Source organism: Bacillus rossius, chromosome 5, assembly GCF_032445375.1.
Source record: "Bacillus rossius redtenbacheri isolate Brsri chromosome 5, Brsri_v3, whole genome shotgun sequence".
Taxonomy (NCBI): domain Eukaryota; kingdom Metazoa; phylum Arthropoda; class Insecta; order Phasmatodea; family Bacillidae; genus Bacillus; species Bacillus rossius.
Window position 1 is genome coordinate 22,849,297 of NC_086333.1, and position 114,708 is coordinate 22,964,004.

Here is a 114,708-nt window from a genome sequence, read left to right on the forward strand (position 1 = left end):
ATATTGTTTGAAAATATTTTTTTGTGTTTCATTTTTTTAACACGGAAGATTTTACCTTTATAGTTATAGCCATCGTTAATAAATTTAAGTTATATTAAATTAAATAAATTCCAATGTGTATTGAATAATAAATATTTTTGGCACTGACCATGCATCTAACCAAGGACTGCAGTGGTTTAAGTCAGTCCATTGAATAATAGGTGCATATTTAAAATAGTTTCGGGAATTTTTTCAGATTTTCTTTTTATCATAGCTATGGACTTCTAAGATAGCGACCACACGCCTGACAATAAGGTAAACGCTACGAACATTGACGATCTGCTGATTAACTCTTGTGCATTCTAGTGGTTAACAATGTAAGCAGAATTGCACAATTTACCCTAATGCAATCTAACAGGTCGGCCAATATGGCTGCTAAGACCTCATAATATTGGGAGTAAAATATGCCATTTTATAGGTGGTGGGGGTCGGCCACCTAGTAAATAATGTGGAAAAATATGTTATACATATTACTTTATTGAGATTCAAATTCATCATTTAAAAAATCTGTTATATAAAATAATCTTTCATAATTAAAAAAATATATTTTATAAGTTTTTTTTTTTTTTTTTTTATTTATGTATGTTTAACGATATTTTTCAAGGTAAAGATCACCGCAATCCACAATGGCGGATCCCAGGCTGTGGCTACTGACCTGCTTCTCGCACCTCAGCACGAAGGCTGTACCAGAATCGGCCAAACCCTGAAACTCGCTGACATCATTATACTACATGCCCACTTGTCTAGTGGCTAGCGTGTCTGGCTAGTGGGGCAGACTGCCCGGGCTCGATTTCCGGCCGGGGCAGCGGATACGTTACACCTCTTCTCTGGGTTCAGGATTAGGTGTTCTTGTAAGATCCTTTTCAGCTGCCTTTGGCGGAAGGAAATGACAAACTACACTCGGAATCATTCTGACTGGACGATCACAGGAAATGTCCAGACTGTCAACACCGTGGCTTGCCTGTGCTCCCGACACCCAGAAATGTGTAATAAGACTTATCATCATCAGTGTGTAGACGATATTTGGTCCTCTATTCATAATATTAAGAAAAGCTTCGGGAAAAATTAAAACATTCACCTGTTTGGTTCATGCTAAAATGATGAAGCAAATCCACCCATCCGACGACGCACGTCAGCCGAAGCAATGCAAAACATGCAACTGTGGCGTGAGAGTGTACCCGGACGCAGAGCACTCACAGGTGAGCGTGGCCACGATGAGCACCGCCTCGCCCAGCTCGCACACGGTCGTGCTCTGGTTGAAGTCCACCCGCCACGGGCCGGAGTCGCGCAGGTGCTCCGCATCCGAGTCGTGCGTGAAGTTCAGCTGCGGGCACTTCTCCGTGTCAACAACTCTTATGTCAACGTATACTATCATAAAACAAATCATCTAACTATTTTCCGTAAGAGAGATCTCCTAACGTCGTCACGCCAAACCACTCTCAAAAAAAATATTTTTAACAATTTCCTTTATAGTCTCCGTAATTAATGATAACTACATTTAGAATCACTATTTCGGGCTCAGGAATTATTTTAAACCAAAAAATGTTCCTTCGTTATACTCTTAATTTGTTAGGGATTAGTTATTTAGAGTTAACATTGAACATCACAACGTACTCTTTTATTTGACCAAACAAACCTGTGTTTTCCTGCTTACAAATACTAAATTTAGTGGAGAACATAGCAATTAACATCACAATATGTTTTAATATAGCAAACAGTACTTAAATAACTGCGAAATTTACGTGTTTATACAAACGTCAATTGTAACAGTCAAAAACCACTAAACATTACAAAACACTAACAAAAAATTTAAGTTTTAGGTAATTAAAAATTAATCAATCTTGCAAGCTAAACAAATACGCAGCTAAAAGAAAATATAATTGAATGATTTTGAAAATGATACATAAATATCACTTGCTCAGAAATATTTTATCTACTAATATATCCATTAAAAGTATGATGTAGTGAAGTATTGTTACGATTGTATATTTCCTATTAATTATATTTGGACATATACATATCATAAATTCACTAGAATCATTTTAAATAATGCATGTTATTTCCCTTAACAAAAATAAAAATTAAGCAATTACTCTTTGTCAAAATAAACACATCTGTTCACCTTTGTAGCGATCATGTGCAATATTTATAGCTAAGCAAGATGCGCGCTCGGAGAACAGAGCAGACATCCGCAGAAGTGAGCAATAATTGTTACGTTATAAAATCTTAATTCCGTTTGCCTTTGTGAAGATATGAAATGAAAACCCAAAATAAATTAGGGTTGCTTAACGCATTACACGAAAACCAAATAATAAAAAAAATATATATTCTAGTTAGGAAAACGAATAAAAATAACTAAATTTTTTATTACTTTTCGAGACTGAGCAAAGCAATGTCAATGGAGAAGTTCCTGGGCACACATGGTTGTCCTAATTGGGCTACAGACAATGTAAGCCGTTCGGAGCACACACACCTCTTGAAATGTCTACCTAAAGAGTCCAAGTGATGTTCTAATTTACTGCACCCGCGCACGGTGATGTTCATGGAGAAGTGCCTGGGGGCGTTTGATTGTCATGAATGGGTTTCTGCCAGAGAAGGCTGTTAGTAGCAAATCCGTGACTGGTTGAAATGCTTGAGCGAGTCAGTAAATGGTCACCTTTTTTTAACTCGAGCAAGGTGAGGTCCATGAAGAAGTGCCTGGGGTAGCATGTTTGTCCGGCATGGGTAGCTGCCTTCGTAAGCCATTAGTGGCAAACGCATGAACGGTAATAAGGTTTACCTGAGAAGTCCAGGAGACGGTCTCCTTTATTTCAGCTGAGCACGGTGATGTCCATGGAGAAGTGCCTGGGCGCGTATGATTGTCCTGAGTTGGCTGCGGCCAGAGCAAGCAGTTAGTAGCCGGAAAATGACCTGCTGAAAAGTCTACCTGAACAGTCCAGTAGATGGTCTCCTTTATTGCAGGTGAGCACGGTGATGCTCATTGAGAAGTGCCTGTGAGCTCATGGTTGTCCTGATTGGGCTGCTGCCAGAGCAAGACGTTAGTAGCAAACCCGGGACATGTTGACGTGACTACCTGGGCGGTCCAGTGGCCAGTCTCGTTCCTGCGGCTCAGCACGGTGATGCCCATGGAGGAGTGCCTGGGCGCGCAGGGTGGCTTGGTGTGGACCGCCGCCAGCGCCGCCAGCAGCCACAGCGCGCATGTCCACATCGCGCCGCTAATGGCCGCTTCCTCGTTACCGCTGCTCTATATGGTGCTGCCACTTCCGCCGCTCGCCAGTTGCCGCTGGTATCGTCGGCCGCGAGCCGCTCAGCAATTGTCGACTGCGTCACCTTCTGTTTGCGAGGTCGCGGCTGTCTCACTTATTTCAATATGTTATTACGTTTCTGCAGAAATTATAAATTATATTCTAATAATTACTTATTAATTTTTAAATATTTCATTAATAACTTTTCGTTGATATTTGCTTTTTTACTACCTTTTAAAGTTTCATTAACGAATGTTTTTAATATACACTTGATTCATTTAGGAAAATTATAATTTTTATTAAAAATGTTACGTCCAATAACTAACTATTATTGTGTATTTCGGAAATATACTTACAGTGATTTACTTCTTAACGTCTGGCCTAACCTCCTCCTTCTTTCTAAAAAAGCAAAACATATATTGCTCCAACAAGTGTGATGACTCAGCAGCCATATTTGCTTCCATGTTGTAGTTGCTTTTCGTCTGTTAAACTGCTCTAAAACCATACGTTTTCCCCGCTAGAGCGCACTTGTGTCAATAACCCGATCGTCAGATTTGGCCATATTCTCGGTCATCATGTTTCCCATTATGAAAAACCATTATTATTACTTTAAAAATTCGGAAAAATATATAAAATTTTAAAAATATTAACTAACTAATACATTTATTGAGTTGTTTGATTCACAATTTTTGTTAGATCCTTATAAGGTGCATAAAAGGAAAATAAGCACAAATAATATCAGTTATGTTAATGTAAATCTTTAATACATTGTAAGAATCGTTCATGAGTTAAAAATAAATAAAACCCACACATTTGCAAATATTTTTATTTGCTTACAAATCTACTATACTACAAGTAAAAAAAAAAGTATATATATATATAGTTACTTTAGCGTCTCTCAAATTCCGGATGCACAACCCACAAATCGAAGAAACATTGAAAGCTACACCATTTGACTTAGGATCGTCCCTTTCTTCGTTTGGGATACTTCTCCACCAAATACGTGTCGGGGCACATTGCAGGATGATTTTCTATGTCATAAAAGCCGCCGCAAATAGGTACATGTCCCAAAACTTCGAGATAGAAGATCCTGGGCTCCAATTCGTGAATTTGGGACACAGAAAAAATGTTTGGGACTCCAATTCGCAATAAAATCCAAATTGCTGATACTTTTTTGCTTGTATATAAACACACAAAGTTACTTACATTAGTTTTAAGCTTTAGTAAATTATTCTGCTTCGTTTTGAGAAACACTGTCCTCATCAGGCTATCTATCACCCTTTACATCTTAGGGCTTCATTTTCGTGGTAGTATACACTTTTCAATTGAAATCACTTATTTGGATTAGTAAGATATTAAACCATTTCAAATTACTATTAGCTGTGAATTTTCACGATTTATTTGTTTCTAAATTTCTGTTAAATCAATATGTTGTATTAAAGATGGCTGCGTGACCTCATACTTTTTGGTTTAATATCTGGTTTGGTAGTAGTCAATCTGGTTAGTAATTTTTTTTTAATTTTAGGCGAATTTTATAAGTATATTCGCCGAGAACCAAATTGAAAACCCAGAAATATTTGACGTAGGTTTTTTTTTTATATAATTCAATAATTTTTTTTTCGGAATTTTTTGTATTATTTTGGGAATTATTTATTAATAATTATTTTTAATGGCCTAGTCGAGATCGTACCAAGGATTCCAGAAATTATGGCATATGAGCTTTTTTATACAACATTATTATCAAAGTATTATTACATTTATTTTTATTTGTTTTTAAATATTTTACTGATTTTACGGATTTTCAAAATGGTGGGGAAAAAAGGCGGAAGTGACGTGATCCAATATGGTCCACGAAGCATCGGAAGGTGAACACGCCAAAACATGGCGGATTTTTCACGATTGGCAAGCCACCATCAAGCCACAAACAAAAATCGTAGTTCCATAAGAAATTCATTAGGCCAGTAGGCCCTATTTAACACCACTTTTCTGGTTTCTTTGATAAATATTATGGTATATTTACATTAAGTTCCTTAAATTAATTTTTTTAAAGAACTAAACATATGTTTTGAAAACTTTAGTTGATTCCTTGTAAAAGCATTTACAGGGGGTTCTACAAGCAAACAATATTAATGCAATTTATTAAATAATCAACTCTTAAAGCAGCAATTATTTATTTAACTGACTTGACCTGCTTTTGTTTTAATGTAAGAAAATTTTAAATATATCATAACACATTCACAATTTTTTAAAATTGGTTTTGACTGGAACAAGCGCAAAAAACCAAACGTCTACCAACTGAAGCTGGACTGCTTGGTACGCATTATATTGGGAATATTTAGGTTTTTATAAATGTAAAAGATTGAAATAAATCGTATATTCAATAAACTGTATTATTTTTTCACATATAGAAAAAATTAGCCTATGGTAAATTGTTTTATAACCTGAATGCCTCTTTCTGCAGACTTTTTATATTGGAAGTGATGCCACATGCCTATATATATGAGGACTTCCTACAGTTCGTTAGTAAATAAGTTTAGCATTAACCATGCAAAATTAAGTTACTAGGATAGGATCTCATTAAAGGGATACGATCTCATCAGTAGAATAAGATCGGAAGCAAGATGCGATATGATACAATGTGACCAACAGTCTTTGGCTACAACAGTAATTATATCCAAAAGTTTTTTTCTCCAAACGTTATTGTCTCCAAAAGTATTTGGCTCCAACAGTCTTTAGCTCCAAAATTAAATATATTTAAAAAGCATTAGTTGCAAAAGTTTTTGACTCCAACAAACTTTGGCTCTACAAGTTTTTGGCCACAACAGTTTTGACTCCAAAATTCATTGGTTTAAAAAGTATTTGGCAACAGCAATCTTTGGCTCCATATTTATATTCTTCAAAAATTCTTGGCTCCAATAATTATTTGCTGCAAAAGTCATTAGCTCGAAACGTTATTGGCTCCAACTGTAATCGGCGTCAACAGTCTTTTGCTCAAAAGTCATTTGCTTCAAAAGTATTTGGTTCCATCGTTTTTGGCTCCAAATGTTATTGGATCTAAATTCTTTGCATACTGTAGTCTTTGACTCCAAAAGTCATTTACTTCAAATTTTGGGCTCCAAAAGTCATTGGTTCCAAAAATCACTGTCTCAAAGAGTCATTGGCTCCAACAGTCCTTGCCTCTAACAGTTTTTAGCTCAAAATTGTATTGACTCCAAAAGTAATTGATTGCAAAAGATCGTAACTACCAATAGTAATTGGGTCCAAAAGTCTTTGCCTCGAACAGTAATTAGCTGCAAAAGTCATTGGCTCCAAATGTCTTCGGTTCCAAAAGTATTTGGCTCAAAATGTCTGTGGATACAAAAGTTTTTTGCTCCAAAAGTCATTGGCCCAAAATTGTTTGTTAAAAACAATTTTTGCACTTGCTGTCTTAGGCCTAACTGCTCCAACGACATTTTTCTACAAGGCGACTTGGCTACAAAGTTTGAGTCTACGAGGCCACAGGACTACATCACTACAAGGCACCAAGATTATATGGATAGCAAGATGGTGGATGGAGTCATCTGAAATAGTTCTTGCATTTTGTATTTTGTAATTTATGTAATTCCTTTTTTTTCTGGTTTAATAAGAGAGAATGTACAATATATCTTTCCATGAGTCGGCATACATAATTGTATTGTTTTATTTGTTTTTTCATCATTAGTTTTAGGATTGATTTTCCTTTGTTTACCATAAATGTACTGTTTTTATTAATAGCATACATAATGTACTTTTATTGTATACTTTAACTAACCCATATTACCGTTGCCTTTGTTAATGTGATTTACCCTTTTGGGGTACCTATAGAGTAAAATTTATTTTATGCACCATATTGTTTAATTTTCGAATATTACTATGTTTAATGTTCTCCTGTAATAAGGTGATATCCGCGAAGGCCTTCGTCCGTGCGTAGATGATCGATAGTCCATATGTGGTCTGCTGCATCGATTCATGTGTTGAAAGGTTGCAAGCCCTGGGCCTACCGATACTTGCATCGAGCGGGAGCTTTTTCACGTTAAGGGATTTATATGGTTTGTGGCAAGGAAATATTTTGGTATTGTGTGATCTTAAGGCTGATTCACGCTAACTGATATTATGGGATTGTTTTCTTAAATGTGCGCGTAATGATATTTTCTTTGATATGGTTTTCTGTTTTGCTTTTCATAGGAATACTTCAAAATTGTTAATACTTTTTATCGTGTTTTAAAATACACCATACATTTCCTATTGTTGTATTTATATTTTTTGTTATTATATATTTTTTTATATTTTTGAAGATGAGTTTTTACATTCTGCTTTATCCTTGCACATACTCAGTTCTTCATCGCATCAATTAAAGTATTTTTTCATGATAGAAGTACTGATGATTTGCAGTCATCTATTTCACAATTTCCCTCCTCCTCTACTTTTTATCTACGATTTTTAAATTACTTCCAGCTTCCTTTCTACACACTTAGACTTTGTGAATTTACATGCGTTTATTTGACCATCATTTCATTTTTAAAAATTTAAAATTTTGGTTATTTCCCTCAAAATTCTTTGTTTGAAGACTACCAACTTAACTTACCTCTTGTACATAATATTTTTAACCTCTCCTGACAACTTTGAATATTTTAAGTAGGATTATTTTTCTAAAAGTTACAAGGTTGTGTTTTATGAAGTTGATCACTCTAGCAACCAATTTAGAAATTATAACAACCTCGACTGTGTCGCACTCTGAGAGCCTCCGCTGGGTTTTAATTATGCAGACATGCTCGAAATATCAAAATACATTGGGGGAGAGCCTACCTTTCCCTAGCAGCTATTTTGTAACTAATTTGCGGATGTTTGTATTACAGATGGCATTTCCTGCCATTATTTTAATATTTAAGATTGTGGTTAAAGCGAATGTGACTAACAGAGCTATATGGCTTATACATCAATGTACATTTGCTCCCATGCTTTCAGAAAGCCTACTGTATACAACAATTCTTCCTTGGAACATTTACTCGGGGTTTAAAGTAAGGAATGGCTTTGCCAATGCAGCACTCAATCCGGCAACACCTTGACGCGGGACATGTAATACCCATCAGTACAAGTTTAAAATCGCTAGAATTATTTGGGTTTATGTAGCAATTTTCTTCGTGAAACATTTTTTCCAGTGCATCATAAAATAAAGGACATAAGTTTTAAACAAGATTATTGTTTATCAAGTTCACTCTTTGAGGCCAACGAAAATTTTGAAAAAAAAAAATTGAGCAGGCCTATAGAGACCGGTGCTGTGTCAAATGCCCAGGAATGTCAGTGGTTTGAGGAATTTCAGAAGAAAGAGAGTCGAATGAAGATTAACCATGCAGCGGAAAGCCTTCATCTTCAGAAACACATGAAAATGTCTACAGAATCCAGGATCGTGTAGGTTCAGATCATTGGTTGACATCCTGATTGATCATAAAAGAGTTGTGTTGGGGTTGGGGTTGAGAAAATTCTGTGCAAAATAGGTTACTAACCACCTTTTGCAATAACAAAATAACATCAGGAGGTATAGTTACCTTGACGCTATGGAAATGATTGCAAATTCTATTAATTTTCTGGAATTTCTTGTTACTTGTGAGGAGTCTAGGAGCACGACCAGGAAACCAAGCACCAGAGCATGGAATGGCACACTAAACCTCTTCGAAGCAAAAAGAAGCAAGATTGAGAAAGTCTAATATCAAAGGCATGTGGATTTGCTTTTTCGATAGGCAGGTTATCATCCACACACAGTTTGTGTCTCAAGGTCAAACCATGTTAACGAGTGTTTCTTGAAAAACTTCGAAAAAGGGTCATGCATTTGTGACCAAACATCAAGGACAACTGGGTATTGCACCATGAAAATCAATTTGTAACACATCAATTTCATTAAACAAGTTTATGGCTGTATGTTGCTGTTTATTCGTCTGCTTGTGTCTTTTTTAATTTTATTCTCTTCTCGAGATTGAAAAATAACTTCCAAGGATATCATTTTGGGACACCCTAAAACATTTAAACAGCGGTCACCGATCAACTGAAGGATATTCTAGTATCCGAGTTCCAACACAGCTTCAAGGTTTAGAAGAACCATCTACAGCGCTACGTGACTTTCTATGGGACTTATTTGAGGGATACACTAGATAATTATTGTAATGCTTCAAATAAAAAAATAGAAAAGTAGACCTTTATAACTAATTTACTTATCTCGTATATCGATTGAATAAATAAATTTATTCATTTCGTTACTTGTTCTTAACACGATTAATTTTAGACATGGTATTGCTGAGTACAATCATAGTTCGAAACCAACAACCACTGCACTTAGGATAATATAAAAATTTCAATACATAACACCATTAATCATGTGATTCCTACCAAAGAAACTTAGAATCCTAAGTGTCATCATACACTATGGCTGAAACCAGCAGTTGATACTAACGGGATCTACGAGCGTACATTCTAATCAATATAATGGCGATTACGTCATATTCGGGAGACAACTATCGAAAAGGGAGTGTGTGGACATCTGGTAGGCTGGAATGGTTTCCTCTTATGTTAACGGATAGGTTCCAAGTTAATTATAATTTCTCACTTGTCCGTATACAGGCCAACATAATTTCGTACTCGTACTCAGTCAGTGTACGATAGAACTCACCACAGTATAACATAATCCTATACGAAGATAAAAGTTGTTCTAATAAAAAATTTAAGATAAATTTTTATACAATATTATAAAGGTTAACAAAAAAAACTTATGTATTGGAAAGTGTTCCTTTTAAGAGATTAATAATTGTATTTTTCTTTTAATTTGTTTTATTCCTTTGCAGTCGTGATAGTTCGAACACAAAATTTATAAAAAAAAAAAAAAGGTTTTCGGTATTTTTCTTACAAGTTTTAACATCTTCATACAGATGCGATGTACTGATCATTTAAAGGTTGTTTTAGTAATATTTGTGCTTATCAAATACATTCCCCAGTTCAACCCCTTTAGTCATGTGTCGCTCTTTTACAATCTGAACCGTATATTTAATATCTACATTTTATGTATTTATTTACTAGTAAAAAATTTTTAAAAAATTAATAAAAAATTTGAATTAAAAACAAAAAAATACAAAAACAGATTCCGCTATCTTGTAAACTTCTCATTGTCGTGCAAATTTGGAGTTCTAGTTCAAGCCAGAATTTTTTGTGTTTTTTTTGTTTTTATTTTAAATTTTATTAATTTATTTTTATTTTTTTTCCCTGTAATTCTATGATATCAAAGAAAACTTGTGGTGGTTTTCTCCGTGTGCTTCCGATTATTCCTGTCCATATTATGGTGGTTTTCTCCGTGTGCTCCTGATTATTCTTGACAATATTTTGATGGTTTTCTCTTAGTGCTTTTGATTATTCCTGACTAGACATCTGATGGTTTTCTCCGAGCGCTTCTGGTTACAGATGGGAAATTGATCTCTGCATGAAGGATTTTTTACTTAATGAGACATGCCATTTTATTCAAGGTTTCATTTAATTAGTGAATTTCTGCTACTTAATCAACACTTGCAATAATTTTATAAGGTGGAATAAAAAAAATTATCATTACTCAGTAAAATAATAATAAGCTCTAAGAAATTTGACAAGCACTAACAGGAAGGATGAACTTCCTTCTTCTTGGAGTCTAGCCAAGCCATTCTTCCTTTGCGATCGTTAGTGAGCATTTCGCATCCCGCACAAAAATAAATAAATATTATTTACCTGCAAGCAGCACGTGGCGTCATCTGTTTTTGAAAAGCAGAACTACTTGAAACAAGTACCTTTGCATGAGATAACTTAACTCTCGCTGACGAAATGTTTAAAAAATTCTATTTAAGTAATGGTTTCAATTTAAAACTCATAGATTTGCATCTAACATTAGTCACAGAAGCTACCATGGAACATGGTTTGTTATCTGCAGCAGAATCGGAAGGCAGCCGCTGTAGATACTGTAGCAAGGATTTTGTCATGAGAAGGAATGCTTGTGTTAAAAACCCACTACGCAAAATGTTGAGCTGTAATCGGTATAGCAGGTTGTTAACACGAATTGACAGCTTAAAAAGACATGGTAGAACATGTAAAGCCAAGCCTACTTACGTAATAGAGGACATCGATGACTATACTAGACTAAAGACGAGTGATCTGCATTACGACAATAATTTTCCTTGTCCTAAGCGGGATGGTATAAGCTCACCCGATCGTGACGAAGAACATAAATTGAAGAATGCTGATGGCTTCGGGAACACTGAAACTAATGGAAGTATCAACACTGTGAAAAGTGAGAATAAATTCGAGCCCATATTCAGTAGATCCTCCATACTTTGTAAAAATGATGGACTCCTAAAAAGGAAAGCTGAAGACGGTGAAGACACTTCGACATCATCGATATCGAATTCTTACGGTAATTTGGTTGAAGACGATGCATTCTATGGTGATTGCTACAGTTACTCTGCAACTGGCGACGTGATCGAAAACTGTGCTGAAGCACCTAAAGCAGGCAAGATCGAAGACTGTGATTATGTCCTGAGATAAAAACGATGGAAACGTCGTGTTATATTAAATAAACCTGATCAAGCTTGTGATGATCACTGGCTCTATGATGAAAGTTACCCTGAGGTTGGTGTTAAAACGGAAGACACCAGAGATCATAATATTTATTATTAACGTGAAGGAAGATGGTGGCAAAAGAGATTGATTACACATCATGTAAAGATCCAAACATATTGGTTGACCAGCTAAAACTTCTACATGGTTCGCTTTGTGCAGGAAACTATTCGAGCATTAAAGAAATATCCTTTATACTCAAAGAACTGAAGGAGGTTGGCTACACACAATAATGACTTGTTTTACCTGCATTTGCATAATGTTGAGAAATAAAATAAATAATTTAAATTATAATTTTTTTAAATTTATTTATTGTATTCTAATTTCCAACTAAGCCTGTGTTTCCGCTACTGTATGTGTGTTCATTCCGTTTCCTGTGTGTTCGTTCCGTTACTGTGTGTACTGTCTTCATTTCGTTTCCTGTGTGTACAGTGTGTACATTCCGTTTTCCTGTGTGTACTGTGTGTACTTTCCGTTTTCCTGTGTTCATGGTATATATGTCTGACATTGTTCATGACCCGGTCTGCGGTCCGAAGACGCTTGGTGTATATGGATGGATGGTTTTGTACATGAACATTTTAAAGGTTATTCTAAGTATCAAAATCTAGACTTTCATGTAAGGCATATCGGCACTGTATTTATTTAGTTGGTCAGCTATATTGACTTGAGTTGTTTTTCGTAGAGTGAATGATTAATAAATTCCACGAAAGGTAATGGAAAACAAAATATTAAATATGTATTTAATATTTAGTTACAACTGTCACTGGTCAAGAATCGAACCGAGGACAGATATTCATCGATTCAATATGTAAATTAAAAAGTGATTTATTCGGTGACTTTTGGAATTTTTCCTGAATCTCTAGCTAAATAAATACATGATTTCAATATGGTGCCCAAACTTCAAGATACCGGGAACCTCTGTAATAATAAATGATTACTGCTCTCTAGCGGGTTAGAATAAAACTAGCTTGATGGTAACGCACTCTATAAGGCGAGGATACACCCAAGATGGTGTCCTCCAGCAGACGAAAACTAGATGGTGGCAATGTCCTCTAGCAGGTGGTAGTTCCTGGTAGCATGTACTGAACACAAAATGTCGGATCTATGATGGCCGTCAAATCAAAATCAAATTTCAAGGTCAATGCCAAATTTCAAGGTCACGGCTAAATTTCAAGTTTAATGTCAAATTTCAAGAACAAGGTCAAAGTTCAAGGTCAAAGTCAAATTTCAAGGTCAAGGTCAAAGTTAAATGCTAACAGTCGAGGTCAAAGGTATGGTGATCAGAAAATTATTATAGCATGTCGCCAGCACACTCTAGCAGACGAAAACAAGATGGCGTCCTCCAGCGGACGAATACAAGGTGGCGGACATGACGACATACCAGTTAACGATATATACTTTGGTATTGGTGGTGTAAGGTCAGTCTAGGTAGCTTTCATGGAGGAAGGATCGGCCCATTACTCTCGCCGGAAATCAAACCGAGGACGGGAATCTATCTAATCAAGCAGTATTCTAACAAGTTAGTTTTTTAATGTATTTTGAACTTTTTTCATTAAAAACTGATCATAAATAGAGATTTAAAAGATAACGTCCATAACGATAATTTATACAGTGGTGACCTAATTCAGAATGTCGAGTGTGATGTAAGATGTTTTTATTACTTTTTATTGAGATTTTTTAAATCTATTAATAAATTACTAGTTTACTCTCTTCGGGAATCGAACCAAGCACCGAAATCGTTTAAATAACTAAACATTTGAAGTAGGGGATTTTTAAAATAATTTTTGGAATTTTTTTCCGGAATTTCTAGCATTGAAATTACGGATTTTCAAGATAGCGGCCGTTACGAAACATGCAACATTATAAGGATAAAATATTGCAGTCGTAACATAAAGTGTAACGACTGCATCGTTCTCAACCAAGATGGCGGGCGTAACGAAACATGCAACATTTATATAATCCAAGATGGTGACCGTAATGATAATTGCAACATTGATTTCTAAGTAATATTTTATTAAATTTTTATTATTAAATTCGATTAATTAATTTTTTGAATGATTTTTAAATTTTTTTCTGTTTTTCTAACATACAAATTACGGATTTTCAAAATGGCGTTCATGACATCATACTAGGTGACCATATATTCTTTAACATAAGGGGTGGGGGTCAGTCTGCCAGCAGCCACCATGGAGGAAGGAGCCTATCGCCATATTTTTTTGCACTTGTTGGGTTCGAACCGAGGACATTTTATTGTAAGTCTTATATATATTTATTATTTAAATTTTATTAATATAATTTTTTTTATAAATTTTAAATTTTTTTCATTAAAATCGGATAATAAATAAAGATTTTTAAGATTGCGGGCGTAACGGAAATTGCAACGGTGACGTCATAATCCTAAAAGAGGATTATCGGAGGCTGTAGACAAGGTTGATTAAGCCTCTTTTAGGGATTTGTGTTCTTTCTAAGGCAAAAGTATTTTCAGGTTATTCGAAATCCTAATTTTCGAATTTTTGTGAAATAAAACGAGAAATGTTTCTTCAAAACAGGAATTTTTGAGTCATTTTGAGTCATTTTTTAAAATTATGAGGAATTTTTAATTCCAAAATGGCCGCCATGACGTCACATTCAGAGATGTGGCTCATCACCATAGTAACCACACCCTGGACCCTGTGCCCGGACCGGCCAACCTATACTACTGAAATAGAAAAACTTTATTGTTTGTCCCATTTATTTCAGTCCTCCATCTAGAAATCCAGACACGCTAAAACACATTTTTGTTTCATTCCTTACATGTTGAACTAACATTTTACAAAATGAATACGACTCGTGCAAAAAACCAACATGTATTACGAGTTGAAGCAAAACTCAGCCAGAACGTTGAGTCGCTGACTACTGTGAGGCGCGGCCGAAGCGGGCTACTATGAGGCGCGGCCGCAGCGGGCTACTGAGAGGTGCGGCCGCAGCGGGCTACGGGCTACTGTGAGGCGCGGCCGCAGCGGGCTACTGAGAGATGCGGCCGCAGCGGGCTACTGTGAGGCGCGGCCGCAGCGGGCTACTGAGAGGTGCGGCCGCAGCGGGCTACTGAGAGGTGCGGCCGCAGCGGGCTACGGGCTACTGTGAGGCGCGGCCGCAGCGGGCTACTGAGAGGTGCGGCCGCAGCGGGCTACTGTGAGGCGCGGCCGCAGCGGGCTACTGAGAGGTGCGGCCGCAGCGGGCTACTGAGAGGTGCGGCCGCAGCGGGCTACTGAGAGGTGCGGCCGCAGCGGGCTACTGTGAGGCGCGGCCGCAGCGGGATACTAGGGCGACTCCCGCTCGCAGACGAAAGGCAGCTCGTAGTAGCACGGCACGTCCCTGATCCTCCCCAGCACGTGGAACGTGACGCAGTCTTCCCCGGGGCTGGCGTCGTCTGGCTCGTTCGGGAACCACACCATCTCGTTCCACGGCTCGAAAACTTCTCCTGTCAAAAAGAAATACCACCATATAATTAATATTAAAATAATAATAACACGTATTTCATCGTAACACATTCAACAACACAAAATAAATTCCTGAAATTTTAATGTTTGCGTACACTCCTCTAAATAATAGTATTCATTTTATATAGGCAAAACTTATTGAAGTTAAATTAAACATAATACAGTTTTTCACGTAGGATTTAATCGATGGTTTTGGCAATTTTATAATTGATTTCTAACTACTAGTAAAACTAAATACCTCTTATAAAAAGGAACATTTAAATTACTTTGAATCAAAAATATGCTATCGGTACTAAAGGTTTTAAACACAGAAATCGCGGTAGGAACTCCAATTGTTGTAAATTATGTATATACTTTTTTATAACTTCTTTGCCAATTTCTTTTTTTACACGCTTTATATTAGCTTCACCTGTATGTTTGTATGTTTGTAACCGACTCCTTTGGGTGCGATTTTGACCCACTTTAAACGGCCAGATTTCATTAAAACTTTGTAGATTTATCGAGGACCGATGACAATACAATAATTTTATTACTTTAACCCGAAAAGTTAAAAACAAAAGCGGGGGGCATTGGGACAACAAACCCTACTTTTTGCTATGGGCAATAACCATGCATTTTGTATGTCCATGAGTCCGGGGCATGGTGGTAAATTTTTCCCAAGTCGACTGCCCCTTCAATTGTGTTTGTGTGTGTGTGCGCGCGCGGGGAAGGGGGGGAGGAGGTTCGAAACCCCGAAATTTAAAAAATTTAAAAAATTTATTTTCTTTCGAACTCTTCCGAGCAATTTGTGGTCCTCAAACTCTAAACACTCCCCCCACCCCCCCACCAGGGGAAAGGTTATTTGCCCCCGAGTTTTCGAAATTTGGGACAGTGAAAGTACTTAATTTTGACGTGCATCCAGGGCCTTCGCGCACCATAAGACATTTCGGGGGGGGAGGGGGGTGGCAATGGCCCTTGTATGTTAGTAGGCTATGTAACGGAATATTTGAACATGTTTTTGACCCCCTTCAAAACGTCGGATTAACTCGAAATTTGGCATACTTATCAAGGACTGATGACAATTCAATATTTTAAACAGTTAGACCCGATATCCTTACTAGGATGATCAGGATTAGCGATATTTTGTTTTCCTAAACTGGTAGTGTCTTTGCGCCAAGACCAAGAAGGGAAACTACCAGGCACGCCGATCACCTATTTCTCAGATAAGTTACCGACTTTGAATAAGATGAAAATTTCGGAGAGGGAACCTGAGAACCGGCTATCTCATCCAAGGGAGGCAGCAGGCGCCCAAATTTCTCATTTCTCGAATAAGTTGCCAACTTAGAATAAACATCAATGACTTCCCGATTTTATTGAAAATCATTGTTATTTTTATTAGGATATTGAAAATATTGTGTATTATAGTTCTTCAACACGCAATATCAAATATATATTTTAAAATCAGCCAATATCTAGTAAACTCACTATAATGGTAAATTTATGTAATAAAAAAATCCAACTAAAAAAATAAAAATAAATAATAGTTTAAAAAACTAAAAACACGCTTTTATAGAAAATCCAACTAAAAAATAGAAAATAAATTTTAATAAATATAAATTAATAAAAGGTTAAACAAGAAAAATAATATTTTATCATAAAAAAACCGTGGGGTGCTTTTTAAGATATTGTCAAAATGATAATCCGTCTACTCATGAATGTCAATAAAATATTTTTAACTATTGAACACCATGCACCCCACGTTTTTTCTATAGTAAAATTATTTTTCTTATTTACACTATTATTAATTTATATTTATTAAAATTTATTTTCTATTTTTAGTTGGATTTTCTATAAAAGCATGTTTTTAGTTTTTTAAACTATTATTTATTTTAAATTAATTTGTAATTGTTAAAAAATTTACATTAAAAATAAATTGATACAAATGTTTTATTATTTTAGAGGCGAAAATAACAAAAATGTAAATGCCAATTTTGTTTTGAGATAATATTTAACGTCATCAATTTTAGTTACATAAGATTTTATTGTAAATAAAGATGACATAAAAAACTTTCTTTTTTAATCATTTTATGATTACAGTTTTATTTCTAATTAAAATTATTTCATGTGTATTCTAAATGTAATTAAGAGATTTTGAGTTATTATTTTTCATATCATTGTATTAAAATAATTAATTAAATCGACCCAAGAAAAAATAAACTCTTCTCTTTGTTCACATTTAATTAGAATGTAATAAATAACAATTTTTTATTAAATATATGAATATTTAAATTCTTTCGAGGAATCGTTATTACACCAAGACTCAAAAATTCATAGCTAATAATGTTATTTTTAATTTCCGAGTAGTTAAATTATAAGGAAAATTTATATTGAAATTAAAAATATGTAACATATTAACCAAGACGGAAATTTAATCGTCTCAATTGTATATATACCGCAATATATAGCAAAATATTAATTTTTCATCTTATTAATAAACAAATAAAACCATGGGTAAAAATTTAAACGAATAATTTTTATGTTTGCAACTAACAAAACTTTCTTAATTTTTCTCGCTAGAAGATAACAATTAAGAAAAAATTATTTACTTAAAATACATAGGCATGAATTTAGTTACTAATATCGAAAGATGATTAAGTCACATTTATCCCAGAAAACACTTGATTACTGTTTAATGTTTTTGTAGTTGTTAAAAATATTAAATACAAGCTCTTTCTGGTGCAATGTTTTTCTTATGGGACTATAGGTTTTGGCTGTGTTTTGTGGTGGCTTGCCAATCGTGAGGATTCGGCCATGTACGGGCGTGTTTGCTCCTCGATGCCTATGATCAGTAGTTCGTTGACCATCTCAGTAACATTTCGTCTTCAGCATTCATATTACTGGCCGATGGTACGCCTGCGAGGCGTACTAACGTCGTCAGACGCTATTTTTTATACTTTCTTACGGTAATGGTTACTTATACTGTAAAAATCGCTTTCTGTTAATCCTTATTATGGATAGGTACTTAAAATTGTTTAATAAGTCAAATTATATCGTAGATGGGAGGCTAGAACCCACCACTTGCAGTTTAATAGTGCAGCACATTTGCCGCACGGCTACAAAACCAACCTTGAACAAAGAGTTCTTCTTGACAACTCGAACTTCTGGGTTAGAAAATATGCTTCTTTGACCTCACGGCCATTGAGACATTTACCAAACCACGAATTAAAAAAGATATTAAAATCTTGTATTTTGAATTGTTACTATTTTTTTTAATATAAAGGAATAATAGCATTACCTGTGAGAGGATGTTGCCACCAATTTTTTTCAATACTTGCTACCGAGAGCACTAGTGAATACATCATCTGCTAAAGGCTGCTGAGGCCATCTTGTTTTCAATACTCGACAAAATGAGCGCTAGTACATACAAATTTTACCAGAGTGCGCAACCACCATACCTATTAGAGTGTAGTAGTACGAATAAAAAAATATTTTACAAATAAAAAAAATATTACATAAAATATATAATTATAAAAAAATGCTTGCATTTCTATATTTCTGCAGTCATTTAGAAAGTGAAGATAGTCCTTTGCATGCCTTAATTTGTGTTTTTAGGCCAGTTCTACATTACTTACAGTCGATTAATAAGTCATATCCAATCAGTGGTCATGCATAGCCCATTTTTGGCCACGCATGTCCAGTTGTTGCCCAGTCATGTATATTCAGTAGTCAGGTAAGTAATCCGTAGCCAGAAAAATTCATTTTTGACGAGAAAAGTCCAGTCAGTGGCCAGGCATGTCCAGTCAGCGACTCGGCACATCCAGTTGGTGATTAGGCTAACACTACCAGTTGGTGACCAATCGCAACCAGTTGTTGGCCAGGTCATTCAGATGTTGGCTGGACACCTCCAGTCAGTGGTCAGGCATATCCAGTCCGTAACCAATCATGTCTTGATGTAAGCCATTAATGTCAAGTTGGTGGCATTGCACATTAGTCGGTACAAGGCACCCACGTCCAATTGGTTGGTCAGGCTAACACACCCCGTGGTTAGGCACGTAAATTAAGTGGCCAAGAACGTACGTCCAAATGGTGGCAAGGTGCATCCAGTTGATAGCCAGATACATTCATTATGTGGCCAGACACATTACATAGTTGGGAGAGACAATCTAGCAGGTTGGCCAGGCACAATTGGAAGGTTGGTCAGGCATGTACATTTGGTGATCAGCATATATATTCAGAACCAAAGCGGCCTCTTCCTCGATACTAGACGGACATTTTAAGAAGGTCATGTACAATATGAGGCATGTACGTCAAGCAATCTCGATGCAAGAGGCTTTCTTCGTCGATTTACGATAACTGTTATTCCTTCCAGACAAGTCATTTTCAGTGTTAGGCGTATAGACCAAGCTTATCCCACTCGCAAGACCTTCTTCATCGAAACTTAATACATATTTCAAACAATTATGTCCTATTTCAAGCAGATAAGAAAAAAATATATTTGAACTGTTAGACCTACAATATGGATACAATAATCTGACAGCCTGGTAATAAATAAATACTACTGCACTCTAGTGTGTATGGTGGCAGCGCACTCTGGCAGACTTTGTGTGTATTAGCACACTTGTATCGAGTATTGAAAACAAGATGAGTTCAATAAAGTTTAAATAAGAGAAAGTGTAACCCTCTATCGTAGTAAAATAAAATTTCCCGTGACGACTACTCCACAATAAGTACTTTCCCGAGGCTTGTAGCGGTGTCAGAAACACATACCGTCAGTAAATCTATCCCTCAGCCAATCAGAACAGATACATTGCCTATCTTGCAGTAAAAGATAGGTTTCGTAAATTATTTTAAAGGAAAATATACAGTCATATTTATAACATTAAAAAATTTAACTAAAGCACTGGCATTAATTATCTTTTCAAATGTATAATTTCAACATGATTGGAAAACGATGTTTATCCCCTTCGAGAGCCAAGGTGATCAGTTTAGAGGACATTTTTTTTTTTGGCTATATAGAAATAATATCAATAATATAAATTTTGTTTTCCTCGCTACTGTTTAAGTAAACGGTGGCTTATTATTATTTCGTTTTCATTACTACAACTAAACGACTGCGAAATATTGTAAAAAAGGGTTAAAAGGAATACGAATATATATATATATATATATATATATCTTACATTGCCTGTAGACCAATTTAGTTAAATTTTTTAGTGAAAGCAATCTTTTTTTCTTTTTTTTTTAGGCCTAAATATACTCCCCCTTCATCACTTAAGTAATAACCTGCATACAGATGGGCGAGGCATGGAGACAGACACAAGAGGAAGCTAGCTGGGTAGGGCGGTAGCACGCACCTGAGCTGGTCTCGAACACGCCCTCGCGCCGCACGTCGTTCATGCCCACGAGCACCTGGCCACGCAGCACCGAGGACTGCAGCACGTCGGGCCGCGCCAGCAGCACTTGGCGCAGCGCCGCGACCTTGAGGCGCGTGTCCACCACGGCGAGGCGACCGCCCTCCCTCCAGCACACCTCCTGGGCGTACTTCCAGTCCAGCGGCCGGCGGTGCAGCTTCAGCCAGGCGCCCTCAACCAGCTGGTAGCCCGAGCCAGGGTCGCACTCGCGCGCCAGGAGGTCCTCGTCCGCCTCGTCCAGCGTGCTGGTCCACGCCTCCCCATCTGCGCTCACCACAACACCGCTCCATGCTCACACCTGCTGGTAGCCCGAGCCAGGGTCGCACTCGCGCGCCAGGAGGTCCTCGTCCGCCTCGTCCAGCGTGCTGGTCCACGCCTCCTCATCTGCGCTCACCACAACACCGCTCTATGCTCACACCCGCTGGGAGCCCGAGCCAGGGTCGCACTCCCGCGCCAGGAGGTCCTCGTCCGCCTCGTCCAGCGTGCTGGTCCACGCCTCCTCATCTGCGCTCACCACAACACCGCTCTATGCTCACACCCGCTGGGAGCCCGAGCTAGGGTCGCACTCCCGCGCCAGGAGGTCCTCGTCCGCCTCGTCCAGCGTGCTGGTCCACGCCTCCCCATCTGCGCTCACCACAACACCGCTCCATGCTCACACCCGCTGGGAGCACGAGCCAGGATCGCACTCGCGCGCCAGGAGGTCCTCGTCCGCCTCGTCCAGCGTGCTGGTCCACGCCTCCACATCTGCGCTCACCACAACACCGCTCCATGCTCACACCTGCTGGTAGCCCGAGCCAGGGTCGCACTCGCGCGCCAGGAGGTCCTCGTCCGCCTCGTCCAGCGTGCTGGTCCACGCCTCCCCATCTGCGCTCACCACAACACCGCTCCATGCTCACACCCGCTGGGAGCACGAGCCAGGATCGCACTCGCGCGCCAGGAGGTCCTCGTCCGCCTCGTCCAGCGTGCTGGTCCACGCCTCCACATCTGCGCTCACCACAACACCGCTCCATGCTCACACCTGCTGGTAGCCCGAGCCAGGGTCGCACTCGCGCGCCAGGAGGTCCTCGTCCGCCTCGTCCAGCGTGCTGGTCCACGCCTCCACATCTGCGCTCACCACAACACCGCTCCATGCTCACACCTGCTGGTAGCCCGAGCCAGGGTCGCACTCGCGCGCCAGGAGGTCCTCGTCCGCCTCGTCCAGCGTGCTGGTCCACGCCTCCACATCTGCGCTCACCACAACACCGCTCCATGCTCACACCCGCTGGGAGCACGAGCCAGGATCGCACTCGCGCGCCAGGAGGTCCTCGTCCGCCTCGTCCAGCGTGCTGGTCCACGCCTCCACATCTGCGCTCACCACAACACCGCTCCATGCTCACACCTGCTGGTAGCCCGAGCCAGGGTCGCACTCGCGCGCCAGGAGGTCCTCGTCCGCCTCGTCCAGCGTGCTGGTCCACGCCTCCACATCTGCGCTCACCACAACACCGCTCCATGCTCACACCCGCTGGGAGCACGAGCCAGGATCGCACTCGCGCGCCAGGAGGTCCTCGTCCGCCTCGTCCAGCGTGCTGGTCCACGCCTCCACATCTGCGCTCACCACAACACCGCTCCATGCTCACACCTGCTGGTAGCCCGAGCCAGGGTCGCACTCGCGCGCCAGGAGGTCCTCGTCCGCCTCGTCCAGCGTGCTGGTCCACGCCTCCACATCTGCGCTCACCACAACACCGCTCCATGCTCACACCTGCTGGTAGCCCGAGCCAGGGTCGCACTCGCGCGCCAGGAGGTCCTCGTCCGCCTCGTCCAGCGTGCTGGTCCACGCCTCCACATCTGCGCTCACCACAACACCGCTCCATGCTCACACCTGCTGGTAGCCCGAGCCAGGGTCGCACTCGCGCGCCAGGAGGTCCTCGTCCGCCTCGTCCAGCGTGCTGGTCCACGCCTCCACATCTGCGCTCACCACAACACCGCTCCATGCTCACACCCGCTGGGAGCACGAGCCAGGATCGCACTCGCGCGCCAGGAGGTCCTCGTCCGCCTCGTCCAGCGTGCTGGTCCACGCCTCCACATCTGCGCTCACCACAACACCACTCCATGCTCACACCTGCTGGTAGCCCGAGCCAGGGTCGCACTCGCGCGCCAGGAGGTCCTCGTCCGCCTCGTCCAGCGTGCTGGTCCACGCCTCCACATCTGCGCTCACCACAACACCGCTCCATGCTCACACCCGCTGGGAGCCCGAGCCAGGGTCGCACTCGCGCGCCAGGAGGTCCTCGTCCGCCTCGTCCAGCGTGCTGGTCCACGCCTCCACATCTGCGCTCACCACAACACCGCTCCATGCTCACACCCGCTGGGAGCACGAGCCAGGATCGCACTCGCGCGCCAGGAGGTCCTCGTCCGCCTCGTCCAGCGTGCTGGTCCACGCCTCCACATCTGCGCTCACCACAACACCGCTCCATGCTCACACCTGCTGGTAGCCCGAGCCAGGGTCGCACTCGCGCGCCAGGAGGTCCTCGTCCGCCTCGTCCAGCGTGCTGGTCCACGCCTCCACATCTGCGCTCACCACAACACCGCTCCATGCTCACACCTGCTGGTAGCCCGAGCCAGGGTCGCACTCGCGCGCCAGGAGGTCCTCGTCCGCCTCGTCCAGCGTGCTGGTCCACGCCTCCACATCTGCGCTCACCACAACACCGCTCCATGCTCACACCCGCTGGGAGCACGAGCCAGGGTCGCACTCGCGCGCCAGGAGGTCCTCGTCCGCCTCGTCCAGCGTGCTGGTCCACGCCTCCACATCTGCGCTCACCACAACACCGCTCCATGCTCACACCTGCTGGTAGCCCGAGCCAGGGTCGCACTCGCGCGCCAGGAGGTCCTCGTCCGCCTCGTCCAGCGTGCTGGTCCACGCCTCCACATCTGCGCTCACCACAACACCGCTCCATGCTCACGCCCGCTGGGAGCCCGAGCCAGGGTCGCACTCGCGCGCTAGGAGGTCCTCGTCCGCCTCGTCCAGCGTGCTGGTCCACTCCTCCACATCTACACTCACCAAAACACCGCTCTATGCTTACACCTGTTAAATTACACGCAAAACTTTCGTTTTTAATAAATGAACATAACTCACTGCAAAATAACAAATCATTCTTTCCGTACACCAGGATTCGTAATCTTATTTTGAATTACATTTATATATACAATTTTGGAAATTAAATATGTATTTTTAATAAATTTAACTATAAAAGAAGAATATTTATGTGACAAATAAGACAAACAACATGTAAAAATAACATAATTATTGAAAATTCTAATATTATTATTACCAATCTGTCTGAAATGAAATAAATATTTATCGTAACATTATTCTTATAGTCACACTTTTTATTTTATTTGAAAGGAAAATTTGTTTGAATGTAGAAAATGGATATATATATAGCTGTTATTTAAAAAAGTAGTTAAGCTATCCATCTCAATAATCACTCAAAAAAATTAATTACTAAATATTCTATAAACATTCGGTAACTAAATACTTATTTTCGAAAAAGGTTAGTTAAGTTTCTTTATATACTGGAAATGTTTCAGTTTTCATAAAAGTATCTATATAAAATAGCGCAAAATTATTTTGCCTGTCAGTCACGTTTAGGCCTGGAGAAATTAAATTTGTTACATACTCTTACTTTTAAATGTGGGTGTAAAAGGGTCCTAAAAGATAGCCAAATTATATTTTATAACAGTATTATTAATTAATATTTTTACATAACTAATTAAAATTGGACTTTAAATTGTCCGATCACCAATCAGTGGCACTTAAATATATTTATTTGCAGGTCTCTCAATGTCTGTCAAGTTCCACAGTTCGCACTAATAACTGGATCTAGGCTCAAAACAGGTTCACCCCTTACCTTGCGCCTGTCCACACACACATTAACGAAACACTAGGTCGCATTCTCGCGATCCCATCGCTCTTCGCCGATGTCGAACTTCCCTTCACTCGCGGAAGTCTCTAAACTCTCGGAACTCGCTCGGAACTCCGTGGAGACTGGTGTCGCTGCTTAAGTATATGTGGCACCCTTCTCGAACCGACGAGAGCGGCCGTGTTGAGTCGTGACAACATGGGCCAACCCGACTTTCCAAACATCGATAAAGCTGTATTTATTTGCTCTTCTCGGCGCGACGGCCTCTATAAGCCCGGAATTCCCCGGCCGTTAAAGGTGTTACTAGCTCTAGACAAGACTATGCCCAGGGTTTCATGGTTGTCAGGGGTGGAGAGGGTAGCGACGAAACTTATAATCTGGCCAGGCATGTGTGGCATGACTTACTTCAGTGGACGATCCATGACTCGGCGTGTGACGTCCATGCAGGGCCGCCAACCAACATGGAACCTGGCGCGTGCCACGGTCCTGTCTGTGTTCGTAATACTTCCCCATCCATAAGCATGTTCGTCCCTAACAGGTTACGCATCCCTTCCGGCATACTAACTCAATCGGTCCAAATGTACCACCGTAATTCGTCGCCTCTTTCCTCTCTGGATGTGGTAGAACACATCATTTAGCTGCTTCAAGACTTCAAACGGGTCTTCTCACACTGCTTGAAGCTTAGGGCACCTTCCCTTCCTACGTTGTGGGTTATAGCCACTCCTTAACAAACTGGATCTTCTTAAAATCTGTCCGCACTCCTTCCTGCGATATAATATGTTTTAGGAATATTACCTCAAAATGGAACAATAATCACTTCTTAAGACTCAAATTAAGTTTCACAGCCTGTCGAATAAATCTTGCAGATTTCGCAAATCTTCCTTCTATGTATTTCCCATCACGATAATAATGTCCAGGTATAGTATGCATGTTTTTCATTTCATGTCATGCAGGGAAAGTTCCATCAACCTCTCAAAAGATGCAAGAGCATTACATAACCCTAATGGTAACACAGTGAACTGTAACAGATCACTCCCTGTTGTTAAATCAGTCTTTTCTTTTTTTTCTTGAGATTCTGCTCCACTTGCCAGTAACCACTCTTCAGGCCAGTGTAGAAAACCATCTGGTGCCAGAGAGTGTATCAAGTGTGTCATAAATATACGTGGAAGGGGGTAGTTATCCCTTTTGGTGATGTCATTCAGCTTCCAGTAGTGTACACAGATCCTCAATTGGCCATTCTTCTTTGCCACTAACAGGACTGGGTAAACCCAAGGGCTGGCTGGTGGTTCTATTACAACACCCTCCATAATACCCGTGAATAACTTCTCTGCTTCTTCCTGTTTTTCTAGAGGCAGGCGCTGTATTGCTTGTCGGATTAGCTTTGTATCACCTGTGTAGATACGATGGTACACCAGGCTTGCTTTCATAAGGTCAGTATCCGGTTAGGAAAATACATGCTGTTTACTTCTTCCGTTAGATTATATCGGCATCGCCTCAGTTAAATGTTTGGATTTGTGTTCATTCGTTGGCATGTCTAATAGGCGATAAATACTCGCACTCACCTACACAGTAGACTGGTTCACAGCTAGCTTTTAGGTCTACCTGTTTCGGAACCCTTGTTCGCGAATCGAGGTTGGCCACCCTGACTGGCACAACCTCGCCGAACCTTGCAATGCTTCGATCGAACAGGATCATTTTCAATCCTAATCTCATATCTGGCTCAGTCAGGTTGCTTATGTTGCCTCTAAAGCCTCCCATAATCGTAGCTGCTATTAACATGCTCATAGTTTGCTGGAATTCAATCAGATTCATTAACTTTCACTTGCATTACAGGGTCTTCTAAGTTGTCGGGGGTAAACAAGGCCACCTTTTCATTTCCAATTTGCAGTATGTGCCCTTCCATGTCAATAACGAATCTGTATCGATTCATGATGTCTATTCCTAGAATTACCTCATCGGTGATATGAGAAACAAAGAAGGTCTGAAATAATGTCAAAGTTTCTTATATTTTCCTCCAAATCCAATTGTAAATGCTTAGGTGAAGTGTTTCTCTTCCTTCTGCGATGTCTTCCTGCATGCCGGACAGTCCCACTGAATGTGTCCCGGTTCACTGCAAAAAAAAAGACTCGGGCATTCTCCTGCTTTTCTGATCTGGTTACCTGAAGTGTAATTCAGCAGCTTCTTCAATGCCCTGAGATTATCTACTTCATTAGTGGTGTATCTGGCATTTGCTCTATTGTGGAGCTCCAGTACAGCTCTCCTTGTCGTAATGGTTGTGTTTCTTGAGGCATTTCATGCTGCCTCGATTTCCAAGGCATGGACTAAGGCCTCGCGTTTCCTTTTGTGCGAGGCCAAACGAAGAGTTTGATTCACCTCCATATCTCTGAGTCTGTCTATAAAAGACTACTGTCTAGCTGTTGGCGGAACTCTGTTAGTGCTTCTGTGTAGGCAAGTTGCACGAATTGCTCGATGTTGGCTTCATATTCTTGGAGTGTTACTGAAGATTTCTTTTGATGTATCTTCAGGGCTGTACTATACACCTCGCTCATGTGTCGGTCGCAATACCTCAGCTGAAGGGTCTCTACTAATACCCCATATTCTTTCTGCTCTGTAACTAGTATGGTCTGCAGCAGCTCTAGTGGAGATACTCGAAGGGTCAAAAAAATGCTGTACCATTTTCTTCATTGTCCCAACCATTCACTTCAGCAGCTGCCTTTAACAGTTGCCTGTTTGCCATCAAATGTAGGTGGCTTGAATTTTAGGTGACCAATCGTTCCTTCCACTTTCACGTCTCTGGAAGAACTACTCGGTTTCATAGCAGATAATGCTTCCTTGATCATCCAATGGCACTCCTCGGTCGAGGCTGCTACACACTGTTCAGTTGTCTGCTTGAGCTGAACTAGCTGTTGTGTCATTGTTTCATGTTCGGCTATCCTTTGCTCCTGTTTTGCAAGATGCTGCTCCAAAGACTGCACTTTACCTTCCAGCTGAATACTAGTTTCATCCACCTTCTTATTTAATTCTTCTTGAGAAGTCACGAGTTCATTACGCATATCTTCCTGGCCCCTCTTCATTACCGCTTGGTTCTTCTTCATGTCTTCGATCTCGGTCTTCATTGAATTCTTCATTTTTTCTTGGCAGTTCTTAATTTATATCTTCATTTAATTAATCTCTTCATGGCTTATCTTCAACTCTTATTGGTTATTCTTCATTTTATTCATTATTTTCTCTTGGTTTCTCTTGATTTTATATTTATTTCCTCTTGATCCTTCATCAATTTTTTTTTATTTTTTTTGGCCAACAATGCTGTTATGTTTTTAAGTTCGTTTGCCACCATCTTTCATGTCCACATATACTAACAGCCTATCACTGTCTTATTACTACACAGTAATTTCCCCTACGAGCTAACATAAACCTCTATTAAAAACTAACAGTACTTCACTACTACTACTACAGTTAAATCTAACTACAGTTCATAAACTAACTTTTCTCGAATAACTAAATTAGTAAAAATAATTTTATGTTGTTTTTAATTTTAGTTATAAAACTATAAACTAAATTTATAAATTAGGGTTATCCCACTTCTGACACAAAAATATTACGATTTATTGTGTGGCAGCTCATTTCGAAAGGACAGCCCAACTAGTTTTATTACAGTTTTATTAATTACTAATATGTACATTACTAATAAATAATTGTACTTAAAATCGTCCGATCACCAATCACTGGCACTTAAAAAGGTTTATTCGCAAGTTTCTCAATGTCTCAAGTTCCACAGTTCGCACTCCTCAATGGAGCTAAGCTCAACGGTTGGTTCGTCCCTTACCTCGCGCCTGTCCACACACACAGTCACACACCACTCAGTCAAACTTTCTGTATCCCGTTGCTCCGCATCGCGCAACTCTCGAGGTCTTTCACCCTCTTCGCCGATGTCGAACTTCCCTTCACTCGCGGAAGTCTCTAAACTCTCGGAACTCCACGGAGACCGGTGTCGCTGTTTAAGTACCTGTGGCGCCCTTCTCGAACCGACGAGAGTTGCTGTGACAAGCCGGGTCAACCTGGGCCTACCCGACGCCCGAAACATCGATAAAAGCTGATTTTGTTTGCGCCCCTCCACGCGAAGGCCTCTGTAATCTCGGAATTTCTAGGCCGCTAAAAGTGATAATTGCCCTAGACGAGACTGTGTCCGGGGTTTCGCGGTTGATGGGGGGTAATAGGTTTAGCGACGACCCTTTGTTATCCGGCGAGGCACACATTGTATGCCTTATGTCAGGGGTCGTGCAGGGCCGCCAGCCAGCTCGGAACCTGGTGCGTGCCACGGTCCTGTCTGCGTTCGTAACAATGTAAAAGTCCTGGAGAGTCTGTTTCCACATAGATAAAATTTTTTTCAAAATTTTTGCCCCTTTTTGTTTCATTTAAGTATTTAAGTATACACCATTGTACGACACTTTGCTTGATCAATGTTATGTTTGAAATATTTGTGCAATGGGAGTGCATGACTTGATGTAAGTTTTTGGACATACGCCATTGCTAAGAACTTTTTCTGTTGAAGAAAAACTAATAAATAAAATAAATAAATAAAAATAAAAATAAAAATACTCAAAAAAAAAAGATACAAAAAACACACAAAATTAAGCAAACAATTGCTGTTGTCAACAAGGATATGAACACCACAAAATATTCCGAAACAGGAATATGGTCAGCAAACAAAGAAAAAACAAAGAAAAATGTACTAAGAGAACGAAAAAATCCCCACAAATGATGACAACACAAAAATATTGAAACCCAAAATAATTCAGCACAACAGTTGAAGCGAGACAAAAAACATGACAAAACGAAAAAACAAACAAATACAATAGTTTTACCTAAATAGAAACAAGCGACGTTTCGGGAACTGCTATCTGCTCCCGTCCTCAGGCAGAGACGCACATGGTACGGAAACACAGGTGCGACTGAGAAGGGGCTGGAAAATGAGGGTATTTATAAGAGAAATGGCTACATCTTGCTCAGCCAATGACAGACGAGCTGTCTCCCCATTGGCTGTGCACCATGTAGTTAAAGCGGATTGGTTATGGTGGGTTGAGTATTGGCTATTGTTTTGTGCTGCATGGATGTTTCTCTGTTTACTGATTTGATCACCACAGATCAATATACAAAACTGGTAAAAGACCCCACAGCCAGCATTGAAAGAAAAGTGTACCAAACTCTAAAAAAACATCAGAATCACATCCCAGAAAAAACTAGATCAGAACTGACACCACACAGCAGTAAAGCACCCCACATTTACGGCCTTCCAAAGATTCATAAACCCGACATGCCTCTGCGCCCGATCATCAGTTGTTGTAATTCCCCATGCCAGAAACTATCAAAATATCTCCTGAAAATTGTTGAGCCACTAGCAGGACAGACAGATACATTTGTCAAAGATTCTAATCATTTTATTTCTATAGTCAAAACACTGAAAATAGAAAACAATGATACCCTGGTGAGTTTTGATGTCCAAAGCCTCTTCACTAATGTGCCAGTAGCCGAAACACTCAGCATTGTCAAGGCGAAATTGGAAGCTGATCCAACCCTAAAGGACAGAACTATAATACCAATCCCATCCATCATGGAAATGATTACCCTCTGTGTCACCACAACATATTTCCAGTTCAAGGATATTTTCTACAAACAGACCGATGGCATGGCAATGGGCTCTTCTCTTTCACCATTTATGGCCAATATATTTATGGAAAACTTTGAGCAAGAAGCACTTAGCAAAAGTAATAGCCCTCCAAAAATCTGGCTCCGTTATGTGGATGATACCTTCACTGTCTGGCAACATGGACCTGAAACTTTGGAGGAATTTGTGAACCACCTCAACTCTCTGAGGCCATCAATAAAATTCACATATGAAAAAGAAACCAAAGGTAGCATTCCTTTCCTGGATGTACTAGTCAGCAGAAAAAACAACAGCCTGGAAACAAAAGTATACAGGAAACCTACGCACACAGGCCAATACCTTAATTTTGCATCCAACCATCCCAAAACAACAAAAACTGGCATAATTCACACACTAACCAACCGAGCTGAGATTATTTGTTCTGATGAGAAATCTATTGCGGTTGAACACAATCATATAAAAAAAGAACTCATAGCCAATGGTTACCCTGTCAACACCATCAAACAGCATTTGAAATCCAACAAAACACTCAAATCCACAGAAACTGAGAAACCTGCAGGAACCCTAGTTATTCCATATGTTCAAGGGCTTTCAGAAAAAAATAAGACGCCTAGGAAATAAATATGGACTTCAAACAGCATTCCGTTCTAAATCTACTATTAAAAGTATTGTTACCAAGGTGAAACCAGCCACAGAAAAATTACAAACTCACAACTGTGTGTATCAAATCCCCTGTGAATGTGGCCACATGTACATAGGTGAAACTGGCAGAGCTCTATCCACCCGAATCAAAGAACACAAAAACAACTGCAAGAAGGGTGAAACCCTAAAATCCAGACTTGCTGAACATACATGGGAAAATAGCCACAAAATTCTCTGGGAAGACTCCACACCACTCATACAGGAATCCGATAAAATAAAAAGGAAAATCAAAGAATCAGCCTTCATTATTAGCAATAAAAATATTTTCAGCCAGCAGAGCATTGAATTAAAAAATATGTGGATCCCTTTGATAAAGAGAGAAACATCCCTGCAGCACAAAACAATAGCCAATACTCAACCCACCATAACCAATCCGCTTTAACTACATGGTGCACAGCCAATGGGGAGACAGCTCGTCTGTCATTGGCTGAGCAAGATGTAGCCCTTTCTCTGATAAATACCCTCATTTTCCAGCCCCTTCTCAGTCGCACCTGTGTTTCCGTACCATGTGCGTCTCTGCCTGAGGACGGGAGCAGATAGCAGTTCCCGAAACGTCGCTTGTTTCTGTTTAGGTAAAACTATTGTATTTGTTTGTTTTTTCGTTTTGTCATGTTTTTTGTCTCGCTTCAACTGTTGTGCTGAATTATTTTGGGTTTCAATATTTTTGTGTTGTCATCATTTGTGGGGATTTTTTTCGTTCTCTTAGTACATTTTTTTTTTGTTTTTTCTTTGTTTGCTGACCATATTCCTGTTTCGGAATATTTTGTGGTGTTCATATCCTTGTTGACAACCGCAATTGTTTGCTTAATTTTGTGTGTTTTTTGTATCTTTTTTTGAGTATTTTTATTTTTATTTATTTATTTTATTTATTAGTTTTTCTTCAACAGAAAAAGTTCTTAGCAATGGCGTATGTCCAAAAACTTACATCAAGTCTTGCTTGATCAATGTTTCCATGTTTGTTCCAAATGTACAATTTAATATTATGCATATTTTTTGTCAGTTTATTTCCTCTACAGCAGTCATGTGCGTCTTTTAACATTGCAGTTTCGCTTAGGTTCTAAAAAAATATACATATTTATCCTTTCTCTATGGCATTTTCCTATGAATCCTGCCTTAACAAAAGCAAAAGTGTACACTTGATAACATTATTAAGACCGAGTATTTATAAATACAAGATAACATGTTTTAATTTTAAAATATTTCTGTTTTTCTTTAAATGTATAATTTTAGTTTTATGATATGGTTTTCAAAACCTCGCTATATATTTGTATATTATTCGGGGTGTGGAATGGGCGGACCAATGAAGCGAGGCAGTGGCGTACTCACGAGGAAACAGTAACGTACCCACCCAGACCAACAATACATACATTAAAGTAAAGCCAGTAGTGGAGCCACGAGGACCGACAGTGGCATACCAAGGAGAAGGGACTGTGATTGGCCCGCCAGAAGGTTAATTGGTGGACCCGCAAGGAGGGAAGTGGTGGAACTACGAGAAAAGGTAGAAAAGTACCCAGAAAATAAGTCAGAGGCTGAGTAATGTAGTGCGGCTTGGCAAACATAAGAGGTGTGAAAGTGGCTTACACATAAGGAGGGGCAGTGGCAGACATATAAACGCGTCAGTAGAGAATCAATGAATAGGTGCAGTTGCGAACACTATAGGTCAAACAGTGATATACCAAAGAAAAGCCTCAAAGGAAAAATAATTTAGAGCAGCAGTGACAGACACACGAGGACGGGCAGTGACGTACCAACGAGGAGGTTCAGTAGAGTAGAAGACTAACGAGTAGAGACAATGGTTAAACTTCCAGGAACAACAATGTTAGAACAAGGAGAGACAATGTTGGGCACACGAGGACCGACAGTGATGTACCAATGGGGATGTTCAGTAGAGGACTATTGAGAAGAGACAATGGCTGAACTCCCAGGAGCGACAATGGTAGAACAACAAGGAGAGACAATGTTGAGCACATGAGGACGGCAGTGACCTACCAACGAGGAGATTTAGTGGTGAACCTACGATGAAGAGCAATGGCGGACCTTGGGGATGGAACAATGGTGGACCAACTAGGAGGGACATTGTTGGACCCTTTAAGACTAACTTTAACATACTCTTGTTGGTTAAATTACATTAATAATTTTTGCTTTGGGTAATTTACGCAGTGTTGATTGTTTAGTTTGTAAGATAAAGTGTTTAGATACTTTAATAACACTAACGGCATGACAGAATTAACATTCACATAGATGTACGATTAGAACATTGTGTTCAGAGAGACGAGGGATATTATAGCAGCAGCAGCATCAGCAATGCGGATTTTCCAAAGATGTTTTCACAGAAGGAGTGTACCGAATTGGAAGTCCATCATAAATCTAGATCATTAACTGTGTGGAAATTAGAGTTTAGTACCTAAAGTGTTAACGATAGTGCCAGGAGTGTTATTAAAACGCCACATTATGATTATGATGCCTTTGATCTCGTAGTCAAACAGGCGTCAGCTAGCATTTGGGACATAGCGCGAAACATGCGTGACTGCACATAAAACACAATATAAGATACTTTTCCACTGGAGTGGCACCTTTCTGCACTAATAAATAACATTTATGCGCTTCTATTAGCAATATAATTATTAAGATATGCGATTTTAGTCATTTTTTTTTTCCAAACAAAAAATACGCTACTTTTATCCTAAATAAATATATATCCTAAATATCCTAATTAAAAATTACATTATTTTTAACATTATTTAATAATGCTTTTGACATCTCCTCATAATGTGTGCATCATATTGAGAACATAAAATATATATTAAACATCTCTAAACAATTACACTTACCTTTCATTAAACAGCTTGTTGTTGCAATGTCAATGTCCAAAACCCATTTATCTTCATCAATAACTGATTCTTTATCATATTCCAAAGAAACCTGTAGAAAAAATAACCAATTTTACCACCAAGAAAACTTATGATATAATAAAATTTAAAAAAAAAACTAAGTAAGACTTAACGAATAAATTTAAAAAAATGCAATACAAATTATTAATAGTTTTTAGATGGTTTTAGATTTAAAGTTTAAATGATCACTAGTTTAAGTGGTTATCAGTTTCTAAATCAATATTCTAAAGCAATATTCAATCTTTTTGACCTTGATAATTCGTTTAGATTTTTTTTTTTTTTTTTACATTTTTTCGATGACAATGCCAGAGAACGATTAACACACCCATTTAAAGAAAGTTGGGGAAATAATAGGGCATTGACAATTTGAATAAATTTCGGTTAACGATTGAAAGTAGAAAACAAGATGAATGGACAGAGAATAGGTATAACCTGGGCTTTCCCAAATATCAGCCTGATATTTTACTTTGGAGTCACCTCGCTCGGTTACTTTAACGTTGTTTATACGTAGAACCTTCAAACTAATAATTGTTCACAATAATTATATAATTGTCACAAATATATACGCTATAAATATATCTCACCAAAAAAAGATATTAATTTTTAAATAATAATAATCTAATATTAATTTCCATGGAAGATTGGGATTTACCACTGATTGAAAACGTTATTATACTACCTGTATGGATATCTAAAATGGCTCTCGGAGCCCACCACGGAAAGGGTGTCTTAACTCGCCTGCTGTGACGGCACAGCGTCCTGGCGTGCTAGGGCTTGCCCACTCGGATCCGTCAGGGCCCTCCTTGCTGGACGGCGCACGCTCTTCGGCTTCGCTCAGTGAGTCGGCCTTCACCTCGTTCTTAAGAGCGGGCTCTCTTTCCAGGTCGTCATTATATATTTATTGAACCACAGACAAACTTTAAGACTTGTTAAATGGTTCGACTCTTACGTAATGAAAAATATGTACATCGTGACTTTTTGTATAATTAACTGCCCAACATCATTTATATTTTTTGGGGGAGAATAAAAAGTGAATGGATTTCAAAACCAAATCTTTTAAGATGTAAAGGCAATAATACTGAAACTTCACGATTGGGTTTGCATTTCTACATTATTAAAATTTGTTTTAATTTGCTTAGCTCTCAAAATCCTTAAAAATTTCAGAATTTCGAAAGGCCAGGTAAAATTAAATAACATTTTCTGAAAGAAGTTATAACCGTTTCTTGAAGTAGCCACTAGCATTTATGTTAAATCTAATCTGTTTTCCAGTTGATTATACTTATTTGTACACGCCAAAAACTTTACAAATTTAACTAAAACAATTAATTGCGCAAAAAGTGCGCGATGTAAAAATTTTTGCATGTAAGTTAAACTCTTCAAAAAGTTTACATGTTTACCAGAATTTAGCAAGAATACAAATTAATGAACTGAAATGCGAGCTCGAGCAGTCATGCCTCTGCAAGACAGATTGGCTGGCCAGTCCCCCACTTGCTGGGTTTTACTGCAGTGTTCATTGCAGGTATCTTCGTTCCTGCGGCAGACGTCTGCAGGGAATAGAAGTTCGGACCCCTCCATTAATGTTCCCCGATCGATGACTTCAATTTGATTCAGAATGTTTTCCCATGATCTCAAAGTTCACATAAGTAAATGTATAAACCTCTCTGTCACAGGCTTCTTTAGACAAAATTCATTCACCCTTAGTTCGTTCTCCACACTGTTCTCTAAACTTTTCGGCGTTCACTGACTTTAGGGCCGCAGACCACATTTTCAAGTTTGGGTCGTGGAATGACTAGGCGTGTGGAAGGGATCAGCACGTGGAAGGGCTCGGCGTGTGTAAGGGCTCGGAATGTGGAAGGGCTCGGAATGTGGAAGGGCTCGGAATGTGGAAAGGTTAAGCCCATGGAAGTGCTCGGAACGTGGAAGGGCTCGGCACGTGGAAGGGATCGACACGTGGAAGGGCTCGGTACGTGGAAGGGATCGGCACGTGGAAGGGCTCGGCGCGTGGAAGAGTTGGGAAAGTGTAAGGGTTGGGAATGTAGAAGGGCTCATATAGTAGAAGGGCTCGGCGCTTGGAAGTATTACAGAACTGAGATATTGTAGCGGGCAGTGACTCGCAGTAAAGGGCGAATTTAATATCAGAAGTAAACTTGTTCAAATATTTTAATAAATAAGTGATATAATTTACTCCAATGCATTTAAATTTATGGGCTTTGACGTCACCCTTTGAAAATTTGCTCTATGTAAATCTTTGAATGTAGAAAAATCAATGCATTCCAAAGTTTTTAAAAGCGGTAGGTGAGTTTAGAAATAAATCACCCAAATTATTCTTGTAAGATCTTTCACCGCTTACTCCCGATTTACACCTGTATCAGTAACTATTCATACACTACCCGATAATAAAAAGACATTTAATGAAGTAAACATTATTGGCAAAATTGAGTTGAAAAACATAAATAATAACAATTATCCGTGCAAATAATAGCATACAGAACGAAATTAATAAAAAATAAAATAAGATATGAAAGTGAGGAGGCAAACGTCGGATAGATGCTCAGTTCCTACCAGCGATAACCAGACATTCCGTTAATTTAGTTTTATTCTTGAGTACAAAACTATGGACTGTTATTTATTATTATTTTTTTTTGCGTTGCATACATGGAAAAAAAATAATTTCGCCGTTACATGCAGCAGTTTTTCGTTATAAATGCAAACTAAATAAAGGAGCAGTTACAAATATGTTCGAAAGACAAATCACGCGTTTGCGTATAAAAAATATAAAATAAAAGAGTATCACATAAGAAAGAGAAGTTATTATAATGATATTTGTCGTTCGCGTCAACTCAAAACCTTAGCCGCTAGGCCCCTCGTTCAAGGCTCCTGAACAACAGGGCGGATGTCTACACCCGTCAGCGCCACATGGCCGTGCACACATGTTACATCGCCAGAAAGCTTCCACTTGAGAGAAAACATTCAACGATGCATCGTGGCCTCAAGTCCGTCTGCGCCTGGATACTTACTTTGAGTATGTTTGCCTCAGGGTAGCAATTACTATTCACGTATGAAAATTCTTACGTTTTTATTTCAAATGTATTCATATATGAGGGGCGCAACAACAAGGGGGGAAGGCAAGGGTATTTTGTCCCTCCCCCCCCTCTGAAACCGTGAAGTGAGGGCAAACGGGGGCAAAGAAAGTGCTGTGTAATCAATTTTTAGATAATGAAACTGATTAAATAGCACCATTTTCCATCGTGAAATAGAAATTTTCCCGGGGGAGGACCCCCTCCCCCCCCGCTTCAATAGCGGGGGATCGATGATTCTTTATAAATAGGTATATTGCCCCCTTCTTTGGAAATGTAGTTGTTGCGCCCCTGGTTATGACGGATCGTGCAGGGCTAGTGCGGCGCCACGCGAGACGCTATGCCGGCACGTGCCGGGAGGGGGTGGGTTGCCCAGCGGGCAGGGAGGGCCGGAGCGCTCACCCTGAGGCCGTCGAGGCGCGCGATGAAGCTGGCCAGGCGCAACTGGCCGCCGGACAGGCGCGCGTGTCGCCGCCAGCTGAGCGGCGCCTGGCAGGGCGTCTCGGCGCCGAGGCAGCCGGCGCCCAGGGCCAGGCACGCCAGCAAGGCGAGCAGCGGCGGCATCGCGGGCTCCCCTGCTGTGGCCGCACTCGAGCCCAATTGCCCGCTCCAGCTGCAGCTGCTTCTTGTTTGTCCGCCTCTACCAAGTGGCGGGGTCGCGCTGTCTCCCTACTCGCCGCTTTCCCACCAAACTACTACAGGCCTGCGAGTTATTTGTAGGCCCGCATACAGTTTTACAACGCAAAACCCTTCCTTTCATTTGACTAGTTTACGCCTGAATAAATTACGCTCTCATAATAATACTTAACATTTATTCAATAATTGCACCTGGAAAATTTAATTTGCTCTTACATTCAACAACACTCCCAATGTGCCAACCCGGTCCATTATGCAAAAAAATTTTTATGTGTAAACATTTTGGCTTCTGGCATACGGCCTTTCGGTAGGCGTACTTTCGCGAAGATGGAACGGAGTTCGATGAACGGAAATGAAACAAAAAAAATATGGCGGACCCATGTGAAGCAACAGGAACACGTATATACTTGCTTTCGTAAACATTAGGGTACATACCAAACGTATTAGTCAGCCAAATGAAACTTTATGACAGTAAAACTATCCTGGAATATTTTTGGTAAATTGAAATAGTTAAAGTAAAAATTAATCTAAAGTTTTAAAATACCTTAGAAACCTGGTATTTCAATAATGATTATAAAACACATTATTCTTGCAACATGTGAACGGTCTCGATGCACACAGCGAGCACGCGATTTTAACCTCAAGAAATGAGATTCAAAATACCGTCACTGGCAATAATTATTTAAAAAATTTAATTACATTGATAGGCCTATATAATTATATCACATAATAATAATCTTAAATAAGCTCAATAAGAGAATAATTAGTTGGAAGTATTAACAGAAAGATTTCAGCAGTTATGTGCTCGCGAACGACAGACACTACTCTACTCGCGATCAACATTTTAACCAATACTCAGTTATTGGACAACTATCAGGAAGTGCACTATTCATTATTTCGTAATTGTTCTGTTTTTACTGGTAAACAGTTCAATTTTTGTTTAATGCTAACAGGAATATATGTTTATTTATGTATATAAAATGTGTCATCCATTCGGTCAGTAGAAATTTCATCGTAATTTTGCGTAAATATTAGGTGCTTAGTAAATTATATATAATAACACTTTAAAGCTAAATTAAGTTTTCTTATGTCGTTTTCTTTTATCCAATATGCACGGAGACATCAGCGGAGTAAATGCATGAAGAATTGTTCTCGTAAGAAGTTCCGCTGCGATGAGTGTCATGTTTGGTTTACTCGTATTGACAATTTGAGACTTCATACGAAAAACTTTAATGGTGACGTCCGTGTGCCTACTGTTGAACTACCTGCAATATTTCCGCTTCACGCTTTAGATAGGAGAGACACATGCGTACAAAAACAAAAAGATATTTTCCGCAATTAATTGTGGTAATGCCTGAACATAATCTAAACTAAACTGTGCTTGGTGCATTACGAATAAATGATAACGTATTCCACTTAGCAACATATTCATTTTGTGGAACGTTGAAAACTACTATTTTCTAAATAAATTTAGTGAATCAAATAGATTTGTAAAATTCTTGATGATATCAAGCAGAACGTAATCAATCAGCTTACATAAGAAGTAGCACTGTACGGATCTTTAAAGTTTATCTTGTGGTTGGCCTATGTATAATGGCAAACCATATCCGTTCGAGCCCAAAGTGTTGAAGTGTCCATTCAAGAGAATAAAAAGTCTCATTTATAATTCCAACGATGTAAAACAGTATGTTAAACACAGCAACGAAAAACTCTGTCAGGAATAAAACGACTATGTAGGCAAAGGATCTAGCTGGTCTTCAGTAAACCGAGTGTAACTAAGATTTAGTCAGTTCAAGCCAATGCACAACAAAAATCTTATTATATTGTAAGTGTTTTTATAGTAGTGTATGATTTATGTAAAAAAAAATTCAAAATTTTTTGTTTTATTTCCTGAATCTGACACTTTTTTTAATAATAAAAGTTGTATTTATTGCATTAATCAAGGATTGAACGGACGAAGGATATCATTCGAATTAATAAGTACATTAATATTAAATTTTTTTATGAATTTTGGAATCTTCCTAAAATTTCTAGGTCAAATATTATAAATTTCCAAGATGGCGGCCAATAGGTCATCATCGGCTTACTAGCAGCTTAGGCTTATTTTAAGTACTTAACACCATATTTCATTTAGAAAGGTGTTTTTAAACTAAATTTACATTTTTCGATCGATCAAGTATTAAATGTAGGATAGGATTCAATTCTGTATATTAATTACAGACTTTTTTCAAATGAATTCTGGAATTTTTCCTGAATTCATAGCTAAATAAATACATCTTTTTTTAAAATAAGGTCCTAATATTTTTAATGGGGGGGGAGGGGGGGAAATGCGCCCTGGCATATTGAATATTTATTGCACTCTAGCGGGTGAAAATAAAACTCTTATACTGGCAGAGCCCTTTGGCAGATTAAAATAGCATGGTGGTATCCAGCCGAAAAAACAATATGGCGGACGTGAAGTCATGGGTGAAGACGTGAAGTGGTGGGAGGTCATTCTGACGTTGGCTTCCATGGAGGAAGGACCTGTCATCATTTTTATTTTGACCTCACAAGGTTCGCACTGAAGACTCCATGAAGCCTGAAGCCTGGGTTCGGATTCCCATTTGTATACTAATATGAAAAACTTTTGTCTAAATGAATTTTTGAAACGACCAACGATAACAGCTAATGGGTGAAAAAATACAGAGAACAAAATTTTTTATAACTTCCTTAATAGGCACATTCTCGTATCCGTTCAGATGGTTTGTTACTTAAATGAACTTGATGTAATACATTTGCCTGTAACAAAAGTTATTACATCCAAATATTTCATAATATGAAAAAGAAAACGGTCGTTCAAGGGAAAAAAATCATAACTAGCTTATTTCGGAAACTGTCATATTTATTACAATTTATTTAAAACAATTTCCCTAATATAATGTATGCTATGTCGAACCATTACCACATTGGGTTTTAAAAACAGCCGTTTAAATGAAAAAAAAAATTATTACGTCCGTATTAAATACACTATTGAATCCGAACTTTTTTATTTAATTTATTCTTAACATTATATAAAACTTTTGTCACAAGTAATTTGCTGTATAAGCTATTATAAAGGCAGGGTATGGAAATAATTAGTGCTTATGAAAACAATTAATGTCCTTTATCAGTTTAACTATCTTATACATTAATATTTTACGTAAGGAACCTCAACCTTATCTTAAATTTATGGCCATAACTCTTTTTTATAATATGAACTATAACTACTAAGAGTTGAGAAAGAGGGATTTAAAAGTTTTAAAAAATGTTAAGAATTTACTTAATACTTATAGGACTATCACATTTGGTAAGTTTATTCTAAAGCTTCAAAATATCTTAAAAAAACTTAATCCAAATTTGTTTTTATTAAGACCACTTATTAGTGCAAGGGTTAAAATGTAGTTTCTAAAGGTGAAAAAATTTAACTCCTTTTCTTTTCAGTTGTTTGCCAATTTAATAAATTGTGAATCTCATGCCTTTATCATTTTAATAAAGTTTATACCATCGTTTACACTTTCACATTCATCAACTTTTGCTTTACTGTGTTTAGAAGAAAGAATTGGCTAAACCGTATTAAAAATACCTCAATTTTATTAAGAATTTGGAATCATGCGAATTTTTAATATTTTAATTACAGATATAAAATTTCTTATCATATTTTTTATTAATTGGTTGTATGTTTGCTTAGTATTACATAAACAAAACTCCTAATGTTAACATACCTCTCCTTTTAAGCCGACTTCAAAAAAGGAGGATGTTCTCAATTCGTCTGTATTTTTTTTTAATGTTTGTTACCTCAGAACATTTGACTGGGTGAACAGATTTTGATGATTCTTTTTTTATTTGAAAGCCGGTGCTTCCCGTGTGATATCATTTCAATTTGGTCCAGTTCTGACAATGTCATACATTAGAAAACCATATAAGTCTTAAATTTGCATTAAGTATTTGCGCGACAAATGGACGAATAACTAAGTATCACGACAACCGATTTCGATGATTCTTTTTTTTATTGGAAATGATCTACTTCAAGGGTAGTTTTATGAAAGTTTGGTTAGGTTCTGTTTATGGAATCCATGACAAAGTAACGGAACTCATGAATTCTTAGGAGCAAATTAACGATACTCGGCCGAATCTTTTATAGGCTATCCGAATATTTTTGTCACATACCGTAACGTGGATCAAGCTAAGACGGTTTGCACGTTGCTCCTCTGTCTCTCTGGATAGACTATCGTGTATCACGCTGAGTCGGTGGGCACGTTGCTTCTCCGTCTCATTCGATAGACGATCGTTGATCAAGCCGAGACGATGACTACGTTTTTCGATATTTTACCTGTTCAAAACTTTTTCATGCAAAGCCGCATTTTCGAAAGTCTATTTTTGCGCTCTTCGCAAGTCACTTTTGAAATTGTCCTCGAGGTAGATTTCCTCTGTTGAGATAGGCGTTTCTCCCTGACTGCGTTTGTTTCATATAAACGGCACGGTCTCACGTTTAGTAGGTCTACCCATATTCAGACAAATTAGTTAGTGTAGACTACAGATTCACTTAAAATCAAAAAATAAACACAAATTTTAACAAAAAAACCGACTTAAAAAACTATTCCAAAACAAATTAATATACACTAAAAAGTAAAAAAAAAAATAATTGCGTATTCTTCTACAACTTAATAATCTACTTACTTTTTCTACTTATCAATATGTAGGTACGATCAATGTGTTTACCACACAAGAAGGTAGGTATAATGTAGTTACAATTATTGTTATTTTTGGAGTCGGTGTCAGCCAAGGAAACACTACAATATACCTTGCAATAATAATACGAGAATACTTTAAGAAATATTTTTTTTTACAAATTAACTACTATACGAACGACAATATACTGTGAGTAATGTGACAGAATACCAATACCTAATTAAACCCATTTACAAATTAACGTTTATTTACAATATACTGTGACAATATCTGCGACCTTGAAACGACATAAATAATACCTTTTTAAACCAAACAAACGAATTTTAATACGACACTATGCCGAGACATAATGTATCAAACGGTGATACGAATATATAGCTAATGTTAAACACAAGGACTTACCGTAAAAAAGGACGGTGTAGTATGTGTTGAGTTAGATTTGAAGTGTGACCCCGACTCCAAAAGCAACAATAATTGTAACTACATTAAACCTATCTTCTTGCGTGGTAATCACATAGATCGTACCTACATACTGATGAGTAGAAAAAGTAGGTTGATTATTAAGTTGTAGAATAATACGCAATTATTTTTTTTACTTTTAAGTGCATATTAATTTGTTTTGGAATAGTTTTTTAAATCGTTTTTTTTTGTTTAAATTTGTGTTTTTCCTACAGAGATACTTATTTGAAAATATTTAATTAGGCCTACCGATTTTGTAAATATCGCAATATCCGTTTATCAAATTAAATTAAACTCATTCTGTTGTTTTTACCACCAGTTATGAAATCCATTATATATATACACATATATGGAAATATAATTATATGGTAAATAAAATTATCTTGTCAATACTTGTTTTGTGGATTTCCCTTTTATACTCTTCCCCCCCCCCCCCCCCTTCTCCTTTTTTCGAATTATAGATGATATTTAACAACCCGATTAGTAAGAGAAGTAAACTTAATGTACCATATTAAACGTTGCCAATATCATAACTCATTTATGGTGGATCAGAAGTTGATATTTTTAATTATTAAAACCATATTTGGAATACTTTCACCCAGTTTGAAAACGAATTTAAAAAAAGTTCTAAATATAGTTGGAAGATTTTGTATTTTTTATAAAAATGTCTTATAACTAACATCCCACTTATTTAGCTTTAGCGAGTTACCTGTATATTAAAAAATTACTCAACGCGCTTTTACCATTTTTTGGTCAAATATATAAAGCGATAGTTGTAAAACCATTATATTAAATTATATAAAGTACGATATTATTGATTAGTTTCTTACTTCCCGCTTAATTTGGTTGTAGATATGATTAATTAATATAAAAACAAACTCACCTACACTACACTACATTTTGGGTTGAATATCGAAAAAATTTAAAAAGCACCCTGCGTAGATAATTTCTTTTTTTTTATTTTTGCTCAGTTTCTTTCCTCTACCATGATTTTCTTCGGAATATGATATTTTAAACAAAACAAAATTACCTCACTTTTTTTACCATTTGACGTCCGTAAAAATGCAAAGTTACTTATGTATGTAATTTGTACTCATATTCTTACACACAGCTTCATTTGTTTAAGATATATAAATTGTAAATGATAATAACATATTTACGGCCTTCATACCCCCTTAATATTGATATCCGGAAAAAAAATTATTGTTAATACTCTATATTCTTGATGATCAAATTTAGTTTCTAAACTTTAAATTAAGGTTTATTCGGTAGTATCAATTTTTTAATGAAACCGAACTTACGACTTTTACACTTCTAGAGGCGGAAGCTTGCAAAATGGTTAAAAAAAATTGTCGTATTATTTGTATTTATTTAAAATCTTTTGTTCTAAATAAATATGTTTTAAAAACAAAACTTTTAAAAATAAATTCACAATTATATTCTTTAACTCCTTTAAATGACGAATATTTATAGATGGTATAAACTTACAATACTATACTGCACGTTGTTCTTTTTTACATTCTAACCTATAGTTCAAATATTTGCCCAAATTTTGCATCATTGACATCGGAAATGAGCGGGAAATGACCACCTGCAATTTCCCAAAGCACACTTCAAATCGTATTTTAGTTCTACTTAATAACATTTGGCAGACGTCACTTTCAAAATGATGGGATAATTCATGTGATAGTCTTATTTTGAGATAAACTTCCCGCATCTCTCTGTCTACAGAATTTGGAAAACTATCACACTATCGCAACTCTTAGAGCAGAATCTTGGTACTAAATTTGCAAATTTACACACATGATTTTTAGAGTAAAAGAAGAATAGCTTACATTTTATTCAGAAATTAACAACCCCATACTACTTTCTTACAATTCAAAGCATGATTTTGTTACTACCAGAAGAGTTTTTGCAAATTGGCATTTAATAAAAGAGAAAAATTATTGTCTATATTTTAATTTCTAAAAAAATAATATATCTTTACCTATTCCCCTTTTAAATTAAAAAGTAAAATTTTGGCATCACTTCATGAAAAATTACCCACTTCATTTTTAAGAGAGAAAAAAATCTGTCCTTATCTGATTTCGAAAAAAAAAAACAACTGTATAACTCCTTTCCATCTCTCTAATTATACTTTTGACAACATTAAAAAAATTTTTGCGCACTTAACATAAAAAAAATAAAAAATATGATGTATGCTTGATTTAAAAAAATAACTTTAGCGACAGTATACGTTTAATTATGAAAGACGAGCTAATCAGCCTTTTTCACCCCTTATAGCAGATTTATAAATAACTTAAGTATATAAAATGCATAGTAATTAATATTCAAGCCCAACAAATAATTTTATTTTTATAACAGTTACAAAGAAAAAAAAACACTTAGTATATAAAAAGCCTAATAGTTAATTTTCAAAGCCAACACAATTTTATAACAAAAAAAAATTTAGTTTATAAAATTTCTAGTATTTAATATTCAAGGCCAACCAAAAATAATATTTTTATTACAAAATTAAAAAATTAGTTTAAATATTACATCTTTAAAATTAGTATAATATCCTATTTACATATCAGATATCCAAAAAGCTTTTACAAGCAAGCTATAGGATAAGATCGACAATTTTTTATATAATATGTCAGCCCTTTGTCATTTGCTATGGTAATTTTAATTTTATCGGCATCTTGGATACCCAAAAAATCTTTTATAAGCAACATTTAAGATAACATTGAACAAACTTAAAATAATATGTCAGCCTGTCACTTAGTATGGTAATTTTTATTTTATTGGCACCGTGGATACTCAAAAAGCTGTTATAAACAACGTGTAGGATAAGATCAAACAAACTATAAATAAATTTAATGTTTAAGCCTTGATAATGTTTGATTATACCAATAATTGGCAGTTACCTATCATTTAATAAATATAAAATCATAATAAAGAGTTAATCTCAATTATAAATAAGTTAACATTCTATTACTTAAATTCAGCCACTTTACTAATGAAACGATGCTAATTTTCATTAAAATCTTTAAAAATTCGCTCCTTTAATTAAAAAAGCTAAAAATATACTTCAGCGATTCCCAAAACTCCGTCAAGAAATTATTAAACCTCAAATTCAGGCTGCCATTGAGATGCTGTATATTCCAATCATGAAATAGAGCTTTGACAGAATTGGCGAGAATTATAATTTCACAAGCCTTATAATTGATGCCCAGAAAGTACGTAATTTCGTTTGTCAAATTATAATATCTGGTAGACAAGTTTTTAAAGTTTTTTAAAATTATTTATTCATGAGAAAAATATGCATGTATAGTCCACTTATTTATTTGGATAACATAATTTTGTGAAATATTTCAATTCACACAAACAATGTATTTACATGGGCAGCAGAATTTCATTGCAGAGAACCTTTATCAATGACAACACAAGTATTCGTCTTTAATATATAAGGTGTTTGCGTCTGAAAACTATGGAAATCTGAAACGTTGTGAAGTTAACTGCAAAAACGACAAATGTGAAAATCTGATATTGTTCATTAAGTTTATAAGAGAAAAAAATATTTTCAACTGAAATTCACTGCTTAGTTTTTATGGTTTAAGTTTATAGATATTTTTTTAACTTGAGTATTTTCTAACAGCACTAATTGGGAAACATTGTAAGAATAGAAAATAATTAGCGCATCATCATTTAAACAACAGGCCAAATTAAATGACACAAATATTGTAAAAAAGTGTGTCAAAATTTGAATCTGCCAAACAAATAATCAAGTATTAAAAAATTGTACTTTAAACGTCTCAATATTTGTAGCAAATATTTCTGGTATATTTGAAGAATAATCAAATAGAGAAATGTGAACTGAAGGAACTTTTCCAACATATAATAGGCCACTATTACTGTAATTTATCTCTCGTAGAAAAGTTTACTCGATTATAAAAATTGGTTTTGAAAATTAAAGTCATCTTAATCGTTTGTCACAAGAAAATTCTGAAACGAGTTATATAATTGTGAGTTAAATGGATTTCAACGTCATAGTTGCTCAAATGGTTGATTAAAAATAAGCTGGCTTTTGAGATATACTTGTTTTACTTCCACTCATTGCCTATGGATGATGTGAATCCAAATGAATGTGTCAGATATTTATTTTTGGTTTGGACCATGTTATATGTGGGTTTGGATTGAGATGAACGCCTACGGATAAATTTATAGGGGGAAAAAAAAGGTGCTAGGGCGTGGTTTCTTCGTCCAGCTCACAGAAGAAAGGCAAGCTGAAACGACATGGCACATCTCGGAGTCTTCCCTGCGTGTGGAAAGTCACGCAGTCTTCATCTCCATCTGCGTTGTCAGGCTCGCCAGGGAACCACACACTCGTGTTCCACGGCCGGAAGAGTTCACCTGCCAGAACAAGAGTAGGCCTGCAAGATTGGTCTCAACTTTATAATTATATATATTTATACATTTAAGGCCTTGTATATATATTTTGTTTAATTTTCTCGAATTTTAATAATGTTAGTTATTTTGGTCATGCTTTTTAATTTAAAATTGAAAGAAAAATACATTTGAATGTTATTTTTCTGAATAAAAGAAAGTAGATTGAACCTATAGCTATCCAGTCTAAATAATGGTCTAGTCATTCAATGATAGAAGGATAATATTTTATTTCAGACTAAGAGACTTAGAGCGCGAAAAATGGTATACAGCCATTAAAGGGTTCACTAAATCAATATTTAGTATCAAAATTCACGTCAATAACCATTCACACAACTATTCCTGCAAAGCAGGAAGTTTGGAGTTGAGCTGTAATAATATTTCCGCCCAAACTTACAACATATTCTATAGAAAACCTCGTGTTTAATTTATATCTGAAGGCCTCCGGCATTTCTGAAGAGATCACTAAAGACATAGTTAATAAATTTGTAATTTTTAATAGTAAAATGTTTATTATGGTAGTTACAATATCATTAAGAGCATTTAAATTAATTAATATTCTTCACTCTAAATCAAGTCTTGTGATTTGAAAATAAATAAGAATTAATAAAATAAAGTGCTTGAAGAGGTAAAGCGAATAAATACAGTAATTTTTATTAATTTATTAAAGCTTTTCAAATTCATTAATAAATATTCTAGTGATTTTCATTTAAATTCCAGGATTATCTTCAAAAATTAGATTAAATCTCCACTTAAATTACAATTATATAGTACTTTTGCTATCATTAGCGAAAACTCCAACTGTAGTATATAAATGTAGGTCCGGAAACAGGATACAGTGTGTGGAGCCGTGGAGCTGGTCTGCCATCTTGGATTCTGAGGTCACAGCGGCCATCTTAGATTAACATTAACTGGACGTTCGATATTGACACCGGCCGGAATCTCGGATTCCGCCATCTTAAAATCGAGCACCCCACTCACTAATGTTACATTATTCGTAACCCATGCTAACTTGTATGTGTATGACGTTATCGTTGCAATCTCGCTATGGTCACCATCTTAGAGTCGAGAATGCTTCAATTTTTTTACTGCCACCATATTGAATCCTAACGTCTCGCCCGCCATTTTAGATCTGAAATCTAAACCACTTTTTTTTATTCTGCTGTCATGGCTGCCATCTTGTTTTCGTCTGATGGAGGTCTCGATCTTAGATGATGTCACGACCACCATCTGATTTTTTTCTGTTCTGCTGGAGGCCGCCATATTGGATTCCTTCATAATTTTTCTGGTATTTGTTCCTAAAGAACGCCAGCATCGCTCTGTCTCATGCACTTAAGGTCGATGTTCCCATACCTACCAATGCTGTTGTGGTCCTTATAATTTACATATGAAATAATTTTTTATATGAAAATACATTCGAAACACTGTGAATCGAACAATGACAGATTTTACCACTGTATTTTAAAACATACGCCCTTAACGGTACGTTCACTTTACAAGACTGAGAATTAAATAAGCTATATAAAAAAATTACACAAAACATTTTCGGACTGGTAATTTTTATGAATTTGAAGGAATGAAATCATAACCTGATAGAGAATGCTGCCACCATATTTTATTTTTTAATACTTGGATACCAGGAGCACTAGTTAACATACATCGCCTGCTAGAGTGTACTGCCGCCATATTGTTTTCAGTAATCGATACAAGGAACGCCTGTGTCACGTATGAAACACACAATTTACTAGAGAGGTCTGACACCATGTTAGTTTAATTTTAACCTGCTAGAGTGCAGTATTATTGGTTTCTAGGGCACCCGCCATCTTATCAGTCGTCTTGGCTGGCATCTTGGAAATTTATATACAAAAATGTAGATATTCGGGGAAAATTCCAAAATTCTTCAAAAAATTACTTATCAAAATAATGATTTATTATATCGATTACAAAGCTTGGTCTGATCCTTGCTCGATCCAAAAAATGTTTATTCTAGGTAAACACAAATATTTATTTAATGAGCTTATTTATGAGTTCAACCGGATCCCTACGAGAGAGAGCTTCGGTAGTCAGGCTATGGGCCGCGTGCTAGACGTTATACTCAGTGACTTAAAATTTAAGTTCGTGTTCAATTACGTGGATGATATTATCGTCTATAGTGATAGCTGGGAGGAACACATGGTCCATCTGCGTGAAGTTTTTGAGCGATTAAAAAAGGCTGACTGAACTGTGAATCCTAATAAAATTTCCCTAGAGAAGGATCACGTTAAATTTTTAGGATTTGTGATTGCTAAGGGCCGACTGATCATGGACCCTGATAAGATTGCACCCATTGTAAATTTTCCTGCCCCGAAAAATCTTAAGAGTGTACAAAGATTTTTAGGAATGACAGGCTATTATGCGCGGTTTGTGCCCGATTACGCCACTGTGTGTGCTTCCCTTAATTGTTTACGTAAAAAAAATGTTGACTTTACTTGGAGCGAGGAGCAGCAGAAGGCATTGGATGTGTTAAAGGGTTTGATTCCACCGATCCTTATTTTGCCTGATTTCGACCAGTGGTTCGCCCTTCAAGTGGACGCACCCAGTCTTGCTCTCGGCACCGTTTCGGGGCACATGTAAAATGGTGTTTTACGTCCCATTGATTTCGCAAGCAGAACTCTTCTTGATTCTGAAAAAGGCCTTGGCGTATATGAAAAAGAGGCCCTCGTCTGTCTTTTCGGCGTAGAAAATTTTTGATCTTATTTAGATTTTCGTGAGTTTGACCTTTATACCGACAATCAGGCTCTAAGTTGGCTTTTTAATCATCCTCATCAACTTGGTAAGTTAGGTCGCTGGGTGCTACGTCTGTCACGATTCAAATTTAAATTGCATCATATTAAGGGTAGTGAAAACGTCGTTGCTGACGCCCTGTCTCGTATGTTCACCCCTGATGAATTTGAGTCCGTAGAGCCTGAATTCACATCTGAGCCTGTTAATCTTGCTGTTTGTAAAGTGTTTCCTGAATCTTACTTTAATTTGGGTGAGTGTCAGGAGGACCCCTTCTGTACGGTCATAGTTCGTGATTTGCGTGCCAATAAAATTATTGCCTACATTTTGGAAAAGAGTATTGTGTATTACACAGGAAATAATGGGCGAGCACGTAAGGTTCTTGTTTCTCAAGTTTTAATACCTATGGTGCTTAATTATTTTAATGCATACCTAGTAGGAATACATCTAGGTATCGACAAAACGTTTCGTATAATTGGAGCCCATATTGCCTGGCCTGAACTTCGCAATGATGTGCGCAATTATGTCCGCACCTGTAAGGATTGTCAAGTTGTGGCACCGTGGCATGTGTTGCATGTAGATGTCTTTGGCCCCTTCACCCGCAGTAAAAAGGGCAACAACTGTATTCTCGTAATTTCGGACATCTTTACAAAAATTGTTGTGCTTATTACTTTGAAAAACATGAAGGCATCCACGATCATCAAAGCCGTACGTGATCAAGTTTGGAAAATTGTTGGTGCTCCAGCTATGATTGTCATTGACAATGCGCGTTATTTTCAGTCCACCCTCTGGAAACAGATGTTCTTAGAGTGGGCTATCAAGCCTATATATAGTAGTGAGTATTGTCCGCAGGGAAATCAAAGCGAAAGAGTAAATAAAATTCTTAAATACATTTTTATAGCGTTTTACAGGGATGATCAGAGTGTGTGGAATTCAAATATTGATTTTATTAATTTTGGGTTGAATAGTGCTGCTCATTCATCTACAGGTTTCCCCCCCTCGGTCACCTTCTTAGGCCGTGAATTGGCTCATCTCCTCTTAAATCAATGGGGATTGCCGCCCTTGGACGTTGACGGTCCCTCTCAGGACGAGGTTATGGAGAAAGTTGTAAAAAACTTGCAGGAAGCAAGAGACGTTGTTCGAGACTTATATAATGCAGACCGAAAGGCCCACCAGTTCGAACTCAATGACAGTGTTATGTCGTAATTATCTGTTACATCTTTGGCAGATAAGATTAATACAAAATTAATCGCACCCTTTGTCGGGCCGTATATCATAAAGAAATTTTTAGGAGAAAATACCGTATTGCTGGAAAATTGTCATAAAAAGGGCAAGTACTGCAAAGTCCATATTAAAAAAAAAAATCATTCTCGATTTCTAAATTTAAAGTAAACTCCTGACCTGTTTCGTTTTTTTTTATAATAATTCTAGTAGACAGTTATGTACGTTTGGATGCTCTGCGTGTGTATATATATTTTTTTATTACAGTGGTATGTCTGTTTTGGCCCCTTTCCCTGACGGGATTCACACCACGCCCAGCAGAGGAGCCCATCGTCACTGCTGCATCTGCGAGCCTGCCTGAACCCTGCCTGACTGCATGCCCCTGCCTGCCACCTATGTGTGCGAGGAGATCATGGATCGTCTGCAGCTGTTGTTGCTGATATGCCTGTCTGCACACCTGTCCGCACGCCTGTCTGCCGCGCGCGCCAGTCGGCCAGCTAGCCTGCCTGCCCGTCTGCGTGTTCATCTGGCCGGCCGCTTGCTGTTTGTCGGCCAGCTGGCCGCGATGACACGTGCCAGCCGTCACCTGTCTCGTGACCTTGGTGCGTGCCGTGCCGTGGTGTGGTTGGCTCGTCCGAGCCCCAGTGCGTGCGCGCGCGCCAGCCTTGCGTGTCATAGAGGATACCTGTTCGCCTTCGCCCGTGGCCTTCGCCCTGTTCAGGGCATGCCGCCCCGACCTGATGTCAGTTGGGTGTTCCACTGGATCGTCGTGATTCCCGCCCCATGGCAGGGCCCGCCATGGGGGCGGTGACGGGTGGATTGGCCCGGAGGCCAGTTTCGCCCCGGTCCTATGAGCTACTAGACTCCATGACGTCTCTTGTTGGGCGCTGCTGAACATAGCGAGACCACCTGTCCTAAGCTACGTGATCTCCGGGCCGGGCTGAGCGGCGGCGGAGTGTTGGCTGTGGTGGCGCGGCGAGACGTAAGAAGCTGCTCGGCGCGGCCCCTTGTTGCTAACCGCCCGCTCTACACGGAGGCGGTACTGGCTGGCGCAACTGCAGTCGTCGACACATGAACATTTCACCGAGAATGCTGAGCCCGGGATCTACGTTCTCGACGTGGAAGTTTGTCTTGAAGATTACTCATACAGACATTCAATAATAATAATAATAAATAAACATAAAAGTGTGAATATGTAATTACAAGTGACATTTAGTGTTAAGTGTTCAACAAACTTTTCTCCAGCGCTGGGGAGGACTTGCTTATTGTGCTAAATTTGTACTGTTCGTAAATCTTGTTTCGGAATTTTTTTTGGTATCACGGGTTCAGACAGTCAAAGGGTGATAAGTTGTAATGGCTTCGTCATCACGAGTTCATATTTTGCCGCGGCATGGGTGTCACCCCTCCCTCCCACTTCCCCCACTGTACCCATTAGAGACGTCATATTCCTCCTCTTCATCCATTTTTACTGGTTGCTTACCCTCCCTTAAGCTTTGTGTGCATGCGCATTCCCTCCTGGCGCGCTGCATAAAATACCTTGCAAAGCGTTTCTCGTTCTTCTTAGTGATTGAAATGTTAATCAGGTCACTTCATCAGAGTAGCTATGGGTTCTTAGTTAAAGAAATGTATTTTCTTAGGTAGCGACGTGGACGTCCGACCGACATGTTTTTTTTTTTTTTTGAGGTTTGTCGAGTTCAGTAGGCGTTTGTGGCACTGTTAATAAATGTTAAGTAACGATTATATTGAATAGTTTTATTTTTTAATTGTATTTCGGCCACCACTTCTAAATTTCCTTTTGCTTTAAGTTTTTCCTTGTTCGTATTTTTGATGTTTATTACCATGTTAAATCGTTTCGTTTCGCGTGCGCGTTTTGGGACCTCATGTTTTGTATATTGCCCTTTAATTTGAAGTGTGGGCTTTAGGTTAATATTTTTTTTTTCTGTATCATGTCTTGATTTTGTCGTTAGCTACGATTTCATTAGACTGTCTCACCTTGAGAACGCACGTGTTCTTTGTGTGACCTGTGTCACCTAAGGCAGATTCACTTCTTTGATGGTTGTTGACATTTGCGTATAGCTAGGATGGCTAGATACGTAAAATTATAATCTGCGTGAAAAGTGTAATAGGCACGTATACTCACATGTAAACCAAAAATGATAATATTATGCTGTAGGTCTCTCTTTGTTTTTAAGGGTTTATAATATGATAATCTATATATATAAAAATGTAGCTTCCGTATGTATTTGGCCGCAAAACTCGGAAAGTATACGATGGTTTGGATTAAAATTTTTACAGAACATTGCATCTTAACAGAAGAGTGTTTATATGAAATAAAAGTTTGGGAAAATCCACCGGAAAAGTCGGAAAAAAAAGTTTCTATAACTAAATATCATGGTCACCCAACTTAGTTGTGACCACGCTCGACGATGCTGTACCATATTGTCGAAGTTCAAGCACATCAGGCTACTCGACCATTGTGCCTTGACGACTATAATTTACACAAATATGTATATATATATATATATATATATATATATATATATATTTCAAGAAAGAATAAAAAACTATTTAATTTGAAAGTATATTCTTTCGACTCTATTGATAAAAATACGTTTAAATTAAAAAATACATTTCGTACAATACATTTGAAAATTAAATAATTCTTATCTTATAGCTTATATCTTAATATTGCTATTTTAATTTGTTATAATCACGTACGTTGTTATGATAATTGTTGGTATATCAAACCGGTTGTCATATCAACCCTGTTGTCATAGCAAAATGTGTTTGTTGATTTTTCCAACAATAATCTTTTAACACTTTTGTTTTGTTTTCTAATAAGCCAAATATTGATTAAGCACAAAATGTGTCACTGTGACCAGTTTATGTGTATGGTATCATTTATAAATGTTTAATTAAAGAATGGAATTGGTTGGATTTCATCTGTAAAGTGAGTAAACTTATTTTTTATAAAAAAATTGTGATTTAATGAAACACTATTTTCAGAATTTTGTATTCATATAGTTTTTTTTATCTTGGAAATAATTTAACTTTATTTTTTCACTGGAAATATGAATTATGTAGGCTACTATCATTAAACCTTATGGTGCCAAAGTATGAAAAATCGTGTTTTCTGTGTTGTGCGAAAATTGTCAAGGCCGAAAAATCCTCTTAAAGTATATATATTAACTAAGACACGTTTTTCGACACTTAACCACATTCTATCGTTGTGAGTTGAGCTACCCTATTATTAGCTGCTTTTTCTCATAAAATATTGCAGAAGTTTTATGTTTCTGGGCATCGCACAGCATGTGACACTGGAAATGTGTTTTTCATATTTATTTGTTTACAATAAAAACTTCACATTTTAATTAATTTAATTACATGTTTTAAAAGTATACATTTGTTTATTTTGAGTTTATTTTGGTTAATTATAAATTTTTATTCGCTTTTAGAACTTATATTTTTTTATATATTTCTTAGTAATTTTATCAATGAAACAGTCAGTATAACTTTCATAGAAGGTTTTATATAAATTGACTTATTTTTTTTTCAATACATTCTGTGTAAACAATTATGAACGGAACAATAATTACAGAACTAATATTTCATTGTATTAAGAAAAAATTTAAGATTTAAAAAATAAAGTCCATGAATATTATTTTATAACTACGTCCACTCCTCATTTTGTACATAAAAATATTAATTTTAATTACAATATTAAAAATATTAACGTAAAAATGGGATAAAAATTGTATATTTTATCTTAAGAAATGCCAAAAAATTAGAGTTTATTTATAAGCGTTAAAAATTATGAATATCTAATGAATGAGTTATAAAATAATTGTAATGGTTAATTTATATTGTCATTTTTTACAGTTCATCACCGTTCGTGTGATGCCTCGCCCACGTTCAAACATTGGCCGCCATACTCGACGTGCAAACGCAGAGCGTCAGAGATTATCAAATCGCACTGATCAACAACGTTTAGAATATAATGAACATCTTAGAGAACGAAGTATTCAAAGGCGAACAGAAGAATTGGCCGATCAAAGGGAAGAGAGACTTCAACTCTTACGAGAAGAAGCGAGAAGAAGAAGAGCAGCATATTCGTCTCAACAACGCCAAGAAGAAATAGATCAACGGCGAAGACGAATGCAGTTACAACATCTAAATAACCAAGCTTCATACCACCGAATGGCTTTTTCATATGAACCGGATATACAATACAATACCTCATGTACATTTGTTCAAATCGGAAAAATGGATAAAGTTTGTCCTCATTGCAGAGCAATTAAATTCAAAGGAGAAACTCCAGGAATGTGTTGTGCAAGCGGTAAAGTGAAGCTACCTGAACTTGAACAGCCAAAAGAACCACTGAAAAATTTGTTAAATGGAATTACTGATGATTCTAAACATTTTCTCCAAAATATTAGAAAATATAATTCATGTTTTCAGATGACTTCATTTGGCACTAACATTATAACGGAGCATTATATGCCGACATTTAAAGTTCAGGGTCAAATTTACCACAAAGCTGGTTCTTTACTTCCTTTCCACAATAATCACCATAAATTTCTACAAATATATTTCATGGGAGATCAAAGTGCTCAGTTGAATGCACGATGTCAAATCTACGCTGGAGTAAGAAGGGACATTGTTGAGTCGTTGCAACAGTTGTTACATGACGATAATAGTTTGATTCGATTGTTCAAAAATGCGATTGATCTTATGCCATCAGACAGTCATAGAATTGTTATTCATGCTGATTATACACCAGCAAGTGAGCATGTCAGACGATATAATGCGCCAACAATTGATGAGGTAGCAATTGTCATGGTTGGAGAAGAATTTCATCATCGCGATATCGTTTTGCAGTGCAGAAATGAGCAACTACAACGAATTGCTGACACTCATAGGTGCTACGATCCATTGCAATATCCAATTATGTTTCCAAGTGGTCAAGACGGTTATCATTTTACAATAAAATGATAAACACAGTCACAGGCGAATACACTGACAAAAAAGTTAGTTCTATGAATTATTATTCCTATAGAATTATGTTACGTGAAAATGAAGAAAACCATATTCTGAAATGCCGTCTGCTCTTCCACCAGAACATCGTCGACATGTACGCGAAAATAGAGTCGGAACGACTACTATTCATTAGACTCAATCAAACAAAGCTGAGATCAGAAGAATATGTACATTTGAGAGATGCTGTTATAAATGATGGTGATATAAGTAACATAGGCAAGATGACAATATGGCCTGCAACATATACTGGTAGTCCACGACATATGCACGAATATGCGCAGGACGCTCTTACATATGTGCGAAAATATGGTCGTCCTGATCTTTTCATTACATTTACATGTAATCCAGCATGGGATGAAATAAAAGAGTTACTTTTCCCTGGACAATCTCCTGCTGATCGCCACGACATAACAGCACGTGTTTTCAAACAAAAGCTAAAGATGTTAATTAATTTCATCACTTCACTGCACGTTTTCGGAGAAACACAATGCTGGATGTACTCTGTGGAGTGGCAAAAAAGAGGACTGCCACATGCACACATTTTAATATGGCTTACTATGAAGATCATGCCTAATGAAATCGATAAAGTCATATCCGCTGAAATACCAGATACTACAACTGACAATGAGTTGTATGATGTTGTGACCAAGAACATGATACATGGACCATGTGGGTCAATCAATACAAATTCACCATGTATGATAGATGGAAAATGCTCTAAACGTTATCCTCGAGAGTTTTTAAAAGATACAATCACTGGCAGTGATGGTTACCCACTATATCGACGAAGAAGTACAGAAGACAATGGGAAAGCAATTGTTATGAAAGTGAGAGGAAATGACATTGAAGTTGATAATCGTTGGGTTGTTCCATATTCGCCACTTTTATCAAAAACGTTTAAAGCACATATCAATGTGGAGTATTGCAATTCTGTGAAATCCATAAAATACATCTGTAAATACGTCAACAAAGGCAGCGACATGGCCGTGTTTGGAGTTTCATCAACAAGTAACTTAGATGAGATCTCACAATACCAAATCGGCAGATATATTAGCAGCAATGAAGCTGTATGGTGCATTTTAGGATTTCAAATCCATGAGAGGGATCCAACTGTCATTCACCTTGCTGTTCATCTCGAAAACGGACAAAGGGTATATTTTACAGAGAAAAACCTACAAGACATTGCAATAAATCCACCGAACACAACATTAACAGCATTTTTTCATTTATGTCAAACAGATGATTTTGCAAAATCTTTGAGGTATGCAGATGTTCCAACTTATTTTACTTGGAATGTGACCAAAAAGAATTTTGAAAGAAGAAAGAGAGGGAAGGCAGTAACTGGACAACCTGGAATATTTTCATCAAATGCTTTAGGAAGGATATACACTGTACATCCGAACAATGCAGAATGCTTTTATTTACGTTTGCTTCTAATTACATGTCGTGGTCCAACATCATTTATGCACTTGCGAACAGTGAATGGAATAGTACATACTACGTATCGGAGTGCGTGCGAGGCACTTAATTTGTTGGAAAACGACGATCATTGGGACAAGTCAATTGAAGATTCATGTGCTACTTCTCATCCATCTCAAATACGTTTGCTGTTCGCAACTATTTTGTCCGCATGTTTCCCATCACAACCAGCGCAATTGTGGGAGAAATACAAAGACTACATGGCTGAAGATATTCTGTACAAAATTCGCCAAGAAACAAATAATCATGACTTGGATTTCACAGAAGAAGTATACAATGAAGCGCTGATATTCATTGAGGATCTTTGTCTGACAATATGTGGTAAGTCGTTGACTCAATTGGGAGTGACGGCACCGAACCGTTCCATCAATGCGACATTTGACAGAGAACTACTTAGAGAACAATCATACAACAGAAATGACTTACAGCTGTTCGTCCAGGAAAATACACCGAGACTCCTTCAAGAACAAAATATAGTATATAATACTATCATACAAGCTGTGGCCAACCAATCCGGTGAATTGTACTTTTTGGATGCTCCAGGTGGAACTGGAAAAACATTCTTAAATTTCCTTAATCCTTGCTACGATCCGTTCAAATGGCCATATTGCATTAGCTCTTGCTTCCTCGGGTATTGCTGCAACATTAATGGAAGGAGGTAGAACAGCGCATTCAGCTCTTAAACTATCACTAAACATGCAATGCACAGAAAGTCCAACATGTAACATTTCAAAAACATCAGGAATGGGAAAAGTTCTTCAGACGTGCAAAATCATTGTATGGGATGAGTGTACAATGGCTCACAAAAAGTCATTGGAAGCATTAGACCATACACTGAAATATTTGCGAAATAATCCAGATCCATTTGGGGGAGTGTTGGTGTTACTATCCGGTGATTTCAGGCAAACGCTCCCAGTGATACCTCGCTCAACAACTGCTGATGAATTGCATGCCTGCTTAAAATATTCAAATTTTTGGAGCACAGTAAAAAAAATGCATTTAACCACGAATATGCGAGTTAAACTTCAGAACGATCCAACAGCAGTCATATTTTCAAGACAATTAATTGAAGTTGGTAACGGCACTGTACCTACAAATCCAGAAACAGGAAAAATCAGCTTATCATCTGATTTATGCAACATCGTAGATTCAAAAGAGGAATTAGTAGACAAGGTATTCCAAAACATCGAAACAAAATTCAAAAATCATGCATGGTTGAGCGAAAGAGCCATTCTAGCGGCTAAAAATGTTGACGTACACGATATGAACAATAGTATTATAAACAGAATCGAAGGTGAAACAATGACATACAAATCTATTGATTCAGTAGTGCACCAAAAAGAAGCAGTGAACTTTCCAACGGAATTTCTCAATTTACTCGATGTTCCAGGATTACCACCACATATTTTGAATTTGAAAATTGGTGTGCCAATTATATTGCTTCGAAATATCTGTCAGCCTAAATTATGTAATGGTACACGATTAGTAGTTAAAAAATTAATGGATAATCTTATTGAAGCAACAATTTTGATTGGACTTCATAAAGGTGAAGACGTATTACTTCCACGAATGCCACTTATTCCGACAGATATGGCGTTCGAGTTCAAACGACTTCAATTTCCAATACGCCTTGCGTTCGCTATGACCATCAATAAAGCACAAGGACAATCTTTGCAAGTGTGCGGTTTGAATTTAGAAAATGAATGCTTCTCTCATGGACAGTTATATGTCGGGCGCTCCAGAGTCGGTAAACCATCTGATCTATATGTTTATGCAAAAAATGGGAAAACAAGGAATGTAGTCCTTCCATTAGCTTTACAATAAAAATGTTTAAGCTAAACACATTTTTATTTCTTCTATTACATTCCACAGCCATGCACAGTAAAATATTAAATTAAACAATGAATTAATATAAAACTGTGCCACAGCAAAGCGTGGCCGGGTTTAGCTAGTTATATATATATTTACTTGATAAAATTGTTTATTGAAACGTACCAACAAATAAGGAAATAATAAATGGAACATTGTAATAACATCTTGCTTTATAGATCTTGCTTTAACACACCTAAAAGGCCACTCTCTGTTTTAGCACAGGGCCCTTTAAGTGTCTTCTGAGCGCCGTTTGGAGGTTGGTTGGAGGACTGACTCCAAGACTCCTTCACATTCACAATACATGTTTTAGCTTCATTCAAGTGCGAAATATATATGTGCTAATAAATTATATTCAGTAGTAATTTAAATTGAACGTTTTGATTAATTTTATTTACTATTCGTAAATATTAAAAAAAATTGTGCCTGTATACTTTTTTAAGTGCTCCAATATAATTGAGGTTAACTGTCAGTATGTATTATTAATTCATATATATTAAAATAATATTATTTAATATAATTAATACTTAATATTATGAAATTATTAATGCTAAATATTTATTATTGGTTTTTTAATATTTACAAAATAAAGAAATAAATTTAATAAAACATTTAATAAAAAGTTTGTGCTAAAAATTAAAATCGAAAATCAAATTAAAATATTAATTTTTAATATTTATTATTAAATTGAATAAATAATTTTTTATAAAAATTAATGAACACATATAATGAAAACTTTTTGATAATAATGAAAAGTGAATATTAAATTAAGAAAATAATAAATATTTATAATATCAATAAACTTAATTTAAATTTTTCATTCTATTATTAAATTTATTTTATTCTTTATTTAAATATTAAATAAAAAATAATATATATTTAAAATTAAGAATCTTATAATATTTAGTACAAATTATGACATATATATTTATAATTTTCTAAATTTTATTATTTAATGTTTCAAATTTAAACTGAACTTTATTCACTGTGTTGACTATCTTTTTCCAGCCCTTTTATTATTTTATTGTAATTAATTATTTGCATTCAATTAAAATCTAATTTTTAATGATGCAATAGAAGAGTACCTTCTCACGCGCGGACATAAGTAAACGCACACATTTTTTAAAAAAATTTTAGATTATTAAGATACCTCTAAATTATCATAATTTCAGTGGTTATACGAAGATTCGCCAGAGAAATAACATATTACATAAGTCCATTACCACTGAGAGTGATAAATACTGTGGATGTTACAATCTGTAAAACAAAATCCTGAATATTGTTAGAAATAAGATTTTACGTTCGAAGATAGTCTTTAAAACTTCAATGTAGGACTGAAATTAATAAATATATTAACACATACAATTTGACAGTCCTTTTCAGTCTTGTCCATCAACAGTTTTCCAAAGCTTATGTTCTTAATAAAACCTTCACATTGTTTTGTCCCCCTGCGCTTGTTTTAAAATTAAAAAAATTGTTTACATAGAGTATTTAGTCTATAGAACAAACCATTTAAGTTTCCACAGAGATGATATGAAAAATCATAGAGTAATGCTGTAATTTAGAATCAAAAGAATATGACTATTGTTATAAAAAAATACAATAATTAAATTGTCTACTAACCAAATTCAGTACAATTTCATTATAATTTTTAATATTATAACTATATTTTACTTTTTTAATTTTATTCAACTGCAGGTCAGGTAATGTCAGGTATGTAGCATGTTTCCCTGAGTTCTTTGAGTATGAAGGCTACTTCGTTGAGGTGTGAATAGTTTCCTGTCCTAAGCGAAGCCATCGATCTCAGGCGATCGAACAATATGTTAGGATCTTCGCATGATGTATAATATATATATTTTTTTGCTATCGTCTTCTTCCTAGAATTTTTTATTAACATTTTAAAGATCACTTACCTCCCAATGATTATCGGAAGTTTTATCAGAATATTTCTCAGATCCTGCTTTGGCAGCAAACAAGTTTTTTCTCCTATATTTTTTGCTCTGTGTTTAACTTGTTGATGTCTTAAATGTTATTTTACTATCACTATGTTTTAAGCTGGTTCAAATTAACATTTACTACCGCGGCTAGGCAGTATGTAGAGTAATTTAGTATTCTGTTAAGAGGTAGCCTTGTTCAATTTTTTATAGTTATTACATAGTGTGTTTTGTTACTTATTTTATGTTTATGTTTATATTTATTTGCGGGTCCAAAGCATTGTTATAATGTATGAGGCAGAGCTTATTATAACGTGCTTAACTGTGTGAGTGGGCTAGTGAAGCCGAACCATTGACTGTGACATTTTACGTGCCTTGCTAACCCCGACACTGTTGTGTGAGAGGGACGGACAGCGCGGAATGTCGCGACGAGTGTGTCTGGTCGGTGGCAGTCAAATGAGCGGAGCGGCGGGGAGTGGTCACGCGCGGAGCTCGTGTCACGTGCGGCTAAGCGGCACGTGCATTTTACCAGGACGGTCCTTGTGATGCATGACAATCGAGGAGGGCTTTTTGATTCCTGCTAGCAATCGGAGGCGATTTTTTAAAATAATAGTGCAACTGTGACACGTAAATTGCATGAAATTCTCACCGCTGGACTTAAACTGTAGCAAAGTTACTTTTTTTTAAAATCTATTTTACAGTCCCGGTTCAAGTCAATCTCAGCTGCGCAATGGAGAACTCTACAAGAAAAGAAGGGACGACACCATTCATTACACCGGGGATCGGGGTGACATTCATTTGAATCGTCGAGCCGAAGAATTTACTGCTTGAAAAAGTGTAAATTTTTAATTCCAGGGAGTTTGTCAGTTAGCCTATTTCCAAATTAAATATACTTATTTCATAACAATTAAAATTTTCAGCTTTGCTTATTTTTATCTTTCTCCTGAATTTTTATTGGCAATACTTCTTTTGTGTTCTCTAAGTGCTACTGAATATTCCTGTCAATGTTTTGCTGGTTTTCTCTGTGTGCTCCTTATTATTTCTGTTATTTCTGTCAATATGTCTTTATTCACCATGTGCTTAAAGATATTTCTGACAAGATTGATGTTGGTGTTCTTTGTGTACACCTGATTTTTCCTGGTGAGGCTTTGGCTGATAATCTTCGAGTGTTTATGGTTATTCCCTGAAAGCAATCCCTGCGTGTAATTTCTTTTTTAACGAGACAAGCTATTTTATTAAGAGTTTTGCTTACTAAGTGAATTCTTGTTACCAAATAATCACTTACAATTATTAAAATGGGGGAATGCAAACTAAAATAATCATTACTCATTAGAATACTATGTCTTGAGATGGCTGAGAAACAATATCATGCAAGACTACTTCCTTCTCCTTTATGTCTAGCGAAGCCCTTCTTATCTTTAGATAGTGATAAAGCATACCGCATCCCACATAAAAAAAAAATATTTACCATTACGAAAAATGTAGTGCCATCTGTTTGTGAAAAGCAGTACTACTTGTGACCAGTTTCTTGTATGATAAAATATAAGCTGATGAAAAATTAAAATTTGCATTTAAGTACCTAATTGTTCCAATTTAAAATTCTCAGTTTGCATCTAACATTAGTCGCAAAAGCTTACATGGATTTTGGTTCGTTATCTGCAGCTGTATCGGAAGGACATTTTTGTAGATACTGCAGCAAAGAATTTTTCCTGATAAGGAATGGTGAATATCATGAGAATAATGGTTGTGTTAAAAACCTACTATGATAAATATTAATCTGTGATAGGTATTCAAGTAGTTTACACGAAATGATTGCTTAAAATCACAGCCGAATGTGATAAGTCAAGCCCCCTTACGAGATAGAGGACAATGATTATGACACTACACTAAAGAAGAGTGTGCTGCATGATGTAAGAAATTTTCCTTGTCTTGAATGTGATTAAGTTCATAGCTCTTCTGATCTCAACAAAGAACGTAATTTGGAGGATGCTGACGGTTTAAGTAATACTGGAATCAATGGAAATATCATTACCGTGAAAAGTGAGAATACATGCAAGCCCATCTGAAGTAAATCCTCCATACTTTGAAGAAATGATAGATACTTAAGTAGGAAGCTTTTAGACTATGGAGAACCATCGACATCAACGATTCAGAATTCTTTCAGTAATCCAGGTGAAGACACTGACATCTACGATTATGGCGACAGTGACTCTGAAGCTGGTGACAAAAACACCGTGATCTAGCACCTAAAGCTGGCAAGATCGAAGTATGTGATGAAGCCCTGAGACCAAAATGATGAAATTGGCATTATAAAATAAGTTAATCTGATAAAAATTACTATTATTACTGGGACGCTAGTGATGTTAAAAATATTAATAACAAACATTCAAGGAAGATCACGATAGTAGAACAGATTGATTATATACGTCATAGGAAGATCCTAACATATCGTTCGATAGCCTGAGACTACAGATAACTTATCTTTGGGCAGTAAACTATTCACACCTCTAAAACTCAGGGAAGCTGGGTACATATAATAATGATTGTTTGATCTGCATTTGTATTCAATTTAAACGTAAATTATAATTTTGATTTCAAAAATGATAGGTTTATTCCACAATTTCTGATTTCTAACTAAAACTGATTTCTTGCGACTGCGTGTTCAATGTGTGCATTGCATGTTCATTGCATGTGCGGTGTGTACATTGTGTGTCCAATGTTTGTATTACATGTTTTTTGTGTGTTCATTGCGTGTCCAGTGTGTACTGTGTCTCTATTGCATGTCCAGTGCGTGTATTGTGTGTCCATTGAGTGTCCTGTGTGTGTATTGCATGTCCATTGTGTGTCCAGTGTGTAAATTTTGTGTCCATTGGTGTCCAGTGTCTGTATTGTGAGTTCATTGCATGTAAATTGTGTATTGCACGTCCTGTGTGTATTTTTTATCTGTTGCCTGTGTACTGTGTGGTCACTGCCTATCAAGTGTGTTTATTGAGTGTCAATTGCGTGTCAAGTTTGTGTATTGAATGTTATATGTGTGTATTGAGTGTCCTTTGTGTGTATTGCGTGACCATTGCATGCCCGTATGTGTATTTTGTGTTCACTGCACATCCATTGCTTGTGTACTGTATGTTTGACATGCGTGTGTACTGCGTGTGTTCATTGCGTGTTAAGTGTGTTAATAATGTGTCATTTGTATTAAAATGTTTGTATATTGGGTGTCCATTGCGTGTCCTGTGTGTCCAGCTTTAGTTACTCATATCACTGACCGAGTAGTGAACTAAGGACGGGAATTGATTGAGTCAATCATTTTTTTAATGATTAATATTTAATAATTTTTTTCTGGAAACTATAGGTCAATTTTACGAATTTCCAAGATGCTGGCCAATAAGTCATCATCGGCTTACTGGTGTCTGTTAGATGAGAATTTTTTTTATTTTTTTTAGGATTTTCACAAATTAAAATTAGATGAATATTTTGGTTTACCTAAAATAAACATTTTATGATCGAGTAAGGATCCAACCAAGCAGTATTTTCTATCAAATCAATTATAATTTAATTAAGTTATTTTTTTAATTTGGGAATATTTCCGACTTTCCTGGTTTATTATTACGAATTTCCAAGATGGTGGTCGATATGTCATCATCGGCTTAATGGAGGCTGGTAGATGATGATTATAAGCCTATTTTAATATTTTTATCATTTTAAATTCATTAAATATTTTTTTTACCTAGATCATTTTTTTATTTGGATCGAGTAAGTAAAGAAAATACATAATCAATTGAATCAATAATAATATTAATAAGTGATTTTTTTGACGAATTTTGGAATTTTCCCTGAATTTTTAACTTAATCAATACAAATTTTGAAGGTGGCGCCCAAGACTACTGACAAGGTGGTGATTAAAAAAAATACAAGTCCGATTATGTGTGTGTGTTATTTTTATACGCCTTATTTAAATCTCTGTTTTTTAATCGCTCTATGCCCATGTGGTTAAAGGTATATGTTTAACAACGCAGTGGTCAAAGCGGTCATGGTCCGAATCACAGTGCTTCCAATGTAATTTGTATAAAAATATTAATTTAATATGTCTGAAAGGACCAAAACAGCATTGTTGGGTTATGGAACATTTACCTCATATGCATGAGACAGAGCGATGCTGGCACTTTCTAGGAACAAACACCAGCAACAAAGTTGGAGGAATGAAAGTTGGCAGCCTCCACCAGAACAGAAAAAAATAATGATGGGGGTCGTGACATTATCTAACATGGCGGCATCTAGCAGACGAAAACAAGATGGTGGCCATGACTTCAGAATCAAAAACGTGGTTGTGATTTCAGATTGAAGATGGTGGGAGTGACATTAGGATTCAAGATGGCGGCCGTAACGAATATTGCAACTTTTAAAAATCAAAGATGGTGACCATAGCGAAATTGCAACTATGAAGTCATATTATAGATGGCATACGTAACGAAAAGTTTTTGAATAGTGAGTGGGGCACTTCATTTCAAGATGGCAGAATCCAAGAAGGTGGCTGGGGTCAAAAAAAAGGTCAAGGTCATAAAAGATGGCCGCCATGATGTCAGAATATACGATGGCGGACCGGCTCCACGGCTTCACACCCTGGACCGTGTTTCCAGACCTATATTTGTATGCAATTCCAAAAAATTCACAAAATGTTTCATTAGATAGTTTAAAATTTTGTTTAACAGTGTATTTTTAAAGGGTGTTTGTTCGACAAATTATATACCAAAAACATTTTAATCAGTATTCATGCTCATAGTTGTTCGTTATGCTGGGAACAATCCTGCATGAAAAGAAGAAGTCCAAATAAACAAATAGACTTACATTCCAGAGAAATAAATTTGAATATACTAGAAAAAAATCAATAAATCTTGCAAAAAGGTTTTAATTTTTAATTATTTTAATTATACATTAAATAGTACAAATTATGTTTATTTTTTTTAGTTTACCAAAGAAATGAAAAAGTTTTCTGATTATGAAGGTGAGGAATGTGCCATTTGGTTTACATAGAGAGTTTTGATATAATCCCGCATGTGTGCCTAATGCGATATATTTATTTTTGTTTTTGACTGTGAATTTGGATTTGAATGATTTGTGAAAAATTTTTTTTATTTTTTTTACAAATGTTAAGCAAAAAAAGTAAAAAATTATTTTATATGTTAGTAAAGTTTTGGTAACAATATTATTCTGATATTTCATTTAATGTTTATTTAAGATAGTATTGAAACCATGTCTTGTTCAGAAGAAATAATCTTACGAATGTTATCAATTCGAAAGAAAAATTTATATTTATTATAAGATACAGTATAATAACATAATTTCGTAGAAAAAAAGAAAGACATCAATACAATCCAAGCGGCTTGAAAATTATTTGACTGTATGATTTTGTCCACATTTAAACATATATTACTATAACGTACAATTAGAACTATAGATAAATATAACACAACGTTACGATTTAAGTAGCTTGAAAAAATTATTTCACTGTATGATTTTGTCCACATTTAAACATATATTATTATAAATTAATTCAACAACTTTAAGATACTTCGATGAACCCAAACTATGCACTAGTTTTCCTACATAATATTCGCTTGTAATTTTTTATTATAATATAACTATTCCTAAATATGTTTAAAACTATATATGATACACAGCATTTTGATGTTACAAAATATTTTAAAACTGTATTTAATTACAAGTAGAACAAACCTTTCATACAAAAAAAAGTGATTAGGTTTTTGTTAAAATATTAAATATTATCACAACCTGTAATAATATTGAAAACTGTCGTATTTTAGAGTCATATTCACAGATTTGTGTAAGTATGACATTTTCAAGCAAAAGAGAAGTAAAATTACAAGTGGATGCTTAAGACTAATATAAATAAATTATTTGGCTATGAAAGGTGATGCAAATTCCATCATTGAGTCATCTAATCAGAGGAACAAAAACAACTATTTTTAGTAGCATAAGCGCAATATGTCAGTTGGACTTAGCCACAGAAGTATTTTATGACACATTTTTACATTGAAAACGTTTAAACTTGCACGAAAAAAATTTTCTAAATAAAAAATTATGTTTGAAAAAAATAAAAAATTAAATTTGTTAGGGATAAATATATTAAATTTGAAACTAATTTATTTAAAAACAATTCTGTGTGAACTCATTTTATTTTTGGCATTCGGAATACGTAATTTTAGTATACTATTTCCATTGTGTGAAAATAAAAAAAAAATTATTCGCACTATATAATTTAAATTTGCACACGAATCAATGATATAAATATATTTGCCGTGCCAGAAGAAATAACGCAAACTTTAATACAAACACAAAAAGGTATAACTTGCAACTGCAGTGAAGTGAGTTGACGCGATGGGCTCACCCGTGGCGGCTGTGAAGACGCCCTCCTCGGCCAGGTCGTTGAGGCCGACGTACACCTGGTTCTTGAGCGCGGCCCCCGCGGCGACCCGGGGGAACCTGGAGAACACGTCCAGCAGCGCGGCGACCTTCTCCGGGGAGTCCACTGTGGCCAGGCGCGCGCCCTCCTGCTCGCACCTGGCCCGGGCGAGCCTCCACGGCAGAGACACCTCCGACAGCCTGATGACCCCGGCACGGCCGTAGTCCAGGTACCCCGTCATCCGTCCGCTGCTGAACCACGCCTGCGGTCCGCCTGTCCTTGTCCTCCTCTCTGGTAGCTGGTTGCCGCCTGGAAGCTTCCTTCCAGACCTCTCCTGATGAACCTGGTGTCCACTGTCGGCACCCACCACACGGTCATCATCTGCTGGGTGGATCGACTCCTCTTCGTCTCCTGAATACACCTTGCTTCTGGCAAACAATTTAAAAGCATTGTTTACCACCCTCCTTTCATTGGTTAACTCAGAAGTTTGAAATGGCATTTCATCGACATCACTTGTTTCAAGAGCGCTGCTCTGTGGAATATCAACATTGCCAACGTTGATCGGTATTTCCAAGTCACTTGAGGTTGTGTGTTCAATTGATGTATCTAGAAATAAAGTGTAAAACTCATAAAACACAAAAAAGTACTCCTCAAATAACAAAGCAGTATTATTGTTTTTTTTTTCACTTTTTCAGAAATAACTTGCAATACATAAATGTATATGAATTGTTAGGTTTAATTTAAACATTTTAATTATAAAAATTAATAAATTCTAACATAAAAGTAAAAACTCTTAAAATTCGTTTAGACTTCTTTATAATATATTTTTTTTAAATAGACATTTTTCTAAATTTAAAGAATTTTACATTTACTCAGTTCAAGTTAAGTATGTATGAATGTACATTTATGTTTTGGAATATTACCCTTATAAATAAACAATTTAAAAACTTAGACCATAATCACTGATATATATTCTATATTTCACTCTACGGTGTACCAATGCAGAACGTTTGAAAATTGATTAGCTAAATTATAATGGGTTGCAGGGAGTTCCACAAAAATAATTTTTTAAACACATATTTGGAAATGTATCTCTCTAAAGATTTCACTACAAGAAGTAGCGAAAAAATTTGAATTTCGCGCACATATAGCCATCATTACTGTTATCAGAAACATGATCGCAGCGTAGTCATTCATCTTGTTCAGGTCTCGGCAAGAAGTAAGCGACGAGCAGGCTACCTACACCTAGAGTTAAGCGGCCCATACAAGTACGAGTCTGGCGAGGCAAGCTCGCCGAGATAGACTCGCGAGCCCTACTCGTACGCTTATGGGCCGCTTGAAGGGAAGGAGCCCTTTACACGTTAGAGTCTGGATCGGTGAACTTGGGTCGGAAGTCAGACTCGGATATTTTTCACCAAACACGATTCGAACATATTCCAAACTTTTCTCTTAGATTACATACCTACTCTGAAATGAGTTTATCAAATCAAGAATTAAAAAGTCGCACTACAGTAGCTAGAAGTGGTTGCAATAAAAAAAAAGATCATACATTTAAATTTAATGAACTTTATTTCAATATGACAGTCCTGACGACCACAAAAAATTATTTTAGTATTAATGATGAAATAAGCGGTATTTGCTCGAAAAAAGCATTTCCGTTTATGGATAGAACGAGACAATGACTATGATGCAACATGCTATATAATGTGAAGAACTTCTTGCATTGACAATTCTGCTTCTCACAACAGGGCGTTCATTTGAAGATCTCAAGCTAACCACCATAATATCACCTCAAGCATTGGGAAAATTATTCCGTAAACCTGCAAGGCAATTTACTGAGCTCTCAAAGCAGAATATTTCAAGGTGAGGAAAATTTTTTGTAACAAACTAGCACGTAATATAATTATTTGTTTAACTCATTACTTATATACAAAATTTGGTATTCGTTCATTTGCTATAGTTTAAATATGAATGGCTGTTATTGTATTTATTGTCAATATTTCTCATTTAACTCACTTTTTTCATTCTATATGTAGGTCGAAATACTCGCTTTCGTTTGTTGGGGGCTTCGCCCAAAAAACACCCGAATGTGGTCTTTAGCTGTATAGTTTGTGAAAAAATACATGTTTTTATTGTTTTAAATTTTAATATAACTAAAAAACTAAAAGGCAGTTATGGGGACTGTCGAGAGAAGTGGAAACTTAAAAAATTTGTGATATGACATAATTTCTACGTTAAATGTACGTAAGAAAATGATTTTGGTATTATATCACTAGCATGTAAGTGACACAAACCCATAAGTTTTGCCCCTACCAATAATAACTTTAAAATTAGAATAAAGGAAGTTTTATAATTGAAAAATAAAGAAATATGAACTTCAATCCACAAATAATATACATCACATCTCATAAATCAATAACCTGTCATTTGAAGAAATTCACTACGTAAATAAATAAACAAAAGAAAAACATAACCTCAAATTAACTTCCTATTTAAAAATAGCTAATGCTCGCAATATGTACCACAAAATAACGTTAAAATATTCTTGGAAAATAATAAAAATAAAAACTTGTATTTTGAAAATTAGAATAAATGAAGAATTATCCTTGAAAAAAAAAAACTATGAACTTAAATCCATAAATAATAAACATTCACTACGAAAATAAATAAACAAAAGAATATCGCTGAACGCGGTCATTTTAACTTCACCTACTGCTACTACAGAATGTTGGCAACGCGAACTCACAAGATTTTACCCATCCAAAAAAAAATTCAACACGCACATAATACAGTCGATTATAGGTATACAATGTATTAGTGTATATATGCGTATACATGTACACAGGCCACTGCACGTCGCTAGTCTTGCGCAACACTTCACTAGCATGTCGGTGACGCGAACACATAAGTTTTGCCGCTACCAAAAATGGCTCAACGCTGCTTAAGTAGATTGTACTTCAAAAAATATTATTTATTTTAATGTTTTAAGATCAAATGAAAATTTTATATTTGGCAGGAATTTGCGCACTTGCAAATTACTAAAATATCTTAAATTTGATAATTGTAAGTGCCGCATTAGTATGGGGGAAAATAAAGGGAAAGAAAGCATAAGATCTTATTTTATAATAAGTTTTTTAGTAACAGTAAATGATGATACGATAAATCTCAATAGGAAAAAGTTAAAAATCTTAATTTTGATAGGGCAACCGTAGTTAAGCATGGAAATTTTTAGAATCATTCGTGAAAATATTAGAATATTTACCGTGTAGCTAAGAATGTATCTTAGATATCACAGACGTATAGACGATAAGGAAATAGACCAAAATTTTATCTCTCACTAAATCTGATAAAATGGTTCAATCGGAGGTTTCATAAGTGTTACTGTTCGTCCACAAAGAATATCCCTAAAAAAAAGTGTGCATCGTTATAGTCCATTGTTTTTCTTCCACATAGGAAATAAAAAAAATATACTAGGGGAATTTGAACTATTGTAAGAGACGATGTAAAAAAACATTCATAACTGTACTTTATAGATTATATTTTAAGCTCTACACATTTGTATTGGTTTAAAAAGTTTTCAAGCATTTAAAGATCCGTAGCTGTATTAATACGTTTCTGAGATAGGTATTTCCCCAGTTAATATGTTTAAATATTTTTACATTGTTCTAAATATAACTGATATAATGAATGCGGATAAAATACTTGATGGTCAACGGCACAGGATAGAGAAGTCAAATGCATTAAAGATATTCGCTGGTTTTTGCAGGAACATCGTCATAGCTGGGTTTTAGCCCCAATATCCGTAACAGTTGTTAAACTTCTTAGAATAATGGGATTTTGTAGAAGAACATAATGATTACATACAATTATACATCTTTTATTGAAATGCCTTAATTTGGTTTTGCACATTATATTTTAGATGGAATAAATATTAATCTTTATTCTTGTTTATTCTACTACAAGTAATGAAATAGATTTTGTCATGGGAAACAGGGTTGTTCCAGGTATATGGGTGACATATAAAATTGCAATTGTCCACAACATTTGCTAAATTTATATTAATAAATAAAGTTAGATTTTTGTAATTTTATTGGTTTTTTAAATAGGGGTGTTTTAGAATGATTTAACTAATAAAAAATTATGTTGTGGTCCCCACCTATCGAATGTTAACTTACATTCTGGGAATCACAAATTTAGTGTCTAAATGCTCCAATTGCTGGACAAATTTAGGGCTAGGAACCTAAAAAGTTTTGAAAATTCTGGTATAAAAGAAATTTTATAGAGTTGAAATTATTGTAATGGAAAAAAATATGTGATATTTTATTCTTTGCAGTTATATTTCTTTTATAAGCCCACAAAACATAATCTAACAAACCGTTAATTTATTTACAGTATTTTGAATGTAGTTAGCCTAACGTAACGAACTTTCAGAATGTTTAACATAGTTTCAAACTTCCTTAACGACCCAAACGTTCATTTTATTTGCAAGTTATATAATTAGTGAAATAGCACAATCCTGAATTTATTGAATAAGAACAGCAATTATTTAAAAATTTGTAAAAAAAATTATATTAATTGTTTGTGTATAATTCGTAACAATATACGTTTACCGATGTGAAATAACGGAATTTGCTTTCAGCTTAGATAAGTGACTTTTAACAACCAACACGTAAATCATTTATGTGTAACCTTTTTCGAACACGGCCTAAAATATCATGCAATGTTACACATTAAAAAAAAAAGGAACGGGATGCGGATTGTTTAAACTTTTAGTGTGCCAAACTTCCAACATTTTCTTTCCTATCTTGTTAAATCTACCTCAACCTGAACACGTGCACGCTTTCAGTAGCAACGTTAACATAGTAGAAAATCGCATATTATATTTATAAGATATGGCACACGCACAAAACATTCAGTTTGAAACGTTGAGGACGCGATTATGTTTCAATACCTTTCCGCAGCAAACAATACATCGGTCACAGGAGGGAAAAACATTTTTTTTTTCAGTTTTAACATGTTGTTTTATCTTACAAATAAACAAACGTTGTTACGATTGTGAAAACAAGTGTAAAATGGTGTCATGGAAAGTCGCTGGCTGGTTATAACAGGAGCATTTTTTTCATTTATAATATACTATAGAGTTTTTTTTGTCAATAAATGTGTTAACAATTATTCGTGGTTATATCGTTTAGACGATTTTCCATCATCTTAAACAATAGTTTTGCTATGACGATTCCTCTATAACAATACTTCGATGGCGTGGCTGGACATATGTAAGATAGTTTTTATTTTATTTTCGGTGGTTGAAATATAAAAGCTCAAAATTTTCGGTATATTCCTGTCGGTTACGGACTAAGATCTACATCCTATCAGAATTTCGAGTTTCTAGCTTGTCTAAGAGTAGGTTACAGTTTTATTAAATGAGTCAGTCATTGAATCTTACGTTAGGCTGTATATATATTAAGATATTTTTTACAAATGCATTGTTTATGTCCTCACAGAAAAAAAAGACTAATATGGAAAAAGAATTGAGATAATCATTGGAATGTTTTTACGATTTGATAATTAAAATTGGTTTTATTTATAAAAACAAAAATTAACTTATCATTATTCACAATTCCTAAAAAAAATATACAGTACGATAAAATTATAAAAATTAACAATTGATTGTTAAAATATTCTTCATAAAAATTTAATAATTGTGCTTTGTAATACACTATTTTGAGAATTTTTTTTTACCAGTTCATGTGCTTAGAACTGCGCTGCATGGTTGGAAGGAAGGACAACACCTGACAATTCACGCGAGCTTCCGTCTGCGGAAGTCAAGCCAAGCCAGACTCGAGCCAGGCTCGTACGTGTGGCACACTTACGCCACACACACTAGCAACCAGCAGTCTGGTGTATCGCAAACTTACGCCACACAAACTTGCAACCAGCAGTCTGGTGTATGGAAAACTTACGCCACACAAACTTGCAACCAGCAGTCTGGTGTATGGCAAACTTACGCCACACACAAGAGCAACCAGCAGTCTGGTGTATGGCACACTTACGCCATATACACTAGCAGCCAACAGTCTAGTGTAAGGCTCACTTACGCCAAACACACTAGCAACCAACAGTCTAGTGTACGGCACACATACTCTACACACATTAGCAACCAGCAGTCTGGTGTACGGCACACTGGATTGTTCATGTGGCAGGTCATCATGATTGGCTTATGCCAATTAAAACTAAGTTAATAGTTTAGGCTGTGTTTGAGGTCAATTACGCAGTTTAGTACTTGCGATGTTCCTTACTTTACTTGTCCTTGAAGCGTACTTCATTTATCTGGACGGCATCAATATTTTACCTCTTGAAATGGTGTTCAGCTAAAGTTCACTTTAAATTTCTTTGCAAGATATTAATGTTTCTGTAGTTTTAGTGTTTAGCTGAAATTATTAATTTAAAACACTTTATAAGTGTTACAAAAATATAAGCAATTGTTTCTATGACTTAATTTTTTTCCTTACTATGGTCAGAATGGTTGTATATGGTTCTTAACATGTTCATATTAACATTGGTTTCTTGCACATGTTTGAAAGTTAACTTTGTAGGGTTGCATTCTACAACACATGGTCCTTTACAAAAATGTTTTTTTTTTGCCATGTCCTGCCACCTATTTTATGATGCCCAGGTAATATTCCAAAACTCCATTTGAAATTAAATCTTTAAATAAGAGAACAAATGAATTCTGCATAACTTACCTTTTAAAAGTGTTTCATCTCTATCAGATTTTTGTCTTCCACATACTGTTGAACTGACCTTGATTTTAACTTCCCAATATCCAGTATCCAGCGATCTCAACTGCGGTTTCCCATCATGTTCAACCACCACCTAAATTTTTTTTATGAAATACATCATCTTATAGGAACCGTTTAATTATTTTATTAGCTACTTACATTATACATTTATTTTTTTCTGATTTAGAAATTAAAAAAATATTAATATTATAATTTTTTGTATATTTTTTTAGTAAAACTTTTGAAATATATATTTTTAGAAACTGAATTCTGAATTTTTAATATAAATCTGAATTATTTTTATATTCAGAAAACTGCAAATCGTTAAATGATTTTGGATTGTTACCACGTATTTTAACAATTATTTTTATTTAGGCAATAAAAGTGTACTTGTTTTTAATATTGGGACCAAAGCATTAAAATATTATATTTTTTTAAAAAATCAAACCGTTCACAAAGCGAATATAAAAATTAAAAACGCTCGCTTGTAATTTAAACATTTTATATTTTTTAAAAGGATTGATTAAATATCAATGAAAAATATATATTAAAGGTTACACATATTACAAATTAAAAAAAATTATAAAATATTTTCATTAAAACAAAATGTGGCACAATACCTGTTACAGATTTTCCTGTTTAATTTTTTTTTAAATTACTCCTAACAATGAAAATACTATACAAAATAATAACAGTAATCCAAATAAATAACTATGTAGAAGTCCTTGTACGAATAGTTTTAAATTAAATTAACCAATATGAATTACATAGAACAAGTTTTATTTTTTTGATAAAACAGATTGAGATGTTGCACGTTTTTTTATTTGCCTTTGTAAACTTTATGAACATAAAAGTGTTGCGACATTATACGTCACATGTTACTTTCACACCTAATACTTTATTAAATGTTAATTTATTATTAATTTGTATTAAAACTGCCCTACAACTAAAATGAATCTAGTCAAATAAAAAGTGTACAAAAAATTTGAAAGAAGTGCTCTGCGCCATCCCGCCTTGAACGTTTCAGTAAGATGACATAGAAAGACGGGCAGTTGGCGCTGGATGTGAGAAAGATGGCGCAAATATTAATATTTATTAAAACATCAGTAATAAAATATATCTAATCATGGTAAATACAAAACACCTGTTTCTTGGATATCAACAGAAGAACATAAACTATAAAAATATTTACCTGAAATGTATATTTCTTTGTTATAATATCAAAATTAATTTGGATGATGAAATAGGGAAAATCAACTATATGTATGCTTTAATACAAACAATATTTTGGAATGTTCTAAATAAATGTTTAGTGTTATGCAAGCGCAGAGTCACGTGTAAATAGGAACGACTACAAAGTTTCAGCTTATAAAATTTTTAATGTAATTATTATTACAAAAATGTACTTTTTGATCTTTATCATTTTTCCCCAATTTCATCCTTATCACAATCGTTGCAGCTACGCACGTAGACAGTACATATTACGTGCAACCAATTTCCGCTCTCACAAAACTTAATAAAGTTTTTCTTGTGAGTAACGAAATAGTTTTCCCAGCATTCTGTGCAGTCATTTATGTCATCCAAAAGCGGATCATCATCTTCAATTGCTTCGTCACTGCTTTTAAGGTGTGATGATATGTTTTATCTTATGAAATTGCCTTCTCTCTCAAAATTAATATTATTTTTATGCAATATTTCTAATGAATTAAGCACCAATGACGTTTTATTATGTTCATGACTTTTGTGGGCGTGAAAGGTAAATTGAATGTTTTGAAGTGTAGGAGGAGAATTAGGATCATTCGGAAGTGTGGAATTGCCTGGCTGAACGGAAGAAATCTATGGGTGCTAGGAACAGGGACTGGTGTATCCGGTACTGATCAGAACTTGTGCTGGGTTGTTTGGGAAAACTTTAAAGATTTCGTAGCATCTGAAATGGTAAACATTCAGCACAGAGTGTCATTATGATTCGAAGGATGTATTACGCATGATCTGGAACCATTTGTTTAATTATCTATTGCTGGGGCTTTGTTGCATGCTGTCCCCAAAAACTACCACTGGAATACGTGAGTCTGTATTTTACCTTAAATTTATACTTGTAATACTCTTTTTATCAGTTGACCAAAAATTTAATAGCTCCAATGAATGAGTTGTGCGATATGGTAGTCAAAGCACTTTCAGATTTTTATCAGCAAGTTAAATAAATTATACAGATTTGCATTGCGAGATATGACTATATTTAATCAATCGGTTGCTACCCGGATGTTTAAATGAGCATTTCTTTAATCCATTAAAAACAGCTATGATTTACTGTAGGAGGTTTTGGCCTTCATATGCCTAAATTTAGAATCATGACAAATCCCATTTATAAATTTTATTTTTTATTAAATTTTTACAATGAATAAACGGAACGGGTAAAATCCACCCTCAGAATTATTACAGTCTACAACAGTGATAGTCTTAACAATTTTAATCCAGAGAAGATAAAATATGCCTGGTTTGCTAGTCATGTGTATGTCAGACTCGTCAATATGGAATGTATTATCAGGCTTATCAATTAATTTATACTTGTGCAAGGTTTAAGTATACAATTAATTCCAAATAAATATCAACTTACTCAGGCAGAGCTTCTGCGCCTTTACAAAAGTCAAACATTGTGAATGCCACACTGTGGTCTAGGTTTTGCGCCATTAATTATTACAAATATATTAAATTATTTAAAAAATATATTCCAAAAAACATAATTTTAAGAATAAGATTTATAAGAATTGTTTTTGCATCATCCCATCCTGAAAGTGCCAATATTCAGGGTGTAATGGCGTTATAAGTTGCTAGTAGTACACGTAAACAAAAGATAATAATGGACACATCAATAAATTTTGGTAGAAATGAACAAATATTTTTTTTTTCCATAAATAGTAGTATGTATGTTAATTGTACGTTTGAAAAATAATGCAATAAAAAACCAATGGCTTGAACAGGATACTTACAAGAAATATTCATTATTTCCCGCAGATAAAAATGATTAAAGACGAATAAAGCACAGCTACATACAATCTGTAGACCTAACAAACACCCCTAATAAACTTACAGTGGCATCTAGTGACTATCAAAAGTCCTATGGCCACTGCGCAATCTCACATGGTGTGCCCTCAATCTATTTGACCTTAAACAGTAAAACGCATCGTTAGAAGTACAGTGTGTCCGTAAAGTCGTTGTGCTCGTTCGACCAGTCACAGGAAAGCAACGAAACAAGATAGCTAGAAATGTGAAATCTTCGCTAAATAAAAGGTAAACTCTCCAAGTTTGCTTACCTTTTTATTACAATTCGATGTGGCTTCCATTTGTGGCCCTAGACACATTGAAACTATATTCTAGTTCTTCCCACACACGGTTAAGGACATATGTTGTGACAGAGTGAATAATGTCTCTGAATCTCGGTTTTAAATTATTAATGTCGCTGATACGTTTTCTGTCCACATGTTGCTTCACATAACCCCACATGTAAAAGTATAATGGCGCTAGGTCCGGAGAACGTGGTGGCCATGCCTTCACAGCACCGCTGTTAAAATAGGTTTTCGTTTGATTTCTTGGACATTGCCCTGTGATTGGCTGAGGCTTGCCGGCGCTTCTTACGAAGCACCTGGCGCGAGTAAACATGGGAAACAAGAATTTTTTGGACAGCTTGTCCTGGGGCAGCTTCCAGTCAGAAGTTTATGAAAGGAGAGAGTTTTACCATTTAAATTGCGCATGCGGGTACTACGGTATTATAGTGTTTGTCCGCGATAACACCAAGGACTAAGTGTGATATAAATTATAGCACATCTCACCCGCAATCGCTTACTGAGTAAATTTTTGTACGATCCAGAGACAGCATCAGGCAGGCCATATTCCGAAAATTCGTTGGGCACAAATTTTAGTGGCGCCTGTCAGATTAAGGCTTATTAACAATAATATGCAAGTGTTATTTAATGTTTATTATGTGGCTTAAATTACCAGCTACTGTTTGCAAACTCTGTTTTGGTGTCCCGAGGCCTATATTTATTAAAAAGCAGACAAACACGGATATCCATAGGTCAGAAGTCCTGTTAGTGATGTCTAGTAAACTACCGATTACAACTAGCCATAAACTTAGAAACATAAACCCTGAGATATTAAATGTGTAATAAACTTTGAAATTATAAATTGGAATGTATAAATATTGCTATAATCTGTGCCAAACTTATTTCGAAGAATAAAATATTTTACTTTTTTTTTGTTTATCTACTTGCCAAGTTTATTTAATTGAAAATGTTGCGAATTTGGTCTTTGGTCAATTGATTAGTAATTCTAAAATATCAGATAGTAAAATTTTGCAATTATTTTAAAATTTTACACTTGTATTTATTTTGGCTTTATCTACCACTTACATTGTCACATCGTATAAGTTATTTATTATGTTTACAGTTTATTTTATTTATTGACCAAACTTAAGATCTGTTTTATCTGTACAATATATATATATAAAGAGTAAAAAAGAAGAAACAATTCACATAAGTGTGAACCAAGGTTTGCCTATTAAGATAAGGTATATCTACTTTGTGTGTGGCGTCACAGTATGAATAAAATAATTTTCATCTATAGTTCAATGTATTGAATTTATAATCATATTATTAACATCGTACACATAAAAACGCGTATTCCATAGACGAAAATATGCAATAACGTTATAGTTCATTATCATTTTAAATAAATACATTTTTACTAAATAGGCTATATGTATTTTACGAATTAAAAGGATGCTTGTTAAATACATGTACAAGAAGATAATTTAACTATATGTATTAAATGATTCGTAAGAATTTTATGATTTCAAAGATATTCTTATTTTATATACATATATACCTCTTTAAGACATGGGTAATATTTTTTTTGTCATGGCAGCTGAGCATGTAAAGGGTTATTTATATCAACCTTACCTTCTGTTATAAACAATGTCCAATGGTTCGATCCCGACACAATAACTTAAAATTTTATAAAAACCTATAAATAACACACGACCTTGGCAACTCTCATAGAAAACCCAGAATTATAAGTTACGTCATCGTTTGCATTCCAGACCCCACCCCTTTCTCCTTCTCACCTTCCTTCGCTCCTTCGCCACCTCCATTGACCAATCAGGATGTCGTCTAACTGTTATTTTCAATCTAATTCAGTTATGTAAGTTATTGCAATAGAGTCATTCATTTTACTTTACTATTCATGATGTAAAATATCTACATGTAAACTTTAAGAAGTTTTCAATTAAACACATTATTTTCCATTGTGTAGTATATTTAAGTCTTCCTTTAATTTAGCTTGCGAGATTTCATTGGAAGCCCAAATATAAGGAAAACAATAATTCAGCATACTCATGATAATTAATGTTTATAATGCCTTGTGGCCTTGAAATTATAAACATTATATAAATAGAATTTTATAATTGTTTTTATTCTCTAAATTTTTAATCTAATTACATTATATTAGAATAAATCCAAATATAATACTACGTATTCATCATGAATTTCATTGTACATGATTAATTATTTTTACTTAAACAAATTAATCTTTTAATACATCTTTCAGCGAACAGTAATATTCCTGTCACATTAACAAACGTAGCCCCATAAAAACGAGTCCGTATTGACACTTTATCAACATGATGGTATTTGTAATTAACTTAAATATAAATTTATAGAGATCGTTGTATTTAATGAACACAGTCACTTACATCCTACATGGGGGTTGATAATACGTCCTTGGGAATGATAATGTCGAACACGGCATGAACTCAGAACCGAAGAAAAATGAAGGTAATTTCGTATATTGAATTGAAGTTATAAAGTAAAGGTACATGAATTGAATTAATCCTAATTCATTTAAACATATATTAAATTTGGATTTAAAACATAACTTTATATATAAATATTATGTGATTGATACAGAGCAACAGAGTTGCAAAATTTATTCAAGTACAAAATTTGGTACATTGATTATTATAATGAAAATTTTGGTTACAAAATGAATTTTAAGATATTTAAAAAATAAACAAACTTCATTTTATAGGAATAAGTTTCTTGTAAAAATATAAAACAGAGTTAATTAAATTATAATGAATCGGCTTTAACGTAATTCATTTTTTTTCAATTTCTTACGTTTTTTTCCCTTCAGAACTTGACATTATGTAAATGATATATGTAGTAGACTGTTTCAGAACATTACCACAATGGTTGGCAAGTAAAATAAAAAAATAAAAAAGTTAAAACTACACTGAACTTTTGATTAATTGAAAAATTGTGCATTTAAAAAGAAAAATGTTAACACGTACCTAAGTGAATGATTTTTTAATTAATTGGCAACCAAGCAATTTTTCGTTGTAATCTATTTGCGTAAATGAGAGTTTATGGTTCTTTTTTCTGTAGGTTCATCGATTTGTAAATATTTTAAAAAATGGTACAATTTTACTTCACGGTTGATGAAAGTTTACCTACTTGAACTTAATACAAGACCACAAATTAACCCCATCTATTTTTCCGCCACTTAAAACAGAACTTGGACACTACCTAAAAATTTTTTCCTTTAATTTGTTTCCAAATTAAGTAAAAATTACTGTCTACGATTGGTTTCTAAAAATAAATAGGTGCACTTTTGCATGAAATTAAAAAAAAAATCCCTTTTCCCAACTCCTTAAACTGATGTTTTTCTCTTTTAAATACAATTTTTTTATGAGTGTTAATGCTTGATAAAAATATATTTTTTATGAATCAAAATTCATGAAAACATGATCTATAGAATGAAATATTAAAATATATCGGAGAATTCTGGTAGTAAGCTTCGCACGGTCACACCTTGTTAGTGGGAGAGATGTACATTCCGAGAGGAGTCCCGCGTTATCTGTAGCACAAGTCGAGGGACTGCTTGTAAACCGGGCACCAGAAATGAATCGTCATGAAGCGGAAGTATTTATTTAACTTTTGAGAGAATAGTAATTGATTAATACATAATTTCGAACAAACAACAAACATTTTTCTAACATAGATGAAAGTGGTATCCAGTTGACCAACAACCCGAAAAATGTCTTGACTTAAAGGTGAAAAATATAATCATGTGGTATCTCGTGATAGAGGCAAGAAATTCACTAAAGTTGCTTAATTTTATTCTTAAAAGTATTTATACTACAGTCTTTTTAATGAAAAAAGCTTAAATCAATAAATAATTAACAGATATATTTCTTAATGGATCAGAGTTTTACGTGAATCCCAAGTAATCATTCATCACTGCAGATTGGTTTCTCAGATGGTCTGAGAAGTATTTTATACCACGAAAATATGTTGGTAAGAATATTTCATTCCAGAATTTACTCAGGAATGCAGTCGATATGTAAGAACTGGCTGACAAGAATTATATAATAATAAATTGACTGCCCAGTCATACTACACAGACTTTTCAGCCATTGTAACGAGCTTTCTTTGGTCCACTGAAGTTGTATTACATCAACGAGGCTAAAGTGTAATGCAGTATTACAATGACAGAAATAGCACCAGATATCAGGATGAATATCTTATTGACAAAGCCTGGGAGAATGCAGCGTCAGTTGGTAATGCAGTTGAGGGATTTAAGGCGACAGAAATATTTACTCACTAACAAACACTACACTTTCTATTAAATTTTTTGTTTCGGTAGCCATACTCCATATTTCAACCAAACCTCCTGCCTTTGTGTCTACATCTAGGGGAAAATCAGTTGGAGGTCCCGAAGATCATGCGGGGAGCAATTTGTCTTCCAGCACTTGAAACCTGTCTGAAACACAAGTCAAATTCAAAACGAATTAGACCTGCCTCCAGACAGTCATACACAGTCGGCGCGAAAGGCCAACAAACGGGAATTTGGGGAGGAGAAAAAAAGGCCGGATTACTCACCAAACAGGGTGTAGATTCAGGGCTCACGAGATGTCTCGCGCCCCCATCAGGATGGCGCGCACCGAGAAATCGCGGATGCGCGATAGAAACCAAATTTTTAGGAAAATAATTTTTTTTTTAACTAAACATGACTTTTTCTAAAGACTACATCTGACTGGCTACTTTATCACTGGGATCACATCTCTAAAGACAGCTGACTACATTATTGTGCACACGATTTCGCAGTTGCCGCGAAAAGCCTGTTAGCACAGAGGACGCCGAGAAGACGTGGTAAGTAGCCGAGGTCAGAGAACTAAGTGCCGGTGATGGCGGACAAGGCTCCTAATTAAATCGGGCGGTCGGCCCTAGGAAAAAGAAGGGGGAAGGCTCGGCCCAGGGCCGAAAACATGCGGAGGTGCCCGAGAGGTTGTAAGCACGACTTCAGTTGTTCGTGCCGAAGAGCGACTGCTGCGGTCTCTACCGGCAGGTACAGGAAGCAACAAACAATCGACTTCTACAGGTCGCGAGGAGGAAGCATAGGGCCTTAAGGCGTAGCTGGTGGTGTGCTCTGGCGGCCTAAGGGGAACTAACGGAGGCGGTGAACTGACCCGCCGCCAGGTGGCACTGGCGTAGGCTCTGCTCGCTGGCCACCGGGGCCGAAGTAGCTTTTTCTGTCGCTAGATATCGTGGAGGTCTCTGTAGGACCAGGGAGAATGTCCTTGAAGTAGGCCATCGTCTTGGCTAGGTTCACGTCAGGTCACTGCTCCTAGCATAATTTCTCAGAACTAAGAGGGGGGGGGGGGGGTTGGAGAGAGAGGGGAGGGTGGACAGAAAACGCCACTAAGCTGGGAATGGAGGTCCACTGGAGACCCGTTCGTGACGAGACTAGCTAGTCTCAGCAGGCCTCTAGGAAGTAGCAGCTTGCAGGCCACAAGCTCCTCTATGCAATTTTGGACAGGCAGGGAATTAATATTACAAACCCAGGGCGTGACTGCAGGCGAGAGAAATTTCAACCGGCCTGCCAACGTCCACATTAGACAGCAAAAGATCAGATAGGTCCCTGAGAAGTTGCCTCGGTCCACTGGCACAAAGTTTAAACACGTGGCGTACACCGGCCTAACAAAGAGTAAATCACCCCTTTAGCAACCAGATAAATTAAAAAAAAAATATTCCAAAAAAAATTTAAAATTAAAGTAAAAATTTAAAAAAAAGTGTGGAAATGCCTAATTTCCGGCACACAACCAAAGACGAAGTAGACTGGTTTTGGTGCACGAGATGTTGTAAATGTCTCCACGAGTCATGCACGTTGGACAGATTGTTGGGTAATTCTGGTGTTAGAGGGAGGATGAGGTAGGAATTTCAGAACATGAAAAAAAAACTACTAAGCAAGGCATATCTCCGCAGAGGTTTGGCAGATCTCCCTTATGCTGCGAGAGAAATGCTCAAAAGTAATTTTTTGTGAATTAGTATATTTGTTACCTGTATTAACCAATATTTCAATTTTAATACTTCATGATAAGATATGTTCGTAAAATTTCTATATATAAAAAAGGTCATAATTAATAATTCCAAAATAAATTTTACATTATTAGTTAAAATAATTTAATTATATATATTTTTAAGTATACATACAGCTCATATCTGTATTCATGGCTATGTTATTGGATTGTGAAATCGTAAATATAATTTTGAAACTTCCGTATTTATGGGTATGAAATAATGTACAGATATGTCATTTTCTGCAATAAACCATCTAATTGAGAGATTAATTTATTTTTTTCAAACCAAACAATTTTTTCAATCACATGACTTTGTGCAAGCGCACTTGGCGTTTTTCGTTCGATATTATTATTTTACTTTCCTTCATTTAGAACTTGAATACAAAATGTCGCAAAAAATAAAATATGAATTACCTTAATGCTCCCAAGAGTAGTCTTCCAAACTCCGGTCTTGTTGTTGCTACCAGAGATATTCATGTCTCTGTATGTCACTTCAGCATCGGAACAATTAAGAGATGTGGCACTTGTTCCACATGTTAGAAAATATGTTGTGACAAGTATTATATGGTGTTTCAAATACCACATTCGCATCATTTCTGTTTTACATAAATCAGAAGACATTTTAATTTACCACACACATTTGATGTTATAGCTAGATAATTTTGATATAAACATTTTTGTTACATATTATGAAAACACAAAAAAAATTCTAGTTTTAAATTTTTTAAAACTTATATATTTATTATATTTAATGAAACATTAATATAAAATAATCGTTTAGGCAAGAACCACAAATAAATATATTATAAGAAAATTATTTTATTAATATCAAAATAGATCTTCTTAACTGTTATAAAGTACACTTTAAGAACACTACGCAAAACAATAAGTAAATAACGGTAAGTTTAATTAGGAAACACCTAAAATACAAAAATTAAAACAACAGAGCTTTAGTATTACTGAATTCCATGCTTTTGTTAATATTTTAACAAAACAAAATCATATAGAAACAGGCAGATTTATATATAACAAAATTTACGTCGGTTTGTATTGGTATTTTTATAATATAATGGTAAAAATATAGTTTCACTGTCTTGATATGTTCAGGTATAGATTTGGATCAGACAGAAAAATAAACATCCTTTAGTATTAATCTGTTGAAGCCCTTATCGTTCTGCTACTATATAATTAATTATTATTATTCGTAGCAAAGTATAACATCAAAAGCAGATATAAAAATTGATTAAAATATTTGTATGGATTAAAACTATAATAAATATGGTTTTAATTTTTTCCTATAGTGAAATGTTTTTTTGCATAAATTTAAATTGAAATATTAAATATTTCTATATATATTTATATACATGTATATATATAAATTTTTATGAGAGAAAGTCAAAAGTTATTTTAATTTATAAAAAAAAACTAATATTTCAGTACGTAATTATCTTAATATATACAATCTTTACTTCAATTTATGTATTTTATAAAAGAAAATATGTAAATAGCAGTTTTAAACCACACTGCAAAAAAGTGTAAATTCACACATTTAATTTTGGTGCATTTTTACATTTTTCGACATTAATTCGGAAAAAAACATACTAAGTGTAATGTAATTTTACACAAGCTAGTGTTAATTAACAACAATATCGCGTAATTTTTCACCAAATGTATGTATCATATTCTAAAAACCCAGCATTGCTGTAAAAATAAACAGTTTCCGTTTAAAATAATCACTCATCATATAGCTTTACATCCACAATGTCCTTGTAAATGTACTTAAAACATGAAGTAAAATAATATTTGTTATTGTCACGTGTTAATTAATTCATTTGTATCCCCAATATCCTACACTTAAAAAAAATATATTTATTTTCTCTTCGAAGATGGAGTACTTTTTACACGTAATAATGGGTAAGTTATGAAAACTCACTGTGTGTAATTTTATATTCATTATAGCCAAGACTGTAAAATAAACCCCAAAACGTAAATTCAAAAAAACATTGTCTCTGTTTTTTTACATAAATGTTGGTGTGAAATTAGTTCTGGTTTGGTAAATATAAAGTTAATAAAATAGGGGCACACATACCTACTGCAAAAATACATTTGCAAGTGGTTTATTTTTCTTTACGTGTTTGATAATATAATATTATTCATTAGTCAGTGCTAAGTTTCTCCTCTATTGGAGTAAAATTACACTAAGAACTTAGTGCACAATTACTTTGACGCAGCATGTAATAGCTAGTGCTTAAGAAAGTGACGGTAGATCCCGTGGCAGCTGATTACGTAGATTAAAATTTTGCAAGTTGAATAAAAATGATTAAAAGATGCAGTCATTCATGCTGGCTTTTAAGGGACGTATCTATTATTCAAAAAAATATTCCTACTTTATATATCTTATGTAATTGCAACCTAATGTATAAAATTATTGATGAAGCAGGAGATGAGTTATTGTGACGATGGTTCGAGCCCGCACACCGCACTCGGGACTTCGTAAAGACATCTTTAAGAAGCATCACTAGCGACGACTAGAAGCAAACCAAATAACCTTCGATGATATCATTAAAAGTGAAAAATTGATTTATAATTTTATTTTATGAATGATAGAAACACAGAAAGAAGCGTAATTTTACACTATGTTACACATCCATGCACTGCATGGCTATATAGAAAATAAATATGTAAATTTAATTTTAAGCTATTTAAATTACTCAAGCAATTTTGAATGCTAAATAGTGAAATATCCTGACAGTAAAGTTTAAATTTAAACCTTATTTGTTGCTGTTTTTGGAAAACCAAGTAGTGTCTTTAAACATACGTGTGTAGTTTAAAATACTCTTACACGTGGAGATACAGCTTTCAACTACATCGATGTAAAATAACACTTTTTATACAGTGAAAATATAGTTCAGGCTGACATAAACAAAAAAATTTAATTATTTTGAAAGTTACTGAAAATATTTCTTTTAAGATTCAGAAATGTGTTTCAAATACACATATTTCACACTGAACCATTCAATTAAATAGTAAACAGAAAGTTATGTAGCAGATACATAAAATTATTATGTTATTTTTTCCTCTTCTTGCACCTGAGATATATTTAAAAAAAATCATAACTATAAGTATTGACACTTTAAGGTATATAAGTAGGAATTCGGCAGTGTAATATTTATTATGTTTAGTGCAGCCTCATAAAATAATTCAGAAAGTATGGTAGTTGTGAAGGGCCTTTTACAATTAGATAGTTTTAAGGTTAAATATGAAATACGTTGCTAAAATATTGATGTTATTGCAAACTTTGTTTTAGACATTTAATATTTTTCTTTTTATACCTAAGCATAGGATTTATAATGTAGTTCAAAATTGGCGTTTTTAAAATTGTTATCATCCTATATAAACAAAATGTTCACTTAGTTTCTTTTGAGAATGCTGGGTCAGTTGTGATATTAATTTAATATACGAAGATGTCACTTCCAATTCACAGAATAAAACAAGGATTTATTTAACGTAGACCTATAACAGAATGACATGAATCAATGAACATGTAGGTTGAAATCCACAAGATGTTCCAAAATGTTCCTACATTATTTTGAGAGATAATATATTATTTCAATTGAGGAATTTTTGATTGAACCGTCTTGCTTAAATCATCTGCGTGATATTCCGGAAATAGTGTTTATCAATACATAATTCTTAATCACATGTTAAAATTTATAACAAAATTTTCTTTACATAAAAACAATTTTTTAAAAAACATGCAAATGTTATAATTATTCAAATCCGTGGATAAGTATAGTATTTTAAATCTCTTTCGTTAGGATTTTTGCAAGTTGTTATCTAAAACGGTACTCAATTATTGACATTGGGTAATCTTTGACACATTTACGCATTTTGAAATTATTATTTTTACTTATAAATATATAATTAATATTCAATTTGCTTTATGAAAAATTGACTTGATAAAAAATAATTAATATACACTCATTATTTTTTATAAATTTTACTGGCAACCACTCACTAGTAAAAGCGTTAAACATTTAGATTATTAGAAATTTTGAAACTATTTCTTTCTACTTTTAACAAATAATAACTTTTCACCCCTAGGAAAACTGGACAATGGTTAAACTTATGTTTTATAAAAATATATATATCATTTATATGCTGGACGAGCAATCACCAAATTACAACCTTTAATTCTGTTTTAAATAGCTACTTATTATTATAATGCGACAGAGTTTAAGTATTTATAATTGTAATTTAAAATTTGTTTAAATATTTAATTCTTTATTTCTATTTAAATCTGTGGGATTCATTAACTAAACGTCTAAATGTAATGCAGTTTAGAGTATAAGTATAGCCAATTTGTATAGTTTAAGTAAAATGTTATAAGTGACATCGTGTCAATTAAATTATGGTATTTCAGACATTTAACATATCAACAAATTGAGAAATAACAATTATCTATAACATTCTATAAATTACTCTAATTTTTAAATATATATATATATATATTTATTTATTTATTTATTTAAGTGTTTATCAATTCCAGACACTCATATTCAATTTCAAAAATATATTTTATTTCGTGGTTTGGATAAAGAAAAGATATATTGGTTTTTTAAAAGGTCCATAGTAAGAATTTTTTTTTGTTTCCAAAGTAGTATTTTACGATACTAACATTCTTAAAATCACAAGCACAACATAACATCATATTTTACAATTTGTATGTTAAACTAGAGACAAAATTATTAAATTGTTAGGAAATTGTATGTAATAATGAAACAAACTGTTGCGCCTATATAATGTTACTCGCGTAGAAACGCTGTTGCTGTTAGTCGTACTAGTTATCATCAACTATTATTAACATAATTATTATATGATTAATTAATGTTCTACACTTGTAGGATGTGTTATGTCATTGGAAATTAACATATTAATTTTAGTAAAGAAATATTTTACAATGCATGTGCAAACATACAAACATACTAATAGAGGTCTCGTACCTTGTCTGGAGGAAAATGAGATAGCTTCGTCTGCTTGGCAGCTTGGCTGCTAACTTTCTTTCCCGTTTGGAACACACAATTACTGTTTCTAGTAGTTAAAAGCTGCAGGGGGAGAGAATTGCCGCTTTGACAAGACAACGAGCCAAATTAGGTCTAATAGTCCCAAGGACATTTCTCTCAAAAGCTTCAAAAGAAATAATACATCAAGCCCATCTGAGACGCTATTCCTTTTTTTTGTGTTTGACGTAACTATTTTCTTCATCTTTACGTGAAGTGATTGTTTCATCAGTGTTTGTAGTAAAATAATTTTCAAATAATATTTTTTTATATGCTCATAGTGCATTTCAACCATTTATTTGTGTTTAATATTAAAGTAAATTTAACTTTATTTGTGAAATTGGTTTACCACAACTGATTTTCAATACTTATTTAACAAATATGTCAGTTTATTTCTCAAGCAGGTTTCATTTTTTTCCATTGCACTATGCAATGAACTAATCACGGTGCTGGGTCGTCAAACACCCGACAGAGCTCCGGGCGATGAAGTAGCATGTTCGTAATTAAAATTTATATTTCATGTTAAATAACCAAAAGCATTTATGAGCAACTAACATAGCTGTAGAAATGTTTTTCGGAGTTTCATATCAATTTATTTTAGCAGCGATTAAAGCTAAATTTATATTTCTTCGTGCGTTTTTATCAGAAAATTTGTAAAATATATTGTAAGTAGAAGATGTAATTTCAGGTAAATTTTATGTTAAAAAGTTTGCCGTAGGATTAATTATCATGGCTTAAAGTGCTACAGACGCACACCACTACCGCGAAACCAGCATGTCAGTTCTGCTTCTAGCGTGCAGAGGCGAAGAGGCGTGGTGCGCAATTCAGTTTCATTACTAAGCGCTTCCGCATTCTTTGTAGCTTGTGCGCGCATTAATATGTCCGGATCACCTAAACTGCTACAATACTTGATATTCTGGGAAAAGTGAAAATGAAAAAAAAAAAAAAACCTACGTTACATAAAATCTGAAATGTAAAATGAGAAAATATATAAATTTTCGTATTACATTAAAAACCAATTTTTATAGATATTTTATGAGAAGTGGCTATTATTAATATCAAAAAAGTCGCATATTATTAGAATTTTTAAGTTTTATTTTTATTTTACGGTGTGCAGGAATTGATTAATTTATGATTATTGTACAAAAAGGTTTCCATTTAACTTAAATAAATATAAACATATATACAACTAAATTGTACATGCAAAATAATGATTTTTTAAAAACTAAAACGTTGTGAAGTTTTATAGTTTATTTTTTAAGGGTTGTCAAGCGGACAGGTTTGAGCTCAATTTGACGTCTTAAGCGTTGTAATTTGATCAAAAATTCTTGTTTAAATTTTTAGAATCAAGCTTTTAATATGTTCCCTACTTAATACACAATAATGGGGCCATTATTTGTTTGCCTTCACTTTAAAATTTAATTTAAAATTTAAAAAAAAATTTAAAGAATTCTTAATATTTATTAACATTAAATTGTTAGGTTTAATTTTTTTTGTGAAATAAATTTCTTCTCTGATTTCATGTGTTTCGGTATTTTATTTGTGAAACCTTTTTATAACAAAGTAATAATTTTAATATTTTTTAGCAACCATAAGGAATTCCTTAAGCCATACTATACATAAGAAGAAGAATCTAAAACGATTTGCGTTTAACAAAATAATATCGTCTTTACAAATTATTAACTCTAAAAAAGTAAATGTTAATTTCTTATTTCTATATTAGTTTAAATCATATGTATTCAGTGTTTAACTATGCATAGAAGTATTTACTATGAATTCTTTACAATTTTAAATGGAGAACTCACCCAAGTATTATAGCAAAAGTATTAAAATTGATTTACTTGTTTATTGTAACATTTAACATAATTTTAATTTTTAAATTGATTAAACATTTTATTCTAAATAAAATATAAAAAATTATATTTTCTTTTTTAAATACGAAATGTTTTATATTTGCCTGATACCAGTTGAAATTTTTCTTAACCAATACAAATGCCATAGATCCAGGGTTTCAAAGTGAAATATAAATGTTTCATTATATTTTTGTTTATTCAAATCCTTCATAAAAAGGTTTTACAAGAAACAATTATCTTAATTGTCTCTAAAAAAAGAGTAAAAAAGAAAACATATTAAGTGCATTTATTTTTGCACAGACCTGTAGGGCAAGAGTCCTCAGTAATACATTCTCTATTCATGTACTTCTGTAAACTACTGGTGAGTTGGAATCGAAGGTACGACCATCGTAAATGGTATGTTACTTATAAGTGGACTTGAACATTACTTTGAAGGTTTTTTTTTTTTTAATTATTCTGAAATTTTTTTACATGACATGTATTGAATATGTGAATTATCTGATTTAAACTATAACAAATGCAACTGAGCATGGATGTCTTACTGAAGACGTGAACTCTAAACCGTTTCCGCCAAAAGTCGAGAGGCATCTAACAGCGCCATGACGATCAGCAGCTACAATTGGCTCCTATGTGTGGAAAAGAACTGGCATCGTGCAAAGCAGGTAAGTTATATGAGTCAATTACAATATTAAACTAAATTAATTATTTTAATGTTTTATAACTAATTTAATCACCGAATTATTCATAGTGAAATAACGGCATTAAAAAAATTGATAGTGTAAAAACGTAGAACTACAAAAAATACATATTTTTTAATATTTTAAAAATATTATTTAAATTTTTCAATGTAAAATAATAGAATTTCAAAATGAAAAGTATAAAATAACATTACACGATGTTTTACTTTAAAATTATAACGTACGTAAGTTTATATTAAAGAAATTTATTGTAAACAATTATATTATAATCATTTACAAGTATAAAAATATAGAGTTTCACATTTGTTTTAGTACAGAAATATTTTTATGTTGTAAAATTGTTGCTAGCATCTACTTACTTTGAGAATGTTAAGGTTTTGTCTATCAGATACTAATCATAACCACTAATTGACTGTTTATTAATTAATCATATATGCTGATTTAATGATTTTTTTCTGCCATTAAAATCGGTAGTTTGGTTTCAGAGACCGCTCTGGCCTACAGGCTGAAGAAAATGGAATCTATCAAAGTAGGTATTTTTTTTTTGTTTTGATATTTTTAGTACCAAAAATATAAGGTAGAGTACTAAATATCAAGAAAATGATAACCTATAATGTAAAATGTTATTTAAGAAATCAATACATATGTTCATTCTGTTATTTTTAAGAAAATATTAAATTGTCCTTCAATCATAATCTAATGGGTGTGCATGCACTGTTTTTTTTTATGTGACACTCCATATCAAATAACTTAGATGCGTATATGTATTAAAGTTCTAAACTCCTGATTTGAAATGGTATTTTTTAACTGGCTAAAAAACACAGTTCATTTCTTTAAAAAATATATCACATTGATATATTTAAATAAAAATGTTTTGTTACTTATAAGTAAACAAAGTACTTACAATAAAAATTTATATTCTTTTTTGTAAATTATTTTTAAATGTAGAAAAAAATTTCATAACAGTTTAGATCAAAACATTATTTCAATGAAATGAATAAATTAAAGACTTTTAACCACGTCAATATAAAAAAAATATTTTTTACTTTTTACATGACATTGGAATCACCATCATTCGAGTAGCATATATCGTTCAATGGTTACGAAAAAATTTGAACATATTCTTAATTAAAGTAATATAGTAATTATTTGATGAATTTATTAACCCGTGCACTAGACTCTAAACTAATATTTTATTAAATCTATTTAAATTGTTATTTATAATTACTGTTTTATAACTAACAGTTATATTATTAACATATTTTAAAATTTTTGATAAAATTTATTTTATGTTTATTTTTAAACTTTTTAGTTAAACTAGTAATTATTTTTAGCAATCGGTTATTTTCAAAGGTTTTTCATAATTTGTTTAAAAAAAACAATCGGGTTTGATATGCTTTACAAGTATACTTGTTAAAAACACAAATCCGTGAAGCAGTATTTCATTAAAATGAAGGAATATAGTTAAAAAATAACGGAAAATTAAAAATTTTAAGTTATGCTTCCTAAGGCGCGTTATGATAAAAGGATTAAAGTGAATTTTTACAATACCATGTATCATGCAACGAAATTTTTAGAGATTAAAAAAAACTAAATACAAACAATCTATCGTAAATACAAATAAATAGGTGCGTGTACCATGGTACGCGCGTTAGGATGTGTGAAAAAAAAATTAATCTTGCATGCAAATAATTTATAGAAAATAATAAAAGTTCTGGTTTCATATTATAAAGACTTCAGGTAATTCTTAAATTATATCAAATAAAAAAATTAAATAAATACTACCTTAAACATACGCATAAAATTACTTGAAAATTCACTTTAAAACAATTATAAAATATATTTCTGTCACCAATATTCACATTGATTATATTTTCAAATCACTAAGTTTTATGATTAGAAGCTCAATTATTGTTGTTGTTTGCATTTGGTCCTTTTTCATACTTTCAATTTTTTGCATGTACACGCGCATCGTAAAAATTAATTTTTAATCATTTTTTTTTCATAATGCTCTTAAAGAAGAATAACATGAGAGTTTTTAATTATGTGAAGTCTTTTTCCTACAAATTAACTTATAAATGGTTTTGTAATTGATTACTGTCTTCTTTGTCCTGAATTTGCCATTAAAGTGAATCTTGTGTTCGTATGTCCTAAGCGTTGCCCTAGGTTTTAAATGCTTGTTGCTGTCATTGCCATGTTCAAAAGTACTACATGGGTACTTGTCACGCTAAGCAACCTGCCAGCACGTGCTGGCCTCAGAGGCTGCGGAGCGCGCGCCGCTAGAGATGCGGCCTGGCGCGCAGGGCGGACGCCGGGTGGTTCTCGCAGAAGAAGGCCAGAGACCAGCCGCAGTCGACCTCGTTGAACAAGCCCTCCTTGCGCAGCGTGGTGCAGGAGTCCGCGAGCGGCTCCGAGGACTCCGCCGAGCCGTCCAGGATGGCGTCGTAGCCGTGGTAGTCTGCGCACACGAGCCTGCGCTTGCCGCCACGAGAGCAATACCGCCCAACTGGCATCTTCGACGGAACCAACTCTGTGGCTCCAAAGCATTCTAGCGGACGATTCTCATCCACCAATACAGTTTTTACGGCAAAAGCTTCAAAGCTAACGGCACAATTGCACGAAAAATGGAACTTTGAGATTCGCCTAGATACACAAAGCAGACACTGCAGTAGGAACAAATAATGCTTTATGGGAAAAAAAATTATTCAAAATGTGGTTTTAAAGCAAATGTTCAACTAAAACATAATTAAAGTACAAAAAATTAAGCAGTTTTGACCCTGCTGTAAGGAAACCTAAATGTTAATTAGGTGGTATCGTTAGATAAGCAACGATAATTGAAATCACAAGCTTATTTTGACACAGGATGCGTCTGTCATAAACACTTGGAAAATACAATAAATACGGCCTTGGAGAAAAATAGCTTTTGCAGTGTCATGTGTTTGATTTGTAAAGTTTCTCTCTATTATTCATAAAATTGTATTTCAATGTAAATCAAATATAAACTGTGCTGCAATTTTTTTAGTTTATAAGGAAGATTTTTATTAAATCTCTGTTCTAAATTGAATGTCATTTCTATTACGATGCTCTTGTTTATTACTATATTTTTTATGTGAGATGGACATCGTTCGGCCACCAGTTAGAAGACTATAAAAATGCCAGTAAATAGAAGATACCTCAATTTTGAGCCCCCTTTCTAATACAATAAATATTTTTTTTACTATGACCTTTGCACAGTACTTCGATTGAATGTTGCGTTTAGTAAGTATAAAAAACATAAAGTTAATAAAATATTAAAATTAATGAAAACTGAAGCTGTCTGGAAAAAAATAGTCTACCTAATCACTAGGCTTAACAGTTTAGACACGAGATAAATAGTAATATTTCAAAGGACATTTACTAGAAAATTACATTATTTTATTTTATTAAATCGTTAATATGTACGTTTCCTAAGTGCTCTACAAACTGTGTGGTCCTGAATGTGTAGTATAGTTTCCATTTACTATGTAGTTATTAATAGAAGGAAATCCATAAGAAAAATCCCATTTAGCTCAGCCTTCATGCGTACGCGGATAAGTGTTCTGAAGGAAAGCATCCGTAAATACAGCTCTAATTATCTATGGAGAACATTCTGGTGACTTAATGTAAACTATCAACTTGGAGCATTCAAGTAATCTTTGGAACATTCCTGGAACTTGTTTTAGAATATTCTAGACAATTCTGACGCATTATGAAAAAAAATAGTTTTTTATGTTTTTTAATTATCAAAACGTGTAAATCGAACTTTTTATATATAAAATGTATCCAGAAGGATATAAATTTTTTATATAAAAATTATTGTTCGTTTTAGTCAATTATATCAATGTTAAATCGTTATCATATCAAATTTTGCACAGTTAAAGTAGGAAGATTAATGATGTACCTCTTGTAAACCTCCATTGGAAATACCCTAAATATTTTATTACATAAGTTAAAATATAACCAGATTATTAGCCCTTTTCACTAAGCGTTGCAGGTATTAAAAATGTTTTAAGTAAATTAATTTAGAAAAATTATAAGACTTACACGGTTTATATGGTTTGTACTACAGGTAATATTGATATTATTCTATTTCCTTATTTAGTTCATTCTATTCAGGGAGGTAACTTAATATATAAAAATGTATAATAAGTGTATTGAAGATTTTGTTTAAAAGGTAAAATATACTTTTATATCAATTAAATACTGACACTATAAAGGAAGCCATGATTTTACCATAGGTATATATATTTTTTTAACCGTGTAATTTTTTTTCGTTTTGAGAAATTCGTAAGTGTTATCAAAAACCGTTTCTTATAACAGGGTTTCGTTCTTTTCTGTGTATGTAAAATTTCTTGAAGTGGATGGAAATTTATTTTTTCAATCTAATAAATTAATAGTAAGGTTAATTAAAACATTATCTTTCCCTAATGGAACCGAATTTTGTATTGAATAATTTGATCTAGATTTTATACTTTTTTTATGGTTCAGTCTGAAGTTAATTTTTTTAAAATATTATCAATGATTTTACAAAAAATTTATTTAATAATGTAAATATAAATATATATAAATAGCTATGAACTTTGCAGTTGACGATTATTTGTGTGTTTAGGGACCACGAAACGAAAAATTAGGAAGAAATTAGCAACAATACCCCAAGAAATGACAATTATAAAAGGTAGGCTTTCTTGAAAAAAAAAATATTCAATTTTAAAATAGATGGCCAATCGTCCAATATTATGTTTGGAAACTCGGTGGATGAAAAATGAAAACAAAAAACACGAACGTCAAGTGGGAACAGGGACCCACGAGAGCAAGTTTTAAAGTTAGACACGTTGATTACTAAATTATGTCAATGATAGCAACAGTTAATCATTGTAAAAAACTTTGAAATAAATTTGGCATGAATATGGATCGGAAAGTTTCCGAATGGGAGGAGATGATCGAGGAATATTCCCAGCTAACTCTGTGAGAATCGCATTGAAAAACGATTAAGGCATCGCATCCTGATTTATAGCAAACAGTAAACTCCTAAAAGTGGAATCAGTTGAAAGCGAGTTAAAACTTTTGGAGATTATAATCTATTGTTTTAAACTAACATAAAATATATGTATTAATAAATTGTTTGACGTAATGTTTCCTGGGAAACCTTATTTAACTAGTTTTCCAGTATTATTATCTTCGTCAGAGCATAAGCGTTTATTATTTATAATATATATTTCTGTAGCAGAAATTTGTCTCCCCAAATACATCGTGGACGGCATGGTCCTCGAATAAAGAAAAGACAAACAAATTAAATCAGGGATACTAAGGGTGTAATTTGCCATTGTAATATTGTTAAGGAAAATCTCGTCATTGGCCCGAAGTGATTTCAGTTCAGATGGTGAAAGTTCTAAGCCAGGATGCATGGAGCAGGATGCGGACCGCTGTCCTACGCCACCTTGCTCGGTCAGCGGACTGATGACAGAGAAACAGGCGACGAGGTGTGTACCAGCCACTTAGCGAGCAGTGCGAGGCACCCACCGTGTATGTTGTGATGCTGGCGCGACACGCTCCTCAGGATGGTGACGTACGCCTCGAAGATGTGGCGGTCGAGCTCCTGCGAGGAGAGCGCCAGCAGAGTGCGCAGCGTCTCCACGTCCCGGCGGCCCCTGACCACGGCGAGGCGACCGCCGTCCCGCTGGCAGTACTTCTGCGCGTCGAAGTTGGCCATCATGGGCCACTTGACCAGCGTCAGGTTGCCGATGGTCAGCGAGTGCTGCACCACTGCGGACACGCCTCACTGTCAGGTTGCCCATGGTCCTTGAGGGCTACACCACTGCGCACGCGCCTCACTGCCAGGTGCCCATGCATCACTGCATCAATGCAGTCACTCCCCAATGCCAGGTGGCTTTCCGGTCACCGCCGAGCTTGCATCGTCACGTTCATATCATCACCCCTTTACACTTTTTTTTTTAAACTGTATTAGTAATGATTATATTGCGGAGCACAAATGCTTCAATTAAAAAAAAAAACATTTAATAGGAAATAAAGTAATTTTAAGCAAACATTAAATAAACATTTTTATTTGGAAAATAAATATTTATGAAATATTTGTGAATTTAAACAAATTATTATATTTTTTTTAAAAATCAAAATACAATTTATAACGCTACAGCGTATAAATAAATAATAGTTTTATTGACTCTCAGAAGTACATTGTTGTACAATATTGCGATAATATATCAAAATACTGGTATATATGATTACATTTGAATAAATAAATATGGATATTAATGTATAGGAATATTCTTCATTAAAGAAATGAGACCTTTTATTTGAGAATTACTTCTTTCTGAAATGTGACACATGCAAAAAAAATGCCTCAAAATATATTCCAGTAATTTATTAGGCATTTTATGGGATTGTTCAAAAGCAATATATACCTATATATATTAATTAATTTTAAATAGGCCATATTTTAAAGATTTTTTCCTAAGAAATTAAAATGTGTTTGAAAAATGCATTTTTTTATTCTTTTCACGTTATTTATACGTGTTCCATTTTCAACACATTTAATGATGTTTCTCAATTTTCGTAGCAATTAATAAAGTAGCAATGTCATATTTACCTACAAAAGTGGCACAATACTGTAAAGAATGCGACACTCTGCCAAGGAATCCTGGGTTAAAAAATGACCTCTGTGTTCATTCAACCCATTTTAACTTCAGATAAATCACAGTGGCTGTTATCAATTGTTTGCAATTTTAGCCTTTATACCACACCATTCTCAGCTTTGGTGCGGATTTTCATTGCTAATGACTTTTTCGATTAAAGTAAGCTTTCAATTAAAAACAGTTACTTTCATTTTCTTAATTTTCCCTCAAAATTAAGGAATTTTGATACACAAAATAATTATCGCCTTTCGATATTTTTATAAGTTTTGACGTAAAAATGTCTATTCACCCCTTACAGTAAAAGTTGGTTTAGCTTTCTTGTGTGAAAAAATACTGTGGATAAGAATAGACTAATAATGCATTTAAATTGGTTGAGCCAGCAACAGTTACATTATTTCTGAACGTATTTTTAGCGTAGTATTTATTTTGTCTGCGTCAAATTTATTGAGATTTATTTATTGTGTAACCATTAAACTACTATTTGTAGCCATTGTATTAAAGAGATTGATAGTAAAGTTACCGATTACTCTGAAACATTGGTTATGATTTAATCCCAACGTTTTCCCGGAAAATCAATGGCGCGTACTCGAACTGTGGCATTCTGTAGTTTCTTTATTCTTGACGACAAAGAGGTCATTGGAATAAAATTGAAAGAGAGCAAGTTAAGGGAAGCTATCAGCTACGGCCTCTTGTAAGGAGTTCACTCTGCAAGAACAACGGGTAATATCGACCACGAAGAACATACATCATTATGGCTGCAGAAGAATTCTAAACTGCTTCTCTCGATCTGGAATCGTTGCTCTATTTGGTTTATATATCTGTAGTAAGTGTTAACATTTCTGGAATTCAGAAAAGTTGCAATATTAGAAATGAGACATAGATAGCAAAACTAAATTGAAGATATATTTGATTAGCCTGGCCACACAAAATAACTAAAACTTTTTTTTGTATTCATGTTGATTAAAAGATAAGCGAGATATTAAATATAAATGGTCCAACAAATATTAACATGTTTTGGAACTGACAAGTACTTACATTGGGATAATTTTCTGATTAGTGAACGTCAGTTGATAACTCTCGCGAGCGTCTGATGAAACATACTGGTGCTAACCGTGGCTGGCCTGAAACCAGCAGCGAGTGCGTGACGCTACTCTTCGCCACAACGTTTTACTTCGTAATTCTAATTTTATAACGAAATTTAACATTTTTTCATAAGCACATTTTCTGGCATTGATTCAACTATTATAACATTTATTTCACAAAAATTTAGAGTTTTGCATTGCACCGCGAAATTACTCAAACGTTTACTGTAAAACATATACCTATATGAGTATTTTTTTACAAAATATTTATAAAGATATTGAGAGTAACATATTTTTGATTATATGTAACGATTTTCTCAATAAAATTATTTATACACGATAGTAGTAGCCTGTAGTTAAATTATTAGAATAATAATTCTCTGTAAACATATTTTTAAATGAAATTATTGAAAATATTAATCATTATTTTAAAATGGGATTAATAATAAATATTTCAGAAAAATTCAATTTAAATTCCTAACCATCCCGACATATTAATACACTAATCCATATTGTCTCGCGGACAGCGAGGTCGCCAGAGACAGCTACGCCCGACTGCCATGCACTGGGTGGAGGGAAGTACTTGGCTTTGGGCTAGGGACTATCCCAGTGTCGGCCTTTGGCCTGCAGTGGTTTTGGAAACCCTTTTGAACCTTCAAGCATAATGGCTGGACGGGGGTTCCAACCCACTTCCTCAGAATTGCGAGCCCAAGGTCTTACCATTTCGCCACTATGCATCGTTACCTAGGAGCACCAAATACACAAAATCCTAGATATTAATTTTTTTTAAAGTGTATGGAAAATTAATACAACCTTAAAATGAGCATATATGATTAACGCAAACTAAAAAAATAAATAACTTGTAGGTAGTTTAAAACACAATAAAAAAATAACATTTCTCAGCAGCTACAATTGTGTTTTTTTGATTTACAATTATTTTTACACTGTGATTTTTTTTGTATTAAAAAAATAAAAAATAAAAACATATTTTTCTCCTGTGTTGTTTAGATTTATCGAGAATTTTTTCATATGTTTGGAGATAACACGATATAGAATCAAAGATAAGAACTGAAATTTCACTGGAAAATGCAATGAGAAGTTCAATATTTGTATTTTTAATTATAGAATATCTCTATCATAAGGGTTATTCATCTTTTTAATTAAAATAAAATCATAGATTGAAGAATATTGTAAATGGCTAAGATATTTAAACAAATATAATTAACATGCTGATTCTAAGGAAACACACACACATATAATGCGTGATAATATTTTAAGCAGGTTTGCATAAAACAGTTCCGGAATTGATTTTAAGGAAATATCGCAATAAATATTTTTATTGTTTTTTCTCTAATCATCTTTAAATCACGAGTTTCAAGTGACTGTCTTCATAAAATGTCTCAGACTACCTTGTCACTATATTAACAAACCTCGTGATTCCGACAAGTTCAACTTGCCTAGGTAGGGCGGGTCGATGGTCCTTCGCTTTCTCCTTGCTGTGAGAGAGTGAGTGCTAGACTTGATGGCATTGAAAGGCATTCCGCTTTGAATTGGAGTGGCATCAATTTTCTGAAAATTTATTTCATATCTTAAACTTAAGAAATTTAATTTACGAGTTTTTTTATATTTAACATAATTTTAAAAATCATAAAAATTCAGTTTATTGCAAAAACCAATAGATCGTAAAAAAATACCTAACTAATTGAATTTATTTGATTAAAATTGAGAAAGCATTTGACTAAGTAAATTCATATATATTTCAATCACCAAAAATATTAATACTAATACCATTAAAAGAACAATTTTAAAATTTTATTAATTGCAGTACAATAAAATTGATCAATTTTTTTTCAAATTAATTTTTACAGTGAAAAAAAAAGTTGCTTATAATAAAATGTAATTCATATATTAATCCAAAATAAACATTTGGTTTATTTGACGTTTTCTCTACAGTCACCGAATAATAAATTTTTACTAATTTTTTGTAAAGATAATTTTTATAATTGTACTATTGTTAGACTATGCATTAATAACAGAAAACGTATTATCATTAACACAGAATTGTTTAATTGAAACATAATATAAAAACTTTGAGTAAAAACTCATGAATTAACATTTTATAAAATAATTCTTAATATTAATTTATAGCTACTCACTTGGCCGTCCGCTTTTGTATCCGGTGTTAAATTTGTTCCAAAACTTGACTGCCTCTTTCTCGCAGCATAATCCCTCAAACTGTGGGAGGCTGAGCAACACAATGCAACAGCGAAAATCGTCAAAAGGAAAACAACAATAGTGACGCTCGTACGTAAAATATTCATACCTGTAAGAATCACGATATCCTTTATCCATATATCATTTTATTAAAAAAGTTATAGAAGTAAATTTAATTACTTTTGTTATAGCGAAGCACATGTTATAAAAAGCGTAAACAAATTTATGATGAAAGTAAAAGTTTTTACATTTTAATACGTTTTAAGTACTGTACTAACATTTCTAGTGGAGCTGATCCCGTTATTTGGCCCTGCTATAAAATTTATAATTTTGTGGGAAGAATACATGTGAAATAAGAAAACTTGGAGTTCTATAAAAAGATTCAAAGAAAAATTTATTTTTAACAAATCAATAAAAATAAATTAAAAAATAAATTTTTTCAAGACATATATTATATTATTCTTAAATTTAAGGTCTATTTCAAATGGTGTTATATAAACTTTTAGTTTGTATTTATATTTTATTTAGAAGGGAGTAGGTAATTCTTTTTTAACTTAACACATTAAAGAATATTATACTTAAAATATGTACATATTAAAAAAAAATATTAATATTATAAACACCTTGGACTTTTTTGTTCGTAATCGCAGTATGTTTACTTGTTAATTTGCTTATGGCTCGGAGGTTACAAAAAATATCTGGTGTTATAATGTTAGTTATATATTTACTACAGTTATAAAAACTTACAAAGTTGTATTAAAATTTACTGAACGGAAAATACAATTTTATTGAAATATTTGTCATACCTTTTTGAAAAACCATTATATTTCGCTTTTAATAGCATTAAAAATGTCATTAAAATTTTGTCTCGAATGGGAAATAGTTTTATGTGATTATGCATTCTTATGAATTTAAAACTATTAAAGTGTTTTACTTACAGAACATAATTACTTTTATATCACTTTATACAAAGAAATTTTTTGTACAAATATAATTTTGTTTGTTTCCATCTGTAACAACAAAGCAAACTTAAAAGTACCGGTAAATATTGGCATAAAACTTGTTGTTTTGAAGATGTTTCCCAAAACAATCACAAAAAGGAACTGATAACGAACTGTCTGTCGCGAAGCGGCGCACCTAACCTGGCGCCAGGAAGCAGGAGCAGACAGCGCTGCTGTGGAGTAGAGCCGCTCGGACGAGTGACTGCAGGCGGGTGTCCGACTGTGGTGTCCGAGTGCGACCGCGGCGGGCTAGTGACGAGCTCGCAACGAGATAAGTACAAGGCGGTGAGCCGACCGTGGGCGGAGAGACTCAGGCGGGGAGCCAACTGCAGACGGTTTCACGGGCCTCGCAAACACACTCACACACATTCATTTATACATGTAGAGAAACCAAACATAATAAAAAAATAAAAAAATTCTGGCTTCTAATCGAACTCTATTCTATCTCAACAATAAAGAATTTCACAAGCTGACAAAAGCTGTTTTTGTAATTTTTATTTCATATATTTATTTTTTTATTTTTAACTTTCATCATTTTAATTGTAATTTTAATTATTTAATTTACATATTTTTATTTCTTTCCGTTATTTCTAAAATTAATAGATAACGTGCTTTGGTTTTCTCCATTTGCTACTGATCATTCCTGACAATATTTTTATGGTATTCGTCGCGTGCTTGTTATTCCTGTCGAGACTTCTGCTGATTTTCCCAGAGTGCTTCTGGTTATTTCTGAGAAATAAATCTCAGCAAGAATATTTATTTTTACTTAATGAGTCACGAAATTTTATTTAAAGTTACATTGCAATTATCACTAAAAATATTATATATCGGGTGGAATTCAAACTAAATACTTCCATTACTCAGTCAAATAATATGCCTTGATATGTCTGAGAAGCACTAGCATGCAAAATGATCTTCCTTCTCCTTGATGTCTAGCGAAACTTTCCTTATGTTACGACCGTTTGTGAGCATCCCACATCTCACATAAAAGAAATAAAGATTTTTACTTCAATACAAAAAGTGACGACATATGCAGGCAAGAATCAGGATTACTTGCAAAAAGTTCATTTGCATGAGATAAATTAACTCTCGCAGCTGAATGGAGTCAAAGACAGTTAAGAAATATGTAGCCTCGTAGACTTGTTGCCTCGTAGACTTGTAGCTATGTAGTCTCGTAGCCACGTGGACTTGTATCTGCGTAGCCAGTTGAGTAGTTGTAATATTGTAGTCCTATAGACTCGTAGCTTCGTAGACTTCTAGTCTCGTAGCCAAATAGCAGCTAGGCCCAAGCCTTTTTGGCACCACATACTATTGATGCAAATGACTGATGGAACCAAAGAAGTTTTGGAAACAAATACTGTTGGAGCAAAAGACTGTTTGAGCCAAAGACTGATAGAGCTAAAGACCTTTGAAACCAAAGACTGATGGAGCCAATTATTGTTGGACCAATGACTTTTGGAGCCAAAGATTGTTGGAGTCAATGACTAATGTAGCGAAAATACTTTTATAGAGAAAAACTGTTGGAGTCAAATACCTTTTGGAGCCAAATACTGTTGGAGCCATAGACAGTTTATGATAAACACTGTCAAGCCAATGACTAATGGAGCCAAAGATTTTTGGGAGCCAAATACAGTTTGAGCCAAAGACTGTTGGAGCCACGAACTGATGGAGCCAAAGACTGTTAGAGCCAATGGCTTTCTGGAGTCAAATACTATTGGAGTCATTCACTTTTGGAGCATAAGAGTGTTGAAGCCAAAGACTGTTGTAGCCGAAGAATGTTTGAGTCATTATATATTCTACCGTATATTGACGATCGCATCCTACTGAGTTAAATGTTAGTGAAAATGTATCTCTTTTGCGTTAAATGTACGTGGTCAAGACTATATTATCGTATCCTACTAATAATACCTTATAACACCAAAATTAATTTTAGTCCAAATGAGCTTCCATTTAGTCAAATGCTTGTACTGTGTGTCCATTACGTGTGCATTTCATGTCCATTGCATGTCCTTTGCGAGTAATGTGTGTCAATTACAGGTCCAGTGTATGTAATGTGGGTCCATTGCATGTACTGTGTGTTCATTGCCTGTACTGTTGTCTTCATTGCGTGTACTGTGTGTCCATCACGTGTGCATGGAATGCCCATGACGTATATATTGCGTGTACTGTGTGTCCATTGCGTGTCCTGTATGTACTGTGTGTCCATTGCGTGTCCTGTATGTACTGTGTGTCCATTGCGTGTCCTGTATGTACTGTGTGTCCATTGTGTGTCCATTGTGTGTAATTGTTTTTGCATTGCGTGTATATTGTGTGTAATTGTGTGCATTGCATGTTTATTGCTTGTATTGGGTGTAAATTGCATGTCCAGTGTTTTAAATTGTGTGTACATTGCATGTCCTGTGTGCGTGTTTTAGTAAACACTTTATATCCTTTATTTAAATGTGTGTAAACTTTGTGTCCAGTGTGTGCATTGACTACGGAGATCTCGTCAACGACTATGCAGATCCCGATGGAATGTTTATCATCGTTACCAACAACAGTAGAGGAGACTTCAACTGGTGTGGTTCTACCAGCAAAAGAGACTTTAATTCCTGCCGTACTGGTTGCAGATGAAACTATGGCAAACAGCGTTTCGTTCTCGATGGAGACAGGCTGGTGATTCGTCAACAACTATCGAGCATCGTTGTCGTTACTGTGACAAGATTTTCGCAAACAACAGTAATGCTCGATGAAACGAGAATACATAATGTGCTAAGAATCTCGCGCACTAACTGTTAAGCTGTAAAAAGTGTCGCAAGACATTTACAAGAAATGAAACTTTCAAATACACTTGAAGACTTGCAAAGGTCCTGCTGCATGGCAGAAATTAAAGTTTCGCTACAACAGTGATTAATTCGCTTATATAAACACTCTGAATTGGCACAACTACAGTGACATCAGTATCCGGTTCAGGTGTGTAAGGATCGTCTACTTCGACAAGACATCCTCGCGGCTCCTGCAAAATGTCTTTTCCATTTGTCCATGATGCACGAAGACATGAGCGGTGTAAATGCATTAAGAACCTATCTCGTATTTTGTTTCGCTGCGATGAGTGCCAAGTTTGCATTACACATATTGACATTTTGCGACAACATGCGAAATAATATAAAGGGAAGTCCGTGTGCCTACTGATAATCTACCTGCAGTCACTTCGACTCTACGCTTTAGATTGGAGACTCGTATGCGTACAAGCTCAAAAACAGATGTTCAGCAACTGAATGCGATGAGTCCTGGACATGACTGAAAGCCTCAGACTGTGCTCGGTGCATTACAGGTAAATGATAACGAATTACATTTGGCAAGATATGAATTTATTGGAACGTTAAATACTACACTATCTAAATACGTTCAGTGAGTCGAAAGACATTTGTAGTTTTCTTGAAGATATCAGATAGAAAACTCTCAATCTGCTCACTGATGAAGTAGCTACTTTGGACTTTTAAAATATTACTTGTGGTTGGACTGTGTACATGACAAACCGTATCCATTCGAGGACAAAGTGAAGAAGTGTGATTTCAAGACAGTGAATACTCCCATTTACAATTCCAACGATGTGAAGCAGTCTGTTAAACAATGTATCGAGAAACTCTGTCGGGAAGAAAGAGATTATGTAGGCAAAGGATTTAGCTGATCTCTCTCTTCAATGAACCGATTGGAACTAAGTATTAGTCAGTTCAATCCAATGCAAAACTTGATATTTTTGAGATTGCTTATCTAAGCAAGTGTTCCTGCAGAAGTGTAGGATTTATGTAATAAATTGTACTATTTGTAAAAAAAGTGTTGTTTTTTCGAACCTGTCAGGTGTATTTTACATTGATGTGATATTTAATTGAATTTTTTTTTTGCATTGACCAAGGATGTAACCATGGAAGGATATCAATCGAATATATTAATAAATTAATGAGTGATTTTGTTGATAAATTTTATAATTTTTCCCGAATTTCAATGTTAAAAATTCCGAATTTTCAAGATGGCGGTCAATATGTCCTGATCAAATTAATACTGGCTGGTTTGCTGGGAAACTAAGCTGTTTTTAGAACTTTCCAACATATTTGATAAAATAATAGTATTTTTAACCTAAAAACACATTTTTGCATCGATAAAGTATCGAACATAAAGAATATGAATTGATCAATCAATCAGTTTATTTATTAAAGATTGTTTTAATATTTTTAATTTTTCCCAAAATTTCTTTAAAATTTTAAGATGACGATTGCCACAGAAATAATAAATGATTACTACACTTTAGCAGGTAAAAATTAAACTAACATGGTGGCGATTGCTGGCGATATATATACCTCGGCATTAGTGTTGATAGGTCAGTCCATGGGTGGCTTCCGTGGATGGAGGATCAGTCGTCATTTTTATTTTATTTTACCCTCACAGCGTTCTAACCAAGGACTGCATGATATAAGAGTGTGTTTTATTAAAATTTAAATGAAAATTTCATCAATTGATTTTTTTATACATATTAAATTTTTACCATTGAAATTTGATAATAATTACGGAATATTTATTTGGTGACTGTGATGTCATAATCCAAGATGGCGGAGTTATTTATTTAATTTTATTAATTTTGTTATTTTAAAAATTTTCTCGTTTTTATAGCATAAAAATACGGATTTTCATCATGGCAGTCGTAAAGAAAATTGTAACGATCTAGAATCCAACATGGTGGCCATAACTAATCGTTAAACGATAATGTCATACACACGTCCAAGATAGCAGGTTTAACGATACATGCAGCGTTTCTAAAATCCAAGATGGTGACCATAACGATATGAACAATGGCGATGTCTTAATTGAAGATGGAGGAATTTTTTAACTAAACTTTATTAAAGATTTTTTATAAGTTTCAGAATTTTTTCTCAATTTTGTAGCATAAAAATACAGTTTTTCGAGATGGCGGCCGTAAAGATGATTCTAACAGTCATAATTCAAGTTGGCGTTCATGGGATATTAATTGTCAAGGTCATGACCTCGGCGGCTTAGGGAGGTTTGTAGATATGGATTATTAAGCCATTTTCCCAACTTTTCCATTCATTGGCATTTTTGAGGATTAAAGAGGAAAAGTTTCCTTCAAAACGGTAATTTTTCCCTCGGAATAGAGAAATTTTTTATTTTTCAATTCTTTTTAATATTTTTGCCGCAATTTTTGTTCCTAAAAACTGGACATTTTCGTTGATTTAACGAATTTTTGGCAAATTTGAGCCAACTTAGAGTCTTTTTGCCAAATTTTGAGGTGAAGGTCAAAGATAAAAGCTAAGATCATCCAAGATGGCCGCTGTGACGTTACAATCCGAGATGACGGCCGACAATTTACCTACTAGGCTAAAAGACCTTGTGCTACGGCCTCCCAGGTTCTAGTATGAAGAGAGATCAAGCTGACTGCATCCAGACTACAGTAACCATCCGCCAAAGCATCCTGAGCAGCAAAAACATCTGTTGTTCAATCCCCGTGAAGATAAACCGTCCAAACAGCGACAAGCTAAGCGAGTTTCTCCACATACAATATCCCGCCACCTGCAGCCATATAACAACAGCAAGGTTATTTTGAGTGGCAAGCACCCATCCCTCTCCCAAAATATAATCAGCTGCAGCAACTACAATTGGCAGCAAACAATATAGCAACAGGCGCCGTCTTGGCTGAAACATCCATGAAGCCAGCATCAAACTAAAGTGGATTGACAGTGGTATACCCCAATCGGCAATCATTGAACCATACAAAGGGGTAGATTTGTGTGTACCTACATACGACTCTAGCCCAATTGTAAACCAACAGGTGCTCTTACACATTAGAGGCCTGGGGAAAGTCAAGCCAATTATTGCTGTATTAGTAAAAGGGCTGGCAAAAACCCTTATACTAAGAAAAGATTTCCTGTCGCAACATGGAGTTGTGTGGAAATTTGAAATTTTAACTGTGCCATCAGCTGAGTGCTGCCTACAACCATATCTACAGGGCAGTGGATGTTGCAAGGTCAGTTCATTCGTATGGTACGTAAAAAGCACATGTTGCCACAAGTTTCTAGTAACCAGGCAAGTGAAAGTTGGATAGCATTTTATGAATAGCTACTACAGATCATGCAGGAAGTTCTGACTATCAACGAAGGACAATTATAGCAGCTATACAACATGTTATGTCAACACAAGGAGGTATTCAGTGATATACCTGGCTAAAATTTCTCTATCAAGCTAAGGATCACAATCAAAGAAACCGAAAGACATACTTTAAACAGCAAATTACATAAATGAAGCAACTGAGTACTTACAGCTCATAATGGACTGGAAAATTGTAAAGAGAGAAGCAACCCCTTTCACTAACCCAGTGGTACGTTTGCGTAAGAAATACTGGCCAGTGAGGCTGTGCTTAGACACCAGAGAAAATAACTGCATCACTTTCAAGAACCAAGATATTCCCACACAAACCATTAAGATTTTGCGCCTGTATCAAGGGGTCAAGTATTTGCCTACCTTAGATCTCTCATCAAGATACTGGCAAAACCCACTTCAGAAAGAATTATAACAGTATACTTCATTCCTGTTTCGAAACAAACATTTCACGCTTCAAATGCTATATTTTTGGTTATGAATCGCAGTGGCTGAGTTCACTAGGTGTCTTGCGAAAAAACTAGAGGCTGAGTGTCAGGATTTTGTTCGTGTCTGTGTAGACAATATACTGATTACATGTCATATTTGAAGATCAAGTTGTGCACATAAATACCATGTTTTCTAAACTGAAAGCTGCAGGCATGACTGTGAAAAGAAAATCACTATTCTGTTGCTAGGAACTGCCATTCCTTTGAAATATATTAACACCCACCGGCAAAAAAAAAAAACAGCCCCCGACAAACTCAAGGTTTACAGGAATTCCCTATAACAAGAAATGTCAAACAGCTGAGAACATTCCTTGGTGTAGTCAGTTTTTACCGGAACTACAGTGACAAGATCGCCAGAGTGGCTTTGCCATTGTTCACATTGTTGAAGAAATAATTGTCTTGGATATGGGAAGATGAGGAGCGAAGATCGAAAATGTTTTTTCCTGCAAGAACATGTGATTAACAATCCTGTCCAAGCAGGGGTGTATTCCAGGGATTGAAAAGGGTAGAAAATTTTCCCTCTTAGAGCCAAACCAAATGTTGTTTATTAATGCCAATATTTATCAAATGATATAGGCCTATTAGGAAAATATTTCCTATCATTAATGATAAATTTACCTGTACATTTTTAAAGGAATTTATCAACATGAAGTGGTAACACTGCTTAGTATCTTTACTTTATATGGAGGAGTATATGGAGTATATTTTTAATGGGAGGTTTATGCTTTTTGAGGGATTTCTCAAAATGAAGTAGGCAACACTTTTTGGTAAATGTAGTGCCCAAGGTAGTTTCGCGCACTGTAAAAGTAAACAAGCAGCAGGACCATGGTAGTAAGTGTTGTTTCGGTAAACCATGTTTTTTGTTAGCTGTTTGATGCAAAGATTAATGCAGCATGGTTTTAAATATGAAAGAAACCTGATATTACACTATTGAAAATACATAGTCTCCTTCCTAGAGTATAATATTTTCAGTAGCGCGGCAGCAGAGCGAACGGTGTGAAATTTAAGGAGTAATTTTTGATATAGTTCAAACCTTATCACTGGAAATTTTTTACTTATTAAAAAAATTTACTTGATTATACGAATTTGGCTTTAAGCAAACATTTATTTATACAATTTTTTCTGTAGGCCTATAAAATTTCTAAAATATTAAAATATTATTAAATACATAGCTTAGTCCACTGGCTTGATTATTTCATTATTCCATTTTTATAAATTTTACAGGAGTCACGGAAAATGTTTTACATCCAGATATCATGTTTTAGATTTTTAATTAAGTTTTATTGGGGAGGAGGGAGGACTCCAAGCATATAAGACATATATTCAGTATTGTAGTATTTCTAGGTTACCTAGATTTTGTAATCATCCAGTTTCGAAGCAAGTGAATTGAATAATATTTTTGAGAATAAGTCGATATTACTCTCAGTTTATTTGTCCAGTACCTTTTAGGGTCCCTAAGTGTTGCATTATACATGATTTGAATTGTTTAGAAAATAATGAATTTAATTTCTTATAACATAATATTTTATGGTTAAAATTTTGGAAATATGTTTATGAGGTTAATATCATCAGTATGTTTATTCTATATTGTATATTCTGTGCCCTGGTTTCCATAAGCAGGGTTTTGTTAATATTGATCTATGTTTTAGGAAATAAGTCCCTGACTTCTAGGGACCTAACTGGTAGGCTTTTTTTATGATAACCTGAAGGCCACTGGTTCCCCCCCCCCCCCTTTTTGCCAAATGATTCATCACTGGATCAGCGCCTGTGTCCAAGGCCGAGACTTCCTTGTATACCTCTGCTTCAGACTACCCTATATGCTGCAAGCTAGTTCAACTCGACGAGGCAGGCACGGATAAAATGGTAGCTATCACCAGCCATAAATTTAACTCTACAGAACGAAACTATACCATTATGGGAAAGGAAGCCCTCGCAATTATCTGGAGCATACAGAATTATCCTGACCTTTTGCTGGGCGAGAAATTTAAACAAATCGCTGAACACCATGCTCTAATATGCCTTAAAGCAGCCAAGGTTTTTGGTAATAGGTCTAAGAGATGGCCATTGCTCTTACAGGATAACGCTGTTGACATCTTTAACATCAAAGGTGTCGAAAATACGGTATCTGACTACTTGAGTATGATATCTTTATCTGAAACAGGAGAATTATTTCCAGAAACTGTACCTTGAGAATTTCTTTTTGAACCTGACAATATCACAAATTTCTGGAAAATAAAAATTTAGAATTTTTTAAAGAATTTAAAATTCTTGAAAGATACTGATAAGTTCTACCATGATGTCAGTACGAACCTGTCAACATGTGAGCCAATGCACAAATTACATCTACACTACTACAAATCTGCATATTGGTTACTATACTTTAGGCAAATACAACAGGCCTACTTTGAAGACAGCTAGAAGCCAGTGGCGCCAGTAGCTGTATGAGACTAGATTTCATGGAACTGCATCATAGCCAAGGTTTTATTGGTTTATGAAGCTGTTAGGAGCTATTCGGCAACAACTGTACCGGCCCAAAATGTCTAGAAAAATAACTATTATAACAGACACATGCCTGTTACGCCAGAAGGCGAAGCATGTTTGAGAGTGGCTGCATGGCGGATTACAGTCAATACTGCCACAGAAGGCACTCAATTTAGTATCCGTAGATTTGTTCAGACCCATAGCTCCTTCTAAGGCTGGGGTAAAGTGTATTTTCGTTGTTCTGGATGTATTAAGTAAATACACCACACTGTATGCTAGAGTGAATGCTAATGCTTAGGCAGTGTTAGCAATGTTTAAGTCCTTCCCTCAGGTAATTGGAAAAGTAGCCATTGTAAAGTCAAAAAAAAACGCTCACAATTTGCCAGCGAAGTATGACAAGATGGTGTGAAGATCCCTCAGAGCAACCTGGTTGAGCGGCAGATGCGCTCGCTCGGGAACATGCTCAGGGCCTACTGTCGTGACACGCAGCAAAGCTGGAGTGACTACCTACCATTTATCAAGGGTGTGCTGAATCACACCATGCACACATCCATAGGCGTTACACCACACGAAGCTGTCTGGTTTTATCGGTGGTATTACCACCGCAATACCAACCAACTTGCGATGAAACCAGAAATGACAACATACACAGTAGAGAGGAGATCAAGGAGATAATAAGGTATAAGCTAGCGCTAGAAGCGAAGAATAGGCACAAGAGAGAGTCAAAACTCAAGCTTCACAAATTCAAGATCGGCAACATTGTGTTGAGAAGTACAGCTCTTACCAGCCACAAGTGGTAGAATGTCACGTAAATCTGCCCCTGCTATACAGTGGACCTTGTAACAATTCACAATCGTGCCCGGCTAAGACAACTGTTCTTTGCACAAACATTAAACACTTTAAAAAATCTTTCTACGACTGTTGCATGAAGTGGGGTGTAAAATTCTGTTCGTGATTGTTAAATGACTTTAATCTGTAAACGATAATTGCCAATAAAAATATCCGAAATGACTTTCCACTTTTAATATTCTCGATGACCAAACTATTACAGGTTCATTACATGATAAATCCGGCAGAAAACACTCACTTTCTCCGATCGTTACTCACTCGGTTCCTTCACGAATTAAGTCCTTAGCGACTCTGTCGACTAAGTAAGCAGATAGGCGGAAAAATAAATTCCAGTGGCAAGCGGACCACTCAGGACTACGCCGCACGTCTGGGGCTTCCAGATTCTGATTGAACGTCCGAAATTTGTCAAAAACACTTGTTGAATCTTAATTGCGGCCCAGCCCCAGTTCCAGGCGTGAAATTATCCGTCCTTAACATCTCTCGACTCCCTGTCGGCAAAGTTTTTGAACAACGACTGACGAAACACAGTACATCACAAAGCACTTAGGAAATATCTGCTAGCTGGAGTCTTCCCCAAAATACTTCCTTACTCTTGGCCACGACATTAATTCTTACTTCACGATTAAGTGATTCCCCGCCCCGTGGGCCAACCAGCAGTTCTGTCACATGTCTCTGTCCTTCACTCACACCTTCTGTCTCGTTTTTAATTTAATGCGGAATCCGGGGATTCCACAGTCACATATTCCCATGGTCTGGTTTAATGCCTGTATCTCTTTCTCTTGCAAAGGATGCGATACTTTATCGTCTTTCGGTGCTGCTGTGTCTTTACATGTCTGTATTTCTTCCAACACAATATTGGCCATTTTTAAACCATTATAAAACACATACATATAATTTTTATAAAAACCATTTAAATGCAATTAAATACTGAAATTTACAGTTACATAAATAATAATCAAGCTAGACCCAGAAAGCCAATAAAATTATAGCGAAGAGGATTTTCAAAATAAAATACATTAACATTAAAATTAATCACAAGAATATTACAAATAATAAAATAAAAGTGTGAAAAACTAGGTCACTATTACTTTAAAGGATATATAATAAGCTGATTAACTGCAATACTGAGAAACCATAATATGAATTATTAAAAAAAAAATCTTTTAACAACTGGGGAAGGCAGAATATTGGAATGTTACAAACTTACAGAGTAATTAAAGTCCACCGCGAAAACTGTTACACTTGCAAAGACGAGTTAACAGTTACAACTTAAGTTATAATTAAAAATAGCTGAGTATGCCCCGTAACAGGCTGTATATATACTGTTTTGAAAGTGTATCTGTATGTCGTATGAAAATTGAATAAGTGTTATCTCAACATTTAAGAGGGGGTAATACAAGTGTGTACACTTGCCAATGTTTATAATGGTAGAATCATACCGAGGGGTTAAGGTGTCATTTAACTGAGATTGTGTATTATGTTGTGTACTCAGCTAATTTTTGCTTAAGAAAGAGGTGACTTCCTTAGCTTGGTTTGGTATGGTTCGGTATGAGTGTAAATGTTTTTTTACTACTAGGCAGAGGCCTATGAAATGTACCATAGAACGTATGTACGGTATGTACATTTTGACAACACTGGATTATTCTTTTCCCAAAACCGCACTGACAATTTTTCGTACGCCCATGTGTTATGGTGAAGTGGTTTGGCATGAGATACGCACGTGAATTGTAAGATGACATTTGTATGCAAGTTAACAAGTGAATAAGAGTGAAGATACAGTATACCTACAGCCTATGGTGTATTGTGTACAGACATTATAACAAAATTAGTGTAGACATATCAACACTTTAAGGAGATTATAGCAAGAACAGACCTGTTTTTTCTGGGCTACAGCCTATGTACATACACTTTGTTAGTAATCATTCATTTAAACCTTTTCTTCGTCTCCTTGTAGATAATCTACTATCGCTAACGGTGGTCCCGCAGGGTCAAAAACAC

The 114,708-nt window shown here is 35.2% G+C and overlaps 3 protein-coding genes across 3 annotated transcripts; all 3 read right to left on the reverse strand.

Moving 5' to 3' along the window:
* Positions 1–3,458: 3,458 nt before the first annotated feature.
* Positions 3,459–37,588, reverse strand: LOC134532224 (uncharacterized). The gene is made up of 9 exons (XM_063368645.1): positions 37,427–37,588; positions 33,888–33,978; positions 21,570–21,657; positions 21,469–21,518; positions 21,358–21,417; positions 21,229–21,297; positions 21,103–21,177; positions 20,737–21,057; positions 3,459–15,384 (listed from the first exon to the last, which is right to left on the reverse strand). Exons 1-9 carry the CDS (start codon positions 37,586–37,588, stop codon positions 15,224–15,226), a joined length of 1,077 nt encoding a protein of 358 aa, XP_063224715.1. The 3' UTR covers positions 3,459–15,223.
* A 5,751-nt stretch (positions 37,589–43,339) lies between these two features.
* LOC134531638 (uncharacterized) lies at positions 43,340–90,229 on the reverse strand. Its single transcript, XM_063367399.1, has 5 exons — positions 89,170–90,229; positions 84,581–84,762; positions 74,719–74,848; positions 67,961–68,581; positions 43,340–47,221 (listed from the first exon to the last, which is right to left on the reverse strand). Exons 2-5 carry the CDS (start codon positions 84,758–84,760, stop codon positions 47,052–47,054), a joined length of 1,101 nt encoding a protein of 366 aa, XP_063223469.1. The 5' UTR covers positions 84,761–84,762; positions 89,170–90,229; the 3' UTR covers positions 43,340–47,051.
* A 2,894-nt stretch (positions 90,230–93,123) lies between these two features.
* LOC134531641 (uncharacterized) lies at positions 93,124–102,971 on the reverse strand. Its single transcript, XM_063367403.1, has 5 exons — positions 102,887–102,971; positions 101,687–101,853; positions 100,961–101,099; positions 97,316–97,558; positions 93,124–94,235 (listed from the first exon to the last, which is right to left on the reverse strand). The coding sequence occupies exons 2-5, from the start codon at positions 101,849–101,851 to the stop codon at positions 94,057–94,059; spliced, it is 726 nt and encodes a 241-aa protein (XP_063223473.1). The 5' UTR covers positions 101,852–101,853; positions 102,887–102,971; the 3' UTR covers positions 93,124–94,056.
* Between the last annotated feature and the right edge of the window lie 11,737 nt (positions 102,972–114,708).

Coding starts and splice junctions, on each gene's coding strand:
- LOC134531641 (XM_063367403.1), bottom strand. CDS start 101,851: ATGAATATTTTACGTACGAGCGTCACTATTGTTGTTTTCCTTTTGACG. Junction 101,100..101,686: donor ATACAAAAGCGGACGGCCAA/GTGAGTAGCTAT, acceptor ATAAATTTTCAG/AAAATTGATGCCACTCCAAT. Junction 94,236..97,315: donor CCAGCATCACAACATACACG/GTGGGTGCCTCG, acceptor TCGTGTGCGCAG/ACTACCACGGCTACGACGCC.
- LOC134532224 (XM_063368645.1), bottom strand. CDS start 37,588: ATGCCGCCGCTGCTCGCCTTGCTGGCGTGCCTGGCCCTGGGCGCCGGC. Junction 21,519..21,569: donor GGCTCGGGCTACCAGCAGGT/GTGAGCATGGAG, acceptor GGCGTGGACCAG/CACGCTGGACGAGGCGGACG. Junction 21,178..21,228: donor GGCGCGGGAGTGCGACCCTG/GCTCGGGCTCCC, acceptor TGGTGAGCGCAG/ATGAGGAGGCGTGGACCAGC.
- LOC134531638 (XM_063367399.1), bottom strand. CDS start 84,760: ATGATGCGAATGTGGTATTTGAAACACCATATAATACTTGTCACAACA. Junction 74,849..84,580: donor CTACTCTTGGGAGCATTAAG/GTAATTCATATT, acceptor AAAAAAATTTAG/GTGGTGGTTGAACATGATGG. Junction 47,222..67,960: donor CGTCTTCACAGCCGCCACGG/GTGAGCCCATCG, acceptor TTGTTCTGGCAG/GTGAACTCTTCCGGCCGTGG.